Raw genomic sequence first — 130,932 nt, forward strand, 5'->3', positions numbered from 1 at the left:
TGTCCTTTTTTTTTAAATTGTAATATCAATATACAGAATATCGTGATATACTTACTATACAAGAGGAGTCAATCTGGGAAAACTGTGGATTAAAGCAGACATTTTCTAATACCATGGACACTATAGATATCCATTTCACACATGACCTAGTGTAAAAAGATTTCGTCCCATGCCACCTTATATGAAATGTTGTAATGCTACACCTGTGTAGGTCAGGGTGTGAGAAAAATCTGAGGGATTGAGATGATAGATAGGATAGAAAAGTAGCGAAGAATATTAATATTGCACAAACCTGTATTTATTTCTTATGAAGTTCTTCTACATTTTAAAATAGAAGATAGAATCTTTATAATAATTGTAAAGAATACAACACAGTTAAAAGTGCTGCTCTTCATCAGTGCAATGAAGCAGCCTCCATGGACAAACACCCACAGCTGACAACACGGGTTATGATTACTTCAGTAGTATGAATGTGCTTAATTCACTAGGATACTTTTTTCACTACTATGATTGTAATTATTGTGCTAGAATAAATGTAATTATGCACTCAATCCAGAGGGGTGTCTCTAAATAGTCATCATATTTCACTGAGGGGTCATTTCAATGCTTGTTGGAGTTACGTGTGCTTATGCAAGGAAAGAAAGTCTGGTGATCCATGCTTTGATGGCCCTGTAGTGCCCGTTGGAGGGCAACAGGTCAAACAGGTGGTGACAAGGATGATAAAAAATCCCTTTGAATGTTTTTTTAGGCTCAGCAGAAGCAGCAGGAGCTGGAGATATCTTCCAGGGAGGGCAGAGCACAGCCAATGATTTTCTGTGCTGATGACCCTCTGAAGAGCTTTTCCATCTGCCACCATAGCATGCTGAGATACAATGCACCAGTACTCTCTTGATAGAGGAGCTATAGATGGTCACCAGCAGCTTTTCTTCCACCATGGTTTTCCTGCACACTCTCAGGAAGTGCAGTCACTGCTGTGCCTTCTTAACAACCAGTGATGAGCAGACTGATTCTTTTCGGACAACAGATCCTTCAAGTGAACCTTGCAGACCTTTCATGTTTTTATACTTTTTGTAAAATATGGCAACAGTTCACCCCTATGACACTATAGTACATTCACGTTTGACAGCTAGTGGTGCCTGCCCCACAAAACTGCTGCTACATTAGAGAAAAATAAACATTTCATGTTATTGCATATATCTGCTTGCTAGATAGATAGATAGATAGATAGATAGATAGATAGATAGATAGATGCCACAGAGCTGTATCTCTTCTAATGTCTTGGTTAGTTTTAATCATAATTTTTATAGGAGGAAAATATCAAAAAGTAATCATACCATCTTGTTTTTATTTTCCTTTCCTGATCCGTGCAGAGAAAAAAGAATGTGTAAATAGACTACCCTATTAATATGGAACCTGGTCTGTTTCAGCCCTTAGTCCCACTTGGCAGTGAGTTCACGCAGTGCTTTTCCCTGCTCATCATGAGAAGAGGTTCTTGCCTGCCCACAGGAGTTTACTCACAACAGCTTCAGTTACTGACAGATTTCTGTGAACTGCTAAAATATAAACAGAAAAAATGAAATCACAAATGTCCAAAACATTCATCACCATTTATTAAATTAACCATTTCAGGGATCGAGTCACTTCTTTTTCATTATTTGTACAAAGTTGAATATACATTAAATTTTCTGCCAGACAGAAAGTGACAATGAATACTCAGTTTGAAAGGTACAACTGTGAATAGTAGCTATCACAATATCACAAATCAGTGTGTCTCCTCAAAAAACAGTGTAAAACCATAGACAAATAAGTTCAATGCAATTACTGTAACTAACCAAACTAACCAAAACAAGTTAATTACATTGTTGTTGGAGAAAAGTGACTCCCACAGGGTGTTCCACTTCCTTTGTTTGGAGTGATTGCAGCGTGCACTCGATATGCTCAACAGACTGAAACTAAGAAGAGTCATCCAAAAATATGTTTGTTAATTTTTGCTCATCACTATTAACGGCCACAGTGGTGTTTGTAGTCCAGGAGAAGCTCCTGGAGATGGGAAGGTGGGAAACTATTCCACACTGTCCCTGTTAATATAGAGTTGGGCAGGGTACACTATAGGTAAGGTAGGTAGGGTGAGACACGGGGGTATAGAGCATAGAGTACATAGTTTGTTTTTTCGGAGAACCAGTGCTGTGAGTAAGGGTGGAAGAAAGTTTAATGATTTGTGGACAGTCAAGTAAATCGTTTATTCAGGCACAGGTGGCAAGGCAAGATTAAACAGGATGAAAAAAACTCATCAGTTGCCTAATTTAAACGACTCATTTAAAAGATGGCAATGGGCCATAAGTGGACAGTTACTTTGTTTCAGAGCTATAGGGAAAAAATACTGATTAGGCTATTCTGAACAGAGTCCCTGACTTAACCTAACCAACCTTTCTGGTTTTGATGCTTTTGAGTCAAGATGGATGTGGCATGCACTTACTGTCTCGTAAGGACATACAATCCTCTGTCTTCACAGCGTTCAGCACAAAATTCCTTTAGGTGGGTGTTAGATTAGGACAGCCTATTTTCGTGATATTATTGGTATTACTGGCAAATTGTAGCTGACCTTGAGAAATGGATGTTTGTGTGTGACTCATTATATGAAAATTGATGGCTTCTCTTGTGGTAAACAACCTGTGTGGTTATCTACACCATACATAAGTGAATATGATTGCTGTCCCTGTGGGGATGGATTACCAGGCTTTTCATACAGAAACCCAAAGTCTAAAACTATGATGCTGTGAGAGGGGAGCCGGACCTCGGATAAACAATATGATCTTGGTTATAATTTTTGGAGATAATCTTCAGTTTGAGGAATCAATGCTATGTCTGACCTGTTATATGCTTCGAGCAAATTGTGAAAACTCTGACAAAGGCGACAATTCGGCTCTTGCTGGACCAGTTTATATATTCAGGTACACTCTAGTTCAGTTTCAGTGATCTAACTTTATATTTCATATTCCAAAATGTGCCAGTTTCTCCGAGTCATTCAGGCTAGAGGGTGTGAAAGTGTGTTGAAAAGTCAACATGTTACAGGGATTAAAAGATATTTAATCAAACGTGACACATCTCATTAACAGTCAGGTCCTACAGCCGCCGTAGGTAGGAGAATGCCATCTGCTGTTAGCTCTGATTGTCCTTGTGAAACTTTGGTGTTGACTTGGTGTGAGTCATCTGTAATGTTCTTTCTGGGAGGGAACAAATAGGCAGCCATCAGACACGGTGAAAGAAATAAATCAAACAAAATTCAACTGGCATCAGTGACCTACATGTTTACCTACAGGGTGTGTCATTTTTAAAATGTTCTCTCACATATTAAAGAGACACCTTGTCATTTATTTGTTTCTCTCATCACGTATCCTAGAGTCATAACTTCATTAGTTTTGAGCATTATTGTAATGTAATGAATTTCAGTTTGTTCTTTAAGAGCTAATATCTTGAAGAGATTCATTCGTTTTACCTTTAAAACACACACTTTGTTAGTTTCCATGATTAAAAATAAGAAAATCTGTATTACAAATACATGCAGTTAGCTCATGTTTATTAGAAAAATTGATATTATTGAATTAATTTGCAGCCTTAGGTCTCACAGACAGAACAATGAATATTTGACACTGATAAAGGCTAATTAAAGGCTAGTTAAAATTATGTTTACTCCTTAGCAGAGATCTTCTACTTACAGTGTTGGAGTATCGTAATGGATGAGCACTAACACTATCCATATTAAAAGATGGGATTCAAAAAATACAGTCACTCCAGCCTCTTAAATCATATTTTGACAGTGGCCTTATACATGTATCCTAATGATTATGGTTGGAGGTTAGGCAGGTTCAGAAACAATAATACAATGTACATGATTGTGCTTATGTTGTTTGTTCTATGTCAAATGAACAACTTTAAATATTATTATATGAAATAATATCACCAAAAAGTAGCCATTTATAACTGTGGCTGTGTATCTCTTTGTTGTCCTTGTGACTTTGTAGCCATTTTGTGTCTCTTTGTGGATATTATTTACCTCTTAGGGAAGGTCACTCACAGGATTTCTTGTATTATTTGTTGATGGATTGCTGCTGCTTCCCAGAATGCTCATCTTCCGAAAATACGAGTAGCTTGCTGTTAGCCGTATAACAGTTCTGTATGCCGCTGTGTTCTTTCATGGTCAAGTGCTATAGTGGAGCAGCCTGGGTCCCATATGTTTTCGATCTACAAAACTTTGATGCATGTTGCTCCTTTTGCAGAAGAGATGATACATAGAAAGGACTAGTTGCTGCCTAATCTGATGCTTCCTCTGCTAGACCCTTTGTCCTTGTTGTCTTCCCTCCTCTGTGCCATAATATGCGGTTCAAACATTTTCTACCCATAGAAATCTGGTGTCTGCCTGTATTTCTGTCCTCTTGTGTTTATGTGAGAGATTCCTTATTCCCTGAACAAATATACAGTACTTATTCACCTATTGTTGTTTGCTATTGCATTGTCTGGGCTGACTGAATGGGTATAGACGTGGCTGATTTTAGAAAACCTTGAGGGACTGTAGTCCAACAAATGTGTCCCTTTGATAACCATAATGACAAATTTGCGCTCACGTGTCTTTTTGTTAGACCCTCACAAACTTGGAACATCCTTTCATTGCACGGCAACAGTATCTTTTTTCCATCTTACAAATTTGCTCGAATATAGCCAGAGGTCTTATCCTACCCACCTGTCACAACATTTCTCTGACTTCTCTGTTTTATTTTGACCTGATGATTTATGTGTTCCAGTGTTTCATTGCTGTCGTCACTGTTTTGTTAGGTAAGGCTTCTTTTTTGTGTCTGCCTTTTATGTCTTACCATTACCATTACCATTTACTTTCTATGTTATATTTTGTAGATTTTAATGTTCTTTCTGGCTTTTTTTTTAGCTTCAAGGTACAACTGGCTGCTCGGCTAACAGTGAAACAGTGACATAGATTAATGAAATCAAACTAAAAATCCATAACCTCACCATCTATAATGGTGCTAAGAGCCTGTAATACGCCTTTGAGACCAGAAAACTAATTGAATACTGAATAAACGAAAGATAGAAACATACACACAGGACAAATGAAGGATCCAGGGTGTAACATTTAGGAGAATTGTTTGGCAGAAATGGAATACATTTATTCATGTTTTCATTTGTGTATAATTACCTAAAAATAGGAATTTGATGTTTTTCAGTCTGCCATGTTGTACCACTGTGTTTCTACAGTAGCCTAGAACAGACATACCACTGGCTAAACAGGTTAAACAAAATGGTTTGAGTCAGGGTATTCAACTGTTTGTGTTGTGCTGGTGAAAACGACATTAATGCAATGTTATTATTCTTCAGAATATATTCTAAATACTTTTCTCTGCTGGAGTGTGCAGACTACCCCACTGCTGATATAATTTACAGAATTCTGATACTCCTCAAACAATTTAGTGACTTTTCATGTTGTACATGTTTCTCCACTCATTTGTTCAGTTCTGTGTTTGGTCTTCCTAAATCCTTACCACTAGTGGTGCCAAAGGAAATGTTATTACAGACACTAAGAGGTTTTATCCGTTGTACACTGGCCTTTCTCAAACTGTGCTTGTCAGGATCAGATGTAGATTTTTATAATCATCTATTATGACAATGTCAATTTGTTTTCTATTGCTTTAAGATTCTTGAGTTTTATTTCACTAAATTTAAAGTGCCATTGGAAAGAAAATAGGGATTTTATTCAGTGTTGATTTTTTATTTAGGGTGTAAATGTATTGTAGACCATTATGAAATTATGTTATTTAAGAAAAATGTTAATGAGGCAAAGATAAATAACATTCGAGAGTGCTTGTTTAGGTCAGTGTTTGTGTTAGTGGTGTGTCTGAGCTCACGTCTGTCTGGCTTATTTCGTGCGTACAGCTTGAGGCGGTGTGTGTTCCAGCAAATGTGGAAGTGTTGCATTATGAATGGGGAAGCAGATAACCTGCAATGCAGTCACTCAACACTGTGAAAACCTGAGATGTTCTCGCTTATCCATTTGACACAGCACACACACACAGTGTAATCCGATTCCACGAGATGGAAACCAAATACATTCAACATCTCCAACGTGAGGGTTACAGATGCTGTCTTACTGTTTGCTCTGGAACGTCTGAGTCACTTGGTCCTCCAACGCTGCCCGTATGTCAGTTTTCTGTCAGAAGAGGATCATGCTTAGTTAAATTTATCCCTGAAATGTTATATTTTTAAATACATACAACATGATGTACTATCATAACTGTAGTTCTCCTAAAAACTAATGTGAAGATTTACATTCCGAACAAAATGTTAAAAATATAAGATAGACAAAAATCAATAAAACTGGTCCAGATCTGAAATTGCTGTGTGTCTGTTTATCCCAACACTGAAATTCCTGCATATTGCATCACTTGCATCACATTGATTCCTCAAAGTCATGCTCAATACATTTGTGGCACATGATGGAGGATGCTTCTACACACTCATTTGCATAAGCTACAGTTTTTAGCTGTACCTTAATTTGCATATTGCTGCGCAGTGTCCCACTGTTCAACAGCTGGTTATACTGCCAGCCCCAGCCAACCTCCCCCACATGGCTGTGCTTGGGCATCGGAGGGGGGGCGAGCGGCGCAGCTCGGCAAAAGTAACTGAGGTCACCTGTGGCCTCAGGTGATGAGGCACCCACACCGATGTACCTGGGAAAATAATTTGATCTTGGCCTGTAGTCTCCAATTCCATCGGGGCCTTGTTAAAATCAGTGGGCATGTAAGGAAAAGTGAAAAAAGATGAATTCTCTATTCACAACTTAGATTCCACAGATACGACTGTGTGGGGGTGTTAATAAAAAAGAAAGAAAGAAGCATTGTGCAGCATGCGTTAAAGAAAATGTGAACTATTATATATATACAGATACAGATATACAGATATCTCTGTACATTGCCACTGGCGGCTTTTGAGAGAGAGGTTGGAGAAACGAGAAATAGATTGTTTATGTAAAGTTAAAAAAAAGGATAGAAAACTGACTGCATCCATTCAGTGTTTGAATGATTCAATTGTTTGACGATTGTTTGAGTGATTTGCTGCAACTAATTATCTTTCAAGAGGAATCAGAGCAAAGGATCAGTGTTCTTCAGAACATACAATCTCTCTGATACTCATTCATTGTTATTCAGAGTAACAACAAAGCAAACATAAATTATTAATGCTTGGAAAACATGTGATATATTAACATGATACAGACTAGTCAATATTCTTGCAAATCACATTGTAGGTTGTCTAATGCATTCATTATTGCAGTGTAAACACAAACACAAACACTGACATACAAGGCACATACTCTACAATTACCCGAGCGCACACAGGCACACTTACAGTGTGTCAACTTACTTTTTGCACTGGTTACAGTGCCATCATGTGTCCAATTACAGTTATATTTTCTTGGACACGGAACAGCTTATGTAATTGTTAAACAATGCTTTGGGGTCTTTAGTGACCTATTATCACACAGTAAACTGGTTTACAGCAGTCTAACAGTACACACTTTCCCTCCAATTACAATTTTGGCACAGCATATTGTAAATATAAGAATGACTTCAAATTTAAAATATTTTTCAACACATTCTACTTTCTAGAATAAATACATTTTCTCCATGGCTCTCCTACCTGTAAAAATCATCCTTTGTCCATGCTGTGATCCTCTTGGAATTGCTTGGCTTTTTTGCATTACTTTTACCAGCGTTTGGTTTGGGATAGTTGGAGGCTAGATACACCTACAGTATATAATGGATGTCCCTGGGTGATAACTTGAGCCCAGCAGCCGGCTCTGTCCATGGGGTCATGGTTGGTTGTTACGCAACCACTGGTTGTCATGGCATCAGTGGTTGTAACCCAGTTGAATGGTAAGAACACGGCAGGCGTCTTCTATTGAAGCATGTCCAGAACATATTGCTTTTATTCTAAATTCATCTCATTAGCATGTTATAAACTTATAAACATCTGTTTTCCTGCTTCTTAACCTCTATAGGTGCTGCTGTAACATGTGAATATCTGCTTAGGGATCAGTAAAGTTTAGCTTATTATATCTTACATTTTAAAACTCTATGTGGACCCCTGGGTGTATAAGTCAGTCCCATCAGGATCTTGTGAAGCTTATTGCAGATCAAAATAACTAAATTCAGCGTGGCTCTCAGAACGAAGTGCTCATGCAAAACTGCATTAAAAAAGCACATAGCACAGCCCAGTGTGTCTGTCCGCTGCTTATATTGCCACAGGACATTTGTATTTTGTATGTTTATTTTATCCTTTCTGATCAAATGTTCAAGGATAACTTGGAATGTAAGTGTACTTATTTAAGTACTGGATTGGTACAACTTTAAGGTACTTTCCTATTACATTTTATCAACAAAATGCTACTTTACAGTTCTACTCCACATTCAAGTTTTATTTTAGCACTTTTTAATTATTTCTACTTTTTGACTACATTTGTTACTAGTTGTCAATGTTTCCTGGTTCAAACTCTGACTGGGACTTTGGAGTTTGTATGTTCTTCCTGTGTCTGTGTGGGTTGTCTCCAGGTACTTTGGCTTCCAAATACATGAAGGTTAACTGGTGACCCTAAATTGCCCGTAGGTGTGAATGTGAATGTGAACGGCTATTTGTCTATACCGTATGTGTCAGTCCTGTGATGAACTGGTGACTTATCCAGGTTCCAGCCTCCTGCGTCCTGGGGATAAAGATAAGTATTCAAGGAAAATAGATGGATATTTACTAGATACTTTGCAGAGACAAAATATAAATCAAGCAGTGAATCAGCATGCATTAATACTGATTAATATACCCTGATTATTACTGATTATCTAACAAAAGTATGCATGAAAGAAATGTACTACACAAATACATCTGACTGATTGATTTATAATGAGTAGTTTTAGTTTTTGGTACTTTAATTATTTTCTGATGGCTATACCTATGGAGTTTTACTTAAACAACATTAAATGCAGGGATTTTATTAATTTTCTTTTATTTAGTATTAACACTGTTTTTTTTATCACTACTTATTAGTGTTAACACTGGTTCTGATCTGTGTACCACTGAGGATAAGTAGTGTTTATGTTTTTACGACCTCCACCTGAATGTGTATTGATGTTGTATTACCCCTTTCAGTCACTAGGTGGTCCCCAAGCATCATGTTGCCACATTGCACTCCACTCCTCCTTCTTCACGCTCTTTTCTTTTTTTCTTTCTCTCTCTCTCTCTCTCTCTCTCTCTCTCTTTCTTTTTCTTTTTTTTTTGTTAAATGGACTCGCCCATGAGCCGCCCCTTGTGACTAAATCTCCGTCAAGTCAAACACAGATAACGAAAGTTAGACAGGAAATGCAATGATTTCACCTTCAGAATAAGATAGTAACTTTAAGAAGACACATCAAGCACGGCTGTAACATTGAAACATTGCAGTCACTGAATCAAAGACTCAATGTATTTGATATTGAAATAAAAATAAAGACAGATTGAAATGATTACGATATGTATGCTGTCATGCTGCATGAGTACAGTTCATTGAATGCCATGCAGTCTATCGTGTTATTCGCCCTTGGGATATATTATATAAATGTATCTTGCATATCATTTAAAATTAAGCTCATAATGTGACATTTGCGTGTCGGTATTTACAAATATAATGATATTTTGCTGGACAACAACATGCATATTTCATTTAGCGCAGACTCCTCCCTGCACACACAGCTATCTTCATTGTCTCTTTGTGTTAGCGTCAAACACCTCGCTCTCTTCTCTGAGTTTTATTTTGAAAATCTATCAGGGAGGTGCGGCTGCTCACCGCTGCTGACTTTACCCCGCTGTGTCAGTCACCATGGTGGCATACAACAGAGCGCAGCAGCGGCGGACCTATCTTCACTTTTAGACCCAGTAAAAATGTTAATATCGTGAATTCCCCCGGTGAGTGTACTCGGGCCTGGCTCTCATAATGGACGCCGGGTTGTTGCTGAGCGGATAGCAGGACGCCCTGAGCTCACTCTGTGTTTTGTTTTGTTTGCTGGATCCTACATGGAATTTCTTTTCGTCGCTAGCAAAATGCTGAAGAGACCAGGGACGGCTTTGATGAACGTTGGCTTGAATAAAGGGACATTTTTTTTTTTTTACAGTGAGAAAATAACTCAGTGAGACACTTTGAGCCTCCTTTTGTTCAGAAAACAAGTTTCCTCTCGGGCGGGACTGCTTGTTGGCTCCGGCTCCGGGCAACATAAAGACAGACAACCCCACTAAAGGAGACCGCTCGGCTGTCTGGCTCCAGTCGTGGCCTGGCTCCGGGGCACTCCCAGCTTTATCCGCTAGCATCGGAGCACAGGCGACAAGAATAAAGCAAGACAGTAGACTGGGGTGGGCTTGTTTCTGCTTATATCCGTGACGTTGGATATTTCTAAACACTTTTATCAGGATAAGAAATCCAACCTCCTCCAGACGGCGTCTTCCAAAACAATGGCGTCTTATGTGGATAACAGCTTTCGGCAGGCTGTGATGATGAATCCGGCTGAAAGGACGCAACAGGTCAGGAGAAATATTTGATTATGTGGCCTTAAAGCTAATGTCCCGTGTGTGTGTGTATAAGGACTTATCTCCACAGTGTTTAACACTCTGTTTCTACATTATAACATTGCAGCATTCGCTATATTGTAACGTCCTGAACTCAACTGTTGCCAGTCGGCTTGTTGCAGCGGCTACATCCCGCTAAGCCCTGCCTCTATCAGCGCGATAATCAGGGCTACTTAACGTAACAGGCTGTATCCTCGTGGAAATATAACCCACACTAGCCAGGTTATGCTTTTTTCTTCCTTCTTTCTTTCTTTCTTTCTTTCTTTCTTTTATTTATTTATTTATTTATTTATTTATTTATTTATTTATTTATTTAACATTTGCAGACGTCATGTATAGCAAAAGCGACTTATTATACCTCCTAAAAAACATAAAAAATGCTGGCGAGGAGAGGTAAACTGTGGCTAATCCCGACCTAAAGTTAGTAAATAGCATTAAAACAGTCAGCATTTTTTTCTTCTTTACAATGAGACACAATTTAAAAAAAAAAAAAACATGGCTGCATCTGAGTCAGGTTTATTAATTTTTGATTTGTTATAATTCAGAGCTTAATTAAATATTCTAAATTTACGTTGTAATCCAGATTTCTGCACACACTGCACTCACAGAACAGGAGAAACAAGCAAACCATTCTGCTGTGATATTATGTGTTTCAGCTCACTGCTGTCCCTGCACAGTATCACCTCATCTCTACCATCCCATGTGGGTTTCATAGGAAGTTCACGAGTATTATGTAGCTTCAGAACATGCAAATCCTGCACGCTGTGGTTATGATCACACACACACACACACACAGAGCTTGCATGACGTTCAGATATTAGACGTTCTGTTTTGCAGATAAATCCAGCCCGACTGTGAAGATGGTATCGTTTCATTCGAGCTGTGTGCTTTCACTGCAGATAGATGCTGCTTCAGCAAAGCCTTTACACACAAGAGACAATCAATAGGCCACCACTCAAACCAGCGGGGCTACAGTTAGTGGCACAGCTGTCTGCCCGTCTATCTGACTTTGAGGAAACAATTATGGTGTCATTGACGGCTTGTTAGTTGTACTAGGCCCATGGTCTTTAGAGCTTTGTGCAGGCTGTAATTTGGAGGAGTGACAGATGCCTTTGTGGTTATGGAAACAAAGACACAGACAAAATATGGACATCCAAGATGAGGTTTTACAAATGCAGGCTTAACTAATGATGCTTTTAACTGTTGATTCATATGATTATTGTTTCCTGGGTTAATCGTCTCATCATTTGAAATGATCAACACGGCTGTCAGAATGTCAGTGAGCTCACAGTGATGGCTCAATCAACAGTCTAAAACTCAAACATATTCTAATATATGTGATTATATTTTCACATTGAGACATAAGGATTAGATATGTTTAGTATTTTTTTTCTGTTATTACAGCAGTTGCCTTTTGCCTGTTATTCAATCAGCATACATTCAGCTGTAGTTGGATTGAATTGTCAGTCTTAACCTCGGATTATAATTTCATTCAGCTGCGGCGGTCTGTTCTTTGTTTGATTTCCCATGAACCCGGAGATTTTCTCTGCAGGAAATAGTTTCTGATAGTTCTGATGACATGTTCCTTTAAAATAATAACTGGAAACCAATTTTTGCTCGTGTTGCTGTCGTCTGAAACTTTCCAAAACCTGACAAGAATATGTGCAAATTAAGCACTTGGAAAAAGCTACTGAGACTTGGATGAAATATGTCCTACTAGGAGATTCAGTAAAAAAACAAAACAAAAAGAAAACAAACCCTGGTATGTCTGTGGTCCTTCAACACTCTGGAAGCCACGGTATGAACCCATGCTGTGTCAATATGCAAACATTTCATTCAGGAGGTCTGAAAAAAGAAAAATCAAACCAGGACAGCTTGAGCAATGACTAAACGACAATGTATGAAAATGATTTAGTCCGAGGTGAAAGTGTGATGTCCTGACAGGATTCACAAACACTGAATCCATGTCACCGTGCAGTTGTGTCACATGTTTTAAAAAAAGGCCATTTAAGCCTCACGGTGTTGAATACCGTGTGACTTCTCCTCTGTGTTTTTCAATAGCAGCACCTTTTCTTGGCGTTCTTTTCAAGACTGCGGCGGCTGACACAGTTTATCCTAATGCTGCTGGCAGGGTCTCTCTGTCGGGATTAGCTAACGGTCTGAGGGATCTGTCTCTATCGCTCGAGACCGACCACAGTGAGCTTTGACGGTCTGTCCCCTCCCACTGTCACGCCAGCTTTGTCAGTTTCCTTTGCTTGATCTTAAACTGGAACTCAAAGTGCATCACTGTCAAAATTTTAAACATGCAAAGTACAAAGGGGGGAGCCTGTACCTGGGTGGAGAAATGACATTTGAATATAAAACATGCATTTCTTAATCATGCAATAGCACTCAGATGCTTTGCAGGGTCAGAATTGGGACTTTGTTTTATGATGACACAGTCAAACTATTTATACCCAGCCCAGACACACATTTGAGCATTTAAAAAAAATCTAAAATAGGTTGTTGTTAAAATAGCATCCCGTCCACCGCCTCCCCCTTAGGGATGTATTTTTCCTCTGTGTACAGATGTCTGCAGGAGACAATACCGGGACAGGAACACTATCAGATTAGCAAACGACATAATGACAGTGAGCTCGCCTTGACACTGCAATTTAATGAGACCATATTTGAGCACCGTACAGTCATGTTTATCAGACCGGCTAAAATCAAGGGGCACCCTCCTCGCCTGGAAAACGAGGCAGCTGAAGAAGTGCTAAAAACTGTAACATCTCGAGCAGCCACTCGAGGCTGGCTGCAGAACATTTCAACCTCCATAAGCACTAGAGTTGGACTTATTAAGACGTTCAACTCCACAGCAGAAGTAAACGAAGCCTGGTACAGCACCCAGGCGTCGTTTGGTCTTTACTGATTTTTATACTAGCAGGGTAGAAGAGGCAGGACAGCTGACATGTGTGGTACAGCAGTCAGAAATATGGTGGCTGCTTCAACAAGACACCACAGACACTATGAAAATCCATCCACTGTGATTGAATGGTACAGTAGAACGCTTGTTTATGCCTTTATGATCGTTGTTCAGTCCAATAAGCCGTTTTATGGCACCTCATCGGGCTCTGGTAACCTGTGAAGGACCCTGCTCATTACTGTTTGACTTTTTATTCATTTCTAACAATCCGTTTGTAACCAGTAATCATTATATTAATCAGCATACTCATTATCAAACATGAAGCAGGCTTTCTGTGTGTGTTTTGTCGGGTCACTGGGTGGGAGTTGGGCTATCTTTAGCATTGAACTATGATATCTATCTTCTCTCATTGAGTTTTAGTAGATGGAAACTCTACAGCGTTTTATATCTCGACACACACTGAGCTCTTCGTTCTGCAAATGGTTCTGCGTGTGTATTTTTAGAATGACATGTTTATGGTGTGTTTTCTGTATTTTAATCATGGCTGGAAATTAATCTAATTAGGACCATAAAATCGTTCAACTGAACAGATTTGAGCTGCGTATTTCTAATCGCGTCATTCATCCACGTCTCATCAGGCACCAAGAGTATGCAACCCAAGACTGCGCCACACAATCGGGGTATTAATGAGTGAAATCAAATTCTTTAAAAAGACACACACACTCACACTCACACTCACACACACTTGGCTCTGATAATCTACAGCAAGTAGCTGGCCTCAGGATGGACATCTCTCCTCTTGTTTAGCCAGGTGGCAGAGCTAAAGGCCACGAACAAGAGTCCTCCGCTGAGGTGACCCTGCTTCACAGCCACATGGCCGAAAGGGACAAGCTGCCTACTTTACATTGTTTCCACATATCCTGGACCAGAGCAGAGAGATCAGTCCAGGCATGAGATGACTATAGGAGAGACCAAGGTGGAAAAAAAGCATTCTGCACATTCAGATATTCTTGACCGCCGTGACTCGTACTGAGCAAAATAAATCTTAGTTTCTAGGCCATTAGTCAAACTCGGATACAAACAGCGAGGAGTTTAATGGTCCAGCTAAGATAACAAATATCCTTTTGTCTGCAGAACAACCACGGCGTGACATGGAAGGGTCGAGAAAAACAGACGTAGAATGAGAATTTCAAAGTAAAACTCTTCCTTTCAGATGAAGGTGAAACTAGACTATTTATCAGCGGCAAATAAACTGTAGCATACTCTGCTTGATGCCTTCAGCCTTAAGATTTGAAAGAAGTAATGAAATATCTGAAATTCTTTGTAGCCAAACCCTCACACATGAAACTGTGCAGAAACCTGTAGTGGAAGTAGTTGCCACAGGTTGTAAAATGAATGATGATGAGCACAGAGTTGCCTTTCTCTCTCAGCATCCTGCCCGGCGTAAGCAGGAAGAGGAAAAGCGTCAAGGATGCTTTTTGAACTTAAGCCGGAAGAGTGGTTTGACAACAAAAATCCCACCAACCCCCTACCACTGCCGAAAGCTGTTTTTATTTTCTGGAGCTGGGTGTTGTTTTGTGACTGCCTTCCTATTTTTGTCAGGGCGTCAGAAGCATGTGCACATCTATTTAAAAAAAAAAAACCTCCAGATTTGCTGGCTCAAAAACTAGGATGAACTTCTGTCGCAAGTTTTTATTTTTCTTCTTTCCCCTACTTGTAAATTTCCCAGCCGACAACCAATGTTTTCTAATCCTCCAAAAGAACCCCATTCTGTTCTGTTCATTTAGGCACTGCTTGCCCTGTGCAGCGCTAACCCTGTAGAAGTAAAGTGATGTCACATGTTATTCTTGTGTTGAAAGTGCAGGCTGACTGTAGGCAGAAGTGGTTACACACACCGCGGTCACAGTGACGTATTCCTCCCAGTTTAAATACAGAGGGGATGATTTCAGGAAGGGAAGAAAGAAACAAACGCACCGACGTATGATACCCACACACAGAAGAGCAGCACGGCTTCTGATTGGCTCATTTGAATCACTGCTTTTAATTTCACATCATGATATTGTGATGACGAATAAAGCAGCCTGTTGGTCAGCGAGCCCATTAAAGGTATCGATTATTATATTGATTCTTCAGCGTTATGGCTGTACAGGGAACGACTGAAACTTAAACACACATATAAGCTCTTTACTACATAAGATGACATTTATGGCTGTTTTTACAGTGTAATAGTACAGATAAATGTCTATCATTCCTGACTACGAGCCATAAAGTGCACATGCACTCCAGAAACTGTTCCTTACTGGAATACACCAGGATGTTTGTGTAGTTCTGTGTGCCTGACTGTTACTCCCTGAAATCTAATAAGAAGAGACCAATCCAATGTTGTTTCTGTTTCAAACGCGCCACTCAGACCAAAGTAAGTTACACACACAGAGCAGCTTTCACCTTTGTGATGCGTGATTTAACACTAGTGGAGCACAAAACCAAACTGAAGCTGGCGTTTCTTGATTATTTCGACTTGCTGCGCTGATATGTATATTTACAGATGACTAAGGTGGGTGGAAAGTAGCTGACTTCAAGACATGAATTCAACATGTCTTGAAGTCAGTTACTTTTTTGTGTTGTCTTGTATCTTCAAATAAGCAGTCTGTGGTTGCATTGCATGCTGGTCTGTTGAGGCTAGTGATTGATAGGTGCGTCTTCCCTTCTCGCTAATTATTATATTCTTATTGATTCATCTTCCAGGCAGTTTCTCGATTAATCGGTTTGAGCCATTGAAATGTCAGAAAATAGACCCAGTCTTTAAAGTTGCTGCTGATTAGTTTTTTGTTGTTTGACTTAATGGACTTTCTGGAGATCTAATGGACTCGCACTAAACTTGCTTTGCTCAACTGATATTGTTGAGGTGAATATTTCCACCGGAGGCGGCCTCAGAAAAAAGTTTCATTGTGCAAAGTTTGCCTAAGTTCTTTAATATCCTCCAGCAGAATCATATGAGAGTTCATTTTTAGCAAAAACAATAGATGGTGGGAGGAAGTTAAATCAAACATTTCTAAAATGTTTATCGAGAGACCCCATGCTGGCTTCTGAGTTGCTTACTCTGCAGTGTTCTTTCTTTTGCCGCTGCATTCATATTCTGATCTCAGATGCTGCCATATTGAGGCTCACTCCAGGTTATGTCTTTCATACATGCATTGCTTCCATCTGTTGTCTCGAACATTTCTGTTTCCAGAACTTTTGAAACTTATAGAATGTTTCTACAGGTTATATTATTAGTCTAAACCCTAATGCACTTCAACTTTTAATCTTGATTCTGTAGTTGCGTTGCGACCGGCCTTTTCATCCTTCCATTTCAGACGTACCTGGATGTTGCCCTCGGGGTCACACTGTACATTTGTTGCAACTGAATCACACACAAATAATGTCAAAGGCATGTTTCAGTTCCTAATGTTCCCATTCCTTGAGATATTTTTAAAACAAAGAAAAACAGCTCTAGGTTCCAGAAATTCCATTGGCCTTCACAGCAGAAGGCAATAGACCTCATGCCACTGAGCGGCCACAATCTTTACATAACTTAGCCCCAGGACCCACATGGCTGCCTCGAGAGCTTAAAGAATAAACCTCCATGACGCGCAATATTGACATGACTACTATTGAATTACGTGTCTTGCTGTCATTAAGAGCTTAATTCCTAAATGAGATTTTGGGAGCTCGAGTATTTGGAAAAACTGACACCTACATTACTTTTTTTTTTCTTTCAATATAAAGTTTAACATGCAATCACTAAATCTGAATCACGCTCTGTGCTGTAGTGACAGTGGATACTGATACATAAGTTGAAGATAATGTTGCTTATGTAAACAGCGAGTTTGCGCGTTAACCTTGGTTAACCCACACAGAACAGGCTCACTTTAGACTATAATCTGCTGTATAATCCTCCTCCTGGTGAACTGCTCAGACATGCAGTGGATCAGATGGAGAGCTGATTAATGTGTGTGACTAGGGATCTCTGAATCCCGGTATGCCGGTTCACTGTGCAGCTAATACATGTTTACAGTATTTGTAACAATGGCACTTATAGATGGTTTGCTTGTGCATGACCAGGATCAAGATCAGGACAGTGTTTTTCTGTCAGGGCTGCATAGAAACAACAATGCGCTGTCTAAAGGTGTCTTTATTTGGCAGGACACAGGACGGATGTAGTCGGGAAAGCATTTTTTGTTTAATTAGATTTACCGTGTAGACCTATTTATTATCTCTAGTGTTTAATCAGCAGAAAAGTCCTTGGCACCTTCTGTCTCCATCCTAGTCTTCACAGCCAGGTTCATTAGCAGTATTGCTCTATGTATCAGTCCACTTGCAGCAACTAGAGCCAGTTTCATTACCGCTATGCCTCCAGTGGATTACTTAAGAAGTTAAGTTAAAGCTCTCAAATATTCATCAGTGAGGCACTGGTAACCTTCTTCACTCAATCAAACTACTGAAATCTTTTGCTGTGCATGCATCGGTCTATAGCATGTACTATTAATCTCTGTGCTTAGTGTGTTCATATTGACAAATAAGTTGCACCTTATGATGTTGCACTAATACTTAACCCACTGCATGTTTTCCTATCGTGTAGGATTATGGGTCTCGTCCACATAGCCAATCATGTGCACACACCCACAGACACTCTAGTTTAGCGTAGTCCCTTCTCCCAGGCTTATCATATCCAACAGTGCTTCATATTATTGTCTCCATTAAAATAATCAAGCACCTCTTTAATCCTTTTCATTTTTTTCTTTTGTGTTCATACAAACTCTCTCTCCAGCTCCTTATGCATGTATTTTAAGAGTAATTCATTTACCAAAAAAAATAAAACATTAAAGATGACTTTGACGTTTTTTTTTCTCATTTACTGTATTGCAGTAATATCATTATTACAATAATTTGATCGTGGCAGCCTATGTGAAATAAAATTTAATTTATTTTAAAGAAAAATAATATTTTTTCTTTAGATTTATGATGAAATACATCAGTTTAGTTTAATCTCACACAATCATACACAACTATAAATGTCTTTGATGTCAAGATAGCAAATTCACAGGAATCCAAAGAGTAGGTGACATAACGCTACCAAACAAACCTCACAATAAATATCTATATCATTACAAATAAACACATTCTAAATCAACACAGGCAACATTTTCAGCATGAGGTAGGTGCCGCCCTTTTAGGACAATCAGACTGAAGCAATAAAATTAATCTCCTTCCACCAGCCGATTGTGTGTATGTATGCAAGGAAATCCACCCGCTTCCAGTATAAACACACTAAATATTAATACAGAGCAGAGGAGGCCTGGTGTGTGAAGCGAAAGTGTGGGATGATCAGATTAGACGAGCGTAGAGAAAGAAGGTTTTTGGTGAACATCACTCAGCGAAGACCCAACGGCTTATTTGACATTCTTTGCCGAATACCTTGGAGTAAGTCGAAATCTTGAGTCATGGCACTGTTTGCTGGATGTGCCTTTGATCCTAACGTGGTCCGTCATGCCTCGTGCAAACTGTGGTTTTATTAACAGCTGTGCTGGTGGTAGGCAGGTAATTACTTGCCATGTGAGCTAAAAGAGGTGATTCATTACAACGCCAGTATGAGCAAGAACAGCTGTCGTTGCTAATGGATGCTTTTGTCAAAAGTGAAAACTGCTGCAGCAAGCAGCAGGCCCCTCTGCCAAGTGAGAACATGAGGCGCAGTGGACGGCTTAGAAAGGAGGCAAAATAGCCCAACGCGGTCTAAAGAAGGAGGAAGGTAAAACTCCTTCACACAACATTGTTTCCCCCAATTATAAATCAGTGATCAGGAATACAGTTGTTCCACTTCCTGTGTGCAGTGGAGCAGATAGGTGTACAATATCTGTCTCGTTGAAACCTTATCTTTGTAATTGGTCCCCGAGGGTTTGTCTAACTTGTGGCTGGTCACGTTTCCAACTCCTGCAGTCCTATGTCCCTCCATTGCCCATCAAGGAAAAAGTCCGTTCATTACCAAGGCCTTAACGTAATCTGATTCTTACTGGAATGTTTGACAGTTTCTCCCTGCTTCCTGCTTTTGGAAAGAAGGGGATAATTATCTAAGCTTGCTTGTACTGAACCACCGATTACATTCTCGTTCTAACGGAGTACAGATCGTTTTGGTGCCAGTCTGAGATTATCAGAACTCTCTCTCCTACTCTTAAACCACAAAGCTGTGTGCCCAGATTTTTTTTTTTTTTTTAAAGGTTCCTACCTCTGGGACAAGTTTGTGGAAACACATTTTTTGCCGTGATGCAACATTCCCCCGCTTTCAGCACAGTTGACATTGATTTCATTCTGGTGACATTGTGGTACAATAATTAGCAAAAAAATTCACTGAATGCTGTGATGTCAAGCTACGGCCAAGCATTATTTATTAAGCAGCATTAGTGCAATGGCGCCTTGGCCGATGACCGGGCTAATTGACACTTGCCTTGGTTGACCTCAAACTGCCATCTACTGCCAGACGTTTTCCCATATGGTCCTATATTTCCTTCACACTTAAACCATTCCTGCAGTGAGCAAACCCTTTTCATTAATCATTTCTACCATGATTAATATGCACATGTCCTTATGTGTTCTGTTGCCTTGATGGAGAAAAGACCAAGGATCAAAAAGAGGGTTACATAATGCCACATGGGCAGTTGTTAAAAGAGACTAATGCCTGAGCAATCTTCTTATATTTGCTTATTTGTGATTGAGTAATGTGGTTAGGTCCTCTGTTCTGTTTGTAAGCAAACAGTCACAGGAATACACTGCACACTAGACTCTTGAGGAAAAAAGAACCTCCGTCAGAGCTGTATAACTCAACACAATGGGCACGAATCAATCACAGCAACAAGGGCGTCTTGCAACGTCAGTCAAAATCACAGAACACTGATGGTGCAAGCTTATTTACTGTGAAAACCTCAGCCCCCTGAGTGCATTGTCCCAGCTGCGTCATACATTTAGCGAGTAGTTGTACTACGGTGTTGCTCGTCACTGCTGGTCAGTCAGACACTGCTGCAATGTGTGGTGTTCAACGTTATTTGATAAGAAATGATTCAACACAAGGACAAGGAGAGTAATGGATGAAGACGGGTAAATAAAAGATGTAGTGCCAGTGTATTTGAATGCATTGTAACTGACCACAGTTCCTAAATTTACACATTTGTTTGTGTTATTTGACACATAAGTGGTATTTCTTGAGACTAACCCGAATTCTGAAATAGAAGCTGCTGAACTTTAAATGATGAGTAATACGTTTGGCTTTTCTTTACTTTTCTACCTTTAATTAAACAGAGTCTGAATTGGTTATGATGAGTTTTTGAGTGTTTCTCTGTCTTTATCTGTTTGTGAAAGTCACATTTTTGAAGCTACTCCTCCATATCCAGGGCATAAATTCAGTCACGGGTAACAAAGAGTTACAGCATGCTTAAAAAGCATTCATTTGTTTTGTTTTTTGTTCTTTGATTGTGTTTTTTCTCAAAGTTAATAGTTAATTCATGGAAAATTTATGAGTAAACTTGACAGAACTGACAAATGCGACCGATGGCCGTGACTGAACAAAGTTCGACAGATCTTGAGCAAACTAATTGCTATGATAAATACGATTTGAAACGATGACTTTGTGACTACAGTGCGTCCATTGTGCTGTGTTCCAGAGTATATTTAGCTCCTCAACTGTACTCGCTGTTGTGTTGGTTTCTTGGTGTCATGAAAAATGTGACTCAGTTTGGGACGGTGCTCTCATGTGACGGTTTTGTCATCTTGTGTAGGTCTGACTGCCTGCGGCTGTGTTATTATTGGGCTAAATGAAGACTGCGTATGATTATAATTGGAGGGAAAGATGCAGGCCATTCATGCATGCTTCCCTATAGGCTCGGGTGCTTTGAATCCACCATCAAGTGTGGTGCAGTCCCAACACAATGACTCCCTGTTACAACCAGCTTCTGCTTGTCAAAAACAGTTAAAATCACACCAATTATTTTGTCGGCACTGGGCAAAGCTGTTTTAGCTCAATTGTACCAACTACAGTTGTACACATGCCAAATATACTTAAACAAAGACTTGCATTATAGCCCAGTACAGTTACAATTTCACATCTAGCTTCATTTCAGAGTCTGTCAGTTTGTGAAAAAAGTAGATAATTGCAAAAAGAAAAAAAAATATTCACCAAATAAATTGATTTCATACATGGTGACTTAGGACAAAGACTGAGAAAACCATGTTTTACTTGAAAGTAGCCCTCTTTTAAGCTAATAAAACAAAGACAAGATCCGAAATGAAATGGTATCGTGAAATGATCATCGAAAAGACCTGCAGAACTTTTCCCTTTTGCCAAGGAAAGGGAAAACCTGAACTTGTGACTGAAGTCCCTAAAGATCACAATGGTTCGCCATGTTTCTTTTGTAAAACATCCTCAGGATATAGCCTGAAATCCCCGTCCGTCTAGAGCTGAGGCCTATTTTAGTCTGAGTGAAGTGAAAGGCCTTGGGTGGGATCATAAGGCAACTTTGTAAACAGGAAACCTCCATCCTAGACGGTGTGAGCTGGGAGCACCAATGTGGTGCAGATGTAAAACTCAAGAAAACCATGATCAGTTCCTGAGTAATTGAAAAGTAGTAGTCCTTCTCAACAGACATCAATGTCATATACATATACTTAACTGCATTCACACAACAGCATGATAGCATTGATTTTGCACTCGCTGTCAGTTTCTTTGTAGCATGACCAAAGCGTTAAGTGGCTCTCACAGCGCCTTTATCTCATTTGAGCTGTTGTGATCTTAACTGGCTGCTCACAATAGCCAAAGCGTTTTCTTTGACTATCCTTTGAATACAACACTGTCTCATTGGGATGGAAGGTTTACGGCGTAACAGTCATGGCCTTGGAGATAAAAAAAAGGTGGTGAGAAGTCGCACCTAACACAGACGGGCGTTAGACCACACTCCATTGTGATGACAAACTATGAGATAGCATAGATGACAATGTTGTCTAGTTACTAACAAAGGCAACGCTGCTGGCTCTCTCCCAGTTCAGAGGGAACATGCTGTTCATGTGCTGATAGTCCTACAGCTCAGAGACCCTCTGGAAGTACTCCAAACATGAGACCACTGGCACTGCCAAGATTTTATTAGGAACTAATTTAGGAATTATGCATGCCAAATTAAAAACAGTAAGTCGTATTTATTTAAGTAATGTTCAGCATGACGCCTGCACATGTTCACATGGCACGTTATTTCTCTAATAGATTTTGAGCTGCAGCCTCTATTGTTCAGCAATATTTCATTTTTGTACCATGTGGCACTTTTATTCATTGCAGGTACTGATTGCAGATGTAAGGCAAAGTACCCTAAATAACGTGTAATAAATGTTGAGTAATAGTTAAGTAATGTTGAGGTGAAGAACAGAACCACTGTTCCTCCGGTGACCAGGTATTGTTTGTGGCACTGGGGCCCTAACAGAGAAATCTGGCTGGTTTTGAAGCAGTTCTGGTTGTGAAAAGAGTTTCTCTGGCTGTTCCCTAGCAACCAGTAGCCAGAGTAGCACCATAATACTTGAATTACTTCATGCAGAAGGGCAAAAGAGAAAGCAGCAGAGATTTAAAAGATTGATTGTTGAATTTCATAAATATTTCAATGGAATTAATGGCTCCACAGTCTAGAAAATAGACCAAATGGATGCAGTCACAGAAAGGTATTGAACCATGCAGGGGATCCATGTTATTTTTCTCCCATTGTGGAACTCTGGGGGATTTCATTGTCAAGGTAATTGGACAGAAGAAAGTGGGGGATGCTGAAACGAAGCATTTTTGGATCATTCAGGCCACCGAGCAAGCCATTTGCCCCACGAAGATTAAAGTACATCCCCATCACATTTCATCCACTCTACCCTTTTCTCCTTGTTTTCCCTTTGAGCTCTCATGAATTGATCTTTATATGATGTTGCGTAACTTTGTGATGATTGCGCTGCACCTCTTTGAGGCCTTTGTTTGAGCGAGATGGAGCGGGTTTCATTTAGCCAGACAGTTGGCTTTGTTCCCGGGTACGGGCCTGCTCCGATGAGGTTCAGTGACAGAGCTGAGAGCTCTCTTTGTGTCCGGTATTGGTCGCCATTGAATTTACATTGAGCTATTGTTGTGGTTAAGGCCACATGTTTGGGGGTAAAAAAAACAACAAGAAGATATCATGATAATTATTAAACAAAAATATTGAGAGTCATGCACATCCTCATTTAAAAGTCATTTGAATCAGTCAGTTTGTTTTCCAAATGAACGGAATGCAGTATTTGAAACTGCTTTGTCAAAACCTTCCATTAAAACATGAGTATTTTCAAACATGAATGTGAACAATTCTTCACAACTTTCATGAGTCCAAAGTGATCATCAAATTTGAATTAGTTTTGCCTGACTAATAATCTAAGATCCTGAAATATTAAAGGTAATAGTATAGAATAAAACACTCATAAATATATTTTTATTAGCGTGTTATCACATGAAAATAAGAATTGTTATGTTTATTTTATTTTACAATGAGTCTTTTATATCTAAGAGCGGGTCGTCTTCCATGTCCGCCATGTTAAACTACTATGTTGCTACAGGAGCCCAGAAAGGACAAACCAAATACTGGCTCCACATAGGACCTTTCACGTTTTTCACAACTTTCATGGACAGTATAGTTTCTCCTTCATGCTTGAAAGAAGAGAGTGAGGTTAGGGGTATTCAGTCAGTTGCAATCTCAAAACTTTACCACTAGATGCCAATAAAATCTACACATCGGACCTTTATATTTGCTATAATAAGAAAAGCAGCAAATTCTCAATTGAAAGAATCAGGAAACATAGGGCGTTGTTGGAAATCCCTACTATGCTTCTTGGAACTTGGAAACTTCAAATGTTTGGCACTTTTGCTTGATTTAAAAAACCCAGTTAATTAATTGACAGTGAAAGTAGTTACAGATGAAAGCATCAGTCAACACTCTACATATCATAAGAACTACTTTTACAGCCATGTGTTGTCTTTTGAAACGACATCATTCAATCAATTTCTGAACTAAGATTCCAGCACAAGATCTGTTATTAGTTAATCGTGCAGACCTGCCGTAGATGCGGTATGTGAGCTGAGGCTGTGTTTATAGTTGGGTACAGTGCTTGTCTCTGGATGACGCTGTGGCCAGAACATCAGTTGTCAACGCTGTGGTCAAAAACTGTGTGAAGAGACTGCAGACTGGAGGTTGTTTACTTGTATTGAGTCTACATTTAGTGACAAATAGGGCCCCGATTTTGGTGCAAAATCATAACTTGTGTTTAGCCCAGATGGATAACAGATACCACTGTTGTCAAGTCCAAGAACAGAGTGTGCTTAAAGCTGAAGCTTTGGAGGTAATCTCAGTATATTAGCTGGTACACAGCAGCTTGAGAAAACCGGTTCTGCCTTGATGAATTGCTTTTTGGTGATACAGAGAGGGAAATGTCTTTCCTTTACTTTTGATCTCAGGTTTTCCTCAAGATTCATGCATTGTCGCCTCCTTTCATATGTACAGCTGAACTGAGAGCATCTATAATTAATTTTATAATAAATAATAAACTTTGAAACAAGTGTCAGATTATTGCTGAGCTGTCCGGCCGACAACTTCATTCTCAGCAGGCAGCTATTGATAGCAAAGATGCACTACATTTACATTTAGTCATTTAGCTGACGCTTTTATCCGAAGGTTCAGTATCTTGCCCAAGGACACTTCGACATGAAGACAGGAGGAGCCAGGGATCGAACCACCGATTAGTGGACGACCCGCTCCACCTCCTGAGCCACATCCGTTAAAAACCCAGTTTACACCATTTGCTAAGAAGTTGGTAGAGACCAAAAACAGAGGTAAAAGATAGCAATAGCAATATTGGGCTCATATTCATCAGGTGGTTCATCAGGTCTTAGCAGGTGTTTAACTTTACTCATTACACACTCTCAGAGTTTGGCTCTTCAAGTCCAATCTCAGATCTTGACTTTGTTCTTGTGATGCTGTCGACATCTCCACCCTGCGTGACAGTACTCTAGTATTATGGGGCGCAAGTGAGTCAGCAAGTATGAGTCAGTGCTAATAAGATCTCTGTGAGATCCTGTATCAGTGTGGTTTCACTTAATACTATGTGGATAATATTCAAGTGGTGCCAGACTGATGTAGGAAAGTTCATTCTTACTGCTGTAACTCAGCTTGTTTTTCCCTCTGAGCACAGCAGTGCTGCACTAAGTTCCTTACAGTTTACTGCAGATTCTGAATTAGTAATTAGTAAGTACACGTACTCAAAGTTACCATGTCCAGTTAAGTGAATTCATAAAAAGTTCTGTACTTGTACTGTGAACAATGCAGCTCTTCCTAAATGCTGACTACCAGCTCTTTCCTCATCCTCATAAATTATTTCTTAACTTCGCTAAACCTCCCAACTTCTCATGTACAACATTCTACCGGGGAGTCTTTACATGTTTCTTCATGTGTATCAATAATAAGATGATAAGGGAAATAATCTTTATTTGCCACAGTTGATGAGAAGCTTGCTCCATAGGATCACACAGTTATGTCTCTAACTGTATACAAGGTTCCCTTTGTCCTCTGGAAGTTTTGCAAGAGGATAATGAAACGTCCTTTACTGCCTCACCTCAAAAAGTTCTTTCTTCTAGACCTTGTGCTGCTCTGCTTTCACGCAGCCATCCGAGTGAGACGGTGATCCGCAGCATTAAACTATTCTCAATGCATTCTTTGCGCTGTAAGATACATTCTGACATGACACGATGACACTCGAGCCGACTCTTTATATAACACCATCTTTATCTTTAGCAGAGGTTGCAGGAGGATTGGTTGCACAGTTCTATTTTTTGAAGTGCTGGGCTTAAGACAAACACACACACACACACACACACACACACACACACACACACGTCCACATCAACATCTGTGTCAGCTGGCCGCAACACTGATGTAGAGGTCACTTAACCCATAGCATTCGTTTGGATATGCTTTATGCATGCACATCCTCTCGAATTGCTGCACGATTCTTACACAAAACTTGTGATGAAACTCACTATCTGCCGTTACTTGTGCAGTCTGGCCGGTGTCTAATTTGCATGCCTCAAGAGACCCAGTGCTTCTAGGTCTTGAGGGCTTTATACTGGCAGGCAGCTCAAGTAGGTGCTGTTAAGCTCATTCACATGCCTTCCTTGATTCCTGTTCCAGCCAGTCACCATGTCCACCAGCTGCCCTGACCATGGTGGGAAATAAACAGCAGCTCCACAAGTGCTTTTAAATTTAAGTCTGTGACTGCGGAGTTGTTCCGCCCCACCGGCCACTTCAACCACTCACCATCATTCAGAGGTGCAATTCTACTCAATAAATTCTATCGAGCCGGTGTAAAAGTGAACGTGGAGGATGTGTCAGACGTCTTTCTCTTAGACACAGAAAAGTCTATTCTTCTTCTTAAACATGTCAGAACAGGTGGCAGTGGAAGTGTTTTTCCAGCATCCGAGGAGAGAGCGGGGGTCATGTGCTCTGCGGGCTTAACCTGTCGAGTGCTTAATGTTAACAAGACTGCTAATTAGCTTTGTGTAGTATGTGCCAACTTCATTCAGGTGGCACATGGTTTTATTGCAGTCCTTGTGCCAGAACATGAAGGAAATTAGATTTTTCATCAACCATTTGTGTTTTTCTCCTCATCCCTGGGTTTAAAATCCAAAGAAATAGATGTTACATTTTAGTAAGGAGCATTTAAATTCTCTCTGTGTCTCTTTAGTTTATGTTTTTTTCTCCCAAAGAATAAATGCAGTGTTTTGGGAATGAGCTCCTCCATTCTGCCAACAAAGCCCTTCGCTATCATGGCATGCTGTGTCTTTGTGAAACGAAGGCGCTCAGACCTCGACGTTTAGCCAGAACAGCCACAGATAGCGGTGTAGCGGTGCGCTTGTGTCACCGTGTGACCTTGCTGTAGCCCACAAAGCCTCCACCTGCTCTCTCACACAGGCTAATGGATAAAAATACCCAGCAGATCCCACACTCTCTGTCAATAGAGATTCAAGGACAGCTGCCGGCCACCCTGTTAACACAGAGAATGTACAAACAAAGGCAAAGGGAATACACAGATGCACACACACACACACACTTTAACACAAACAGAGACAGACATGCACACAGTGGCACCCGGTGGAACATCATACTGCGCCCCCGAGGGTTACGATGAACGCTGTGCACATTTGGAATAAAGTGCCGTCTCTGCTGTTTCGTCTGCTTGAGTGGGGGGCGGCGGCTGTCTTCCTCAGTCCCACTTGGCACACTGACACAGACACGCTGCGGCAATTGTGCTGAGAAGACAATCTAATGCAATATATTGCCATTAGCAGATACTGCACCGTAGGCAACACGACCTTCCAACCTTCAACACTGGCTGTCTGACTCCCAGAGGTCTGTTTACCTTTTTACACAGCTACAGGCTGTTTAAGTCCTAACACAGCAGCTCTGTCCACTTGATTATGCTCCGACACTCACTTTTAAATTGTCTCTGATGCAGCCGTAAGCTCTTTATTAGACAGCCAGACGTCAGTGAGACTGGCATTTAACTTTATGCAAGGCTGCATTAAAGTCCAGTGTGGAAAAATGGAGAATCTTTGCTGCCTTGGGTTGTGTTTTTAATGAAAGTGACGTTTAGCAGTTTAACTGATGAACCCTGGTAAGACCTGAGGGGCCAGTGTGCTTTAATGTACTGTCAGGTAATGTATGGCGGCAACTAAAAATTCTATTCCTTGTCATCTTTTGATTAATCTTTCGATCTATTCATTGTCAGAAAAGAGATTTTGTTTTGTCTAACGAGAAGATTTAGCAGATGAATCGGTGAAGAAAATAGACCTAGTATCTCTTTAAGACGATGAGTGCAGGTCCCGCACAGATGCACCGTCTTAATAGTTGACCCAGATGGCTCCTCCACTTGGTATGCCATATAGTGCCGTCCATAGGTTAGTGAGCAGCAGGGGGTGGGGAGGCATGCCTCGGATGGCCTCTGAAGGCCTTGTGTATGTGTGTGTGTGTCTGTTATTGTGGACACTGAGACATTATCTAGCCAGTGTCATCTGAGGAATGCAAGCCTCACCCCGGCCTGACACACAAGACGGCCCCTGCGCTGTCACGGTAACAGGATCCAGGAATACCGATGCATCGCTGAATAAGGTGGGGGGGCACTGGTATAGAGCGGTAAACCTGGAAAAGGCCAAAACTCCCAGAATGGGATGGAGTGGTGTGGAGCTGCACAGAAATGACCCAATGACTGGATTTATTAATAAATACACGTCACATAACAGGAGGTGACAGAAATATGTTTGGAAGATTCCACTCCACATGTCAACAGGTTTTCCAAACATGAACTATCATTTGATTTCTGATGTGGCACTAACGAGCTGTTTTCACACACTGCATCGTTATTGTTTTGAGTCCAACCTTGATGGGACCACAGTGGCGTTCAGAGGATGAAGGCATGGAGTTAAAAGCTCACCCCGCAGTGACAATTGAGCAATTGTTATAAAACTAGGTCGTCCTAGCTCCCGAGTCGCGGCAGATTAATTTGTGTTTTTCACAGCTATTTTCTGAAACAGAACGACAACAAATCCTCCCAACGCAAAGTGCCATGATTAGAACGACCATTCCTTCTTTGACTGCCGGGGATCAAGGTCATAAGCATCTTAGACAGGCATGGTGTAATGAGCTGCTATGAAGATACAGCTCGTCTCTTGCAAAGTGGAACATGCAGTACGTCAATACTGCAGACTTAACACCATGTTTAATCATCATGAATGACTTTTCATCAGTGATTTCAAGTTTTGCGCCCTTAGCTCAGCTTTTCAATGTTCCACTGCCCTGTTCTCATTTCGAAACCGACCATGGAAAGTTTTTAAGCACCAAGATGTAGCCGACGATGATGGAAAGTGTGTCACGCTCCACAGTTTGTCATATTTGACCCAACAAATGTCAGGGCCTCTGACCACCACCGTGGACAGAAGGAATGATCAAAATTCTCCCAAATTTGCCAGTGAAATGTTACTCAGTGTGAAAACTCTGCTCAGACAACTTCTTTACAAGTTGCCTGGCAGTGCTGACAGAAGTACATATGCCTCACAGTAGGCAGCCACCCTGCTTTCTCACTCACCCTCTCTGCCTTTCTGTTCCTCCCTCTGTTGGCTTGATAAGAATAGCAGTAGAGTTGGCAGACACACTCTCTGGTCTTAAGTGTCTAGGAAGAAAACGATGGGCATTTTTTTTTACTTCTTCTGGGCATTTTGAAGACATTAATAGATAACTAGAAAACTGCATTTCCTGCGGAAAATGTGGTGCGGGTGCCTTCTGCTAAAATGACTGATGCAAAAATGTGAAATGAGCTGAAAAACAGTAGACTAGTATAATAAAGTGTGAAATGCTGGAAAAAAAGTAAAATTTTGTATTAAAGTGTTATAGTCTGTAGCTGAAAGTGTGTAGAAGCAGTGGAAGTTGAAAGTGCTGAAGGTTTGTAGAAAGATTTGAAGGTTGTGCCATTAATTTTTTAACGTAAATTTGAACCTGGAAAAAGTTCAATATTTTAAAAAGTATGAAAGGTATGAATTAGTAAACCACAATGTGCTGAATGAGCTGCACGTAGTGCTATTTGAATGGTTTCTGTAGCACAAAGTATGAAGGAGTAGTTAGGTTAAAAAAAAACTAGGTGCAAGAAGAATAATAAAGATTTGAAGAACAATGGTGCTGATTTGGCATCCACACTAATAATAGTAGTTTTCTCGTTATAGCAGTAGATAAATTGTATTAATACTGTGATTTTTGATTTATAGTTTCACAAAACATGAGCTCTCAGAACCTGTAGTGGATATTTTCTCGTTATTTGACATTTCATAGGCGTGTGTGTGTGTCTGAGTGAGTGTGTGAGTTACATGGTGAATGGAAAAAGCTTTGCAGGAACAACAAAATAAACAGTCTGAAGTTAGCATCACAGTGTCAGTGACTTTTTATATATATATGTTTGTTTTCAAAATTTAAGAAACACAGGACGCCCAGGGAAAACAAAATAAAACAAGCAAATATAAATAAAACGCACAAATAGAACATGAACAGAATCAGCTCATTTAGTATGTACATAATAAAAGGTCACAGGTATTCCACATTGACACACTAGTCTTTTCTTTGGAGCATTTGCAGAACAGGGTCCCACATTTTTTTTTTTAACATTTCTTCTCTGTCTTCATTACAAATCTCAATCTCAATCTCTCCAGGTGAAGCATGTTCCACAATTCTCTTAGCCACATATCGTATGTGGGTGCAATGTCCGCCTTCCAGGTCCGGAGGATTAACTTCTTCGCAATCACTGTTCCAAACAGAATAGCCTTTTTTTGATATTTATCAGCAACAGTTGGCAGAATGACAGAAGCACATACTTGGCAAGAAATGTTTTGCGACACAGGAAAACGCCACAAGTATACTCTATCACCTGAAACATGACCACAAAATGTAATGTGAAGCTATCACAGCCACAAAAAGCAGCAGAAGATTCTTTCTTTCCGGTCACAACAACACCTTACTTACAGAGCTCTCACAAGATGGTGGGGTAAAATTGATGTTGAGAAAATTGTCTTTTGTGCATTAAAGAAACCGTCATCTGCAACTCTGCTTCAAACATGTAACCTGGTCACATGACAGAAGGAATTCCTCTATAGTAGTTAGACAAGCATGAGGCTTCAATGCACACATGCAGATGGCTGGAGATGCTAATGTTGACAACAAAGGAGACAGGATCATTGATTTACTCTGCTGGCTGACTCGGCGAGGTCAGCGCATTGCTGAAACAGCCACCATGCTTCTGCTTTTATTGGATTATAACACTTAATCGGCCATTCCTAGATGACATAAAAGCATAACCTCATCGCCTGCAGTGTGGTTTTTAATCCCTTGACACACATTATCAGATGAGTACTGCATGACTCACTGCTCTGAAGATGCTGCTGATGCTCATTTCGCAGTAGTTTGAGACAGCAGATTCATTTTCATACCAAAAAGATGATTGTTGGTTCAAACTAGACTCGTGGAGGCATCGAGCTATCGGTGTCTGATCATTCATCAGTTACCGAGGCTGCTTAAATCACCATAAATGTCCTTCATCACCCTACCTGAGACTCTTTTGTTAGCTCTCCCACAGTGTCCCATTGTATTTGAAAGCTCCCCTTTCTTTGATGTTTGTCTACAGTGGGTGATAGATGCATGCGGTGGTCTGCTATCTGCACTCAGCCAGAGCCAAATGAATAAATGGATTGACCATTTGTGCCACGGCGACTAGAAGAAAGCGTCCTATCTGGCAAACAGACACTGTGGTGTTAAGAGATAAGGAAACAGACCTTTTCTAACTGAAGTGTAGGTCGACTGTTGAATTTATTGAAAGAAATTCTGAAATTACAGTATTGGCAGTACAATAATCGATGAATTTATCAAGAACATGTGCTTATTGGATCTAATATATTTGATTATAAACTGAAGATCTCTGGGGTTGTGTTACGTGCCGGGGTGGGTGTGCCTTGTTGTCTTGTGCTCCTTTTGATTTCAGGTACCGCCCTTTCCCTCTCCTCCTCAATCAGCTGATTAGCTGATCAACACCGGTAGGCTATAACTGGCTACCGGGTGTTTCAGTGGTGGTGTGATCCCACAGCGAGTGGTTCGTGGTTTGTGGCGTGTTCTTGCAGCGAGTGGTTCATTGCGTGTGGCGTGTGATCGTTCCTGGCAGTCATTGTGTTGTTTGAAGAAGACTTCACTTTACGTTGTTCAAATTGTGTTATTGAATAAATCCCTGCGCTTGCAGTCGGTCCTTGGTTAATGCCTTGGTTAATGCCTTGGTTAATGCCAACCTGTTACGACCCTGTCGGGTCGTAACAGGTTGTGACTGTTGGTTGGACAAAACAAGTTTTTTTTGACGGGCTACTGGAAACCGACGAGCATTTTTCACTACTCGACAAACCAATCAAAAAATCCAGAAAATATCCAGCCCTATTCATTCATGGCATTCATGTCACAGATCTCACTTTCTACACCGATATCTCTTCAAGTGAAACTATTTGGTTTCACCGCAACCTCAGGCACTTCTGTTTTCTCGTAAAGTCTCAATGTAAACAGTGCAGAGAAAACATCACTTCCTTGACCCCCCCCTTTTTTGCCCACTGAATGCTACAATGCTGCAACAGGCTGGCACCGGGCCCTTTTCTTGGTCAGTGTGTGTGTGTGTGGAAGACAAGCCCTGCTATTGTTTAATTTGTATCGAGGAGAGGAAATGCCTCCACTCGTTTGGCTGCATTGCACTGCTACCATCTGTCTTACAAATGAAGGTGTAAAGCGATGAAACGACGTGTTGCATCAAGGAAGTTTACAGAGTTCAATTGACGGGATGTCGAGCGGTATGCGAGGAATGCCACGGGCAGTAATGCACGAAAAACTTTTAAATGTCTACGGGATTTTATCAAGAGCAGCATCTCGGTATGTTTTCCCTTCAGTGGGTGCCACCTGTGTTCCTGGAAGGAGGCTTGGAGAGGAAGGATTAGGCGGTGTTAATGGTTTAGTCTGGGAGTTCCAGAAAGCCCAAAAGCCAGCAAGTTAAAAATAAAAAAATAAAAAATGAACAAGCTTTGTCTTTATTCAGTGCACACACAATGAGCAGAATTCTGGCTGGATGCATCCTTCATCAGCATGTCCTAGATTCAGCTACCCACCACCACTCATGGTCTGATCTCCTTCCTGTTTCTGTTTGTCCTGCTTTTTTCAGCCAAAGATGTGAATGATGGTGAAGCACCTTATTGATGCTGAAAGCGTAGATCAAACGCCCTCTTCCTTTGTTCTCCCTACAAAGAGGCACAAGCATAAAAACCATGTTCAATTAATTAAAGTCAATGCGCAAGGTCTTTTCTTTAGTGAAGGTGAAATTGTTTGAACCAAAGCAAACTAATCACAGAGAGAAAAGCACTAAATTAAAACTAACTGATGGTTCGGTTGTGATTTGATGATTCTGTTCATGTCCTAAAACTGTCCTGCATCGTCTGCCTGTGCTCTTAGTGGTAATTGTGTTTGGCTCCGTCTAAAAAGAGACAGAGAAAAAGAAAAAGAAAGTCAGACCGGAAAATGTAGGGCCCAGGGAGTGGAAAAGATGGGGTCCTTTACATTCTTTCCATACAGTCAATCTGAAATATTTGAGACTGAAGCCACAATTGATGGTTTTGCATATTTCTCCCTGTGAGGCTTGCTGTTTGAGTGGCGCTGTTTCATTCACTGTGATGTCACTGAGGAAGAGGGGGGGAAGAAGCTTGCAACACTGCCACCTAGTGGTGACCTTCTGCTGGATTAGTGCATACTTGGTGCTCCTATCACAGTCGACATGTCAGAACTGATCTGTGTGCCACTAGAATGTGTTTTTAAAAACACTCTTTGTCCTGTTTGGCTGCACTTTATGTTTATATTCACATCCATATGTAAAGATTTTATGTCAGAGGGAGTTTTACTAAAGCCATGAGTGAGTTCAACATACTTGTACTGTGTTCAAAGTTTGCACTGAAACTGTAATAGTTGAACACTCCTAGCATAGTTTTTTTTCAGACAGGAGGGCAGAGATATGTGGAGTGAAACTGAACTCAAGTTGATTAATGACCACGAGTTTGCTGATATCCTGCTGACCTTTGTTTCTCCTACATTGAACTTTCCCCTTCTTTATTAGTTTCTTGCACTGTCATTGTTAATGATTCATAAAAATTGTGGCGCGTGGGAGAGATGAACCTTTCCAGCTTCTGGAGGGAGGTATGTCAACGTAAAAGTTCTGATGTCAGAGAATAATTCAAAAATTGATTTCATAAATGAATTGATCAAAATAGTTGCCAGTTAATTTTATGTCTGTACCTGATCAATTGACAAATGAACAATGAACAAAACATACAGTATACTACACATGCATAACTTCATGTTCTGGTAAGTGCTTGCTGACCTATAGTTTCCATACATTTCTTAACCTTTTCTACATTAATCTGACATTTTAAATTGTTTGCAATTTAGTTGAAAAGTGTCTCCGTAGCTGCCGTTGTGTTGTGGCACTTACTCCACATCAATACACAAAATGTACCCAGTTCATTGAGGCGGTAGTTCCCAGATGGCCCAGTAGGTGGCAGTATGTGTCTGAGCTCCTGTGCGTGCAGTTTCACTGACCACAGACACTTTGAACATAAGGATCTGGTTAGTAAGGATATCACTGTGTGATGTAACCAGCCAGCCCTGAGGACAATACGACTTTCTCTCTGTTTCCACTTCATAAAGGCCGAACCCACATTCATAAAGAAAAAAGACTAACACCCAGCCGTGCGGCTTTAGAGTACAGTTTGGATATGAATTCATAGTTTGCAGTGATGTGTCGCACATTTGTTGACTATTAGATTTGCATGCTTATTTGAGACAGGCGGTGTGAACAGACTGTAGTTTTTGCACTTTTTATGATTATTATGTTGGTTCGTTCAACTTCTCAAGAAAGCTTTTGAATTCAACTTCGGCTTATTTTCCAGACGGTTGTTAGAATGTTGTTTTATTTTGTCGATCCGAGGTCACGTGCAGCTCATGCATCTGTTATAGTTATATAGTTATAGGTTTGATTTGTATAAAAGAATCATGCTGAAGTTATATCAGCCTTTGACTCACCTTTAAACATGCAGTGCATATGATTTATGCGGCTCTGTTTAGAAAATATGACAACAAAACTATGTTTTCTTTAGTGTTTAATCACCACAATCATTGAGTTTTTGTTACCTTAGTAGTCCACCATATTCAGCCACCATGTTTCTACAGTAGCCCAGAATGGACAAACTAAATGCTGACTCCAGATAGGGCCTTTAGTGTTTTTTGTACGTTTGGGGGACCCTGAAGTTTCCCCTTCACATTAGGAAGGAGAGTGATGTGATTATAGGTTGCAGTCAGCAACTGCACCGCTAGATGTTACTAAATCCTACACACTGGTCCTTTCAGTCAAACACTCCCGTTTGTAAATCATGTTTGATGTCTTATTTTGAATATTGCATCAGAAACAAGTTTAATATTTTGTAGTGTTACAGACTTTCATAATTTTTATTTATTGTCTTCTGTTTTTTTTTTTTATTACCTTTAATGAACCATCGACATGGTCAACATTTCATCATCATTTCAATAAGCTTATGATTGCTGCCCTCCAAAACATAACGTAGAAACAGGGTGGCATTGTGTGTGTTTTTGTGTGTGTTTGTGTGTGTCTGCCGGGGTCCTAACACAGACTCTCTGTTGTCCCTCCGCTCTGCCATCGCCACATCTACTTCCATTTGCCGCCGACAAAGGCATCCCAGTAGCTGCAACCAGCACAGCAACTCACACCAACACACACACACGCAGAGTCAGTGCCCCAGTGTGCACCAGTAGACAGTGGAGTAGCTGTGCTGGCTGCCAGCTCGCAGAGAGGGCCACTTTGTTTCACCTCTGGCTTGGATTCACGCCAAACAATCTGAGAGTCGCTCACTGGGTCACTTGATGAAGTAATAGAATGGAGAGCTTATAGTTGTGCAGTGTACTTCCTTTATTTTTTCTCTGCGGGAGTGCTTTATTGCTTTTTATCGCAGTGTTCCAGTCACACAAATCTAAGTCACTGTCTCAAAAAGATTTTCTGTTGTATGAGAAGCCGGTTTGTCCAGTGCAGAATGAACCATCAGTATTTTGAGCCTCAGTGCAATGACATAGTGCTTACTCAGCTATGGGTGAGTGTGTTTTTGTTGGCACGTTTGGCCCAAAGCAGCAGATTTTCTTATGAATGAAAATGAATCAACAATTCTGAAAATTACTTACGGAGAAAATAAAGTAAATGTTGATCACTTTTAGCATCATAAAAAAAAATCTATAATGAAAGTAATAATTATTGGCAAACCCGTCATGGATCACTGACAGTCATGTGGCTGCACATTAAAACTGTAGCCTTTTCATTTTGATGTTACATTTCAACACACATTAAACCATTCTCCTGTCCATCTGCTGGCATTGCAACTATGAGCACAGCGATTAATCGTGTTTTAAAACGTTGCGGTTCAGCTTTGCAGAGCGTTTCTGTCCCGCACAGTCAACGAAGCTGTGGTGAGTTAAGAGCTGGCTTTCAGTTAAACGTACAGCAACAAAGCTGGAAATGGAGTATGAAGCCATTTAAGATGCATGCAGTCTCCTCAAAGAGCACCTGCTTCTTTCATTTTTACTACAACTACAAAAATAAAACCATAAAAAAAAAATATTTTTATACATCCGTGTTGTAAATGATAATAAATGAATCATTCTAATCGTGAAACAGGAAACTGGTATTATCCCACAGACTATAATCATGTCATTAAAATCTATAAATGTTGCATCCATGACTGCAAGATGCATTATATGACAAATGAGCATGTTATGAAGTTAATACGGTGTTGGCAAACAGTTGTCTCAGAGACATATCTGTCTCTTAAGGTACAAAATGCTTCCTTTGTTCACCAGCTAATTGCCTGCCAGCTTTGTCTGTCTACCTTAGCTTCACTGAAAACAGCTGCCTGCTGCAGCTGGAAAGAGGTTGATGGTGAGCGGTTAGAGTGAATCAGAACAATTACAGTGAGAGAGAGTTGCTGGAAAGAATCGAGGAAAAACTCTGTACGTGATTATTTCACATCGTTAAAAGTATGGATTGTGACGTCTTTAACTCGAGGCTCCTTGTGTCTAACATCACTTTCCCCCTCTGTTCCTCAGGACCTGGAGATCGTCTACTCCTATCTCCACGGGATGGAGGCCTTGTCCAACCTGCGAGAGCACCAGCTGAGGTCAGTGTCTGCACACATTTCCGGTGCTTAATTAACATAACTAACAGCTTGATATTCCAATCACACAAATTTCAAATGCTAATTAAATCACAGTGACAACTCCTCAGTGTCTGCTCCACAACGGTTTTTAGCTAGGGGTGGAAAATGAATGCCGAGCCGCCAGCCAAATGCTGGTGAAAATGGTCTGACCCTGCAGCCGCTCATTGGCTCGATTTGTTATCTGCTACAAAGTGACTGACACATCTTAAAAAGATATTTTCCTGATTGGTCTCAAACACAATATTTTAAGCAGTGATTCATGTCTCTTGATAAAGTGTAACATCTGCTGGTTCTTGTCAGTGTGTGGACATGAACACGATATGAAACAGCCTCCCACTTTCCCAAGAATTTCATTTGAGTTGAAACCAAAAATTAAGTCAGGTTAAAACTATTGAACACTATTTGACCCTGAAATCTGAATCACAGCAGTAAGCTCATGTTTTTTAGATGTCCTACGTCTGATGTCGAGGTGTTGAAATGTCTGAACTCAGGGCTTGTCTTCTAGTCGGGTTGGCATTAACAGAGGTTTTAATTCCATCAGTTCTTCAAAGGGCTCTGTTGGTAAATCAGGGAACTTGACATGCGAAGAAATTGACACGAGCCTTCAGACTAATATGCAAAGAAAGTTGTATAAAGGCTCCAGAGGGAGCCACATGAAATCTAATAAACCGCCTCACATGATGTCACTTAGCTCGAGGCTATTAGCCGCTGCTAGCACAACACACCAAACATTTCTGACCAAACTGTCAGCGGTTGAGCTACATTGTGGGTAATGTAGGCGCCAGGTTTTGACGGCGAATGCATGGAAGCAAAACGAGGACGTCTCCTGGTCTGCTGGAACAGTTTTTAAGCTGTCCATCAAAGGTCTGATTGGGTTATAGGAGGTAAATATCTTGAGGTCCTCTTTTGAGGCTGAAGTTTTTGTCTTTCCAAACAAACCAGATGTGAACACGCTGTTCTTGTTCACCATACATGATTTTGTGTTTTGCCCCCCCCCATCACCATTTCCAGTCTTTCTGTCTGGCAGAGACTTTCCAAACACTGTATGTCAGAAGTCTGTTCCCAGCATGCCTTGTGTGCATACATGTGGATTACACTGGCGGCGGAACAATGTAGCAGTACATGACCCGTGAGCTGGAACATTCCACTGTGTGACTCCTCGGAGGCCTCCCACCCCACAGTAACCCCTCTCACTCCTCCCTGTTTGGATCGTGAGGAATGTCCCCGTGGTCCCACAGACCAAACCACCACTCCTGCCAGCATCGGTTTTCCCAACTTAAAAAACTCCCAGCCAGCCAGACATCCCACTAACTATGGGATTATGTTATAGTTCTTTTCATTTCATCTGGGAGGAATGTGTTGTTTTTCTTCTACTTTTTCACAGCGACTTTGTTTTTTACAGCCGGGATTGTTTTTTGTTTTTTTTCACTCGTGCAACAGGGGCTGCAATATGACGGCCGCCCCCAGCTATTTTTGAAGCCTTTTGTGTTTTGATCAGCTACTGTTTACTACAGCTGCCTGTCTGTAATGTTGACACGCGCTTGTCTTCTCTGGAGAACGCCTGACGATGATGCTACTTTTTCGCACTTAATGTTTGATTCCAAAAATCAGAGATCTGTGATTAAAGCCTTTATAAAAGATCCCAGTGTGGGGAAAACACTTGTATGTGGAGTTGAATTAAAACTCATTTTTATTATTTTAAAAACAGTTCATGTTCAACACTATTAAACTCAGGAAGTAGGAGCACAAAATGAGCCTGTGCCTAATTTAGAAAAATAAACTAGGTCATTTAATTTTCTGGATACTGTAAATGTGCATCTGACCTGGTTAAATGACACTTGTTGTGGGAGCAGAGGCATAAACATCTCGTGACACAGAGGTTAATTCTTCAAATCCGACCTTTGAAAAACTCTCATAATGCAGTTAATGGGTGTCTGCCATGCTTTTGTCAGTACTGTCATCAACAACAAACAATGAAAGTGACAATGAATAAAAAAATGAAATGTTTGGCAACAGCGCCACAAAAGACTACAAGCAAACACAAGAAAACAAACAGAAAAAATGATTTGTGGTGGAAAACATGTATGTAACGTTAGCCCAAATAAAAGCTAGGTTACGAATATAAGTCCTTTTTTTAAATTCAAAATGATAAAATGGTATTCTACAGTGTCACGAGATTTTAGGAACATTTAAAAGAGAGGCGCTGGAAGATCTGAGAATGAAAGATTTTAATATTTTTGCCACGTCTTCCATGTCATATCAGGATATTGGCAGCAAAATGAACAGCACAAATACAGTACACGTCAGATTTTGTTGTTCAAAGTTGAAAGGCTTCTTTGTACCAAACTCAAATAATCACCTGGAGAAATCGGTTGGAGAAGAGGCAGAACAACTGTTTACTGTGTCACTGAGGATGGCTCAAAGTCATTCCGGGAAAACGTAGGAAATCGAGAATAAGTGATAACATTTGATCTTAAAATGACTCCCAAATCACAGCTAGATTATATCTAATAATGTTGTCATGTCAAGTGCTGAGATGTTGTCAAGGCTAACCTTTTTTTTTTTTGCTCTATTCCTATATTTGAACACATCAAAGTTGATATTTCCTGCTGTTATTTTCTGACCGCTGCTCTCTTCTCTGTGTCTGCAGGATAATGTGTGAGACGGTGCGTTACGAGAGACACGAGGCCAATGAAGTGCTCTACTAGTAAGTACCTGCATTGGCACGGACGCTGATGATATTGGTGAAATACTTCCATCTCCAGCAGTGGATGAACACAAACTACAGGCAGCCGATGATACAGTATTTCAATTCTGTGTGATCAAAGCGCACTCTGGCCCTGGCGCGTTACTCAGAGTTATTGATGAGCTGAGGCATGCTGGGTCTACACACAACAGAGCTTACCCGGGCGACTTAAATGGAAACAAATGTCCATAGAGCACAGAAGCAGTCAGACGAAGCATTTTATGAAGGTGTGCGTGTTTCAGTGTCGCACCAAGCCACTCTACAGCACCGCTGTAGTGGGATTTCCAGTCTAATTTCAGCCTGATTCAATAAGTCAGTGTGCACTGAATCGACTAAATGAAATACTAGTTATAAGAGCTCCTAAAAGCAGGCGGAGAAAGCGAAGCTAGTCACTAGTGCTAATGCTTATGTGCTTCCTCTCTTTAGCTGCGTACTGTGCAGGGTTAATCTGATTGTTAAGATGTATTGACAGCTTCCTGACAGCTTCTGAGTGTGTTTGGATCCTTTCTGCCACAACTGTAGTGAGCAGAGAGCGGAGAGTGTTTGACTGCTGTCACATGTTGACGTCTTCCGAACACCCATGGTGAGAATTAAGTCCGTTAATTAACTCTATCAGCTTCTCAAGGGGCCTGAGAGGACGCATTGTCCCTTCTTTGCCTCCTGATCCCCTCAGTATGTTTGTGTGTGTGTGTGTGTGTGCGCCTGTGTGGGTCTATGTGTGTGTTGGGGGATGATGGGGAAGAGTCAACACCTCATTAGAAGCCCACTCGGCGGCGTGGGAGCTGATTAAACAATAGGAATGCAGATTGAGCATTGGTCGCATAATAGACTCCAGTTTCAGCAAGATTCCCTCAGGCCCCCTCACCACTACACACACACACACACACACACACACACACACACACACACACACACACACACACACACACACACACACACACACACACACACACACAGCCCATAGCTGAGAAGCTCACTTTGCATTTTTAGTAGTTTTGTTAATAAAGAGCACTCTTTTGGAAAACTATGACATAAGCCTACTGAGGCACAGTCATAAGTGGGTGTAAAGCTGCATTCACACCAAATCAGGCCTATTTATTTGAATGTGGGTAGTACATTCAGGCCTGCAGTGATGGGCGGGGGGCAGCAGGAAACAGACTCTTCTTTTGGAGAAACGCAGCCGGACATCAAGCTGTGGTGACTGATCCTGTAAGGCGGCGAACAGACTGGAAGTTGCCCGCGGGAAGAAGAACCTTGTTTACCACGTAGCATTGTAATAGAGAGTGTAGAGAGACTGATCGCCGCCGCGATGACCTTTCCAGAGCTGTACAACCCTGCCACGAGGGAGTACAAAGACACTAACCGCTGTGCAGTCACTTGGTGTTATATTGCTCTTCAGGTTGGGTTAGTATTTCTACCTGTGCTAGAAGCAGCCATGTAGTGACACCCACACAACCCTACACTAGATGCCACAATTCCAACTCTAACCCTTCTTAAAATCACTAATTTTAATGTCAATATATCCAGATGTAGACAACTTAGTCTGGACTCTTAATACCCTATTTAGACCGACATGGACATGTATGAAGCTCCTGCACAATCGTCCTCTGTTGATGGACTTTGGCTTGAATGTGTTCCTCGACATTAGTTTCCACAGAGAAACCTGATTAGTATGGAAATTAATTTAATGATATTGACTTATGAACATTGCTTTGTTTACTCCTAGAATGAGAGAGAGAGCAAGAGAGATTAAAAAAAAGCATGTAAACGAGAGAGAGGGAGTGTGTGTGTTAATGAAGAGAAGGATAAACTAAAACATTCATTTTTTTTGATTGGTGATTGGTAATGATGTGACTATGTGCAATTCTCTGCTCTGTGCTGCAGACTGGAGTGTCTGCTAACAGTGATCAACCTGTGACAACAGTCTCACATGACGAATGGGTCCATTGCAGGTTGAAGATGTGCTCAGTTGACCTGCATCATATGTGTCCTTCTTATATCAAAGAGGTGTAAGAGTATAACTGCCTTTATTTTTCTAAATCTACCTCCAGGCTAAAGTATGAAAACCCAGCAGGTTATTGTGTTTTTGATTCAATGAAGTCTAGGCATATTTTATAATTGTGTCCTAATACAATTGTTTGCGTGCATGTGTGAACCTATAAATGTGTGTCAGGGCTTTCCCTGATAAGAGCTGGGTGTTAAACAGCAGCAGATCAGATTGACTTTCCTTCTGTGCAAGATCTTAATCAACCTTCTTGTGTGAAAACACAAGCTTTTAACAGCCTGTCTTCATTTCCTGCTCTGTTTATAACAGCGGCAATAATCTGCCGGGGAACGATGCCTCTAAAAGTCAATGGGGGAATTTAATTGTGATAGCATCTCTATTAAGTTGTAAAAATTGTATGGCCTATGCACTGAAACATATCTCAGACGACTGTAAAGATTCAATGAGGCTTCAAATGAAAGATGCTTTTAATAAAGCTACATATACTTTTGTTAGAATTTATAAAGATAAAAAACCAAAGGTTTGAGGGATGATATTTTCAGAGGTAGAAGAATGAATTTAGTAGGCCAAACAAATTCATAAAGTATTATTCCCCTGATCAATTAATCTGCAGAGGCTGCAAATCTTTTGGTCTAAAAAAAACAAAACAAAACTGTCTCCAAATCTCTTTTTGGACCAGCTGTCCAAAACCTCACAATATGTAGTTTGCTGTCACAAAGTGCACCAAATACTTACAACTGAGAAAATGGAAACACAAACACTTTGTGAATTGACTAATTGTTTTAGTTGTCAATTTTATTTTCACAATAAGCTCATGAGATTCTGTCTCTCAACTGACGTGGAAACAAGAAACCTCTCCATCTTCCTTCTGGACATTCCTCCTTTGATTTAAGATGACATCCAGAAAAACATTTTACACACAGCCAATTCCTGTCTACATATTTGTTATTTTCTTTTTCTAAAAACACCCGTGATGTTGGATAAAATCACTCGGTCACACAAACGACCTAGTTAATGACCCAACCCACACACTTACAATCTCACTCCGACTATCCCTAACAGTTGGCAGGCCTGGAGTAATGACAGAAGGATAAGGGTAATAGTTTTAAAAGTACTCATTTTTTCTGCCCGGGGCTTTATATTGCTCGAGTGCTAACACTGCATGCAAGCACACACCCACGGTCACACTCAATATCTCATGAAAACATCCCATACTGTGAGAGCCTTTAGAGAGGATTTACCATCCACAGATTATCGCGCTAAAGCTCCCACCCCCCCCTGAGATGGAGGCTGACGTGGCACATTTTACAGTGGCTAGTGAAAAGCTCTGGTAGCTTCTGGTCAGCCTTCAACCTCTTCCATGTCAGCTCTTTCAATGCAACCCTTGACCCTTGACTCTCACTGGTCTGTGTGGTCCAACTGACAACTCAATACTGATCATTTGACTGCAATGCAATAGTGTGGAGGAGCGAGATTAGCTTGAATTTATAAACTTATGGCCATTGGAAAAAATACTGTGAATATTCTAGTTAATTAGTGGTGAAATGATTCAGTTAAAAAAAAAAGAAGATTGATCTTTGTAGGATTTAGCTGTTGGTCAGATAAAACTTGACATTTGAGGACGTTACCATGGGGATTTTCCCTTTTTTTTTTTTGGGACTGAAAATGTGACTGAAGTCTAGTTAGTCTGTTTTTTTTTCTTCTATTTTTCTGAATTTAAAAGTCAAGGCTGCCTGTTTAAAAGCTGTTATGTCAGTGTTTGCTGAACTGGAAGGGCTGTGAAAACTACCTGCAGTTTATTTCCAGTTAAAGTAGGCAGCATGATGAACAGATTGCATAATGAATCATTTTCTACTATTACTGAAACAACTAAAGGTTAATGCTCACTTCCTTTGTTTGTTTATTTGTAAGGCATAGTGTTGTTATCATAATTGAAATTTACCTTCGACACACGTCTCATTTTCCCACCGTGTGTGACCTTTGTGCTGAAATTATTATTATATATCTTTTGAAATTATAAAACGCAGGAAAAAGACGAAGACGAACAAGAGACCGTCTCTTGACATGTCAGCAGAAAAAGGAACAGCTGATTGCTTGGCAACAGAGGCAACTTAAGCCACCCATCTAACAACCATCACTACAACAATTAAGTGTAGCAACTCCTCTTGTTGTTGTTCTTTGAGTTTTGTACATTTGACATTGTATTTTTTGAGCCATACCATTGGCATTGTATGATGACAGCACTAAAGAAGAAGAGTTTGCAGATGACGTGATGTTTTAACCTTCTGGCTAAAGTTCAGAGTGAGTGATGCTCCTGTGCAGCTGTTGGAAAGCTGTCCCCCTCGTGCAGCTCCTGTGACAATGTGAAGCCGCACGACTTCAAAAACAATGTTAGATGACGGTAGGTGAGGAAACTAAGAGGAACAGGGAACTGAAAAACTCATCACATCCCAACGACCAGTTGGCTTATATAATTATACATTCCAGTACATGCAGTATGGACTGTTCTGATATGGGACATTAGTCATTTGACAAGTATCTGGAATGGTGGCATATTAAATTTGGTAAAAAATGGCAGAGAGCAGAGAGAACTAACTATGACCATGTGCTCAAAATCACGTCACCCTGGATCCTTTCCTTATTGTCTGGTCTGTTAGAGCAGTGGTTTCCAAAAAGGGATACATGTAGCCTGGAGGTACTCCTTTGTAGGTAGTCCAAATGTAAATGTGACCAAACCAACTGAGAAAAGACAAAAAGAGACAAAATGGAACATTGTAGGACAACTGACTGATAACATGTCCCATGGTGGGTTAATGTTCACGAAGGGGTACAACAGACAGTTTAAGACCACTTCCATTTCATTCCAACACAATATGTTGGTGTTGTGCACACTCTTCATTGTATTCAAACATGAACCGGTAAACCCTCAGTCCTATCCCACCCACCCTCTTGAGCTTTTTTTAGCTTCTAATGTTGCTTTTCGAACAATTGGACGATTGCAAAAGTGTTATGAATGCTTTATTTCATAATGTCTCCACACCATTGTGGCATCGAGTGTCTCTCGAGAGTATCATGGTGAAAACATCAGAACAATAACTACTTAAAATGGTCATATTTTTAGCTGCTTGTTTAAATTTGGTTCGCTGAATGTCACACACCTCTTTTGTGTTGAAACAGTTATCCAACCTAAACCTGTCCAAACCCTGAGGCAAGTAATTACTGTATACCCTGTTGGAATTAGACAATTTTAAACGTCTGAGCACACCTCACCGTTTTCTGAAAATCAAGTGTGACCCACTTCAAAAGGGGTATTTAATTCTTAAATAAAATTCTTAATTTTATTAAAGTAGATTCTCATTTCACGCAAGTCTTGACCATCCTATGACATTGTGCCCCCATCTTGCGCCTCTATGGCACTCATATATCTCAGTTCCCTTGCTGTTAAAGGCTTCTTGGGTGGTTTTGTTGGATGATGTTTAGCGTTTAACGATTGCTTCCTGTACGCATGACCCAGTTCAGTCAAGCTGTCATGGCACATAAGAGTCTCCGATCTTCTACTTTTTCGGCGTTGTATCTCCTTTTCCACAGCTGCGTGAGGTTCTCCGTGCAACTGCGTCCCACCAATCAATAATTGAGCATCTTATTCGTGTCATCTCTGAACGCAGGGAGGAATCATGAAAGGATGGAACGAGTCTGGAGGGAGGCGAGAGGAGATCAGTAGGGGGAGAAGGAGAAGGGGATTGGATGCTATTGGGGGGAACGAGGGAGATTTTGCACTGTGTTAGGGTGTGCTGTCTGCAGCCTCATTAGCTCTGCGAGGAAAGTGTGGAGAAGTGGAGGAGGAGGTGGAAGGAGGGGTGAGACTTTGTTCTCACTGATTAGAAAAAAAAAAAAAACTTGGTCAGCACAGTGACGCCGGGTGTGAATATGTGTGTCTGTGTGGGAGTGGGTGTGTTGTAAGTGCACCCATCCTTTCTGTAAGCAAAAACTAGTCCCACCTTGCTGATGTCTGACTTGTCATTGATTTTTGTTTGTTTTTCTTTTGCGTCTGGTTTCAATTTAAAAAGTCTCGCTTAGACCAGGTGACAGTGTTCAGCAATAATCACACAAGCCGCTGCCTTATTAACACCAAAGCACCTTCAAGTACAAAGTCTGATTTCAGCCCGATGAGAAAACGTTCTATCTGTGCGACGAGGCAACGCTTCAAAGCGCCAACTGGCAAACAGACAAACGGAGGCTTCACATAGAGAAACATCCATTTGATGCGGTGCATCCATAGCAAAGATAATTACGGGTTTTCACACACTTGGCTGAAGCTTAACAGTAATACGTGAACCTATGCAGGTTTCAAAATAGTGCTTTAAAAATAGTTCAACATTCTGTAAAATGTGCTTTCTTGCCTCAAGTTAGATGAGAAGATTGATACCGTTCATGTCTGTACAGTAAATATTAAGCTAGCCAGCAGCTCGTTAGCTTAGCTTAGCAGCTTGTTTGTTTAATCCATACAGAAACAGTACTGTAAAAATTCCACATCGGGACATTGTTTTTACACCTTTCTTTGTGCAGATGAAACACAAGATGTAAGCTAACATGTAAGCTAGGGGGCTTTAGAGGTGCTGGTTTTGCTAGCTTTGGACCAAGTCAGGCTTAACCCCATGTTTCTAGTCTTTGCGGCAAGCCAAACGAATAAGTCTAACCGTAAGGAATAGTGGGAGTACTACTTCTCTGTAGATTGCATAAGACACGAGAGCCGCAAAGCCTCCTTGATTAGTCAGGCATAGCTCTTTCATAATTGTTGGTAAAACGCGTAGATAAGTCAAACATTAAAACAGCACAGATATCTGTTGTGTAAGCAGTAAAGGCACCAAATTGAGACAGCCAGTCATAAAATGGAGTTATTTGCCCTCATAATGCAGTTCTAGTTGTTAAGAATCATCAGAGCAACATGAGAGATGTTTTTTTTTTGTTCACTGACGTCCCTATTTTTGGCCACCAGTGCTGAAACTCCAGTGTTGATGTCCAGTTCCCAGCACTGGAGGATGATGGTATCAGCATTACGTGTCATGAAAATATTTCCTTCTGTAGATTTCTACTTCCTCTTTCCTGTCAGAGAGCTGTAAGGTGGTATGTTTGATGTAGAGATTGTCAAACAACAAATCAAAGCATACGTGTTTTTAACTCCGGCAACATCCAGGTAAAATGGATGTGTTTTTTTTAACTGACCTGCACAAAGATTACATGCAATGTTTCTCCTGTGAGTCCTCTGTCTATTTCCATATATATGAAAGCAAGCATTAACTTTCTTATCGGTTCTTCTTATGTTCTCAGTAGGTTAGCATACCCTGTGTCTTTGATAATCCTGCATGTACTGAGTGTAGAAGATTCAGTGAATATCAGCCTTGTGAGATTATCTCTTTGCAATCCCTCTGGTACCAATGAAAAGTCCTGAGCATGGAAACAAATGCTTTATTAACATTGGTGGTCTGAATTTATTTGAGAATTTTAACATTCAGTGACTTATTCATCTGAGTGTGAACTTTACTCGATAGAATCTTTGAGCTTCCTTTGTAAAGCTTTTGGTTCTCTAGTATTTTCGTCATCCGTAACTTAAATGAAATGGCAAAACTGCTGCCTAAGCATTGTAGAAGTGTGTGACTGTGTGTTTGTTTGCAAGTCTTGTAAGAACATGATAGCCAGCCGCATCATCAGGGGGTCAATCTGAGTTTATTTTGTCTGCAACACCAGTTCTCTGTCTCCAACCTCTCTTTCTTCTGTTTTATCATTTTTATTGCCATTTTTAAGTCACTGATCTGTATTTGGGTCAGCGCTGATGTATTAGCATCATGTAGATCAAGCAAATGACAAAGCAAACATCGATTTTGTTTAAAAAATGGGGGAAGTTGAACATCTGATATAGGCCTGTATCTCGCCAACTGTAAATAGTTCCTCATTCTATGCACACTTCTGGGTGCTTATATTTTGGCCGTTTCTTTTGCTTTTTGTGATAATTTGTGCTAACTGTCTCTCTCCTTCTGCCTTTCAGTCCTGATGATGTCGGAAGCTGCTGGTACATCCTGTTGTCTGGCTCTGTCTTCATCAAAGAGTCCATGTTCCTTCCCAGAAGCAGGTAGGATCATCAGCCATTTCAAGACTTGATCTTGGCACATACAGACACAGCTTCCTTCCTAAGCCTATTTGGAACAGTCACAAAGGGAGGTAGAAAGCAAATCCTTGATTGACAGGAGGCAATTTCAATCTATACAGTCTCAAAAATTTTTTTTACCCTCTTATCAACTCACTCTTATCCAGAGAAGTAAACAGGAATTGATTCCTTTTTACCAAAATTGCCTTTTTATACATTGTTTGCAGAGTCTGTCTTGTCTGCTTAAGGTTACAAAATACACATCTCCTTGTTGAAATCTTCAAAAGGAAAGGTTTAAACCAGATAATTACTTTCTCTATCAGAAAACACAGATTTTAGTCCTGAATAAAAAGAGATGAAAGAAGAAAATCACTCAGGAGAAACTGGCTAATGTTGTTGCTAATGTATTGACATGTAAATTATTTGGCAGCAAACTAGTACATAGTACAACTTCAGTTTGCACTACTTGCTGGTATGATCCAAATAAATATGACAATCACAGTGTAGTTGGGCAGTGTGCTGCTTGGATTTAATTTCAAGACACCAGAGATGGCATCAGCACAACTTTCCTGCACTTCTGTACCCTTTTGAAGGAAAAAGAGGAAGGAAGGAAGGAAGAAGGATACCATACATTTCACACTAATACTACAAAATGATACATAAAAGATTTTCAGAAAATAAAAATACGCAGTTAACTAACCTAAAAACCTAAAATAACCTAAACACCTCTACCCTTCAAAATAAAAGTCTCCGCTATACACTTCAGATCCTCCTATATAGCGTTTCTGAACATTAAATAAGTGCTACACTATACTGTAGATATACGAGTCTAGTTGTGGGCATCCATTAGTGGAGGCTGGTGTATAAATAGATGATAAAAGACAATGTAATTAAGTTGAACAGTTGTAATAATATGAAATCATAAAATCTTTAGGAAAAGTTGCATTACTGACAAATACTGGACATAATTAAAGACTTGAAATGCCCTTTTAGCTGCATACAACCACATTATAGTGTGTTATAAACCATTTATTGAACATGGGTGCTTATGTGCTTAATAGAGGGAGTTAAAGCAAAGTTCCTGTCCTGTTCATAATTTATACACCACTCTGTTTAAACGTCAACATAAGTCATGTCTTCCAGAAACTTTTTGAGCAGCTGCCAGCTGCTTTGATTATAGTGTCAGCAACACTGAAGGAGAAATATAACACTGAAGGATACTATAACATTGTACTCCAGCATGTTTAAAAAGGTTTGGAGTCACTCCAAACATGATCATGATTTATATATAAATCCATCTATTTTTTCTAATAAGGTAGGTTGTACCGAGAAAGACGAGTGGTAGAAAGCAGGTTCATCACTAGAGCCCACCCCCCACCATGGACGATCATTATCTACAGCACCTTTTAGAGGACTTAAGATTCATGTTCGCCTCTCCAGCTTTCAGCCATCAGCGATCACAGCAGTGATCACCACCTCTGAAGCCAAGACCCAAATGTTAAAAAGCTGTGATTTCACAAGTGGATCTGTTACATGAACCATTCTATGTGGGCATCTTGAAAACAATGATCTTTTCATCCATTAGGCTTGCATAACACACACCTACGACCACTCAGAGCTCCGGGGCCGTCACTTTAGCCTGTGGAGCAGAGCTGTCCCAGCAGTATTGCGGGGGTCGTCAGCGGCCATTCTCTGGATTCACATGAACGTGGGAGGCATTTAAAATGGACGACTCGATCGGAAATGTGCCAAAAAGCCCCCCCCCCTCTTAAATTTAACCTTTTCAGTTTTGACAAGGTGAAAGTATGCGTATGGGGGGGATTTACAGGTATTGGCAGATTAACATTAATGCCCGACTGCGGTCACTGGGGAAGAAAGGGCCCTGAAAATGTTTACTAAGCATGTGTTGCAAGGAAGCCTGTGGGGGGGTCCACTCTGCTGTGTGAGACTGTATGAGGTTAGCTCAATTTGTTTTAGAGTGACGCCAACTGCATTGCACAAGACTGCCCTATTTTTCTCAACTGCACCAAATTATACACAAGATGTACAGTAAGCACTTTTAGTCCGGACCACTTAAATCACAATATAACGGAAACTAATTTGTTTGGGAACAGTTTTAAAGTGCTCAGCACACCGAAGAACAAAGTGCAAAATGACATTATGACACAGAAACAGCAAGACCTCTGCATGTATTAGTCAGTACTATTAACCCTCCATTTGTATTAATTCACTGGAACCTTGGTAAGTCTGAAGAGTGTTAAAATATCAACCCTTCTCGAGGAAAAACGACCGGAGAACCTCAACAGAAATCAATGCTCTTGTTTTTCTAGTGAAGACTTTTTCAATGTTGTCTTTTTTTTATCAGATACTTGCACTTTTACAGTTCAAGTCCTGAGCAAAAAGGAAGTCTGCAAGAGCAAAAGCTACGTCCAGCTGGTAGAAATGATTGGTGGTGCGATTGGCAAGCGCTGATCCATCCCCAATTGGGGAAATCAATGGACAGTCTCGTATAAGGTGTAGAAAAGTGCCCATAGAACTCTTAGATTTCCAGCAGCATGAATTATTTCACTATGTATTATTTCCTTTCTATCCATTACTTTCCATACTCCAAGGACAGTTTCTTGGCAAGCGACCACTTGTGATCATGTCGATTTCTTCTGTCCTTTTGTCAGAAGAAACGATGGAAGTAACATGATGTTATAGCACCACAAAACTTCTATAGAAGATGTGGATGGGTGGGCATACAGAGTATCCCACCAGCTTTCCATTACATTAACCATGTGCTTGTAGAGGCCTAAACTTAACTTAAACTCAAGTGTAGAGCGTCTCACACACACAGCACATAACATAGCATGCAAATATAAAGCCTTGTTAAATTGCAGAGATTATGGAGTACTATCAGCAGAAACAATAAACTAGGGATTGATGATACGACCTGATAACTCCATGTGATAACTGAATACATTTACCAGTGTGAAGATGTCAATAACTACCACTAAAACCACCAGTACATGTTCTAATGTGACAGCAGTGTGTCACAAAATGTAATGTGTTATCAGTTTGTTCCGATTAAGTATGACCGGTCACAGATTCTGTACTGTGTGCTGATTGGTTGGTTGAGTATCTGGCATGTTGTTGTTATTATTGTTGTAGACAAAATGTGTTTGAATATATGACATTCACACCTTTATTTAATTAAAAGCTAAGCATGTGTCAGGACTTCTTATAGTCCGGGCTCTACCGCGGCCCTTCTTATATAACGGCTGTCTTAAAAACATAATTTTTGGGGTTGAAATGACACAAAGACCCAGTGACAAGAAAATGGTTTGCAAATGATACAATTTGATTAAAGTTTTCAAGGACCTTTGGTTCATGAAACTGACCCAGCACTTGAATAAACAGTTCAAGAAGGATTGAAGATTGCTAAACCATTTTTTCATGACCACAGTTTAATGAGAAATCCTTTTTAGTCAGATAAAGCAGCATAGTACAATACAGTCTAACTGGAAGCTACAGGAGGATACACACTCACATACAAACCTCAACAGGTGTGTCACAGAAGTGACATGGTTGATACTGAATAGTTGTTTATGCATTGAGGCATTTCCCCATTAAAGCTATTGTGTGCTGTTGTGTCTCATCCAAGGCAGATATCACTTTCAGTTTACAGTAACTTTCAGAATGTTCTCCCTTCATATCCGTATTTTTTTCCTGTCATTAAAATTTTTAAATGGCCGTAGTGACAAAGGCGAAAAAAGGAGGAGGACAAATGGGGAGGACAAAATGGCTCAAAGGGGAAATTGGTTGTGACATGAGGAACTGAATAAAGTCCAGCGGGACTTCCTGAAGCTTTTAAAGATGTGGTGGAATTGGGTTTCAGACAAGTCCTGCCCAGAAACGGCTGCTCATATCTACACTGGCAGCAAGGTTGAAAACCCGATATGCCTCCATCATTCTCTCTCTGCTCCCCTCCCCTCGCCTGCTCACTGTAGTGAGATGTGATCCAGGCGAAGAGGAATGACTCAGTCATTAAGCGAAAGAAGCTGGAGCCCTGTGCCTTATTTAACCCAGAGGTCGGCGTGAAATCAAATACAACCCAAATAAATAAATCTTAATAAACGGGTGACACAGATTTAAAACATGTAGAAACATGCGCTTTATGAACCATGTAATTAAAGGAAATCTGTAAATTGGGCCTTCTTGTGCCGGGGTCAGGCTAGATGATAATGACTTTTGTCAGATTTAGCTGAGAAGCAAGCTAGATGTTGGACTCAATTATATCCTGTCAGGGACCAACTTGTTCTACCTTACAGCACCAGCAGCAAATGTTTATGTATGGAAATAACAGTTTTATGGAATCATTTATCATCACCTATCGGTGAAGATATGCTCCGTCTTTTGCCTTCTCATTTGATAGAAACAGGGTGAGTGTGTACTATATGTGTGTGTAGAGGGTGACATCACAACCTCAAGTATAATTCATTTGGTTTGTTTATGACCTTATGAAATGTTTTCAGGTTCACTGAAATGAAATAAAACACCATTGTTCTTTTGCTTCTCCATGTTCACAGTTGAAATGGCACGCTGTGCTTCTATTGGTCTACACCATGGAACAATTTGTAAAGGTTGTCCAACTGGCTGAGACAAGACAAACAAATCAGACATTGTTGCATCGGTTGCCTCACCACATGGGATAAAAAAGAAAACAATTGTTGTGCCTGACAAGCACGATAATGTGTCTTCTGATCTTGGAATTTATGTGAAAGAAGTTTGATTTTCTGGATTTAAAATCCACTGACATTGGGCGCAGAGCTCTTGTTGATAATGGAGGCTGAATTTACCTTAATAGAATTTGCAAATGTAGTGTCAGTTATATATAGACAAGTGGATATGTTGATGTTGACAGCAGTTTCCTGCAACTCTGCAACTTATTTTGAGGAATGGACACTTAAAATTATACAAACTACACTTAAAATTTGGCAAGGCATGAAAATAATAACTGTCTTAATAACTTCCTCTTAAAAGCATCTTGAAATATTTTTAGTTGAGTTTACTTTAAATATCTTGCTAGCATGGAACTTTTAAGTTCCACCATTGCATGCACTTTATTAACCCTGTGCTGGTTTTGCTTCCCCTTTCCTTGCTGCTGACTGCTTTTGTTATCACTGTCCGTTGACTGCTGTCAGGACATTACCTCTAGTCATTCACTAGACAGTTTGAACTGAATTAGATCATATCAGCCAGTTAGCGGAGGAATGTCATCATTTACGCTTGTGTGACCTGCTGGGGGAAAAAAAAGGTCAGTAGCACTCATTTTCATGACAGTCAGCAGCCTCTCAGGCAGACTCATCTGTGACTGTAAATGACAAACTCATCAACTTTAATATTTTTTTTAAAAATACAGCCCTTGCTCATCTTTCAGTTCTGCTGATATACCATGTGTTCTGTGGAAAAAAGGGGGATTTTTACATCTCAAACAATTTTGCAAACAATGGGAATTATTTTCCTCTTTTTAGAGGGGAAAAACATTTTCAAAATAACTTTCCCAGTGAAGCTTCCGTACCAGAGAAATAAGTCCAGCCACAGGCCGCTGACTTCAGTGTAAAAAAACGTTCATCATAACAGACAGACTTGTAGATTGACGTAAAATTGTGTGTATAGGCTCCATGAAATTTGGAATTGAACTGAACTAGTACTGAGTAGTTTGTTTATCAGCTGTTTTAATGTAAAACATGCTTTAAATTTAATGGAACACTCCACCAATGTTTATATTGATTTATCAGACATGGAAGTTCTACTTAGCATTATACTTATATAGTGTGTTCTGTAGCTCTGAGGCCGATTTGTCTGAGTAAATAACCTAGATAAAGTCATCGGGGTTATCTTGGCTTTGCTTTAGATACTATAAATATTAATAGAACGCCTGTGATACAAATTGGGCCCATGGGGTTTGAAAAATGTAGGTATTCACAGTACCTGGCAGGGAAGTTTTAATGAAGAAACACTGCTAATTTGCATTATGGGAATTGTAGGATCCAGCATTTTTGGAGCTTGACCTGTATTAGAGAGTAAAGTCAGAATATCTGTCCCCCCAACCTATTTGGGAAAAAAAAGTTAAATCTGTTGATTCCTGCAAGTCTCTCAGCCTCAGAGAAAGTTAAACCAACATATATTTATTTATTTATTGTTTTTAATTGAATTATTAAGAGGAGTTGCTAGTTGCCAGTTATGTTTATTTTTTCACAGAGAAAGCTGTCTTAAATTTAATCTGTCATCCGGCATGGTGCCTGCTCATTAGCGTTTACATTCAAACAAGGATCAATGCTGATCCATAAGTGTGAAAAGTAGTATGTGTAAGTGGCTGAAGTAGATATTTGTATTTTATTCTACATTAATTCATTTGGAACACTGACAATAAGTACATTTGAACTCTGATTTTTAGGATGTCTTCCTCTCTTTGGCTACAAGAAATATTAAAAGCTGTAGATGTGACAGCTGTAAATTTATACAAGGTGATAAAAAATCTATCACATTTTACATATTTTGATGCATTAAATGTATTGTAGTGATTAAGAAAGTTCATGAGTAACTTTTACCAAAAGAGGAGGACAAAAAAAGTCCTACACCTACCCACTCCTCTCCATTACACTCATGGACACACACCCCACCCTCTCACTTGTAACTCTGTAGCAGGAAGTGAGTCGTACGGCGGAATGCTGGTTACGCACCACATTACAGAAAGAGAGAGAGAGCTGGAGAGAGAGAGGGGGCAGAACCATTGGGCAGAGGCTGATCCACACACACTTTCCAAGCTACACACTCCCATTCTCACACAGAAGCACCGAAGTGTACTCAGGACGATATGCCACAGTCACACCAAAGTGTCGGGACCTGGAACATGCTTGTTGGACTTACTGTGGACTAGTAACAGGAGAATATTTTAGAAAGAGGGACCCTCTTATCTTATCAGGTGGCGGTGTCACTCTGGGAGCAGTTTGGAGTGTTGGCGGTGAGTGTCCAGACTACAGCAGCACTTAACTCCTGTATATGACTCACCAACAGTCTGCCTAGAAACTCCGGTGTTTGGTTGTAATTTAAAAGTCTGACTCGTCTGCGAGTCGGGTGCTGGTTGCAGTAAATCCTTCAAGTTTGGAATGTGAAACCCGACTTTGATGTTATTTTGGATTTGTCAGTGTGCAGTGTGTGCTGCCAGCAAAAGGGGTGTGCACTCTTCATGTATTGAGGGTTAGATAAGACCTTTGGCAACTTTGAAACCAAAACAAAGTCGGAGCTCCTGCTGGTGGGGGAAAAAAAGGATGATAGCCGTGATTGATTATTGTCTTCCGAAAGTTTTGATAGGCCGTCATCGTCATTTTCTCCTAAATTTTCTATTTCAGTGCCCTTTTCTCTTTGCCATCACGATGTCAGTGAAGTTGTATTTTGGGAAGCAAAAGTCACGAGTCAATTGCACATTCTTGGCATCAATGTCAGCTTCTATTTCAGTGGTGGCGTGGCAAAGGTCTGGGGTATGTGTGTGGTGCGACCGTACTGTTACTCCAAGGAATTCAGTTTATGTTTGCAAGGTGAGAGGTTGCTAGATGGTCAGCTGCAGCTGTGAGGGGATGTTGGTAAACCCTTCGAGCCCGGATGTTGTTTTCATACGTCCTCTCCTTCCTCTGACCTCCCCTTACCTTCTCCTGTGCTGGGTTTTGCATAACTAGGGAGTTTAATCTTTGTCCTTCTTAAGGGTCTGGTAGGTTAAAAGAGCTGGTGTGCCCTCTCACCACTTACTCAGTTAAACAGCTTAACCAAGCAAGGACCTCCTCCTCCAGCTCAGACCAGGCGTGCAGATTAGGGATTGTACTGGTTCAGTCAGACAACAGACTGGATCTGAGGCTTTGGCGGTGGGCTCGCAGAGTGAAAGGCTGGTGATGCATGTGGAATGACATTCCAGACACCCAGGCTTGTTGTATAACAGAGGGGAATGTGAGGCCACCGAGGCAGGGGATGTGTCAGTCTGTCAAGCGAGGGAGAATTTGAGTTTAATTTGAAAAGGAGATACCGTGTCTGGTGGCAGCGTATTTGATTATAGTAAAGGATTTTTAATGTTTCATGTGTGTAACAAACTAAATATGAATTACAACACCAAGTTGAGCTCTAAAAAGAGATTTTCCTGCCAGAAATACAACGTCTAATAACCATAATGACCATATTTTCTAATCGTTTTATTATATCTGCGCCCATTTCTCTCAGTAAGGCAAAACTTGTAAAATGTTCCAGGCAGGTAGGTTACCCAACAACGTCATCTGCTTGTTATCTTTAAACGACAAGTGATATAGCCTACCTGTGCATTGTGGTCAAAAATGACCTAGCTTTTACATTTTCCAGATGAAGACTTACAGCATGTCTTTTGATTTATGGGACGAAAGTTAAGAGATGGAAAATATTTTTTGCAAGTTTTCACCTGCAAGTGTTCATACTCTCAACTCGAGGCAGTTTGATGATTACAGAGTCGGCCATATCAGGATTACACACATCATTACATGCAGGTTTTTATTACCTTGAACAAAAGTCTTTGGCATCCATGTGTGTTTTGATTTCAGGAACTTCCATATTTTAGAGTGCCATTTGAGTATATTATATTATTAAGTTTTCAGTTCTGCAGTCATCATTGCAATTTGGTTTATGTGAAGTGCAAGTCCAAAACTACTAGAAAGATTATGACTAGGTGGTTTATGAGGGTTTTTGGGGATTATGTCTGTCTGTATATGTGCAGTATATATGCTCTGGTGATGTCTTCATCTGTTTATGTAACTGCATGTTGTTTGTTGTATTTTAAACGGCTTCTGCAGGGTGAATTCTCATGCGGTCGGGGGACAATAAACATTCTACATTACATTTCAAATTGTGCAGTTGAACGCAGCACATAAAGCAGCATTTTGGTGTGGAAAGTATAATCTTTGCTCAGCGCTGCGCTCTGTTATAAATGAGTTACGTACCTGTTCAAGCATCTGGCACCTTTTCTATCTTATCTGGTTTTGTGCGTCAGCCAGCACACACTGAAGTTCTCAGAAAGAAAGCACGGACCTTACGTCAACCTCTCGACCCGAGTTCTTTAGTGCAGGATTATTCCTCACAAGTAGATTGTGCACATGCATTCAGCATCATTAGTAGAGCTAATACAAATTAAATATTTGCATACTCGCACTCAACAGTGTGTCGGTGCTGATAACTGCAGAGATGCCCACACCAACAAGCATTTACCATGAGAATCAAATACAATATCTGTTGTCTAATATACATTCGCTCACACAAGATGTTATACTTTATGTTTGCTCAGGACAAGTCGTACAGCGAATGCTTTAATCTCAAAACAAGTCACTTTTGTGTTCCCTGCCACCCCCTCACTCTCCACTTTCATAATCCCTTCTGTAATATCTCACGTTGCCAGTGGCATTCGCCTCCTGCAAAATGGTGGATTGGATTACTAACGTTAGGAATGTAATGGAGGAACATGATTGAACATGTCACTTCAGTGTTTGCATTTGGTGGCCTAGAATGTTTGGTGATGCGTAACGGGGTGGAATCACTACTCCCTTTTCCACAGTGGAGCCAGCCAAGGGAGGCCCAACAGGATCAGAGCTAGTACTGACTCCAAACACCTGTAAAACCAGATCAAAAGCACTCATACAAGCTGCTGTCCAACTGACAAATCATCCTTGCTGGGAATAAGTTGCAAAAAGAAAATTACAACATTTGTCGTCTTATGAGACTGCGAGTGAAAATACTGAGTAAGCTCTCCATACTGTCACTCTGTTTGGCCTTGTGGTGGAGCTCAATGGCTTGTGTATGTCGGGGACACAAGCAGAGTTAAAACGCATTAAAGTGAAGCCCAGGCAAAGCAAACGGCAACCATCAGCATTAACCCACTGACTGCCTCGTTTCGCTCAGCTTGTTGCGGTCCAGCCCGTCACTTATAATGTCTTTTTATTTGGGTTTTTGCTTCTCAGCAGTAGTTAACCGTGCATCATGTGGACCTATTTGACACACTGTTGTTTGAGAGGCATCATAAGTTGACAAATTAGTCAAGTAAAACTGCAGCACTGGCAGAGAAACAACAGAACGGCTGACAAAAGAGGAAAAAGCACAAAACCCAACAAAGGCTTGTCTCTGAAAGGCTGTAGAAAGAGAAAAGCAAAGCAAGCTAAAACCACTTTCAGAAAAGAAAAGGCACCACAGAAATCATCATTTGCTCTTTGCCAAAGTGGCAAGGTAGAGTATCACCAGCTCTTTGCAACTGGCTGGTATTTATTTTCATTTTCCAGCCTGACCAACTCAACATGTAACCACAAGCCCAGGGCTCTAAAGCATTTAGGCCATGCTGTGCCTGACGTCTGCACCTGTCAGCGTGATTGATGAAAGTTGCCACCGTGCAGGTAGCTACACACCACTACTCACTGCTCCCTTTACTATGAACACTGAGGAGAACTTTCTACACCCGGAGTTACTCACTGTGCAACAGCCACACAGTAAAGTTTCAAGAGGAATTATTAGTTTAATGCTTCAACAGGCCCAGTTTATGAAAGTAGAAAGAACAGCAGCATATGACAAAGACAGGACCAGCAAATATTTAACATTTATGCTTGAAAATTGATAAAGAAATTGTACATTTTTCTTACAATCAGTGATTATTTGTTTCACAAATAGTTCTAGCTCTAAAAATATTTTAATTATTTTAATATTTTCCAAAAGATATATTAAATTTTTTTTTTTTTTATAAAACTAGAAAATAAAAATAGGAAAATGTTACCATCATAGAATCAAATATAAAAACAAAATAAAGGAATGAAACTATTACCAACCAGCGATTTTTTTTTTCTTTTTTACTGTTAATCAACATTTTATAAATCACTGATTTATAAAATGTTGTGTAAACTTCCAGAACAAGTTTCCAGAGTCGATGATAACATTGTTTTGTACAACCAACAGTCCAAAACTCAAAGCTATTCAGTTCACAGCCACAAGAGACCAAAATATTCACTTTAGAGAAGAAATATGAAAAAAAAGTCAACTCCAGATACACCAAACATTGTTAACCATCCAAATCAGCTCTTACCCAGATGTGCTGAATTATGAATTCAACAGGCTCATAAATTGGAGGCATGCGGTTATTATTAACATGGGTAACACCACCTATAAATTATATAAGGGTGTTGTGCCATATGCAAATAGTCTGCTGAAAGCAGTGCTCTTGGTATTGTGAAACGGCTCCGCAGTGATTCATCAGACGCATTCACTGTGTGAGGCCAAACCATCTAAGAGAAGAATGTAAGCCATTGTTAAAGTCTTAATTGGGATCAGTGGGCTAATATTATTACTTTACCCCCACCCATTTAATATTCCAATCATTATAATTATCTAAAACATACAAACCTACATTTGATTATCAAATATTCATATTTACAAACTCAAACTTTAAAATTATGTTTGCAAAAGTTTTTTTCTTGCTTAAGAGATGAGCAAAAATCATCACAGAAATGAATAGGTGCTAACCAGATAAAAACAAGAACAAATTCTGTTGTGTTTGTGTCATTTCAGCTTCCAGGCAAACTTTTCTCATTTTAAACGTAATGGTAAATGTCCCACATGCTGGTGTAAAATCCCAGCTACAGAACAGAAATAATGCAGAACAACACGAGCAGCCACACAAACCCTGGCAGCATTCTGCTCTTTCAGAGTTTATCTTACAAAACAGTCAGCAAACCAACAAGATATGGGTCACATTCTGAATCAAAAGATGTTAAAAATAACAAACAAGGAAGTCCTTGTGTCTCTGCATTGAGGTCGTGTGCTGGACAAAGGCTGCATTCTTCATTAAAACCCACACATTGGATCTCTTCATGCTCAGAATTTCCATGGCTGCTGCCCTTCTTTGAGACATTTTGGTCTCTGCTGCTTTTAATATTCCCCGGTTCCCCCCTAATTAGGAGTGTGAGGCATACTGTACAAATTGTGACGTCATGAAAGTGGACTTTTCCAGAGGCGGGTGTTTCCCTTCAGGTGGGAGGGGTCACAGCTGAAAGGAGGAACTGTCCATTCAATGCTGCTCTGTTCAACATTTTATACAGAAATTCCATACTGCATATTTACAATGTTTGGCGGAGAGTTACCTATAGACATTCTGTACTTCTTGGCTGCCAGTGAGAGTCAAAACTCAAAAGAAATACACCTTTCACAGATTGTACGAGCTCTAATTAGTTGCATTTCTTGTTTTCTGTCCAGTTTTGGGAAGCGATCAGCAGGCAGCCTGCGACGTGGATGTGAGTGCATTGTCCTGGAACCCTCAGAGATGATCGTGGTGAGTCTCATTTTACATACATTTAAGTATCAAAGGCATTCCGTCACACACCACTTCAAACACACCACGTAACATACACACAACAGAACGGTAATATTTATTTTGACAAAGCTTTTCCTGTTACACAACCACAGGATGCAGCATGGGAATTTCTAATAATTATTGATTATGTAGATCCTTCTACGAGTGAGCTGTACTCATGTGTATCACCAAACCTACATTAACTACAGGAGATTAAACGTCCTTAAAAACTGGTCTCTGTGATGTTCTGTACTAATCTGTGTCTTTGCTGGAATCCAGCATGTGTGGGGTTTCTCCAGGCCCATAGAAACTCAAACCCAGTTTTATGGCAACTCAAATGTTGGCTCACAGATGAAGTTGCTGGGAACAAATCAGTCCTGTCTCTGTGGGGCACAGAAGCAGGAGGTAGCGGCACAATGCAATCATCTGTTGAGCGGAAGCCCTCAGCAGATCAGAACAGATGCAGTTTTGCTGATGATTTTTCACTAAAATGGAGGCAGTATAGTGGAGACGAAATCTGAGAACAGCTGTCGTTCAGCGATCTTGAAAATTCCGAAGGACTTTCTATGAAGAAGGAATTAAGTAGGGAACACAGAGATCACAGGAAAAAACATAATTAGCATAATGAATATTTAGCTGACCGGTTTCAGGAAACAGTGTGTTGAGGAGCAGTGAACAAAGCTGTGCAAATATTTTGACCGCTTTGGCACACGCTGTGGACAACGGGAGCCAATACGTCGCACCATTTTGATCGCAGACTGACCGTTTGTTCACTGATAAGATGGTCTCTTGCGTGCTGTACGATACTGCCACCTTTAAATCACACGCATGCATGCCCCTGCACCCTCACCAGGCATCATTTCTATCCTTTTTTTTTTTTTTAAAGGAAGACTTCAAACATAACCCACGTCTTGTCAGTATATAATAACAGCCGGTTGTCGCTGCTGCAGTCACAGCACATCCTTTTACATGCTGTAATTGCCATGTCTCCATGAATGTGCATCGTAGATGGGGTGGCTCCCTGTTAACTGAGCCCATATCAGCTGCACACAAACCCCTTGGTAATAACACCCTCTGCTCTGCTCGCTGCAGACACTTACTGGCCTTACCCCCTTTTTTTTTTTGCCATAATGGGTGCCAACCTGCCCTATAATTACCGAAGAGGGTTTTTTTTGTGCTGCTGGAATATAGATACACATAGCTAAACCCCTGCTGCTACAAGTTTGAAGAACACACTGAAAGATGCACACATGTGGACCTGCAGGTACAAACACGAGCCGAGAGACTTAACACGTCAAAAGCAAGAAAAATAAGCCGCTCACGTGTCCGTACTGTACACGCACATGCACACGTTGCTTCGAGATTTTGCAATTAGACACACAATCACACTTATGCTCTCGCTCGCTCACACACACACACACACACACACACACACAGACACAGCTCCCCTGCCGTTGTCATGGCAGCAGTTGGTACGGCAGAGAGAGATTTTAGTGGTGTAATCCCAAAGGCTGAGCGCTGTGAAATGTGAAGCCGCAGTGAAAGTAGCAAGCCAGAGGGAAAGAGGAATGCCCGCCCCCCACCACCCCCCTCAGAAAAAGAAACTTAAGTATGCCATTCCATCATGACCCAAAGCCGCCCGGCAACAGAGAGGTCTCATTTAAATAGCATTTATCCAAAAATACTTCATAAAAGTGTAGAGTATGACTTCACTGCGATGTTCGAGTGGCCCGTGCCAGTTTCCACTTGGAAAATGTTTTTTCTTTCCTCCTTTCAGTTCATTAAAAATGGAAACATGGATTTTATCTTGTTTTAACATGTAATTTCATTGTGGTTAATACGTTTTAACAGAGGCCGAGCGTCTGTTTTATCCGCTTGTCTTTCACTCCATCAGACTCCATCTCTGTTTATCACTGTCTGTAAATCAATCCACTCTGCGCCGCTCTCTGCCCCCCCTCCCTCCCTCACTCATCCCTTCCCTCACTCATCCCTGTGTTTCTTTCTCTCTCCGTCTCTCTTTATGTTTTGTGAGAACCCTTTGACGTAGGTGTGCATCGCGCGGCCCACACACACTTCTATTTTTACGCAATGAGAGGAGGTGGAGAAATGGGGAGATGGAGTAAAGGAGGGTGGGGTTTTTCGGATGAGCGCGTGTGCGTGTTTTTTTTTTTTTTTGTTGGGGGGGGGGGGGGGTTGGCAAAGGGCGTGAATGAAGATGAAGAGAGTCACTCCCCCCTCTCTCTGTCTCCCTCCCTCCCTCTCATCTCCAGGTGGACTATATGGATGAAAATGAGGAGTACTTTCAGCGACAAGCCTCGCACAGACAGTCCCGTCGGCGCTTTCGGAAGATCAACCAGAAAGGGGAGAGGCAGACAATCATCGACACAGTGGATCCGTACCCGACCGGAAAGCCGCCCATAGCTCGGGGATACCACACGGTGAGTTCTGCGCCCTCTGTGCTACGGTTTTGTGTTTACCCTTGCTGCAGTGGATTGCTGTGTGCTACAGAGGCGGCTCAGTGTTGCTCTGTTGCCGTGTTGTGCTCTGTTTGTGTGTCGTGCTTCTTCTTCTTCTACTTCTTCTTCAGAACCTGTTGTGCGGGCTCGCTTCAGATCACAGCTGAAAATGTGTATTTTCCAGTTTAACCAACTTTGTGTTCGGTGGCCTCAGCTGACCCTTGTTTTGTTGGTGGTTGTGTTTTGATGTCTTGTTTCCTGGAGAAGGGCATCCTTGTCCCCACAGGGTGTGCTTGGAGTGTGTTTTCCTAATCTTTGCACTGAGCTTTCCTCCCTGTAGTGTGTGTTTGTTGTTTCACCCTTCCTCGCTGGTTTAAAGCACACTTGATTGTCATGTTTGTAGCTTCTGCTGGCTTTTCTGTCAATCTACCCTCTGTTTCATAAATGTTTGGTCATTTGTTGAGCATTCATACTACCCAAATTTCTGTCTGCCGTACTTGTTTGTCTATGCTCAGAATATTCCATATGTGAACACTTTTTGTATCCAGCATTTACTTTTCAGCACCAATGGATCAATTTAGCACTTTGCTTCAGTTGTCTGCACATATGCACATGATTAAAACGCACATCCAAGTTCAGGCCAAGTGTGGCCTGGAGAGTGAAACATGTTTGATGCTGTTTGATGATGGTTGAACCAAGGAAGTTATTTAGATAAGAGTCTCACTTCTAAAGCGGTGGTTCCCAGGGGTCTAAGATGAATGTAAGGGTTCACACGATTATTTCTGTGGTGTAAAACAAGAAAAATAAAACTCTAACTCTATTTGCCTCTCTCTTTTGGTGTAATGTCCAGCTTTACAACCCCAGGCCTCTTAAATTATTTATTATGTAATGGCCTGTGAAAGGAAAATCACTTCAGCTGGACGGCCACTCCTACACATTGAGCTATGACAAGGGGACACAGGCAGGCACAAGCAAAACAGATCGGGAACCACTGTTTTAAAGAAGAACTGCCACGTCTGCTGGTGCATCTCACTGGATGGTTTTAATGCAGAGCACCCAATCAACAAAACATAAAGAAGTGTTAGTAGTGTCATTTTTGGAGTGCATGAGATGAAGTAGAGAACAATGGTTGATGATGAGAAGACGGTATATTGTGATTTCATTGTTTTTTTGGAACTGAACTGTGTTTGTTGAGGAGGGATTTTCAAAAGGAGCGTTAAGGGTTAAGGTTCTAAACAATATTTCTAATTAAATACTGCAAGCTAGAAGCTGGATTAATTATCAAACTTGCATTTTGTATAGAGTTTAGATGAAGTCAGCAATGGAAAATGAAAGCAGGACTTGTTTTGGTGACTCTGACGGTGTAAAGACTTGTATCCTGTCACAAGAGGAAGAGTATCATGCGAAGGGATTCGACCCCAACAGAGGAAGACTTTCCCCCCTATCTGTGTTTTCTTTCCCTGGGAATGGGAAGCAAAGCGTTTTCACACTAATGATACAAATAACCCAGCAGTTGCATGTAGTTTTTTCCTGTTCTGCACAATTTCACTGCATTCCCTTCATTCCTGACGCTCCCATGGGGGTTCTGTTAGTGTACCCAGTTCTTCTTGGAACGCTCTGAAACAATCACGCTTTAAATGGAAAAATGCGACATCGTCATCTTCCTGCTGCCTCCCTCCAGCCCCACCCTGAATCCTAAATTTAGACTCGCTGTGTTTTAGTTTCAAAAGACTGCACTGAACTTTCTCATGGCCCGATGTCTCCCGTCACACACTCGAGTCGCCTCGCTCTAGTAGCGTTCCTGTGGGAAGGATGAAGCAGGTACCATGGCAACCAGCAGTCCCGAATGGGCTCTGCTCAAGTGCACTTAGAAGTACAGTAGGGAAGGGAGCTAACTTAGCAAGAGCTCAGTATGCCATTTCCACCGCAGCCGCCGCTGCTGCTGCTGCTGCTGCTGACAGAGGGGTGGAGGGGAGCAGAGCGACAGAGTTGAATCTGGGCGGATGCTAAGCTGACATAGCAAGCTAATCGCTATCATTTAGAACGCCAGGCAGCGCTCAAATTTTCTTCCCTCTTACCCCAAGGCATACTTAGGAGGTGAGAAATGCACCGAGGAGAAACTTGGTGTTGAAGAAAGAAAATCTCTCCGTCAGGCAAGATTTTTATTCAGCTTAGTCACTCTAACGTTAACATGAGGCTAAAGAATCAGAGGAGACACTGATCTGAAGCTTGCAAAACTCTGCCGATATGAGAAACTCTGTAGACCGATCTATTTTATTGAGGGCTGAGATGATTATTTCCATTGCTGATTGTTTCGTCTATATGTTCATGAAGGAATGGCTGTCCATCACAAGTTTGCAGTGCAGAGGTGATGTTTCGGTTTTCTTGTTCCGTCCAACCAACCGTCCAAAACTTGAAGAAAATATATAAAAGTGACACATCCTGCTTTGATCTCTGTTGATTAATCAACGAGCTGTTTTAGCTCTTGTTCCGTTAAAGGCATATCTGGAACATCAGATTTTACGTTAGTGTGTGTTACAACCAGGACTGCGCTGTAAGGTCACAATACCTTTCCTAGTCTAAAGAATAAGCTGTGAGGGAAGATCTTTTGTTTTAGTAAAACTATTAATAGCACAATCTGAAAAATACTCTAATACAAGTAAAAGTCTTAATAAAGTATTATCAGTGATATGTGCTTAAAAATCTGAACGTAAACATAATGGCTTTTCTTTTTTGAGCATGACGAGATGTGATGTACCAATGCCAGCCGCCGTGCTCAGTATTGCATTAAGTCCTGAAATAGCTAAGTAGCAGAGTGGCCTTCATTGTCAGACAGGTACAGTGTGCCTATGGATTGTTCTGTAACACCAAGGTCACAGGTTCAATACAGGCAGTGGGCAGTCTGTCTGAAAACAGCTGTTACATGCTCAGTCATTGTATCTTAATATCTAAAAGATAAATGTAATGCTAACCCAGTAGTGGAACTCCCACTGGGAGTGCTGACACACACACTCACACACACAAACACACTTATACAGCTACCCCACGCTCACCACCATGATCTGAAGCAAAGCTATTATCTGTATAATGTGAGGATTATTTGGCTCTCAGGGTTCAAACATAATGCGAGTTATTTCTTGAACATGTAAATATAGAAGTCGGCTTAAACGACCGTCTACAGCAGTATTGATCTCATCCATAGTTGTTGCTGCTTTTGTGGCCATTTTTCTTTTGCTATTTTTCTCACTCGCTCTTAGTTCCCCCTGAAAAACCCAACCTATGTGACGCACTGAAAAAAAAAGCAAGGATGGCAGTGATTAAAGATGATTTTATCCATATTGATCTCTGAACAAGTTGTACCTGATCTCCGCGCTTGTTAGCCTGCTAAGCTTGTGGCTCTGATTCTCGTTCATTACGATAATGCATTGGTGTTTCACAGGAGTGACCTTTGCAATATTTCTGAGGTGAAAGATGGCAGTTTTGGCTTGGCTTCTAATGTGTTGGTCAGATTTATTGTCCACACATCTACTACTAAACATTAAAAGCTTTAAGATTTAAGGTATGCTGAAAGACTGTCCTCTTTTTATTTTTTCACCGTCGTTATCACATTTCCACAAACCATCTTTCATCCCATGTATCTGAAGGACATTTTGCTCCTTGGCTTGTCATGTAAAATATAATTATCACACTTCACTTAAGGAATGTAGTTGACATGCTCATTTAAAGTGCGTGAAAAGAAACACAGCTGTGGTTTGAGCTTATATTTGTGGTTCGTCATCATCAGAGGCGAAGATCCAGGAATTTCTACGTCAAAAAAAAGATGAAGATAGACGCATAAAAATAAATTTCTGTTTATAGATGTGTCCTGAATAAATCAGGGCAGTGAAAGAGGACAGTGTTTGAGATTCAACACGTCTCCTGTGTGCTCAGAGCAGTGGGATAAGACTTGGGTGCCTTGTCGAGAATGGACACTGGTTATTTCGAGCGTCACACTCTCTCTCTCTCTCTCTGTTGCACTTTCTATATCCTCCCTCACGAATGCTCATAATCTCCATTTCTCAGTCGCTCGCCATTTTGCACTTTATCTCACACACTCTATCTCTTCCTCTAATATAAACAGCCATTTGTGCCTTCGACCTGTCGTGCACACGCACACACACACACCATGCACACGCTGATTTTCTCCCTGATCTCTCACTCAGCCACTTACTTAATGTCTTTGTGCAGATTCTGCCTGTCAATCACTTTAAAATGAAACGTTGATGTGGCCGCCATCAACTGATTTTTATCTCGTTCTGATCATTTCCATTATCTCCTCTACCCTTTGTCCTCTTTTTTTTTTTTTTTTTTTTTTGTCCCCCCTCCTCGCCTCAGCTCTTTTCCAAACTCTCCTCAGACACCCCACACTCTCTGAGCAGATGAGTAATATTCCTCCTCTGGGTTTACTCAGTGGCTAGTAGGGCATCCAAGGCCCCAAACAGCTGTTCTATAATTATACAAGCAGCAGGAGGCAGACAATCAATACTCCTTTTACTCTTTTCCTCCACCCGGGTGGCCTGGTGGTTAGCGAGGCCGTCCTGTAATCAGAAGGTCACAGGTTTAATCCCTGCAACTGCCATAGTGTCCATCAGCAATCACACTCTGTCGGAGTGTCCTTGACAGTGACATTGCTCGCTCATCTACCGACTGCTTTTTAATTGCTTTAAGATAAACCGTACAATGTGTGGAGTTATTGCAGACAAGAGTGAGTTTCTCTGACAAGTATTTACCTTTGAGAGCTCTTAAATATTAATTGCTCAGTGCCTACATATGTATGAGATGACTTTGGCCCAATATATTAACAGTATAAGTGAATGATGAATGTGAGGATTGGGCTGTGAAGATCATTTTACACCATGTGTCACAGGGTAGCACAGTTTCACTCCATGTGAACTTCAAACCCAACACAGCTGCACCCAAAATGACAAATAAGAATCAGTATCTTTACAGGACGAGACTAGATCTGTTTCCAGTCTGTGTGCTACAGTGAGCTAACCAGCTGCTGCCCCCAGCTTAATACCTACCATCCACGAGACACGTATTGATCTTCTCACCTAACTTCCAGCAAGACTTTGAGCCTGTGTTTCCCAAAATACAGAGCCATTCCTTCAATAATGTTTTATTGAGGTAGCCGCCTGTGAAGCTAGCGTCAGTAGCTAAAGTGCAGAATACTCTGTGAGCTTTAGTTCACGAGTTCTCTTTACTTTACTTGTCTTTTCTCTAGTACGTAGAAATCCAATAAGAGCTTACATTGGAGAAGCTTGAACTAGGTTATTATTGTAAATTAAATCATCATCTCAGGCCTGCTTAAACTTTAAAGTGTGATCTTAAATCTGAGAGCAGTGGGTGCTATAACTGCTGAACTGAGACTGGGCACTAAGAGCTCGCTCCACCGTGGTCTCATGTGTTTGAGGTAATTGTACCGAAGGTTCCAAAGTTAATTTGCAAAAGATAAAGTGACTTTTGAAATGACTACATATATAGTGTCTTATAATTGGAGTCTTATTGTGTGTTTGGAGGTGGGAAAAAATGTCCCTCGGTGGTAATGAGGAGGTTAAGAAGTTAAAGTTATCTCTTCAGTAATCTGCAGGCATGCTAAATGGAAAGGTGTGTGTGTGTGTGTGTGTGTGTGTGTGTGTGTGTGTGTGTGTGTGTGTGTGTGTGTGTGTGTGTGTGTGTGTGCGTGTGCGTGCCCAAGCCAGAATAATAATAATGCGTGTCTGTGTGTTCCCTACCTGTCCTTGGCTTAGAGCACAGAGAAAGTCGAGTTTTCACCTTGTAAATTATTTAGAGTCCCAGAACAATAAAATAAATCTGCCCGAAGGTTGATATAATCTTTTTTTTTTTTTTTTAATTCAAATATACATTTTTCTTGCATATTTAAAAAAGTGGCTTTGTTTTTAGAAAAATCTAAATGAGAGAAACTAATTAAAGTTTTTGAGTTTTAGGACTTACACAAAGATCTCTCTGAAGATTTCCCGATACAGTCACGTGCAGACGCATTCAGTCTCAGGGTAACATGGAAATTCTTCCTCAGTTTGGTGCAGAGCGCTGCATTTTAACATGCCTGTGCAGCTTTCACCCACTTTTCTTCTCCCGTCCTCAACTGGCAAGTGGCATGTTTGATAACTTTCATCTCTTCTGCTTCTTTTCATGGCTCTCTCCTTTAACCTGGCTGCCAGGAATGCAATAAACCTCAGGTACCGTACCTATTAACAATGTTGTCTGTTGTGCCTACTGTGTGTGTGTGTGTGTACTGCTTTCTCTAGCTGTCTGTGTCTGTGTTTCTGCTGGAGGTTTTATCTCCGTCTGTTCCCCATTTGTCGTATCTGCAGCTTCTGGTAGACTTCCTTAATGAATACCTTCCATTTGCTGACATTGACACTGATGGAGACGAACAGGGACGCCTGCACCACACATTGTATTACCACAACATCTACAGCAACATGAATCCACTCATGTTTTCTGCTTCGACGCATAAAATCAGCATCGGTTGAGAATGGACTTCATCACGTTGTTGATTGATAATCATCAGTCCGCTGGAGCTTATGGGCTTGTAAACTGAGATAATGGCAACAATTTAGTGGATTGAAGAACTGTGCTGATGTGCTTGATAATGATATTGACTGTCTTTAGGCTCTATGGATTATTATTATCCCTGCTGTGTAGGTGTGGTTCTGTTGGGTCTCGCCTCTGGCTCTGGCTCTGAAAGACATTTCTAGCTATATAGAGCCATAAATGCGGCGTGGGCTTTATTTATAAAGCGTATGAAAGTGGCATCGCCACGCATTGGTCTGTGCGTCTCAGCGTCTCATTGCAGTGTCCAGCAGTGTCCGAGCAGAGATGAATACACAAGGAAAAGGTTGAAGAGATCAGAACTCAAAGGTGTTGAGGAGTCGGGGGCCTGCTGAGAAATGCGAGAGCAGGGAGAACAAACCTGCCACTCTCGGCCGCAGAAAAAGCCAAGCTCCTATTTTTAGAGCTGTCCTTTGTGACAAGCGGCTCTGCTTCAGCTGTGCACAGATACAAAAGCCTCAGTTTTGAATAGACCTTGTTGTAGGAACTGCGGCGATGAAAGAAGAAACGCTTCATCGTACACTTTCTTGCTTTCTTGCCTCCCTCATTCCTTCATTTTTTGGGGGCGTTTGTTTAAAATCATTCAGATAACTTATGATTATTTTATTATCCATTAAATAAATCAGTGATTTGGTCCACAAAATAGCAAGGCCCATCACGATTTCACTTATTTTAATAGCTTGTTTTACCTGACAAAGCCAAAGACGTTCACTTAAACAGTCAATCAATCATTAAAATACTTGCCTATGTAATTTTCTGTCCATCGACTAATTGATTAATTGACTAAGTGTTTCAGCTCCAGAACTGTTACTTTATCAATAAATCTGTAATCTGTCATTGCGTTTGATGAAAAGAGCATGTAAGTGAACGTGCCTTTTTATTTGAAGTTGTAGAGCGTCTTTCTTTGTTTCTCCATCTGTTTCCCAGCACAGAAACCAAAGCAAAATTGGTGTTTTGTTGTTATTAATAGCCAAATATCATCAGACATTATGCTTTGATGAAAGCAGAACGGATATTTTGCCCATACTCCACAATGCAGCTGAAATTGCGCTTGTCTGCGGTTCATTTCTCAACCAGTGTTCTAGGACACGCTTACTGACATTTGATGTGCTTTTCATGTCAGTTTTGACATTCAAAGACCTTTTTGAAAGTTGAGTGTTTTCACAAAGGTTTGACACATTGACATTTATTTTGGATAGTAATGAGGCCGCACTGCAAGGATAACAAAGTGTGCTGTTTTTGTTGTCCGTGTCACTTGATCAAAATCCCTCTGAACTATTGATGGCAGAACTGTTTGATCTGTTCAATGTTAGACCATGCTGCATGCTGCAGGAGATACTTGAGATATTAATAACAAGGCGCATTCTGCTTGTCTGGTTGAATAAGGGTTAAAATCTGTTTTGCATGAGTCTAAAAATAAAATTAGTTAAACTGTCTTGCTTCATGTTGAGTGTACAGTCCTCTGAATACATGTTATCATTGAGAAAGACAGCTGATAAAGATAAGAGCATGATAAAGGAAAAGGATCATCGAAGTTTGGTGCTTTTCGAGACAGATGTCTGGCATACATACATTAAACCATCACATAATCATGTTGTATGTAACTGCGTCTGTAACACTGCTATTAGCCGTGAGTACATTGGGCAGTAAAACGGAGAATAAAACCAGCTGATGGAATATCCTCTTACATTAAGTTGCACATTGTGAATGTGAACTATTAAGCTGTAAAGGATGATATCAATTAACGCACCAGATTCCACAAGAGCAATTATCACTCGCCCCGAGATCCATGTGCTGTAAAAGCAGTTTAAAATCCTGTAATAACTTCTTCTTCTCTGCTGTCGTCGTAGAGAGTTTCTTGTTTTGCAAGGAAGAATTTCACTTTTTGGTGTGGCCTCTTCCCCCATGATAAATTTTTATCTCGTATGGCTGTTGAGAGGAATTACAAATCATACAGTAACACCACATTGACTCCATTTGACCAGTTATCCTCAGAAATATGAGCATGGTTCTCTGCTGTAGTGCCTTTAGAAGGTTTATAGCCAGGCACTCAAATAAAAGTGAAAAAGTACAGGCTCTGAAATGTACGATAAAAGTATAAAGTGCTCTCTTTGTTCGTCTGCCGGCTGTTTCTGTGCAAAGGTAACTCAAACCTCAAACGGGGTCGCATCTCCCGCTCTTGTCTTGTGACATCTGTTACGCTGTTGCATACGCACCTGCCTTGACGTAGAAAGGAGTAGAAAGTACACATATTTGTGTAAAAATGTAGGTGGTAAAAGTAAAAGGTTGTAAATAAGTACATATTCCACAGGATGAATCCTAATAACTTTGGTGATCTCGTAACATCATCAGCATGCTGATGTTAACATTTAGCTCAAAGCACAGCCCCTCTTCATGTCTTTGGACTTTTGACTGAACACATGCATTTGACCCTTTACGGTTAAAGATTGCTACTGCCTTCTCTTTCTGACATGGAGTACAGTGGAACATGCTCCCTGCAGCTGACTGACTCACCGAGACCACTTCAGTCCACTCCACTTCAGACTTCCAGGTCATAACCTTCCACAGTTAGTCTATAACCTGATCCGGAAACCTTTAGTTACTAATCAATGTTTCACTCACTTCACGACAATCTTACTTTGCCACTTATTCTCCCAGTGCTCCTCTTTTCATTCACTTTTCTAGATTTATGAACCTTGTAGCGGATACAAGGGCACGACAGATGTTGCTCCTGTGAACCTACAAGTGTAATCTTTTAAACGTGCCTTGCGTATCGAATTATTTCCAGAGCAGCGTGCAGGTGACAACAGTTTGATATATGAAATAATCCCCTGGGCTGCAGTTATGAAAATGTAGTCTCTTTATTAGATCATCTTTCTCGTTCTAACAATACTATTTAGAGCCGTCGTAATGGGACTGACGTCGAGGATTAATGCGCTGGCAGTCAAGAGGGCTGCGTTCTCTCTGCATGAGGCTTCTGTTGGCTTGCAAACAAATTCAGTGAACGAGAACAGACACAGATCAATAAATCAGAGTACGTTGAGTTTATTTCTATAAAAACCAATGTATGTTCCCATGAGAAGTCTTCTTAAGCAAGGGCTGCATAATATGGTTTTTAAAAAAAATCATATTGCAATTATGTTGACAGATTGCAATATGATTCATGCTTAGTGGGCATAATCACAGTTTTCATTTAATTGTTGGGGTCTGTATGATCTGTAGAACAGGATTTGCAGGCAAGGGCATCACCGCAGCATGGCAGTACTTCATTATAATGCTGTTTGTCACACGTTTTACCTTTATCCAAAAATTGCAGCTTCTGAAATTTGCATCTTTCACTGGGCCATATTGCAATTCTCAATAATTGCGCATGTCTAAATAAGATTTTTTTTTAAAGTAAGATAAAAGCAACTGAAGCTTCATTTTCTGGTGATGATTTTGTTTTGTTTTTGCTTTTTTGATATCCTGATTGTCTTGGCTAGAATTACCCGTTATTCTACAAGTGTAAAAATCACAACAATGCCATTAGAGTTAAATTTAACATTTGATTATTTCACACGTTCACAAGTCTCCCGTCAAAGCGGTGTGTGAAAACAATCGCTTCATTATGAAAATGTTATGTTTCACTTTAAGAAGCGTTTCTGCAGCATTTATTCTCCCCGCTTCTAGTCTCTGCTCTTGAGCTGGTTTATGAGAGCCACATTAAAGTCTCAAAATATCAATTTTGGTTGAGGAACTAAGCCTCAGACATGCAGTCCAGATGTGACTAAATTTGTTTGTGTGTTGTTATTTTTTTCTTTGGATGGTATGCATCTTGGGATATGATCACTGTCATGCTTTACCATGCTGAAGGACTGGTTTCATGTCAGCTGTGTGTTATGTCTTTAATGCAGAAATATACTGCTGTGCTGGGTGTGTGCTCTGTAAGAGGTTTGACTAAAATCATGCAAGCTGGTGCCTTACACTGTGTGTATTCTGCTGTGTGTGTGAACAGAAATCAGGTTGAATTGAAGTTGGAGATGTTGCTGTTTTTTTTCTATTATCACCCTTGAAATACTCTCCCCATGTTAGCACGTGTGTGTGTGTGTGTGTGTGTCATGTGTTTGTGCACTGGTGTGTCATCCAGCAGTGTAATAAGGTTTTTATGGCTCTAATGCTACGCATCAGCAAGCAAAACACCATCACATGGCCGACCCTATAAATGCATGGAACAGTAGCAGCCACGCGGGGTTCACAGACTGTTTACAAATGGCAGATGAGACACTCCCCCCACTCCAACCTCTCACCCCCCCTCCCTCCCACCTCATGCATTTAGCACACACTGCAATTGAGCACGAGTGCATTAATGTTATTCTCAAGTGGGGTTTTTCACGTCACTGTCACAATCCTCTAAGATCAATGCTCTCCTGTCTCTCCCTCTTTACATTTAGCTTGTGATTAGTCAGTAAAAAAAAAGATTAATTGGCTTGTTTGTTCCTAGAAAGCTTTAAACGAAGGGGGTTGGGCAGGAAGGTCTGATATTCCCCAGACGCGACCCCGTTGCTGCGGTGATGTAATGATGCCCCGGTCCTCTTCCCCCACGGCGATTGTTGAAGACGTTAATGATCGGGCTGTACAGCAAAGCACCTGAGCTTTTTTTGTTGTTGTGATACATTACATCATGGCTCGGGGCAGGGAGAGGTGATGTCATACCGGGTCTCCAGCTTCCCTCCCCGCCCCCGTCACCTCCTCCCACACACCTCCCCATCACTTTGACTGGGAGCAGCTCCAAAACCAGCTAGTAGTACGCTGCTTTCCAGGCATTGTCTGAGGCACAGCACCCAGGCTCTTTATACAGAATAACAAAAAGCTCCAGCCTCCACTGGCTGCATAATTTAGACCTGATCATCAGGTATGATTTAGCATCATAATTCTGTGAAAGATTGCGACCAATATTTTGATTTTTTTTAAGCCATAGTTGAATCCCAGAAGCATCATCACATATCTTATTTTATACAACCAACAATCCAAAATCTGAAAAATATATAATAAATTAAAATACAGAAAAACAGCAGCTCAGACCATTTCTGCTCGATATATCACCTAATTAATCATCAGACTAGTTGTTTAATTTCCTCAATATTCTAACTGATAAACTGAGCAGTAGTTGCAGTGCTCAAATGATAATTTAGCTGTAATACTGTCAGAGTATTACAGTTGTAGATTACACTACAAGGAACTGACTTATTTTTCAAAACATCAAAACGACAAGAAAATAAAAAGAATGGCAGATTATGATTGACACCCTCAAATTTCATAAAAACAGTGTGACACTTGGTGGTGTGCTGCTTCTTCGGCTGTAATGACAACAGCTCTGGTTGGTGATATTCAGTCCTTTGTGTCTCTGAAATTCAGATTATTTTGCGATATGAACCGGAGAAGGTCTGTTTTTTTTTTCTAATTTTAAATTTTTATTTGTCTTGGCTGGCCTTTAAACTCTCATTGTTCCCTGTGATGTGTTTTCTTTTCTTTTCTTTTTATTTGTCATTTAGAATGCCATCTTCACATCTCTGTCTCTCAGGAGACCCTCCATATATTGGACCTTTTTATGTATCCAATATCCAGAGTCTCTAGAGGCATGGCCTACCACCTGAACACACACACACACACACATGCATAATACAAACATATTTCCCCTCTTGTTCTCACAAAGCAGAGTGGTGTTTGCGTGTTGTTTGTTTGTTGGTGACGCTGCTGCTCATTGTACTACAGCTGAGTGAAGGTGAAGTGGCAGTCTATTGCCACTTTTTTGGTCTTGTACACACACACGCACACACACACTCACACACACTTGTCTCCCCTCCCTCCTCCATTTCGCCATGTCTCGCTGCTTCGGTCGCCACAGCAACTGAAAGCCCTGGAGGGTGTGTAGGGGGCTGGTGGTAGGCTGAGGGTGAGGGGGGGTGGCAGCGGCTCGTGCTCACCCAGTTGCCATGGCTATTCCAGTTGAGTGACAGTGACAGAGTGACATCTCTGATGCCAGTGTGTGTTTCACTGCCGTCTGCCCATTTTGAATTTCTTTCCTCCCTCCTCTCCTCTCCTCTCCTCCACTTTTCTCTGCCCTCCTCCTTGAGAAAAACGATTCCTCCTCTTTCTCTTCTTCTGTGGTTCTACCTCTTTTACTCACTCTCTCTAGAGGAAGTGCTGCTGTCTCCATTTCTGTCTCCCCGCCCAGGAAATCGCTTTCCTTCATTCCGTTACTATGCCAACCGGCTCCAGCCATGGTCTTGTGCTGAAGTGAGCGTGATAATGGCATTACTCCCACTGTGCTCCTCTCCCCCTCCAACCCTTTCTATCATCCATCCATCTATCCATCCACCTTTTTGATTTTTTTTTTTTGTGTCTTTCTTCCTCCCACCACTCCACCGTGTATCAGCTCCATCCTGACGTTTCATCTCTGCTCTCTCATCCCTCCCCCCCTCCCACTTTTCATTTTTCTCATCCGCCTTTCTCCTCTTTCCATCTCTCTATCTGTGCTGGGGGTGTTTGTAAGCCCAGCCATCGTGGCTGCTCTTACAGCATCACTGTCTGGCAGGGAGGAGGTCCTTGCACCCCCTCCCCTCCTTCATCTCCCCCTCCTCCACCCCTGACACACATACACACATCTCCCCCCTCCTCCTCCTCCTCCTCCTCCTCTGCCCCCCCGATCCAAACAAACCTCTGGGTTTAACGTACAGTAGCTCGGTGGCTGAGGAGGCTGCAGGCGTCTTCAGATAATGTAATGGTGCATAAAGGCGTTTGCGTGCGTTTGTGTGTGTGAGAGCTTTGCTTTCGGTAGAGGGAGGGAGGGAGAAAGGGAGACAGAGAGGAGAGGCGGAGGGAGCAAACGTGAGTGAAAGTGTTGTCAGCCATTTTTTCTCATCTTTTTTTTTTTTCTTCTTCTTTCCTGTTTTCTGCTGTATTGTCGGCGCGCCGCTCTTCTCTCCGGCTGGAGATGTGAATGTCAAGTGCGCGGACAGTAAGGAGCCGGCTCGTCTTTTGCTTTGGATAAGAAAATAAAAAAGGATATCTGCCACCTCCTCTGTGGTTTTAAGATATTTCTGTGGGAAGCAGCGGGGAGGCTGGAATAAACGCACAAGCTGCTGCTGCTGCTGGGTTTTTTTTTTCTTTTTTGGAGAGTGTAATCAGGCCAAGGAACAGCGGATACTCCCAAAACTGACAAGCCGCCGCCTCCTTCCAGAGAGACGGCGCAGAGCCGAGGGAGGGGAGAGGGCAGGCAGGCAGGCTCGGCGGCTCGGATGAAGATGGGGGTCTGTGCTGTAGCATAGAGCAGCTCCGGGATGTTAGATTTTAGCCCGGCAAACATTTTTTCATTATGAAACCATTAGCAGCATCAGACAGCAATGGAGTCCCGAGCCAGCAAGATAAAACCCCGGTAAGTAGCCTATCGACGTGCAACGTTTTCTCTCCATCTTTTTTTCCTCCCTCTCTCTCTCTCTTTCTCCTCTCCTTCATTTATGACCCACTAGATATGATTACCGTCCCTATAATTGATGTGCATCGGATTTCTATCGAGCCTCGACAAGATGAATGAACGCAGGGCAGGCCAAGGACGCGACAGAAACCTGAACGGGGGTCTGACCGGGACCAAACCGGAGGGCTCGTTTGCAGCCCCGCGTCGAGCCCTCCGATGTGTGTCAGTGTGTTGTACTAGAAACGGCCGCCATGTGCTCGCTGTCACTCACGCGCGCAGACACACGCACACACACACAATGACTCTATTGATCTTACAGGCCTCGTGCGCTCACGCCAAACTAACGTCTATAACAAATCCAGCGCTTTATCTTATTAGGAGTGAGAACACACAGCTGTGAGTGTGTGGCCTGTAATGATTCATTATGGATAAAAGGCGCGCACACACACACACACACACACACATATCATCCAGCGGTGCGGATGTGTGTGTGTGTTTAACGACAGACGTCTGTGCCCTCGTTATGTTTTACGACGCCTTGAGGTGACAACACTTTGATTGTAGGTACATAAGACGTGTGCATAAAAAAATGAACAGCGCCAGGTGGAGAGGGGAAATCAGTCAAGCAGTAGATGTGGAGGTGATGTCATGCGTGCGCAGATGGAGCTGTCTCCACCTTTTAACCTCCAGGAGCTGTCGGTAGCTTTTTGCAGTGCTGCTTTAAAACAGAAAATGACTCCCTACGTGGATGCAGTGGATATTTTTGGGGAGCTTTAAAGCCTGTCTGTGGTGTGACCCTCCGGTTTATTTCGTGCTGCTGCTGCTGCTGCTCCTGGTGCTGGCGGTGGTGGTGGTGGCGGCGCTGTCCGTGGTGCTGGAAGCAGCAGCCGGCAGCTCCTCCAAAAGCCAGACAACACGGAGGCCTGAGCTGATCTGCACTTGAACGGTAAACGGATTGATCGGCTGTCGGCGCCGCTGGCATCACTCACACACCGGGACCACACACACAAACACGCGGAGGCGAGGCTGTAAATCACACTGATGGACGGTTCCCCGATCGCAGAGCACAGATGCCAGACGAAAAAAATCACCGTAATATTCCTATAATAGTCATAGATGTGCCATTGTTGATGACATATCTCATGCGCCATGCTCACAGCCTCCCTCAGGGAGGCCTTACAGGATACAGAGAGCCTCAACAATCCTTTAGAACTACATTATTTCCTATAGAAATATCTTTTGATTATATTTGTTTTTTAAAAGTCCATTCCTTAAAATACAGCATGTTTTGTACCATTTTAACCTTTTTACAACTATTTTCTGTAACAACTCTGATTTTTAGAGATTATAATGTGCTGCTCAACTCTATGTTGATGCTGAATATACCTTGATATCAGCCCTATCAGTATCGCTTCCTAGTATGGCATGACTGTAATAATCTATAGTATTCAAGATGCCCTGTGTCACTTGAGTAATGCCCTCAGTGAAATAGATCTTTCAACATTGATTTGACCGGTTTTCCAGGAATCTAGCAAACGCACTCTGCCAAGCGAGCAGCGGCCTCTCTACACACTTCAAACGCCCCTAAATTATTTACTAGTTACCTTTTTGACAAAGGTAAAACAGCACATGTGCTATTTAAGTAGCACAACATTCCAATTCAAGATTTCTTATTGGCAGGATAGGATGGTTTCCGCAGCCAAAACATGATGGAAGCCCAACACACACATGAACGTCAAGGCAGACAAACGGGCAGATAATCTAGTGCATTAACACAAACGGCAATTATGTAAAACACGAGTGCATAAAATGAGAGTTTGGCTCGTTTTAGAGTTGGCTGTCTTTCATCAAGTTAGATGCATCTGCATCTTTTCCATTTTTCTTCACTGATTTTCGAATCTGGATGTGTTTGTTTAACCTCTTCTCTCTCTATCTTCTCTTTGTCTGATTTAGCATACAGATAGAGGCTTGTGTAAATATTCATTTAGCCCAGCTGGAAACCCACCAAGGGTAGGGTCAATAACAACCCCCGAGATTATATTACAGTAATGACATCACCATAGTGGGTTCGTGACCATTGGCTGTTATATGCGTAACTCCCTAATTGTTTATCTTTCCTCCGGGGACCTGTAATTTCCATTCTTACACTTACATTTTATCTTTACTGCAACCGGGCACATGTTGCTACACCATCACAGTGCAATTTAAGCTGATTTATTAGTTATGATGGACTTTTATGGCTTCATCTTTTGGCGATAGCTTGGCCATCAATATTGTCTTCTTATCTCTGAGCATTTTATGGAATCAGTGTCTGTGTACTTAAGACCTGTGCCCAACTGTTTTAGCATTGCTAGACTTGGATAATAAATAACATTGAAAGCGTGGGCGAGACATTGATACTCTTTTCTATGTTTTTGATGTAACATGTTTTTCTTTATTTTATATATTTATACACTGGCACAGCTGTGTAAACATACTTTTTGGAGATTTATTTATATGTTGCACATCCATCAACATTTTCAATGAAGCAGGAGAAAGGCTTACTTTTTGCAGTAATTGGCACCTGGAGAACAATGATTGCAGTAGCAGTAATAGTGGACTGTATACCTCATTGTAGGTAATCATCCCCCCCTTTTCTAACTGCTTGCTTGTGCGGTACTGACTGGTGCAGCTGTAACTAGGGAGGGGAATGCCCAGAGAGCATATCAGGCCCATTTAATCGGAGACCCTGCCGAAAGGGTTTTAATCTCTTGATCCGCACAGCTCAGGAAAGTGAGAAACTGCAACTGTGGTCAGGGGGGAAACTCTGGGATGTGCCTGCTGTCTCACAGCATTCTAACATCGTCAGTTCTATTTTTTAACAAGCAGACAAAGTAAAAACCACATGTGAGACGTTTAAAGGAGAAGTGGCTGCAGCTTCAGACGCCTTTAGCTGCTTGAATCCAGAAAGGCGTATCATTTTGTTTTTGTGCTTTATTCCATACTTTAAACCCATAAAACCAACAATTCAAATTTGACGTCTTACAGCGTAAGTATGAGATTGTTTTTGAGGCGCCGTAATGTTCTGCACACTAGGAAATCTTGCTTTTTTTTTTTTAGCCTGGCCACCCACAATATTGGCCATCTATCTAGTGTAGTAACACAGATTCACCCCCAGCATATAAAGCTGGTAAAAAGATTGAGAGCCAGCCAGCGCTTCCACCCTGGGCTTCCACCCAGCAAACTAGGTCATTAGGTCTACAGTGTAATTTAAGGAGTGCCACATCTGCTCACATGTAGGCAGAACTGGGTGTTGTGGCTCGGGTATTAGAGCGATGCTTAATCCTCCTGTGACAGCTGATTGTACGTATTTTCGGCTCGTGGTTCTGCATAGTCCACTTCATTTGTTTGTGAGAGAGCATTGAGTTCGGCAGCAGAGGATACAGAGTTCCATGTAAGGTAGGAGCAAAATCGCAATTTTGTGTTATGGATGACGATAAGTTACCTCTAACAGATTTAACTTATCGTGTGCTGGAACGTACTCTGCGGATCGATTTAGGTTAATGATGCACTGTACATGCTTTGCCATGTTGTGCTGCCACTGATTGGAAAAAGCTTAATGCTTGCATATCATTATTGTTGTGCTGGCATCCATCTTGGCCCCATCTCTTGCATGCCATTTTGCACAAGAGGTCAATGAACCACATGCTTATAGACAGAATGGACCCTGGCTTATTGACCAACAGACGGATGACCCAAATGAGTGGAGAGCAGAGATTAAGTGTTTATTATCCTCTCCCTTTATCTCCCTTTCCTGTCCTCCCTTTATCTCTCCCCCTTTCCTGGGGGCAGGGACTCTTAGTTTATGGGGGGTTTGTTGGGAGGAGGGGGATCCTTCCTAGCTGGTTGTGAAAACCAGTGGGGATATTATTATTGACATGTAGACCAGTCCAGTTCCTGGCTAGGCATTATCGACAAACTCCACATGACCAGCCTTGTCTGATTCAATTCATTTACCTTTGGTGCACTTCCATTCACTGTGTGCAACCAGAATGAATTTAGTTTAGTTGAGCATTTACTTTATTTTTGTTAATGTCAACAAACCCACAGAAAGACTTCAAGCAAGGATGTTAGTCCCTCTTTTGAATGTTTTTGAATAATTGTGGCTCTCAACCTTGAGGGAGCTCTCAAACAAATCTCAGAAATATACACTTACAATTCAAAAAAGGGCACCGTAGTTTTCCCTTTTAACTGCAGATTAATGCACTTTTGGTGCTTTGAGTAATTTTATTAACGCTGCAGGATGTGTATTTGTATAAAATACAGTTCTATGTTCATCATATCAGAGGAACAATCTGCGTAGCTCATTCGGGTTATATCTGACTTTGGTTATAAAGACAATACTTGTTTGTAGGATTGATTGTTGGTTTTGGTCTTAAAACATAGAATATCACCATATATTTTTAATATTACACTTATGTTGTTGACTATGGCTTGTTGTTCGATGCCATTGATACATTAGTGATCTGTGTGCTTAGTTTCTGACCCGAAATGTTCACTATAAAATAGAGTTGAAGTAGGATTAAAGCCTCAAAGCTACAACACTCTTGTGACAGATGTGCAGCAATAAATATAAATGGCCATAGTCATGGCTCCAACATAACTTCACTGCTGAGGTTTGTGTTACGTGGGAGTGATATACAGGACCATAATCTCTTCTGGTCCCAGAAGTCATCAAAAGGAAATGTGATGTGGCTTTATCACTGCAGTTATGAACAGACAAAGAGATTTGTCACACTAACAAAATAATGTCTGGCCTGTAATAACGTGAAAATCAGCTGGAGGCATTCACAGTGAAGTCGACCAGATGAGGGGATGGGAAATAGCAGCCCGAGGGGGGTTAGTGACTGACTGGGCCCTCCGGTCGACCATTTTAGTTAGTGCAGCCAGCCAGATAATTAAACGTGATGGCAATCTTTGACACAATATAGTCACATCCCACCTCTGTGCCACAGGAGCAGTGCTCTCAGTCTCCTGTCACTAACACATAAAGGCTGTCTATGACTGTAGATACGTCTTGTTTTCTCATTTTCCCACCACAAACAGCTCAGAAAGGTCTCCAAATATCATGCCACACCTTCTGCCAAATCAATTCAGTGCCACAGCACCTTCAAGCTCTTCAGTTTTATTGCGTCTCCGTCTCAAAGGGCAGACCATGAATATTGAGAAGCATTGTAGTCGAAACTAGTTTCTTATATTCCACAGTGATAATTCTGGCAGCAACACTTTTCATCCCATTTCCAAAACTCTTTAATTAAGCCGTAATGCAGATGAGTGCTTCAGAGGCTGTGACGACTGGCATTTTCTTAGAGTACGTTCAAGAGCAGATGACGGCTCAAACTCATTTATTTGCAAATGAACCTCCCAAGATGTATTTCTATCCAATCTACTCCATTTGTCATCCAAGTGCGACTTCATAGTGTTGCCGCTGTCTAGGCCGATTTCCAAAACGTATTTGAGACGGTGGCACTTTTTTCACAGCACACTGACGAAGCCAGACTACTGTACTTCAGAGACTGTTTAACCTTTAATAGCTCACGTGAGAAGAGCTGAAAGCCTGGCTGCACAATCTGTCCAATGTCACACCTACATCAGGCTTTATCAGCGCAAAGTTGTTGTTTTTTCTATGGAAGTCGCAGTCTGGCCTTTATTTACAGGAACATATCAAAGCTGGGTTGAAAGATTCCATCTGCAGAATAAATATTTAAAATCAAATTTGTTTACTATCCACATCTGAAATCACGCAGCATATTTAAAAAAGTGTAAACTGACCCTCTTGATGTTCAGATTTAGCTCTGAAATTATACGACGAATGACGAAAGAAAGCAACCCAGTTAAATTAGCAACATTTGACTTTTTGGTGTAAAAAATTGAATATTGATGAACTGCCACAGCCAGAAGTGGAGCTGGAATCAGCTCAGAGTGGTCCCCCTGCTGAGTATCAAATATACAGTGTATTGGTAAATAAAACATTTGGCCATAAAATATTCAGGCCTATAAGACCCCGTGAACCAGTTTATGCAGTCTGATTAAATTCATAATCCAGCCCTCTGGCGTTCTAGTCAGATATGATGGCTTTCATTTGAGATATATTGTGCAACATTTAAAACAATATATACAAATGTAAAGAGGAATATTTGCTTGACATTTACAGATGGTAACCACGTGTTGGCATGTTTGAGGTTTAAGGGTTTAAGATGGCCACATTTTTCTCAGTTTGAAACCGAAGTGTTGCTGCACCAAACAGGTTTTTTAATTCTCTGCTAACGTGGCGATTATTTTTCTCAATTAAAGTATAATCATTCTGTCTATAAAATGTCAGAAAATAGTGAAAAATGCCCAGTATCAATTCTCAGAGCTCAAGTTGCTGTTGCTGGCACCAGCTAATATTGCATTTTTGCTTGAGTGATTCAAAACCATGAATTTATTATCAAGTGTCATAGCCATGCATCCATCAACTAATCCTTTCAGCTCTAACACTATATAGATTCAGAACAAGCATGCTGCTCTTGTTTTTATTTTATTCATCTGCCCCCTCAAACATCAGCCGGGGGTTTCTGATGTATTTTACATTTCAGGGTCGTCTCCATAGAGATATGGGTTGGCTTGTTTACAGTGTAGCTAATTATAACAGGACTTTCTGGTGCTTTATACAGTAAGAATTACTAAGAGGGGTCCCCCCCACCCATTACTGCCTGGTGTTTATTCAGGTTTTGTGAGTTGCATGCTTTAATTAGGGTGTTTCCTTGATGTATGCAGTCCTTCTTGTTAGTTTGCTCAGAAAGTCCAACTAGCTAACGGCTGATAACAAGAGCTGTAAAAGATCTTCTCCGGTTCATGAGACCTGTTAGACTTTCTGTTAAACAGACAGCAGGTTTGCTGAGCTCTTTAACTAAGAGCTAAAGAGACTTAGTCAGTCCTACGTCGTATTAAACTTGATAAATGTATTTGACTGACTCTGTGTAAGTCGGATGATTTAATTAACATCTACTTTTGCCGTTTACTTCTGCCTTCCTCTTGCTTTGATAAGAAATGATGTGTAAAGTTGAGCTCTTGCAGGGGAACTAATTAATTTTTTTTTGTTCTGTCAACATTGTGTTATCACAGCTGTGGAATATAGATAATCCCTAGTAATCATGAATAGAATTGAAATAGAAATGAGTGTTTTTTTAAGCTACTTGCCAATTAAAATTGATGGGGCAACAGTTTTTGTAGTTCATGTACAAGTCACATGCAAAAATCACATGTGGACCATACAATAGAAAGAAATCCAAAGTAGAGAAGACGCTACGCTTTATTTTTAGACAAACTGAAGGACAACATGCCGCTAAATGTTCCCACTTGGCTGGCAGTCCGCATGAGTGTAAGTGTGAGTGACCGGTGGTGGCGGCTGAGCCGGCTGATACTGACCATCTGTGTGTATGTTGTGTGTGTGTATGTGCAGCTCCCCGCAGACTTCAGCAGACTTCACCTGGCCGACGGCTTGCACCCACAGGTGACCCACGTCTCCTCCAGCCACTCAGGATGTAGTATCACCAGCGACTCTGGAAGCAGCAGCCTGTCAGACATTTACCAGGTAAGGACTCCCAGTGTTGACTCCCCTAGCAGGTGTCATAGTTTAACTAGATTAGCACGGATAGTTGGTTGTGTGTTATTAAACATCCCCCCCGCTGTAGCTCGGGTCGTCGTTATTCACTAATTTTATTTGTTTTCACGTTTAAATGTTCAGTGTGTAACATTTAGGAGGATTTATTGGGTAAAAACAGATATAATATGCAAGAATCATGTTTTTGGTACCTTCGGATGAGCCTTCTGTATCTCCAGACACGGGTCCTCTCTCTCACAGAGTCCTCCGTGGTGGTTTTTACAGTAGCCCAGAGGAGAAACTAAACACTGGCTTTATGCCACAGAATCCTACACACTGGCTCAACATTTTGGGACATACACTTCTTGCTGAAGCTTAGCTGAGAAGACGATACCATTCTCATGTCTGTATGGTATAAATGATCAACTGCTAACGTTTCAATCTGAGGATCATTTTGTGTGAATATATTTTGAGGCTTGAACTGACAGCCCAGCTCACATTATTCCAAATTGGTAAACCTCCTTGGTGAAATGACAGCTATACCTCTGGGACGGCAGGTTAGTCTCATTAAGTAGGACAAGGGAATTTGGGGAAGGATATGAAGCTTGGCAGACAAATAGGCTTTAAGACACTAATAGGACACTGTCACTGCTCAGCGGGAGATGAGCAGACAGCCTGGTGGCTGCGAGCAGGTGGTCCAGCCTACATCCTGACTCCAGCTCTGCCTTTCATCACCTCAAAGCAGAAGTACAAGAACTCCTGGAGAGCTGTGACGTCCAAACTCATGTGAAGCGCAACTTTTACACTCAAATATTACTATGTATTTTGCAGAATGTCTATTATGGTTTCAGTATAAAAAAGAAATACGTAAGTGAGAATAAAGGGACAAATGAATTCAAAGTTGAGCTGAAAAGAACACGCACAGTAAATCTCGTGACTGTGGACGTGCCCCAAACCCTGCAACTAATCCTCTTAACACAGAGCACCCACCCTATTGGCTCCTGATACTGGTACCTGCTGTGTGTCTATTTGTGTTTGTGTGTGTGTGTGTGTGTTTGTTTGTGTAAGTGTGCTTGTGATTGACAGGATCACACTATGTTGTACAGACCTCTTCTTGGCTTGTGTGTGCCGGGGCGTTCGACTTGTTTGAATACAGCTTTATAATAGCGTGTTAGGCCTGTATAAGCGTGTGTTATCGTAGCGATGTGTGTTTGTGTTTCTATGTTTGGCTGGGCTGTGGCTGGCTGGGGCAGGTTGAACAGGCTCTACTGTCCCCAGTCTGTGATCCCGGTCTTAGAGCCATCTGTGTCTCCCTCTCTTGATTTTCACTCTTTCTCCAGTCCTGCTTTCTCTTTTCTCCTTTGTTGGATCTCTAACAGCTTCCAGTCTACATATGCTGTCTCTGAGTGCTGTGTCTGCTCTTTCTTAATGTCACATGTGATCAAATTCATGGCTCACTGTTGATCTACTTCCATGTATTCTTGTGCCACGTTTGTTTTACAGATTGGTGCCTTTGTCAATCAGCTGGGATTTTTCTTCTGTGCCTTTTTCTTTACACTGGTGTGAATGCTGAAAAATAATCTGCAACTGTTCTGATAACCGTCTGAGACCTTTTCGAGGCATAGTAGCCACACATTTGCTGGTTGAATGCCTCAAATCTGAGGATTTGCTGCTTTTCTTTGTCTTGAATGATAACAAACTGAATAATTTGGGGTTTTGACTGTGTGTTGGATGAAACAAACAAAATGTTAAGATGTCATTTTCATATTTGGGAGATTGTCATGACGTTTTTAAATAGCTTTTTCATAGAAAAACAGATGAATCAGTTAATTGAGAAAATAATCATCTGGGTATTCAACAATGAAAATAATCCTTATGTGCAGCCCTGTTTCAATTCAGCCACAGTTATCCAGTAATTCGCAGAAATGTCTGAAAAATACATTTTTATTATATTTATTTCCCTCTCCTGTTAATCATGCGCTGATCCCTCAGGTTTATCTAAAGAGAGTGACTCCTGCATCACCCCCATAATAAGAATGAAGTGTTGGCTGTTAAATAAACAAGATAAATTTAGTTTTACTTTTATCAGCCGGTCTGCAGGGTTGCCTCTTGCTTAATGTTTAGACAAGGATAACAGTTCATCTCTTACTATCCCAGCATATCCGACATGACTCTCCAAACTGTTTGTTTTCTGCAACATTGCTTTTTTATCGTTAGCTGAACTGCGCCCTGCAGATTTCAGAATTAATAACATGATGTGGCTGATCACTAGCAATGTTTGCGCTTCTCACTCGGGGGTTCTTTTTAAATAAACGAATCGGGGGAGACCTGTTTTTTTTTTTTTCTTTTTCTTTACACTTGAGACTACAGGAAGCTGAGAGAGAGGTGCATGGAGAGTCACTGAGCAGATTGGGGTTCAGATTTTTGATGTGAACTGTTAAATAGTTCAACCAGTGTTCCACCCTCCCCCCCCCCCCCCCCCCCCGCTGCTCTGATCTCCACAGCCTCCTTTGGCCTCTACAACTGGAGCACCATGTGAACAGCCCCACATCGGCCTCACGTCACCTGCAACATGCTACACTGTTTTGTGTCTGAATAAATCATGAAATTGGTCCTTCAGCAGGACTTTGAAAGCATTGATCCAAGAATAGCAGTGATGAAATATTAACAACACCTGACTCGCCCACGGACTCTTAATGCTTACTGCACATTTATAGATTTTTGATGCACAGATGACATGAAAACGAGCGTGCGAATACAAAGGCACACAGGCAACCTGTATTTAGATGCAGCGAGACAAGATGGCTGAGCACGTTATCTCCATGTGGCGTGTTAAGTGTTTTTGCACCTTGTTAGAAGCTAATTAATTCAGTGTGGCGTCCATGAAGGAATATGCATCCTCACTTCTGCTTCACTGAGTTTTCTGTTTGTTCCTCGATCTATTCACTGCTGATAACAAGTGCGGTGATCCTTTTCTAGTGTGTCCTCTGTCCATCTGTAGAAAATGAGCAATGAATATGCAGCTGTCTGTGGTTTTAGGACAAAGGGTGCCTAGGGAATGCTATTCAAATTTATGGGAGAAGTCCTTCCATTTTGATTCTAGATTTTCTTTTCTGCTCCTGTTCATGATTTGATATACTCAAGTATTGTATTGTGCGCCGCTCCTAATCTGTGACTTCTCACACCCTTTGCACCCGGATCATCTGCCTCGCCCACCAGGGTGTGTGCACCGGTGACGCCCAAATGGCTCTCAGACACTGACCTGAATCATTAATGAGCCTTTTGCACATGGCGTTTGAGGAGAAATGACACAGGGTTTCTGTGAGAGACGGGTACAGGGACTCCAAGCCTTGAAAAATTCAAAAGCAGACCGACAGTCTGGGAGGTTAAGATGCGTCTGGCTCTGGGATTTTGTGGACAATTTGCAAAGGCAACCTTTTCTTCGCTTTCTATTAAGAAGCTTGAGGTCGGGCAACATTTTGAGGTAAGGAGGTTCGTTTTCACTCCATGCTTGTGGCCCCTTTCCCTCAACCACTTTGGTTTGTTCCGTGAGAAGGTTTCACGTTGTGTGAGCAGGCAGTATGACCCCTCTGTCATTTATAGAAATATTTTCTTTGATGATAGCAACTCCATTAGTATCACTCCTGCACATGTAATTGCATTACTTTCGCTCCTCATCTCAGTTCATTTTCCCACCTCCTCACATATTTCATCTTGCGAGGCAGGCGGTGTGAGTCTGCCGAGTCGGGTGGGTGGCTGGGAGAGGAGTGGAAAGTTGGAGTTAATTAGCTTGTTACTATGCGTAGCAGACTGTTTGGTATGTAGTGTTGACGGCTGTCTTTCTCATACTGTACTGAATACGGCTAATCTGTTTCATGAAATGGGTCAAATCTACAGTTTTTGCTTTTGGTTGGCACCTGTGCACCGTGTCGCAGCTGATGTTTGCACTGTACAATGATTTCAGCAGTGTGTATGTGCTCTGCAGCCTCCACCTCTGCATCCTTATTATGCTGAATTCATACACTGGCTGGTTACAAATGAGTTTGCTCTGTCTGAGTTTTGACAGGTGAACACGAGTTTGGTTTTCTTTTTATTCATTTTTCAGGCATATAGCCGACGCTATAACATGTTGTTTGTAATGAGCATGCAGGTAGGTGGTTCAGTGTCGAGCTCAAAGACACACTGCTCCAACTGAACTTTGACTTTTGGAGCCAACTGCTAATATTGAATGGAGACACTAAAATCCCTTTCCGTTGTTTAGCAGATAACCGACTCATCTCTCTTCCGTTTTCTCTTTGTAGGCCACAGAAAACGAACCAGGCGACATGGACCTGAGTGGCTTGCCAGAGACCGCCGTCGATTCGGAAGAGGACGACGATGAGGAGGACATCGAGCGAGCGTCGGACCCCCTCATGAGCCGGGACATCGTGCGGGACTGTCTGGAGAAGGACCCCATGGACAGAACCGACGATGACATAGGTGAGCCAGCAGTTCGGTGCTGGTGTTTGTGTTGCATTGCAGCGTATGAGTTGCACTAGTTTAAATAAATATACATTTGCCATGCAGTGTTCGCTTTTAAAAATATCCTCCCTAGTTCTGTAAGATTTCTTAAGAGAAGTGTATTTTCAAAGATATCTGTGAAAAACATGAGCAGTGTTGTTCTCAGCTTCCAATTTTAGAATAACTATATAAAAGCCACACCCTGCTTCTCTTATTTAAATGTGCCACAACACATTTCCATTTGTCTGAAACCTCTTTTTCCTCCTTGCTCTCATTTACAATGTCAGCTTTCGAGTAATTCTCGAAGCCCCATCAGGCGTGCGGTATCATATCCCTTAAAGCTATGACTCAATTCCAATGCTAATGATAGGCATGTTTTAAAAAAACAGTACACACACACTCTGAGCTTAGCTACAGATGTGGACTGGAGGAGGAGGAGGAGGATGCACTGCATGCAGAGAGTGACTTGCCAACCATTCTCCCCCTCCCCCCGTTCGTTTATCTCCCCACGGCACGACCCCTCCCTCTGCCGGCAGGCTTTTCTAGGTCACTCCGGCACATCCTCTCGCCTCACCTCTCCCAGCACATTAAACTTTCAGTGCTTCCGCAGCTTCACACACGACGCTGTTGCCATGCCAAGCACAGGTCAGCCGGTACGCCAGACTGCTGCTAGCCAGCCAGCCAGCCAGCCAGCCAGCCTGGGGGGTGGGTGGGGGTTGGTAGATGAGGAGAGAGGATTTCAGTGTGGGATTCTGCAGAATGTGTTGGATTAAACGTGGCATTTCCCTTGGCGACACACCCAATAATAAATCCCATTTTTACAGAACAACATATTTAGTGAAATCCATGCATGAAAGTCAGAAAATGTGTTTTTATTTTGGCGACCAGAGCTCTAAATATGATTTCAGTTTGAAAGTCTGCAATGACTTCGTTTAACTCACACTGAGGTCACTGAGTGAAGTGTCAGCAATTATTCTTGGCTCGCCTTGAAAGTTTCTGTCAATGGAATTGATATTTGGCTTTCTGTTCTCCAGATAATGATTCCTCTGTTGGCTTATTCACTGTGGTGATGATCTATTTTGATGCTCAGCCTCCAGCCCCGCTCCTTCTTGGCTGGAAAGCGAGGGCGATGCACGCTTGCCAAGAGCAGCGCTGCCTGTCCTCTTTCTCTCCTCTGGGTGTCAAGACTCTGTTTGCTCTTTTTCACAACCACCTCCACTTCCTCCGCTGTCTCTCCTCTGTCCCTCTCAGAGCAATTACTGGAGTTCATGCACCAACTGCCAGCGTTCGCCAACATGACCATGTCAGTGAGGAGGGAACTCTGCGCCGTCATGGTTTTCGCTGTGGTCGAGCGTGCCGGCACCATCGTTCTCAATGATGGAGAGGAGGTGTGTGTGTGTGTGTGTGTGTGTTGCCTTTTTTAATGCTATCTCTATATGTGTGTCTCTCGGGGACCGTTTCACCCCTTCACACCAATGAATCTTTCTTCTTCCATTTGATGTTTTTTTCTGCTCTATTAAATCTGAATGGCGAGCAACCCTCATCACCAGGCCTTTCCACGATCCCTCAGGCAATTCAACCAGGCAGCACTTATTCTTCTGTGAAGGCACAACACAAGTTTCAATAGGGACGGTTTACTTGTTTTTTTCCTATGATGCACCCAGACAATAAAAGCGCTGACCTTACCTCGAAGGCTGGATCACTTCAGTAAATGTCCGGTCATAGAGAATTCATGGTCCATTGAGCATATCGGTGCTTTCGGAGGGAAAAATATGTGAAGTAATAAATGTTCCTGAAAGCTTTTCAAGAATTTTTAAAAACATCCTTATTCTTACTTAACCCTTCAAAAGGATTAAGAGTCTTCATTTCCATCAAGCATGCAATACTTCTAAAAATACTTCATATCCTAGTTGGCTGTGATAATTTACTGTTGTATCTAGTGCTGTACCTCTCTGAGGAAAGTATAAAACATCTGTTAGTGGAGCAGTCTTGTTGTAGTTTATGCAAATGGTTCTTTTTGGTCAACTATGACTCATTAAGCGACACCAGCTGTTGGGAATGTAACTTGACTTGATCTTGAGCGTGATCAACAGAGTTACTATTGTAGTATTTTTCCTCTCTTTTCTTCCTCCAACATCTAACACTAACACGACCATGTGTTTGGACTCCAGCTGGACTCGTGGTCAGTGATCCTGAACGGTTCAGTGGAGGTGACGTACCCCGACAGCCGGACGGAGATCCTGTGCATGGGGAACAGTTTTGGGGTGTCACCAACCATGGAGAAGGAATACATGAAGGGCGTCATGAAGACCAAGGTGGACGACTGCCAGGTAGGAACATGGTTGTAAATAATTGAGCATGTTATGTCCGTTTGTGGTTAACCAGTGTGATGAGCAGAGCGCAGATCTTGATATTGATCTCAAGATATTAAACCCTGCTCTAACCCATACCATCCAGACAGTGTTTGCTTTCACTCCATTATGAAAATGGCTTCCATTTAGATGTGAGACACAACATGAAGGCCAGCTCATGCCAAAAACAAGATTACTATTTGTAGTGTAGTGGCTGGGATGAGGAAATCTTCACTCCTAATTAGTAACAGCCCTTTTTTCATCATTTATCAGTGGGAATAGTAGTTTGGTTGCTATGCAGAATTTATTCATAATCAGCTCTTATCAGTTGTATTCATTTAATCTGTGGTGTGACGACACTAACAGACCAAGAATTAAGAAGATATTAATAAATAAATTTTTTATCATACAAGTTTGAGTCAAAATGTCTAAAATCTGTTTCTCTTGTTTTTCCTCGTCTTGTCCAGTTTGTGTGTATAGCCCAGCAGGACTACTGCTGCATCCTCAACCAGGTAGAGAAGAACATGCAGAAGGTTGAGGAGGAAGGGGAGATAGTTATGGTGAAGGAGCACCGTGAACTGGACCGGACTGGCACCAGGAAAGGACACATCGTTATCAAGGTGATGAATCACAATTCAATCGGTTCACATTTCCCTTTAATCCAAAAATAAAAACGAAGAGTGTCTGAACAGTCTTCCAAATAACTACCTGTAAGCCAGTCGCATTGAATGAACGGTTATTTTAAACCAATATCATCAGGGCACACCGGAGCGTCTCACCATGCACCTGGTGGAGGAGCACTCAGTGGTGGACCCCACCTACATCGAGGACTTCCTGTTGACCTACAGGACCTTCCTCTCCAGCCCCATGGTCGTGGGCAAGAAGCTCCTGGAGTGGTTTCACGACCCCAGTCTCAGGGACAAGGTACGGAAGCAGGACCACCATATGCCTACATGAAGTGACGAAATACAGTATGCTGCTACAAATGACACACTTCAGCAGTTTTTCCATGAACCCATAGACATTTTTAGGTCAGGATGTAAACTACGTAACACACACACACACACACACACTTGTAGTCATCCAGTAAACTGTACGTTGACCTGTGCTGATCATGTGATTGCTCCAGGTTACACGGGTAGTCTTGCTGTGGGTAAACAATCACTTCAATGACTTTGAGGGTGATCCTGCTATGACACACTTTCTGGAAGAGTTTGAGAACAATCTGGAGAAAGAAGTAAGTGCAAAACTATACAGCAATTATCTATTTTGTGTTTATAGCACTTTACTCACATCATCAATTTCTTTTTCAGAAAATGTGTGGGCACCTCAGACTGTTAAATATAGCATGCGCTGCTAAAGCCAAGCCGCGGCTGGTGACACTGACCAAGCCGTCCAGGGACTCTCCTCTGGCCTTTAGCCTTCTCGGAGGTCAGGAGAAAGGGTTCCGCATCTTTATAGATGCTGTGGAGCCGGGGAGCAAAGCAGCAGAAGTCGGCCTTAAGCGTGGAGATCAGGTGAGGTTACTCACTCAAAGACATTTCTTTGTTGCCATGTTATTGTACGCATAGAGCCATTTTAGACAGCACACATTGCTCTTCTTGAGCTGTCAGGGTAGCAGGTAAAAGCTCTAGAGTTGCACACGGCTTTCAAGTTCCATATATTTTGACTGTAGGCTACAACTGTAAGCAGGAATCACGCCTGTCAGACAGACTAGCTCTTGCTTTTTTTTTTCTCATCTTGAAATGCTTTTTTTTTGTCGTGAAATTGGTTTTACTGCTGCCCTAACTGCTCTAACTAGCATTAAAAGTTGCCAGTAGCCGTGGGTAGCCTGTGCTGGCTTTCTGCAACTTGACTTCTCAACCGTTTTCACACTTGGCAGTCTTCAGGGCTTTAAGCAAAAGTCCCTTAATCCATGAAACCATCTTGAGAGTGTCTGGATGTGAGTTAAGCCCTCTTGACTCCAAACATCCCTTGCAGCTGTTTCCCCAAAAGGAAGCGGAGAAGCTGACATGCTTGGATGCATTCACTCTCATGCCCGCTCACACCTTCCCCTTTTTTTTTTTAAACAGCTTTAGTTGCCATCACCGCTCGCTCGTCGTTTTTGTATTCGTGCACAGCGTTTCACTAAACGCTGCTGATTCCTCAACACGCGGTTGGTCTTGTAAGTCCATCTTTTCCAGCCTCGCAGCAGCACAGGATGGCCTGTCCTTGTGTTACTGTCAAAGGTGACTTCCTCTTCCACTAAAGAGGAAGCGGCAAAGGCTGGTTAGCAAATTGCGTTGAAATGCAAATATCCGGCACATATACAGAGGTCAAGCTGTTAAGACAAAGACAAGACAATTTGAAGGTGACACGGCCCTCATTAATGCCAAAACCATGTGTTGGGCTAAATGCCATGATGCCAGAGGATTGGAGTTCACTGCCTCTTTGTTCACTGGATGAAATATAGTTCAGAGATAATTACCTGGAACATTTTCTTGTTCAACACTTCATGCGCAGATCCAATACGGCATTTATTTTGACATGACACAATGACAAGTGAGGCAGAAAACGCATCGAGTAGTTTACTGGCAGGTTTCTCTTGCCCACCAGTGCAGCAAATTGCCTCTTAATCCACATGCATTCCTTTGGATCAAGTTGCCGTAGCTTTATATTTGCTTCATTTTTCTTAGAGAGTACCCACTCATCTTACTCACTCACCTCCTTTACAGAGATACAGGGGCTGAGTGCACAAAAGACAAAATCCTGCTGCGATTCTCCCACTGAACTCCTCAAACGCATTGTTTCATTCTGCTGGTGGTTTATGTATCGGACAGTTTGGTAAAATGCTCTACCTTCTCCTGTCTGCAGATCATGGAGGTCAACGGGCAGAACTTTGAGAATGTCCAGCTCAGCAAAGCCAACGAGATTCTGAAGAACAATACCCACTTGTCCATAACTGTGAAAACAAACCTTTTAGGTAAAGTCCTTTGTTATCAAACCTTCTTAGCATCTTGTGAGATATGGTGCTTTTCATGTTTTATGTGTGCGTTTACCCATTGCAATCAGGGGTTCCCTGTGGAAGGTCACGAGATGATTAACAGGAAAGCAAAGATTTATGAATTACTAAAAGAATGGATGATTTAACTTCTTAAATACAGCAAAATCAGTCTGCGATGAGATGCTGCAAGTAGACTTTGCTTAGTTTTAAGAGATCAGGAAGCAAAAGGTTTGGAACTGGTGTTTTAAATCAATTATACCCCAAATTAATAATTCAAAGCGAGAGGCCCAGAGTCCTATTATTTAATAAAAGAGACAGGAGTACTTAAAACCTAAAAGAAAAAAGGTGGAGAGGGGAAATCCTTATGGTAGCAGTCACTTCAATACAAAGTATATGTACTAAATGTTTGTCACCCTCCTCCTGTCCAGTGTTTAAAGAGCTGCTAACGAGGCCAGAACACGACCATGATTTGGATGTTGAGGAGGAACATGACAGAAAGAATGGCGCGCCTCACCTTCCAAAAATCGGAGACATCAAGAAGGCTAGCCGCTACTCCATCCCTGACCTGGCAGTGGACGTGGAGCAGGTGATGGGCCTGGAGAAGGTCAGCAAGAAAGCAAAGACCAACACAGTGGGAGGACGCAACAAGCTGAAGAAGATCTTCGACAAGACACTCACCAGCATCCTGCCTCCTAAACCATACAAGTAATTCACATAATAACATGTTAACACTAACTTTTATTCTTAAGAAAATAAAAGCGGAACAACATAACATTCCATGTTTACAGTTGTAGATGTATGAATTTATTTTAATACCGTATAATCACACTAGCAGTTCTGTGATTTTATATCAAAATGACGCTAAAGGAATGTGAGAGAGATGCAGTGAGTTTTGTTTCTGATCATGATTGGGCTGTTTGTCAGTTTTTCCCTTCACATTGCGACACTGCTCTGATTGATGCGGCGCGAACGCGCGCCGAGATTGATCAATCAGTGACTTGCTGAGCTGAATCAGACAGATCGTACTGATGCTATTGCTGCCCATAGCTGACAATGAGTCAGGAAAAAAAGAAATATTAACTGTGATCATACTGAGTAAGCAGAGATAAATTCTGAACTGAAAGATAGCTTGGAAAAATAAGTTTTCAGTTGTGCCAGGTTTCCCTGAGAACAGAGAGATTCCCATTGAGTTATTCTAATAATAATAATCTCAAATTAGACATTTCTGCTCACTGACCTAAATGTGTACCTGTCATGGCAACAATCACCCAATACTAGGTGTAAATAAAATGTGGCTATATTTCTCTGCACAGCTTCCAGCTCCTGCCAGCACTAATATCGCCATCTGCCTTTTGTTGACAGAACTGCTCTCTCACCCCTCCCCATGCTCTCCCTCTTGTTTCCATAGTGACATTTGCGTGGGCCAATCGCAGGACGACAGCATTGTGGGGATGAAGCAGTCCAAACAGATCCCACCACCTCTGCCCGTCAGTGGAAACCTGTCGTCATCAAACCCGGACCTTCTGCAGTCTCACCACCGCATCCTCGACTTCAACAACCAGCCTGGTGTGTATTCACGTGTTACTTTAAGCAGTCATTGGCAAATAAGATGGAAAAAATTGGATTATGACTTTTTATTATTAAAATATTTGAATGGTTCATTTGTTAGATTCTTAAACCATCAATAGGCTCCTTAATCGGGTGTTTGAAGATAAAATAACCAGGTATTAATGCCTGTATTTGGGGTTTAATCAAACACTGATAAACAACAATTCTTATTAAAATATTAAAGTCTTACTCATTGGCTGAAATGAGAAATGAAATGAAATAGTATATATAGTCTATGAATTTACATGAAGTTACTCTCCCGACTGTATCGAGCCAGTTATGGAAATATGGTCTCTATATTTCTGTCTTCATTAACTCCTGTCCATCACGTTGTTTATGCTCTTCCAGCCCCTGTCATACTGAGTGAGTGTCTTCTCCCCTCATGATCCCGCTTCTCCGAGCACAGTCGCGTCTTTGTCAATGCTGTCAGCTTCTATTTCATACGTAACCGACGTTTATCGGCTGCTTTATCACAGTTGGTACATGTAACATAAACTCAGTTAATCTGCATTCGTGACTGTAAATGCTAATTGAGTAAAGCTAACAGCATTGCACTGGCCGCTGACCTTTAGGTTTTCTGAGGGCACATGGGTGTTGATTTTGTAACAGAGATTTTGGGTCATATGATCTGCAGGGTTGTGCTTATCAGACTAATAAATGATTACAGCTCAAAGCTGCTGGTGAGGGGAATGCTGGGAAGATGGGTTTAATAACTCTGGGAAAACCAAAAAAATCATTGGTGTTAGTTCTATAATGAGATTGGTACCTCACAGTAAAAACAATGCTAAGGGGTAAGCATCTCTCCTCATGTTGTGTTTTGCATCTCCAGATATGTCGGACCAGGTATTACGAGTCTTCAAGGCAGACCAGCAGTCTCGGTACATCATGATTGGGAAGGACACAACAGCTAAGGAGGTGGTGGCCCAGGCTATCAGGGAGTTTGCTCTGACTGCTGCAGCAGAGGCTTATTCGCTGTGTGAAGTATCCGTCACACCAGAAGGCGTCATCAAACAGAGGCGGCTACCGGACCAGCTGTCGAAACTAGCCGACAGGATTCAACTGAGTGGCAGGTAACGACATCTGCAGCTCGTTGTGCCACCTTTCTTTCTGACCTGATTCATCTTTCAACACTAAACCCACACGTTCTCGTCTCTCCTCAGATACTACCTAAAGAGTAACATGGAGACAGAGACATTATGTTCAGACGAGGACGCTCAGGACCTCCTGCGAGAAGGCCAGATCTCTTTGTTGCAGCTCAGTACAGTGGAGGTTGCCACTCAGCTCTCCATGCGAGCTTTTGAACTTTTCTGTGCCATCGAGCCAACCGAATACATCGACGACCTGTTCAAGCTGCGCTCCAAGACGGGCTCGGCCAGCCTGAAGCGCTTCGAGGAGGCCATCAACCACGAGACCTTCTGGGTGGCCACGGAGGTGACGCGGGAGCCCAACCAACTCAAACGTATGAAAACCGTCAAGCACTTCATCAAGATCGCCCTGCACTGCCGCGAGTGCAAGAACTTCAACTCCATGTTCGCCATCATCAGGTAAACTGTGTCGTCGTGTGATCTTACACATTCAGTTTTAAGATCAAGCATAAATAAGGACTATTTTCCCATGCTCATGTTTAATATGTTTCCCCCCACACACAGTGGTCTGAACCTGGCTCCAGTCTCCAGACTGAGGGGAACATGGGAGAAGCTACCTAGCAAGTATGAGAAGCTGTTTGGGGACCTGCAGGACCTTTTTGACCCTTCAAGAAATATGGCCAAGTACAGGAATGTCCTCAACAATCAAAACCTCCAGCCACCAATCATCCCCCTGTTCCCCGTCATCAAGAAGGACCTCACCTTCCTACATGAAGGTAGATGACATGAAATTGATGTGTCTAAATAAAAAAACATATAAAGCTGATCCCACCTCTAAGATTGCAGCATTTGGTAGAGCTTGTATAGCCAAATGATCAGTAGAATGATGGAATGTAAATGTCACTTTTTAGATGATTCAAATTGTCTCGTTGCTCCTTTAACTGTGTAAAATGTTCAGGTATAGCTATACTTCCTTGACATTTCGAGGCTGGCTAGCCGAACCATTTAACACAAAGATGAGTTGTAATACTGTCATACATTTTTGTCCATATGTCAGATTGTTTTAATCAAAATGTAATGGCTACAAAATAATGTACTGCACTCTTTTGATTCTGGACTTGGCATGTGCTAGGAAAAAGCTCTCACAGCTTTCATGCCCATTTCAACTAATAAACTAGAGCCATACATCTATAATTTAATGAGTCATTTAAATATAGCCATCAAATTATGTGAACACCGCCGTTTAGTAGCTGTAATGGCAGTTACTGCAAACTTTGGTTTATTCACACATTTCTGTGCCATATTCATTTATATATCACAATGTCAGATTATGGTTCCTCCTTTAAATTCAACCAGATTTGTATGTGTGGACTTAAGGTGTGTATCGCTGTAGTCCTCCTGATCGGTATTAGTTTTGTCAGCTGTGTAACGTGTGAGCAGCTGGTATTCACTTTCTTTCTTTCCCTGTTTCTCAGGCAATGACTCTAAAGTGGACGGCCTGGTGAACTTTGAGAAGCTGAGGATGATTGCCAAAGAAATTCGCCATGTCGGTCGCATGGCCTCTGTCAACATGGACCCGGCCCTCATGTTCCGTACCAGGTAAGAAATCTTAAAAAAAAAAAAAAAAAAAGATTTTAGATGAATAATGAACCTTCACCATCTCTATAGGAGCAGTCAGCACTCCACTGACTAACCATGCTCTGTGGGGTTAGCAGGTTCACGTAGAGTCAGTAAAGATTTCTGCATCACGCTTTTCTGTCAAGCAGCTGTTCCCTCTGGCAACTGTTTCCTCTGGCAACTGTTTCCCTATACACATTGTTGGCATAAAATGTGCACAGTGCTCCTGTGAAAGTGTGTCTTTGTCTTAATGATGTCACTTCCTAGCGGTGTTGCCATTTGATTTCCTCTCCTCTGACTTCCGAGTGGGTCTCTAGTGAAATTGCTCCTCTTTGGTGATCTTGGTGGTCTTTCCTGTCCTAAGCTTTGTCCCCTTCTCTTTTTCTCTACTCGTCCACCCTTTTTTCCTCCATGCTTCTCTGTTCATGGCACCCACCCTCTAGGAAGAAGAAATGGAGAAGTTTAGGGTAAGTTTGGTGACCCTACAACCTTTTGCTGTCCCTGCACCGCTGCCCCCTTTTTTTTCTGCCAATGTTTTGCGTGCTTCTTTTCTGAAACTTTGTTTAACCAGTTTAAGTTGAATCCTTCCACTAACACTGCCCCACCCTGACTGAAGGGCATTCAGTGAAACAAAGCTCACCTATGCTAACGTGACTATTTTACAGTCTGTAAACTCGGCAAGAAAACATAGCTGTTGTGCTTTTAACATAAATGAGACACGAGTGATTGGAAAAGCTTAAAAACGTGCAACAAATTCACATTGTGACGTTAGCAAAGGTGACCTTTTCTGACACGTTGTTCTATCTAATGACACGCATGCAGCTTCAGTTTCAGAATTTGACTTGTCTTTGAGGGTTTTTTTCTGCACATCAAACCTCCCAATATGGATATAAAGTCTTTTTTATCATGCTTTACATTCTTGTGGTCAAATGGGACATCACTGAATGCAGCATTGACTGGGACATTTAATAGGAAACACATGGAAGCACATAGCGTTCACTAAAGAAATGAAGAAAGTTTTCTGGTAATTATGACTTCTGTATCTCATAATTATGACTAAGCGCCTTGTAATTATGAGAAAACCAGCCGCGAATTGTGAGATCTTGTATCTTAATCTTGGGAGTTTTCTTGTAATTATGAGAACTTCATCTCGGAAATGTGAGGTGCTAAGATCTAATTACAAGATACTGAAGCAGGAACTATGAGAAAAAGATTTTTCCTTGGGATGAAATGTGCATCAGTATACACCTAGCACATTTTAGATTTTGATGGGGATGGGTTGATTATTATTATTTTTTTTTTTTAGAAACACCTTGTGAAAACAAATGTTTTCTCAATGAGTAACACTTAAGCTCTTTGTTTTGTGTACTATTTGACTGAGACCATGTGCAACTTAAGCTTTTACTACGATGACTACCAGCTCTGACTCAAGCCACAGAAATGTAAACTATGACCGTGCTACACTTGTAGAGTTCCCCCCTTTCTACTCCCCTGTTGTTTGACAACAGCCATCATCCCTCACCCCCCTCTCTGCTGCCTGGAATGTCTGGAATGTTTTGGACTTAAGAGAAATGCCTAAAGCTGCTCTCTGCATGCCTAAGTTTACATATCATGCTCCCTGAGTAGCCCCGTAGTATTACCTGTACACTTCTATTTAAATATTGTCTCATTTCCACTAAAGCAATATGTTAATAAGTCTCTCTCTCTCTCTATTCTTTCCATATGTTTTTGTGCGTCTTTGTCTGACTTTTGTGTCTTCACCCGTGCGTTCCTCTCCGTGTTCATGTTCTGTGTGGGTGCCTACGATCAGGTCCTTAAGCCAGGGTAGTGCCAATGCGGCAGTGCTCGACGTCACCCAGACGGGCGGCCACAAGAAGCGGGTGCGACGCAGCTCCTTCCTGAACGCCAAAAAGCTTTACGAGGATGCCCAGATGGCCAGGAAAGTCAAACAGTACCTGTCCAACCTCAGCCTGGAAACCAACGAGGAGAGTCTGCAGACGCTCTCGCTGCAGTGTGAACCCTCCATCAGCACATGTGAGTTTGTAATACGTAAGAACACATAAAGGATTAAGATGTACAGATGAGCCCCTAGTGTCTTACTGTCCGTAGTGTTCTTTATTTTTTATGTGCATATTTCTCCTGAGACACACACATGTTCCCAGGATTTATAGCCGAGACAAACAGGGTGGGACCACTGGAGTAACAAGACACTCAGTCTTGCTTAAGGACTCGTTGGCAGTGAATAAAAATGACTGATTCACAGGGCCAGTTTCCCATTGTTAATGCCAACACCACTCGCTGCTAATGCACTGACAGACAGGAGGGGAGGGTACAAGTGGTCTCTCAGGCCAGTAAACTCACAGTTTTGTTTCCGGTTTTCTTTTCTTAAACTAGACAGCAGAATTCCCACCTTTTCACGAGTCCTTTTAACGTACGTATTTTATTTTAAAGCCCTAAAATCTAAACCTCCCTCTTTCTCACCGTTCTCAGTGCCTAAAAATACTGGGAAACGACCAGACACCTCCCCAGTAGTGTCCAGAGCTGCCAGCCAACAGAGGGGCCAGTTGGCCAAAGGAAACCAGGCCCTCCAGGTCCCCGCCGTGGCCCTCTACCCATCCAGAAAGAAAGTGCCAGTCAAGGATCTGCCGCCTTTTGGTAAGATAGAGATGAAGATAGTTGTGTTTCTGAAAGAGATTTTAAGGTGTTTGTGTTGAGAACTGTGCATGGATGTATTCAGTAAATCACAATGAATGTGGAAATGTTGTGTAGAAGGTGATTGATGAAAATGAGTGGATCTTGTAGTGGAATAAATCCAACAATCCTCATTATGTCACGTCATATTTAGGCTAAAACCTCAGAGTCAAACTCACTGGCACCTTATTAATACTAGTAGGTGTGCAATGCTTGTGTTGATAATGTTGTGTGACAGTGTTGTTATGGATTGAATGGACTGTTAACTTGTCCTTCTACATACAACCACAGCTTTGTTTTCTCTTCTTCATCCTGTTCTTTGCAGACAATAGCAAAGCCGGCAGTTCCCAGCAGCTTATGACAGTGCTGCCACCTAGAGGCTGTCTGACAACAATAGCAAATAAATAAATAAATAAATAAAATCCTAGATAATGCAGTTTAGCATCCGAGCTCCCTCGGGGGAATGGCAGTGTTCCTCATGCTAGTTTTGCTCGTCTTCTCGCAAATGTCCACAGGCACCAGTTCCCCTCAGTCTCTGAAGAAGATCCTGTCTCTGTCAGAGGAGGGGACCGAAAGGCACCGGAGGCAGCCAGAGGACACTGTGTCCAACGCCTCCTCCCAGCTCTCCTCCCCTCCCACCTCCCCCCAGAGCTCACCCAAAAAGAGTAAGCCAATAATCCTCCCCTCCCCTCCCCTCTCACACTGTTTCTCCAGGCTCCTTTTCTCTGTCATGATGGGTCGCAAGTGCCACCTGGTGGCTTCCAGCATGCATTGCACCATGCATTGTGTTTTTTTTTTCCCTCCAAAATAAGAGTCCCCTCATTTTAAACCTAGATTCTAGTTATCGGATTCCTGTCCCGTGGTCCTCAGCACAGGAAAGTCAATAATTAACCAGAACTTGAAGTCACAGCAAGGCCACCAAATTCCCACCCAGCTTCAGTCGGTCAGGTGTTGTTATTCATCCTGTGACGTGTTTGCCTTGATCACAGAAATGTGTGTTCCCCTTTTAAACCACTGCAGCCACAGGTAAACTGCTGCTAGTCTGGTGGTGAGTACTACTCTGGACTCAGCTGCATTAAATGTAGTTTAAGACGAAGCTGTGAGACTTGTGCTGTAATTCTTGGTTTTAGGATTTTGTCAACAATGGTTGTTGCTGAGTCATTGTTGTAATGCCTTTACCCCGCATTTCCCAGAAACCACTGGTGTTTTCATGTAAATATTTTTCATAGAAATTTTTGGTCAATGCAGTGATCAATTTGTTCAGACACGATGGCCGTCAGTGGTTAAAGTGAAAAAAGCTCTTCCTCTGTGTGTTTCCAACACACTGAGGCAATGCTGAATACAAAACAACAATAAAAGTGTCTAAATACGAATAAGAAAATGCAGAAAAAAACATAAATATAAAAGCTAAAATCGATATATTTTAGGCCTGCAGTTCAGAAGTAACATAAATAATTATGACTCATCATTTTATTGGTTTGGACCGGCTTCACTTGATAGAAGAAGGTTAGTGTGGCGAGTATGACAAAAGGTTGTTTTCATGTTTTTCTTCATGCAGCTGGATGTTTTAACTGTAGATCTCAGGACTCTGAGGACCGTCTGCCTACTTTTTACGGCATTACAGAGACACCTCTGTTGTCCTTGCAGCTCTCAGAGATGTTGCTTAAATTAACTTTGAGTTTTTGTCATTGCCGGAACCTTAAGGGTCCCGCGAGTCCACGCGTCTCCCCTTGAGCTCAATTATCACCTAGTTGAGACAAAACTTTGTCTGACTCATGTTCGCTCCACATCTTTTCTAGCTTCCTAAAATTTGACATTTAAACATCCTTTCTTCAGACTCAAAGGTGGTTACCGAGGTTATGCTGATAGTGGCTGGGAAATATGACCACCAGGCTTTTCAGCTCTACAGCCGAGCAGCAGCAAATGCCACAGTGACAGTCGCCTATAACTTGAAAATATGGACTTACATGTGTCAGCAGTCAGCACCAGTGATTTCTCTATACTCCTCCAGACTTTGTTGTGTAATTCTCAGTCCCCCGATGGTTATTATCTAAACTTTTCCACACTCTTCAGCATTGTGTTAAAACCCCGAATCTCGTAGTAAACTGCTGTTTCAGTAAGAATATGATGCACTCGTCCCCAAAGAGCTGGTCGGCTTACTTGGAAATCGCACTCCGCAATTATCCCTGCAGTCTGTGTGTGATGCCTCGTTTCATAAACACTGTCCGAGATAAGATGACTGGATTTATTTATGATGAGGATTAAAGCAAGGTTGACCGACAATTTGTTATTTTTATGTTTGAAGCTTTTGAAGTTTTGTTGGAACGTGGCAGAGAGCCGCTCAGCACACAGGGGGCCATGTCAGGGCTTTATGCTCCTTCACAAGACTTGAAGGATTCAAACTCAATCTTTTTCTCCTCCTCTCTCCTCCAGGTTACAACAGGATGGGAGACGCTTACTCAGACTCCGGTCACAGTGAGATCTCCTCTCGCTCCAGCCTCGTCAGTAACTCCTCTTTCGACATGGCCCATGACGAGAGGAGACTGCGGCACTCTGGAGGAGTCGGGGATTCACACCTCGGGGGACCGCGGCTAGAACGAAGAGCCACCACCGACCCCGACCAGTACAGCCTCGGGTAAGAACACTCAGACCTTTTTTTTGTTTTGGTTGGTTGTTTTTTTTTATGCTGCGTTTTATTTCTCTGACCTTCAAACTTTATTTTTATGGGATGGCAGGTCGTATTCATCGATGCAGGACTGTCGGGGCATCTACACTGGCTGCCCTACAGTTCTCTCCTCACCCAGTTCAGAGGAGCTGACTCAGGATCAGGGTGACCGCGTTTCCCTCGATGCTGCAGACAGCGGCCGCGGCTCCTGGACTTCCTGCTCCTCCGGTTCCCACGACAACATTCAGACCATGCAGCAGGGGCGTAGCTGGGAGACTCTGGCCTTCGGTGGAGGCGGCGGTGGCATAGGAGGGCTCCCTCCTGGCGGACCAGAGGCCTTATTAGGGGGGCCTGCTGCGCTGTGGGCAGCTCAGGCCAGGGGGAGCTGGGCATCTGCCAGCTCCTCCTCATCCTCCGCTGCTTACTGGGGAGAGGACTCTGAGGGAGATACTGGCACCATTAAGAGGCGAGGAGGAAAGGACGTCAATGCCGACCCAGAAACAAGTAGCATCACATCCACTGGGTCAGAGGAGGCCAAGCAGCTCAGCCGGCCCTCCCCATCACCCATCACCGCCGGGGGTAAAGGCCTACTCTGTGAGTGGCTGCACTTCACAGTCCTGTTGTTTTAATTGCTGATTGGTCCAGCTTTTATAGGAAACTTATTTACTTACGCTTGTGTAGGCTGAACATTTTATCACAGACCGGCAGTAAAAACTGCACTGGTTGGTGGATTTTGACCCAGGCTAGATGGTTCCCCGTTTTCAGTCTTCATGGCTCCAGCTTCATGTTAAGCGTACAGAGATGAGAGTGGTGTCAATCTTCTCATCTAATTCTGGCAAACTCCAAAAAAAGTCCTTTATTTTCTGCTACAGGGTGGTAAAAATGGTGTGTCAGCATGGAGACCTTTTGTTGTGTTTAATCTCTCCTGTCTTACAGCCATCTCACAAAATTCACCATCAAATAGACGTTCTATACATTTTGTGCCTTCCTCGACTTCATCTTCATTTAATTTCTGTCCTTCCAGCACGGAAAGAAAGCCGTTACCGCGAGCCTCCCCCGACTCCCCCCGGCTACACCGCCCTGACCATCTCCGACCTCGCTGAAGGGCAGCACCCGGCCCCGTCTGTTCCCACGTCCACGGCGACCCACACAGGCCGCCGGCCGCCAGACTACACCACGGCCCTGCAGCGCTCGCGCATGGTCACCCAGTCACCTGACTCCCACCAGGCCCACCAGGGGGCCAAACAGCGGTCGGGCGGCCTCCATCGCACACGCTCACCGGCCGAGGAGCCAGAGGCTGAGGAGGAAGAGGAGGGTGAGTCCTTGTCTTCCAAACTAATCGCTCTGAGGAAGCCAAAGCCAGTGGCACAGCATACACCTGAGACTCCCAGACCATGAGAGTGTGTGTACGGGGGTTAACAGGCAGGGCCCCTCTCCCCAAGGCAGGTAAAAACTAATTTATCAGGTTGCCCCCACCCCCTCCACTTCAATGAACCTGCATGTGAACAGGAACACACACTTGGACTGAGACCATTTCTTCACACAACCTCCCACAGCACCAGTAGGACCGGTCCCACTCCAAATTACAATTCTCTTACCAGGGCTCTGAAATTCAAGTCATTTATTATTTATGATCCAGGAATTGTTCATTTGGAGCGGGACACCGTCACCTTTAACTCACAAAGATGTCATCATGCATGAGTCATACTGGTCGGACCAGAAAAAAGTCACCACTTCTCTGCCACCACACATTCTGCTCTTCTCTCGCTCTCTCACCGTCTCACACACTGTGCCGAACAGCATCCATCAGCAGGCGCAGTGTCCTCTCCACCCATGCAATCAAACTCAATGCCTGCAAACATGCACCTCCATCCTCCTGCACCAGCACGCACCTGACTCTCACCTACAGTGACTCTGGATGAATTCTGTATTATTGTAGCAGCACTTTTTTACACACACATGAAGAAACACACACAATTTTCATAAGTTTTCAAATATTTTCAGTCTACCAGGCAGCCATTGTGTTCTGTTAATTTCAGTATCACAGTTAACATCGTGCACGCCAAATGCCAAGGGAAAAAAACTGCACTTTATGTTAGCCCGTGGCTACTATACAAGAATGACATGTACAGGACAACACAGGGTTGTAGAGTAAAGAAACAGAGTGAAGTACAGCTACAGAACATCTGTCATGCAGTGTACATCAGCTGCAAACGTTTAGAAAACTATATTTTAAATTTGGAACACTGGAACTGCGTTGGAGCAGTCGTGCACCTGGAAAATCCAGTGAACATCTGGGAGAAAATATTAGATGATGGGGGCGTCTTTGTATGAAACATGTCCTGCTCACGACTGTTACCATGTTTCAGTACACAATGAAATGGACAACATGTCACTATCATGTTTCAAGTCGCTGCAGTTGATTCTCATATACTGACAGGAATATATATACATATATATATATGTTGTTCTCCATCAGAACAACGATGACATGCTCTGTGAACATGATTTATGGTATAAGAAGACAGAATTTCACTTCAGCTGCTCTTTAGTTTTTATACACACATCATGTCCACGTTCTTTGTAACCTTTAATGTCTTTTCTGTTTCCACAGAGGATGAACAGGTGTCAGCGGTCTGAGGGACAACAGTGGACGTCCTTTTTGCAGTAACTTGAAGTCCCCCTGGTTTGGGGTGGGCAGGATTAAAGAGACTGACAGATAGACAGACCAATGGGACTCGTACGTGCCTGCCTCCTCCACTTGGCTCTCCCTCCTCAATCGGCGGATTCCTCTGCTCCTCTCCCTCCCCTGCCTTAAAGCATCATAAGGGGTTTGAATGACCCTGCATGCAAAAAAAAAGAAAAAAAAAAGAATAAAAAATACTGTGAAGAAGTGATGGAGAGAAGGTCAAAGACGATGACAAAATGCCTGGCACTTTGGAAAAAAAGACTTCAGAAACCTAACTGGTGCCGGGAGGGGTCGACAAAAAAACCACATAGATGTTGCTGTTAGAAACGGGAGCGGTTCCTAAAGGCCGGCCCAAACCCACAAACTCGCCTGTTGACACAACAGCATCATGGCGTGTTGAGCTTCATCTGCACTTTCTCATTTTCTACTTTCTGAAAAAAAGAAAACTGAACACAAAAAAACAAGACTGTGGTTTGAAGACGGAGAGAAACAACGGTTGACTTGACTCTTAATTTTCACCTTCCCACTAGATTTTTTTGAATTTCTTTTCTTTTTTTTTTTTTTTTTTTTTTTTAATTTTTTTTTTTTTTTTTTTTTTTTTGTTATTTTCCTTGACTGATTGCACTCTGGGGACCGAAAAAAAAAAACGAGAGATACCAAGTCAGCCCATTTCTCTGTCTGGACTGAAACAACCCATCTGTTGTTGTTTGAGTGTTTGAACTCTAAATCCAGTATTATCTCATGTTTCACATGTGAAAGCTTATCAAGTGTTGGTTCAAATCAAAGCTAGGAGGAGAGCCCAGTAAGGAGAACCGACATGCACAGTGTACTGACATACCTACACTCACACAACACACACACAACACACACACAACACACACTGAGTACTTTTTATGTGCCAGTGCAAACACAAAAACTCATTTCTAAAAATAGCACTTTCAGCACAAATCCTAAATGTTACCAGACATTTGGCCTGGATACCAGGGTATGAGTGAACCATATCTTACTGTCATCCCACCTCGGAGCTCGTCTGGTTATATCGAAGTCTTTTCATCATCCCGTAGCTTGTTGTTACATAAAGAGTATAGTGTTTTGTAACTGGCCTGTAGGTGATATCAAAAAGCACAGAGCTGATTGGGCGCCCACTGAAAAACTGAGCGAACATGTCGGACTCCATCATGTTGGTCTCTACAGCGCGTCCGAGGTACACAAGGTAACTAAAAATCACAAAGTGCAGCTGCAGTAGAGAAGACTCAATCCTGGAAGTTTTTTTCTTTTTTTTTTTGGCCCAAATTAAAAAGAAAAACGCTGACGTCAGCTGATGGACGCTGGCAGGAAGTGTTAGAATCAGACGGGAGTTTATGAATCAAAGTGCAAACTGTGAGCCAGCACTCACTGACCAGGGTGGTAAACATCAGCATATTTCAAGAATCTGCCAACGTGTAATTTGTGAGTGTACCCTTAAACTGTCTACCTTTATAGATGATCTTGTACAGAGTCTTATAAACAATCCATATCTCCCTTCAAAATAAAAGTATCCACAAATTTAAATTTGGCTTTTTTCCAACCTAAACACATGCCACATTTTGTGAATGTCCAAAGCGCCTTACGATGCCATGATTGCATACATTTTCTTCGCATGGTTGTTCTCATCACCAATCACCTTGTTTCAAGCGCAGTCTTGAATCAAGCAATAGTGGAGTGAAATGCCTTATTCAAGATACTTCCCCTGACTTTTTTTTTAATATAAATATATATGTATTAAGACTCAGTACAAGACGAAGCCGAGCGTTTTCTTTCAGTTTTGTTCTCACGCGGCTTGGGACCCTATCATCAGACCTGCTGTGGTCATCACATGTTACCGCAGTAGATGATGGAGCGACCCTGCACCTCTCCCTCTGCTGTTGTGCTAAGTCATCCTCAGAAACTCTTCACCTGTTACAGACGTCAGATCAGTGGATGCTGTATGTATATCGCTAACGCCTGCATCCAGTTTTCTACCATATCGTACCAACAATGGAAGTGACTGAAGATGTCTTTTCTTTCTTTCTTTCTTTGACTCCGGTGGGGAAGTTGACATATGAAGAAACATTTTTCAAGGCTGCCAATCAGAACGATTAGAAATCCAATTGTGAAAAGTAACTCTTTGTTTTCTCCTATCACTGAGTCGCACTGATCACATTGATCAGTCTTGGAAACTACGGACTGAGAACAAGATGAATGAGTGCAGTGTTTCCCACTGTGTTCTGTGACTACACACTAATGATCTCCTGGGTTTCTTTTGTTATTGTACTTTTTTTGTAATGGCTGCAGATAGATTGTTAATAATTTGTTTGTAATACAGTGGTGACATGCATCATTCACTTTCATTCAACTCTGAAGATAATGTGCATATTAGCGGCCGAGTCCTATTTCGAAAAACAAAAAGTTGCACAAAAATGTACAAGCGTAAAGATAAGTGTAGTAGGTAGAACTGCTACTCCGTTTGATGTGTGATGTCAGTGAGAAATGTACATTTAGCTGGTGATGACCTTCTTTTCTTCATTTTTTCTTGTACTACTTTGACCTGTATGTCTTTTAAAAAGACAATGGTGGAGTATGTATCAGTTGTTTTTGTATTTTTAATACAATAATTGTAAATATTGGTTATATTTTTGTTCAAATGTACTATGTTTATGCCTCAACATCCAGTTTATATGAAGCTGGGAATCAATAAATACTGCATAAAGAATCAACACCTAGGTTTAAATGCACTTCTTCATCTCTTCTGCATTTTGATGTTTCTTCTTTTCCAGTTTGTTTCTTTTTTTGTTTCTTTCAGAGGATTTCCCCCCCCTCCCCAGATACCGTCTAGTGTTTGCACAAGTCATGGAAGCAACTTGAAAAGTGTAACTCTCATACTTTTCTATCTGACCGCAGTGTGTCAGAATTAATAAAAAAGAGATATTAAAGTCTCTCCTTGGCTTTTATTTACTTGTTTTTGTATCGTGTTGTTCTCCAGAGCTGTGAGAATAGTAGCACGTCCCAACTCTCATTCCTTTTTGTATTCTTTGAACTATTCTTATTCATTTCATTTCTCATTTGTTTCATTTTATAATCAAATTCTATATCTCCAGCTCATAATAGGAAAAATAAATACCTTGGGCTAGTGTTTTGGGGATACGTGCTGTTATAGTTATGTCTCCTGCAAGTAAAAGATTTCATTTGTGCCTCGCTTTTCACGCTAATTGTTGGGATTGACTCATATTAATAACTTAAAGGAAGATTAATATACTATAGACGAAGTAGTCACTCCTGGCAACAGAATGTGTAAACTAAAATAAAATAATGAATTAGGTTTAAGTGTTAAAATGGTTGTACTTTTAGATCTTCAGTCTCCATGCTACAAGGACAATGGGTCGTTTTTTCAAAAGGGAACTGCAGTATGACACTTAGAAGAACGACTCTGCCACAAGAGTGCGCTGTTTTTCTGCAAATAACATTTAAACTACTGCAGTGATGAACACATTCACACATTAATGTGAACTAATGTTTAATGGGTTGAGACATCCTCAAAAATAATGACTACTTGTGTTCTTTTCATTCAAAAAAATGATTGAGAAAAATGATTAAGCTCATCAAATCTCTTTATCCAAAGTGGTAACATTCTCATTAGTTGGTGCCATAATGCCACAGTTTCCTGTTTACCAGAACATGGATTCACATGGAGATAATGTGTAAGCTCATACAGTTTGACGTTTTGACATTCTGTAGCCATGTTGTGGTAGTAGACACCATATCACATCTCGACATTTCCACTCCTCATAAATAATGCAAGCTGGATGGTCCTGGTTCCCCTCTATCAGAGAGCCGAGGGCCCCAATTTGTCACACTCGCCAAAAAAAAATGATACACCCTCCTACTATGAGATATGAGGAGCTGCCCATACAAACACACACACACACACACACACTTTCAGTCTTGTAAATAACAGGTAAAAATATGTTTGACTGTCTCTTATTCCATTTCTCTTTCTATCTTCAGTCTGTCACACACACACACACACACACACACACACTGGAGGATTTGAGAGTATTTGGAATGAAAATAAAGAAACATTTGTGCCAAAATTCTCCTATTTTTGCGAATTTGCCAAAACAGCTCTGAGGATGTTGATGTTGCCCCTAGCGTTTTGTTTGTTTCATTAGTTTGTGCATCTTAAAAGCCCCTGAAGCAATTAGCTCATTGAGTGAAAAAGTTTGGTTTGTAAAAATGGTTTGGTGTTTTTTTTAGCGGATATGTGTGTTGTTGTCAGATGTTGACATGTGTGTCTCTTCCTAAAGACATAAAGGGGACTTAATGTTCCAAACTTTGACTTTAACAGTTATTAACTCTGGACAGTTCTAAGACCAGGTTAAAGGTCCAGTGTGTAAGATTTAGGGGGCAGAGTTGCAATCCACAACTACACTGCTAGATGCCACTAAATCCTACACAGTGGTATTTTAAAGGGTTAGAATACAAAATTCAGTGTGACTGCAGGTTTTGTCTCACCATGGATCCACTCAACACTTTGAACTTCTTCCATTAAATCAGAAGCTTATTATAATGAGCGGCATAGCATTGATTTTTCATTATTCACACGGTGTGGCATCACAGAAAAAAAGTGTTGATAAAATAAATCTGTCTGTATATATATATATATATATTCTATTCCCCACAGCCATTACGTTGACAAATCATGTTTTTATTACGATAATGATATCTGAAGAAAAAAAAAACCCTTCTCCCAGCGGTCGCCTGCATTAGAAAGATAACTGTGACTGACATGAGGATGGATGTGGAACCAAAACAACAAAAAAATTACCCCAAGCACCACCGCTGCGTAAAATTAGAGAGGAAACACTGCTGTAATCTGTGTCCGACAGTGAAACCACCCCCTGACTATAGTTAGAGGCAATGTGTTTACCACACACTTGGCGCTGTAACTGTGCAGCGCCCTCAGAGGCACCAGGGGGCACTCTTGACTATGAAATGCCGCCAGATGGACCTGTCCAGTTTTTCCCTGGGCAATGGGCCTTATCAAGGGGTAGCAGGCAGCCAATGGTCCTCTGTAGATAGCTGGCTGGTTATGTGTGTGAAGCCCAGGCCCAGAGTTGTCGACCGTGCTCAATCGAGGCAGCCGTGGGTCATATTATGGGACTGTCTGGATTCCTTTCATGGTAAATTGGATGAAGGCAGCAGCACTAGAGCTGAGGGGGAGTGGAGATGTCACAGCGCTCACCGGCCTGTGTCTGGACTCCAAGGGGCTACACGGGCCTGAGCAGACAATTCAGTTAAAAGCTGTCAGAGTCAAAGAATTGAGAAAAAAACGAAAGATTAATAAAAGCTGTACTCTCCTCCGCTCAGGTGCTTTCCTGCGCAATTCGCTGTGGTAAAATCCAGCGACGGTTGGAGAGGCTGAGAGGGAGGTGGAGAGCAGTTTAGAGCAGATTTCACTGCTTTTTGTTTTGATTGTGGAAAATGTTCCACATTCAGCACGCTTCATGAAGGCATTGATGTTGTTTCACACCCAAACAATATGCTTTTACAGAGCCCGTAATGAAGCTCTTTTATTACTGTATTTTGCCTCTAATTGGAAACAAACTGTATTACATGTGAAAATATGTCTGATTTCAATGCGGCGTACACTCTCATATATTATTTGGTTGAAGTCCATTTCTTCCATTACATTCATTCCTCCACCTTTACAGCTTTTCAAACTAGACTCCCAACCTCCAGCGGTAATTTTTCAAGAGGCTGTCGCCACATTTTGAGCTACATCAATACATTTTTATATCTTATGACACTTTAAAAAAATATATATATATATATAATTAAATAAATCAATACCACAAATCAGCACAACAGTATTTTTAGATAAGCGGCTCTAAAGTATTCGGATCTGTTATTATCTCACATCGATCGTTTGGTTATTTTCTGAGAGAGGGACTATTTTCTTCTGTTCTGCTCTCGGGTTCCCTCGACTCTGCCGCTCTGGCTCTTGGGTCCCCACTGTGGTAGATTTGCAGATAGTGAGGTCTGTCTCTGGCAGAGTTCCTGCAAATGTGCAGAGATAAGAAGAGGAAGCCACCTTATAAACAGGGAACAAAACCAGCCGTGAACACTGTAGCAGAAACATCACTCTTAGGACTCTTTCAGGATGTTCTGTCTCTCTATTTTTGCCTCTTTAATATGAATATCTATCTATCTATCTATCTATCTATCTATCTATCTATCTATCTATCTATCTATCTATCTATCTATCTATCTGTCTGTCTGTCTGTCTGTCTGTCTGTCTGTCTGTCTGTCTGTCTGTCTGTCTGTCTGTCTGTCAACCAGCAGAAGCCCTCCCACTGCTCCCAGTGTCTCACACATGCTCGTCCCATAAATAAATCTGTGCCTTCTTGCTCCCTGTTGCCTCTGAGAAGTGACTTGCTTCACCCCGTGCAGTAATGACTCTCTTGTTATTCATGGTGCCTGCAGAAGAATCACAGAGCAGGAAAACATCCTCTCAGCATCTGCTGTGAAGTGTTGATTTATAAATGTTACTGTATGGTGAAATTATATAATATTATGAGACATAAATGTTCACATATATGCCACACTTTTGGTCCGAGAAGTTAAGAGCACAATTAAAAATGAATTTTAAAGTAATAGCTCCACACTTATTAATGTTATGTCCAACTTCACAGCAGAAATAAACATGTTTACAGCCTGGTACAAAAAAACTGTTTTGGTCTCTGTAGCTAATTTCCCTGTTCATGACAACTGTACAGGGGGTGATTTATTTTGACAGTTGTGCCATTACAGATGGCTTATTGGAGCACCCAGGCGCCATTTGGTCCACCTTAGGTCCGCCAATGATCCACATCTTTGCTGATATTTAGATTAGCCGGGAAGCGGAAGAAGCAGTACATCCAACATGGCAGCGGCCAGCGTAGCATATTTTCAGCTTCAAAACAGTGCATCAAAAACCTACGGGTCACTCAGGCTCTGTGCATTCTTTACACTGTCATTAGTTGCAACCTAATCCTGATAAAAAACGAGACTGGCCTTTACTAGCCGGTTTAAAAATGGTAATCAGAACACCTCTTGTGCTAAATTCTGGGTTTCTCACCTACACATTCTGCATTCAAATGCAATCATCTGTTTATGGAGATTAGCTCAAAGGTAAAAATTCCTACTCACACCACTATCACAGTATTTCTTGGCTGGGCCAGGATAGCTGTTTCCATCTCCAGTCTTTGTGCTAAGCTAAGGTAGCCATCTGCTGATATTTGTATTGATCATAGGCATGAGAGTGGTATCAACGTAAGTTCTCTTCTAACTTTCAGCAAAAAGCAAATAAGGCTCTAATGGCTGTATTATTAGATTTTAAAAGTCCTGGAGTCCCTGTGGTAGCTTTCAATGGTCTTGACAAATTGAGGTCAAGATTTGTATGCCAAGAGTTTGACTCAGGACTTACTACCAAAGCAAAAGTGACCTTGACTTGCCCAACATTAAATACTACTATTAGGCATGAAAGCAAGGTTGGATGAGTATAGAGCAAAATTTATGCCCTAGTATCTCTGGAAGAGATAAGCCAGGCAAACTGGAAATGAATCTGCAGTTAATGGATAACTTTGGCGGATCAGCTCTTTTGTGTGGAAACGTTGAAATCACATTAACATCTTCAGACAGAGTTTGGTTTGTCAGGGATGGATTTTCTTTAGATTTCTTCAAGTACGACCCTACTTACACGCAGATTGGGAACAGATATGTCAACTGCCATCTGATTTAAAATATTTTCATGCGGACTATGCTGAGGGAATTATAGATGACTTAACAGGAAACAAAATAGGAAGGAAACAGAAGTGGGAATTTGACATGCATATTAGTATCAGAGATGAAATGTGGGAAAAGACAGCCCTTGATCTTCACAAGCTAACAGGCACTCCTGCAGGGACTTTGAATGGAGTATTTAAGACTCCTCTTGTGTGTGTGAAATACTGCATCACCTCAGAATTATGCTGGAGAGAATGTGGGAAGATTGGTGACCCACATTTTTTGGGAACATCCCAAACTGTATCAATACTGAAGAGACATTCAGGCGGAGATCAAGCAAATCATGCAGATAGACTGAGCTCTGGAGCCAGCATTCTTTATATTTGGGAGGATATAGATACCAAAAAAATCAGACATATATAACTGGGGTGTTGTCGCCGATGCAAAGAACTTGATAACAGTGTTATGGAGAAATGTAAAGTCACCGACTGTCCAACAGTAACAGCTTAACTCCCAACTCCCTCCACAACTTGGCATAAATGAAGAACTGAATTTGTCATATCTCTTCTAAATTATTGATGGATGTTTGTATCTGTACTCTTTGTGCCTTTATTTTCTTGTAACTTTAAGAGGGGTTTGTGTTCTTTTGTTATTTTACTTCTTACATGGTGTTGGAGGTGTGGCAACTGGACACTGATGGCAACTCTCTTGGATTCATGCAACCAATTATCCTGTGACAGTTGCACATCTGGTCTGGGTTGACTTTAACTATTGTTTACCTCATGTCTTTGTTCACTCAGACTCTGATGAAGACACAGTAGTGATGAAATGTCTGTTTGCACAATTATAGACTGAATTTATCATTGTGACTGATCCTTTTTTTCCCCCTCTCTAAGGACACAACTTCTTTGTAATCTCAGTATATGGGATGAAATGGACTGGTGCACTCTACATGTAACTGGAGCCATGTATACAAATGTGACTGTGTTTGTGTATAAGTGAATGTGTCATGATGGTTAACTGACAAACAAGTTGAAATTTACCTTGATCCTCTCTTCGTTAATCTTCAAAGGGTATGATTAATAGGTGATTGCACATCGGTTAAAATGTGTGAAATATGTGATTGTTGCTGAAATTTCTGGAAAGCAATTCACTGACACAAAATAAGGATCTTGAGTCAATCAATTGGTCCTTAAAGGTTTTTTCATTTTATTCTTGCAAGAGGAACAGTTCTACAAATACACAAGACAGTCTGCAGAAAATGTTTAGGGTGGGGCAGTCCCACACTGATTCAAACCTCACTAACAAGCTCTGCTGGACCGTGTGAACCAAGGTCAAGTTTATACATCAAAAAACTACTTCTACAAACAACTTGCATAAATGAGAGAAAGATTTGCAAGGTACTGAGTAATACCAAACAAGACTATAAGGCACACAGTGTTATACTTAAAAAAACTTTTTGAATATTACTGAGATCAAACATGGCTATATATGGTTATAAAAGAACACACAATCATGTAATATAAATTTTCCATTACATGATGCCTTGATGAACACACCCTGAATGTATGTATGTAGTTCTAAACAATGTTCAGTCATGTCTTTATGTGCTGTGCAGTCACTAACATATTCCATATCAACACAAAAGCCAAAAAATAAAAATAAAAAAAGAAATGCTGGAAACACATTTTCCATGTAAGAAGCATGGAACTCAATAAGTGACTCATTCCCTTGTGTGTTTTCACATACTGTGTTCTGCTCCTTTTCGATGACCCTGAAGGATCCCATTTGATCGCTATCCAAGCTGTAAATATATCTGAGAGCCGTGCTTTGAGATGCTTTGAATTCAAATGGTTCTTTTAAGGGAACCACCACCCATGGATTCACTTACAAGCCTGACTCACAATAAGCTAGTTGGCATGCAGAGGGAAGGGCTTGCCCTCCATTTCAACACACTCGCCTGCACTGGCTGAGTGTGTTAGCATGTGATTAAAAGGTCTCAACCTGCTGAAGGGTGATATTTTAAAATGCAACAAAAAATGGTTTAAGGAGTCTATTATAAAGTAATAAGGCTTGATTTACCACTGGGCACAGACCGACAGTGAGAATGTAAATTTTCTGTACACTTTAGCACTCTTTAAAATATATGAATATTACAATGGTACCAAGGGATCATTGTTGAAAATGTCACAAGTAAAACTGTTAATGTCATAATATCCTATTTTTCCATGGGGATCATTAAAGCTCCATTAATCTTCTCCTAGAATCAGAATCCTAGTTACTGCAACGCAAGCAGAGACGTTTCATTTATTAATAATTTCCTCAATAATCCATAGTGACCTTTACATCAGCCACCTATTTCAAAGGAGGGATACTGAAAGCAACATTCTGCCAAGCTTTGTGTTGGGTTTACTGAAGTTTTGTGAATGCATAACTAGTGTTTCCCCTCGGTGTGGTGTCAGTCTGGGAACAAATAATGGTATTCACAGTCTTTTCGATTTGTTGTGAATCAGATTCATTTGGCTAAATATGGTCCTGTTGTTGGCTGAGCAGCAATAATCGAGGGAGGCGGTGAAACTAGCAATACTGTCAATCAATCCGAGCTGAGGGTCATGCATAACGGTGTCATTATTAAGTTAATGACCCTTGAGCAGCCTTGATTCAGTGCGAGTGGATGTGGAGCGCTAGAAACTCAATTACTTGGTGGAAATCAAAGAGTCTGATTAAAAAAACAACAAAGTGAAATTGAGTCGGCCAATCCAGTATCAATCAATGTTTGGTTCCTGTTCAACATTTGCACAAACATCTCTCATGTTAGGACTTTCCAATTTGGGCTTAGAAGTCCAAAATATTAATATTCCTCTACGCTGCTACTTAGTTGAAGTAGTTCTTCTGCCCTCACTACAGGTATGGGTGCACAGCTACACATTAAAATAGGTTAAACACTGCTCCAATAAAAGTTCAACAATGGCTTCTTTGTAGTTTTTACTAATTAGCGAACAAATTCCAGCTCATACCCTTTCATAAAAACCACCATGTTCTTTTTACACTTCTTGTACCATTTAAATTAGACTTGTGAGCTTTTTTAGAGATGCTGGTAGGTGGATTTTGTTACACTTGGACAAGTCAGACTAGCTGTACCTCCTTATTTCCAGCATATAGACTGGAAATAGGGCGAAACATATCAGTCAGTTTTCTCCCTGTTCCTCACTGATGGCAGCTTCCATGTCATAACATAAGAAATCCAGTATTCAGTGTTCCTCCCACAGGCTACATACTGTATTATCCAGCTGCTGTGACAGTCATCAAAACAATGAGCTGACATTCACCTCGCTTCTGAACCACTAATTGGCTATTAGGCCTAACTGGGTTTGAAGGGCTGCAGACACTTCCCTCTCACATCACGTCCGACCTCTGATAGGTCGGCTCACCTCCACACGGTCTTGCTGCTCTGGCAAGTGGCCCACATCAGGCGGGGTCACTCATGCTGGTCATTATTTGAAGCACAAGTCACATGAGAATAAGCCTGACAAAACGTGTTTGTTTTCTCTGTTGATATGAACGATAATCAATGAATCATTGAAGCTGTGCTGATTGGCTGCTTTTCTCTCAGTTATATTGTAAGTAGAAAATCTTTTGGACAATCGGTTCGACAAAACGAGCTGTTTGAAGCTTTGGGCATGTTCTGAATTCTTAAAGACTAAATGAATAATCAATTAAAGGTCCAGTGTGTAAGATTTGTGGTGTTCTATTTTTAAAATATGGCAGACATATATATTATATCATTCACAACTATGATTTTATCAGGATATAATCAGCTTGAAAAGTCTAAAATGAGCTTTTCATACTGTATCTACACTGGGAGCAGTAGCACGGTGAGGGTGAGGTGAGGAGATTGCAATGCAACAATTAAACCATGAGATGAAACAAAATCTTACATACTGGACCTTTAATCTGATAAATAACAGAACAATCAGTAATAAAACATCATCTTTAGTTGCAGTTCTTTCCTAATTATAATTATTGCATTAACATTTTCAGGTGATATAATAATCATTTTGAAGATAAGCTTGATGAATCATAAGAAAAACAACACCAATTAATGAACTGAATTATTACATTAGACTTTTAGGTTGTCACAGTGTTGTTGGATTTTTTATCATCATACTGTAAGTCTACTGTTTCACTATGGTTTAAGACAATATTATATATGGTGTGTGGTTGCTGTCAAGTCGCATTTATTTCTAAAGCACTTTAAACAAACACTCAGTGCTTCGTAGAAAGCAAAGGTTACAAATATAGATCAAAACAAGAGAAAATCAAACACAGGATAGATGATGATGGAGGTACAGCGCAGTCATTTTCATGGTCTGATTCACTAAAAGCCCAGATCTAAAATGTTGGACCCGCTGCACACAAAGGCAGAGTTCAGGATGAAAAAAACATAAACTCACAGGTCAGAACTTGAGGAGACTCTTTCATGTCTGTCAGCGCTTAGAGAGAGAGAGAGTTTGGTCCACATGGAGGGACATTACTCAGGCCTGGCCGTCACTGCATCTTAGTAGAGCAGCCCATATTAATCTGGAGCTCTTTCTGCACAATATAACGGCAGCATTAGTTCTGCTACTATTTTTGTTTCTCTCCGTGGACACCAAAAACCACTGCAGCCAGGTCTAATTACAGGCTTATTATCTGAGTGGTCCTTTGAGGTGGAAAGTAGTGAGCTGGGGACAAATAGACGTAGCGGCTAATAAGTAGAATTATGAATCCTTTCACATAAAATACATTAAACCCATAGCTGGTGTACTGAAGCACGTATGACCCACTTTTAAAGATATCTTTGCTTAATACTTTTGGATTGCTGCTGTAATAACCTTTTTTTCTAGAAAATTACCTAAAGGAGCAATAAATTAACAAGGAAAAGTGGTGTAATAACTCTATTTCACAAAAACACACACACACTCACACTGCAGAGTAAATACAACTAATCAACTTTGTGTCAATTACCGGAACAGTGCAAGTCTGGGTTAAGCTTGATTTCTGCAAAGCTGATTTAATCTCTAATGTCATTTAAAAGGCTTTGCATAATCAATATTCAGCGTGTAATCATGCAGAGGTTACACAGAGCTGAAAACTGCCTCCGAACCAAATTCTCATTATGCACCAATTTTATACTTCAAAAGCTTCTCATACAGATGGTCAATAATTCATCATTAACAGTGAACAGTGACAGAGCACATCTGAATTTCATACACTTATCAAATTTATATAATGCACATACATTTTTTTAAAAAGTGCCCAGTAGTGCTCAGAAGACAGAGTAAAAGTTTGCTTGAAAGGTCAGAGGGCTGCAGCTGGTCGAGTATACACAATGAGGTGAATGTTCAAAGACCAACATGTATAGTCTGTGTCTACAAGTATCTCACACTACCTCTTAGCCATTCGAGCTGTCAGTATAACCTGCACATCAGTATGTGCACACTGTATTTTCTTTTATGGTAATTAGATGTTTTCTACATTCCAACTGAGACAAATTTCTTCCAAATAAATAGACTTGGCTGCCTGTGGATGTGGACTGATAATTAGGTTAAGAGCACCACTTTGCATCTTTTTTGACTGACAATCCCAATCCTCTCTTTGCAGTATGTTCCAGCCACTGCTGTGTACGGTGGTGTGCAAGGGAGGCATCAGCACAGTGGGGGAGGCAGGCAGGATAAACAAACTGGTGTAAAAAAGCTCTGGACAGCCTGGAGGCAGTAGCAGAGGGGAGGATGAGGACTAAACTGAACTCCATCTCAAGCAACATCTCCCACCTCCTCTGTGGTGGGCTGAGAGCTACAGACCATCTCCAGCCTCTGCTTCAGCATCACAATATGTAAGACAGCCTGCTGTAAACTGCTGTTTTCTTATGTGTGAACAGCAGACTCTTACTTTATACAGAAGTAAACCAACTGATCAATCAATTAGTCAATTAACAACAATTCTAGAAACTGATTAATTGGTTCAACATTCAGGGAAATATGCTACTAATTTCTTTCTGCAGACTAGACAGTTAGATGAGAAGATCGGAACAACTCATAACAACGTTTGTATGATAATATGAACCTACAGCCAGCAGCTGCTTAGCTTAACTCAAAGACTGCAAATGGGGGAAATGGTACTAACCAGGCTGAGCCAGGTTTGTTTGAACTTGTGAGTTTAGCTGCTTCACAAGTTTACGATGCATGAAGGTAACAAAACATGTACAGACATTTAAGTGTAGGTTTCTGTTTTACCATAGACTGTATAAAACATGGACATGGACGGCTTTGGCCGTCACCATCTTGGCAGACCTGCCTCCGCTGGCTCCCAGTTTATCCACAAATGGGCAAAGATGTGGATCATGGGTGAACCCGAGGCAGGGTGAATGAAGCCTGGGTGTTCAAATAAGCCCCATCTGTCAATCAAAGTGACCACATGGTTAATTATGCACACCTTTAAGTTGTAATATAAATTTAACCAGGAGAGTTCTATAGAAATTCAGACTGAGTACGGTTGTCATGAAAAAGGAAATTAGCTATAGAGACCAAAACTGGTTTTTGCACCAGGCTGTAAACATGTTTATTCAAGTTGGGCATTTTAATATGGGAACTTAAGGAGTTTTACTTTTTCTGGAGCCAGCCTTACATGGCCGTTTGAGGAACTGCAGTTTTTGGCACTTCTGCATTGGTTGCTTCTTGGATTTTACAGGGTGGTACTATTTACTAGCTGTGTGCAGTGGCTCTGTTCCTGACCTTGCAACTAGTGGTAATACTTACATTTGAAATATATTTGAAATTTGAACTGTTGGATTTGTTTTTTTTTGTTGTTGTTTTTTTCTGGACTATAAAAACTTTAACAGATATGATACATGCATGACTTTTGCAAAACACATGACATGACAGACATATAGATAGACAATAGGCATTTGTGCATTTGTGTGCTTTGGATTAAATGCCAAAACTGGTACAATTCTTTTAAAAAACCTTAGAAAAGTTTGAAATCCAGACTGTGGTCCCATTACAAAGCGATTACATAGCGTTAAATAGCGATTGCAAATCATTGGAGAAAGCTTTAAACATTGCTTTGGCCTGTTATCCACCTGCAGGTGCAATCCTAAAATGTATTTTCATTGTTCTACATTTGTCTAAAGCAGGCGCCTCCAACCTTTTTTTTCCTCTGAGAGCTACTTCTACAAAATAAAAATGGCCGAGAGCTACTCATGATTTATTCTCATCGTTCATTTTGAACAAACAAACTCAATAAGCTTTTTTTTCCTGAACATTTACAATATGTTACTGTCCACATCTCACATTCTGTATTAAAACATCACAAAAGTATTCATATTATTATCATTGTTATTATTACTACAAATACAGATATTGCTACTTATTCACTTAACATGTCCATGTAACTGTATCACACTTCACAAAACTATTTACATACACAAAGGCATCTAAAAATAAAATGTTATTATGAATCACTTGCAATTTCTACAAAGCAAGAATCAAAAACTTTACCCAACATGACATTTTAAATCATCAACATATCAGTGTATTCTAAATGGCGAAATCCACATAATGAACAAAAATTGCATTCACAATAAAAGTCATTCAGTTCAGTTCAGTTAAATATTAAGCAGACAAGGTGTGTGTGTCTGTGTGTATGTGTTCAGAAGTTCAGTCTTTGTTAGCTAGTGAGATGACTGTCAACAAGACAGGTGTAAGTTCACTCTTATGGAGTTATTTAAATGTTCATCTGTCAGTCTTGTTCTGAGCTTTGATTTCAGGACATTCATGTCAGAAAAAGCTGACTCACAGAGTATGTAGACCCAAACAAAGCAGAAATTTTCAGAGCTGCTTGGTGAAAATTTTCATAGTTATCCGGCTCTACCAAGCTCCAGAAATGCTGTGAATGCTGCTGAGACTACAACTGCCCATTATTTTGAAGGTTTATAACCTCCATTTCCATTTCCAAACGTTCAGCCATCTGTCCTGAAATCTCACTTATGTCCACATCCATGAAATGGTTGGCCATAGTCACACAGGGCTCAAGTTTCCCTAAGTCACTGAATCTGTCAGCAAACTCCTGTCCATGCCTTGATAAGAGGTCACAATCAGTAGCGGTTTTAGGTACGGGCGGACAGGGCAGCCGCCCGGGGCGCCATTTCGTGAGGGGCGCCACGAGCGCTTGGGGAAAAAAAAAAACCAAAAAAAAAAAAAACAACTTTTGTATCATATCGCTGCAATCGGCACATTGGCGCCCCCTAACTGCAGGCGCCCTGCCTTGCTTGCTGAGAAGGTGCCTGGTCACAATACATTTAAAACGCTGACTGCACCTGTGTGACTGTCCAGCATCTTTGAGACAGAGGGGAAGTGCTGAAATCTTTTGTTTTTCACTTACTGAATGTACAATGACCAGTTTTGCACTGAATGCCTTGACAGCACTGATTATGTCACATATTTTTCCCTTTGCCTTGTAACTGTAGGTTCAGGTGGTTCATTTTCTCAGTTACATTGGTCAGGAAAGCAAGATCAAGTAGCCACTCTGCATCAGATAATAATGTGGTGTCCTACTCCCTTGTTTCCATGAATGCCTTGATTTCACCCAGCAAGGAAAGAAAGCGCTGTAGTATCTTCCCCCGACTTAGCCATCTGACCTCGGTGTGGAGGAGGAGATCCCCCATACTCCACAGAGCATTCCTCCAGGAACAGCTTGAAGCTCCGGTGTTGCTTTGTCTTTTCTCAAATGGAAGTGATGATCCTGATAACAGGTGTCATGACATGGTCAAATCTCATGACTTTTGCACATATAGCCTGTTGGTGAATGATGCAATGTTAGTTCAAAAACTTTGGAAAGTAAATCTAAAATAAATCTAGAGTGATGACCTGTCCTTTTCCTGACCTTTTCAATAGGGATCTTTTTCCCCCACAATGTAATCCATTACTGCATTATAAACATCAACTTCCCCTGGTTGTAGCTTTCAATAGGAGTAAGGTCAAAAACTCCTTTTTGGTGGAAAAGTCATCAAACACCATCCTAATGAAAACAGCCAGCTAGGCTGCAGTCCACAGACTCATCACACTGAATAGAGAACCATTTGCACCTGTTCATGTCCGATTCCAGCTGTTTTACCACATCCACAGACAGCGCAGACACTCTCCTTGCTATGGTATTGGCCAAGTTCTACATCAGCAATAGCAGACAACATTTCCGTTTTATTTTTATGGTCCCTGAATAACGTTTTAGCCACCGTGGTCACGGCCTCCTTTATGATCCTGCCATCGGTGAACAGCTTTTTGCGCTTTGTTAAAATGTGCGCCACTTTTAAACGAAGCCTCTGTAGCTGAATTGGCCTTCTTGGCTGGTTTGGTGAACAGAGACTGTTGCAGTTGAAGCGTTGTCTACGGCTCTGTTATCTTGTCTCTCCGAAAAAGTTGCTGTGGACTTTGGTGAAACCGCGCTCCACATTACACCTTTTACCAACCGACACGCTGGCTCCACAGAACAGGCACACACACACTTGTCGTTTTTTGTTTTGTTTTTTTAAACAATATTTTTATTAATTTTTCACTTTTCCAAGTACACAATATGATTCACAGAAATAAGAAGCAAAACAGACAAGTTAACAAAACCAGACAAACATATCGAAAAGAAAAACAAAACAAAAGACAAAAGCAGAACACCAGCTCAGATCCATATAAACAATACTCGGGGTTACAGTAATAATGTGCAGTATGAGCAGTCAAGAAAATCCCTGCAGCATGATATTAGAAACACTCGGCTCTACATAGTTCAAATAGGGATCCCACTTATAGAATTGGTCTGTTTTTAAATGTAATATACATGTAAGATACTCTAATGGCACTAGATCAAACACCATGCCAGCCTCTAACAGTTGGTACTTTTTTATTAATCCACTGCAATAAAATATTCTTCTTTGCTGCATTAGTAAGAATAGAATACAACTTTTTATTATGTTTGGATGTTAAGTGTCGGCTTGGGAGGCCCAGTATGAGAGACACAGGGTCCATCTCCACTTCTAAGCCGAATATCTTTTCTATTTCAGATAACCACACACTTGTCGTTTGTGAAACAAAATTCAGTCTCCCACTCTTGGTGAAGATGGTATGTTTTAAATCGAGTTTGACAGCAGCACAGCTTTTTGATTGACAGCTAATTGGCTAATAATCGTTTTGTGTTGGAAGGGGGCGGGACAACTGTGAATTTTGATTGGACATAAATTTTAAGTAGATTTGCCAATTGGACCAATTAAGTTTTCAGATTTAAGTATGATTGACTGGCCCTTTAGCAAGCTACGTGGAAAGGGGCGGGTAGCTCTCAACCCAGATAGCAAAAATCTTTTGGCTTCGCTTTGGCCCAAATCTGGCTTGTCATTTTGGCAAGGTTATGGGTGGATGGAATTGTGGACTTCCAAAATATAACAATAAATGTCCCAGAAGAGCCCCAAATCAGCTGTTCCCGCTCGCGCCCAGTCTTCTGGCATGCCATAAACATGCCTTAACCCAACCATACATTGCTGGCGCCTCTTTATCTATTATGGATAACCCTAATCATACCACAGTTAAGCCAAAAGGCTTTCTTAATGCTAAAAGAAAGCCAAAAATGCTAAATGTATGCCATAATACAGCCAAAATATTTGCTATCTGGGGAGTGACGTGTTGGTGTGACCTGGGGCCTCATGTACGAATACTTGCGTGGATTTCCTACTGAAACTTGGCGTACGCCAAAACACGGAAACTGTCGTACACACACAAAAATTCAGATGTATCAAAGTGTGCGTACGCATGGATCCAAGCATGTTTCTTTTGTACATCCCAATCAACGTGGAATTGAGCGCACATGCAACTCCTCCCTGTCCACGCCCACATTTACATATGCAAATCTATTTAAATAGGCACTGGACCTGAGATTCACCTCTTCTCCGATCAGATAACGTGATAAACAAAGGAAAGAAAATAAATTTCACAGAGTCTAAGCTAAATATTCTAGTAAATGAAGTGGAGATTTGGCAGCGTGTGTGTGAGGCTGTAAATGCCGTGGGATCCGAGCAGCGCACACAGGTGTGGACAGGTGTGGCGCTGCGGCTGACATTTTACGCCCGCTTTTACTGACAAGAATACTGAACACAGGGAGACAATCAGGGCTTGTTAGAAAGCTCTGCAGCTCTAGTTTCACCAGCAGAAAATAAAGAAAACCAAAAACATGATCTATGAATGCGCACATGCCCAAATGTGTATTGGCACACTGGCACGGTGCGTGATGGGTGGCTTCTGGGTGAGTAAAGAGTTTATTCATTTAATTGTCCCGTATGTACATAAGGGACAATTAAACGAATAGAAGCCACCCATCGCGCACCGTGCCAGTGTGCCAATGCATATTTGGGCATGTGCGCATTCAAATATCATGTTTTTGGTTTTCTTTAGCCTCCAGCCTGTTCCCAACCATGCTGTTAGTCATAATGAATGAGTCCTGTGTTGAACCAGGCCACCTTGCCGCGATGTTAGTTTGCTGCATTCGCGCATCACATATGATTTGAACATTGATGGAATTAAAATGTTTCCTACATAAACAGCTCCCGCTGGAATGCCCCTGTTGCTGTCAGGCCCAGAAGAAAGCGACAGACTCAGACGCGGAATTGGCAGGTTTGGAAGAAACTTTATTTGTTCCTGTGCTGCTGTACACAGTCTACAAAAATTACAACAAAAATGGCTACTCTGACCAGCACTCTAACTATAACTAAAAACTCTGCTACACTCACTGAAAAAGACAAACTAAACTAGAAAGAAAAACGCTTCACCAAAATGGGAAGGAAAAAACTAAGCAGATTATCAAACAAAAACACTCACTCAAAATGAGGAGGAAACAGAACTATCTATGGCTATGACCTAATCTCCTAAACTGGCTAACAAACAAAAACGATCCCGGAGGAAAGGAATGTTTAATTTATATCTTAAAAAAAAAAAGAGAAGTGTGTAGTTAAAAGCCTGTCAAATTTCATGAAAAAAAGGAAAAGATTATTTGTGGTGATTATGGGTGGAAAAAAACTAGGGAATATTATTTAAAGGGATGAGTTGTTGGTCCCGTCTGTTCATACAGTCCGGAGGAGCAGACGCCGTCTTGTCAATCCCACCTGACACAGTGTTCACTTTTCGCTACAAAGCCTCTAGAGGAGCAGAGTAGGGACAGCATGTTCTGGACCAGGTCTTAATGTCAGACGAAGAAGCCGAAGAGCAAACAGAAAAAAGTGATAATATAACCTGGAAAAAAAAGTTTGATTTTTTTTAAAAACTCGGAAAAAAACCAACGGAGAACTCCCCCGGACGACCACGACCTGCCAGGAGTGGCAGTTGGGAGAATCGCTGGGTGAAGAATCAGCAGCGGTGTGAGAGATCGTCCTGCTGTTAATGCTAGAAATGCCTAAACGCTCAATGCTACAAGCTAACGGCTACTCCGTTGAGCTAAACCACTAGCCCTCAATGGCTAATATCGGAGCGCTGATCGGGGCTAATCAGCCTGCTAGTCACACCAAGTTATTGATAGATAAGCTCTGATGTAACAATTTGTCTAAGCTTTTTACTTGAGTTATGGTGTGCTATGTGTGTGACTGTCAACATATTTGTTTATTTTAAGCACATTAATTTAATTGGTGTGTCTACTGTGAAACATGTACAAGAGTTACCATTTTGGTTATTGTGATAATTAATATGTTAATTGCTATGTAAATAGCATATATCATATGTGATGGTACTGTTAGAAAATATACATTATTTGGTATCCATAATATACTTTCAATTATTTACCTTTTGCGTCGAGAAATTGTGATTCTTATTTTGCATAACAGTTTAGTTAAAGCACTTATTCTCTACAGAAATATAGAGACAATTTAAAGTGATTCATAGTTTAAGATCTGAGAAATTTGAAGAATATGTTCTGTCCTACTTGATGTAGGTCATGGTTTTTGAGGAACCCTTGGGATTTCGATAGAGCCTGTCTGGAGGACGGAGCTAGAGAGGAGACGCTGATGGCGAGCGGACCCTGGAGATCCCGTAGACTCCACCGCGAATTGAATCTTTTGCTCACTGTACACATACACACAACACCCACACACAATCGTGGTGGGCTGGGACTGACACCTAAAGGGTGCAGATATTGTGAAATGAAACGAACAATAAAAAAAAAACACGCGCAGCTGCGAAAACTTTTTATTTTGTTTATTATTTTCTATACCTACCGGTAAGCTGTTGTATTGTATTTTTCAATGTGGTTTTATTGTCCCCAGCTTCATATTAAAATATAGGGAGCATTGTTCTCATAACAAAGAGCCACAGTGTCGTGTCTTCGTTATGTGCATCGGTTGGTTCACCTGGGCTCGAATTTAAATCTTCTGTTGTCTTATTCTGGCCATTCGTTCAGTTATTATTATCATTTACTAATACTTTTCTGCTCAGCAGGCGTGACACTTAATATTAAACTTGAGCCATCAGCGCTAACATGCCGAATGCTAACAGCTAATGTTAACATGCTAACCATGGTAATGCTAATGCTTAGCCATCAGCGGTAACATGCTATGTTAACATGTTGATTGTAACATGTTAATGTTAACATGTTGATGTTAACATGCTTAACTTTTTAAACATGTTTGATGATTAACATGGGCTAATGTTAACTGCAGCCCGTCACCCGCTAACATGCTAATGTTAACATCTAATGGTTAACTGCCTAATGCTACTGCTGTCCACAATCGTTACGATGCTCATGTTAAAATGCTAAGCGAAATGTTAAACTGCTAGCTAAAAATGCTAATGGTAATTGCTAGATGTAAGCGCTTAGTGCTCCCTTGTCTAAATAAACATGTTAACAAATACTGTGTTGAGGTGTGGTTTTTGAATACAGACCCCCAGCACAGCCACTCGTACACTCTCCAAAATTTCTTTTTCTAGTCTGAATTTGATGCGCAGTTGTCATAATATCATGGTGGAGACGGGGCCAGAGTCAGAGGCACCCTAAAATTTCTCTTAGAAATTTTTTGTATGTTGTCCATAGTGTTACCAGTTTACTTAAGGTTTATGACAATCATGATGGTGTCATAGCAGGTACGAACACATTCATGTTTGTGTTGTAAAGGATCCTATGGGTAGTAGTAACAACTTCATGACATCCCCCCCCTTATTAAGAGAGTCCAAAGTGGAACACTTTACTTGAGCTCAAAGAAAATGCTTATGCACATTCATAATTGATGTCCATGACGGGCAACAGTCACATTGTCATGATGGTGGTAATGACAAGTAGTAACATTCTGTTGTTGGGGATCATTTGGTAGGCGTCAACTTAATTGGCATATTAATTGAATAGTCCAAGTGTACCACTTTACTTGAGCTCACAAGAAATGCTTATGACACATTCATAAGAGTGTCATGACGGGCAAAGTCACATTCATATGTGTAAATGAACAGTAGTAACTTCATGTTGTTGGGGATCTTACTGGTAGCGTCACTTTACTTTGACATTTTAATGAATAGTCCAAAGTGTACCACGTTTACTTGAGCTCAAAGAAAGAAACTGTTATGACAACATATGATGGTGTTTATGTTGTAATGACAGGCAGTAGTAGCATTCTGATGGTGTGTAATATTGTACTACGGCAAGTCCGATCATGATGGTCTAAAGATAGGCAATGACATGAGCGTGAAGTTCAATGTTGATACAAGCCAGAAATGAATAAACCGTTTTTAAAACTGTCTGGTTCCTGCCACGGAAGGAGATGGCTTGAACAGTAAGATTGTCTTGTGGTAACGATAGCCAGTGTAAGCTGTGCTGTAAGTAGGTTAGTAAGCTTCCTCCCCACAGGCCCAAGGAGAGAGCCCCCTGGTTTTTAACCCCTAGTGTGTCCTCCACCCCAGTCCTAGGCGCTCACAGGTCCAAGCTAGTGAGTGGGCTGGTGCAGGCTGAGGGAAAGTCACCTGCAGGTCATGCTGGTTAATGTCAAGTTGTCCATGACAAAGACACTTCTCAGCTATGTGGTTTTGCTAATGTCAGTTGTCATGACAAAGATATTTATGACTAAGTGCTCTTGGTTAATGTCAAGTTGTCCATGACAAAGACATGGTCAGCCTATGTCATCTTGGTAAATGTCAAGTTGTCATAACAAAGACACCCCAAACCAATGTCAAGTTGACAGTAAAAGATGACATAAGAAACCGCATGACACTTAATGGACAGCAGTCATTGACATTCATTAATGTTCATGATGAAAGTGCATGTCTAGTTTGACATGTGCTTGTCGTCTATGACACCCCTTCAAATAAAGTGTTACCGAATATATTGAGTCTCCCTAAAAGACGGGATTGATTAACCCTCATCATCCGCGGCGGGGAGCGGGCTTCTTTTTCAGGTTGGGAAAAAGGATGGTCCTACGACCTTGATATGATATAGCCCCTTAACGAAATCACGGTCAAGAACGATACCCTTGCCCGTTATTTGGAACTCAGTGTTTGATCATTTGCAACCAGGCCAAAAATTTCACCAAACTCGATCTCAGAAACGCCATACCATTTAATCAGGATAGGACCGGGGCATTGAGTGGAAAACCGGGTTCAAACCACCATACAGTGCCATTCAGTATTTAGTCATGCCTTTCGGACAACTAACGCACCCGCTGTTTTCCAAATATGATTAATGAGGTCCTCGAGATTTCTGATACTTTTTTGTTTTTGATACTTGGACGAACATACTAATTATTCCTCTGACCGAGACCCACAAACGCCAGTTAACCGGTACTCCGCCGTTTTTATGGACAACCAGCGTATAGTTAAAGCTGAAAAAGAGTGATTTTCTGCCACCACCATTCCTTCCTGGGCTTCATTGTAGCCCCGGAGAAGAGTTCAGATGGACCGCGGCTAGATTAAAGCGTAAGCCGATTGCCCACCCCTGATAATCGCAAAAAGGTGCCGCAATCCTAGGATTGCCAACTTTTACAGGCGATTTTATCACGAGGCTTCAGTCC

At 41.4% G+C, this 130,932-nt stretch overlaps 2 protein-coding genes across 13 annotated transcripts; one reads left to right on the forward strand and one right to left on the reverse strand.

The window, feature by feature from the left end:
* Positions 1-1,743: 1,743 nt before the first annotated feature.
* spmip2 (sperm microtubule inner protein 2) lies at positions 1,744-7,863 on the reverse strand. The gene is made up of 4 exons (XM_010747849.3): positions 7,702-7,863; positions 6,554-6,783; positions 6,156-6,214; positions 1,744-3,224 (listed from the first exon to the last, which is right to left on the reverse strand). Exons 1-4 carry the CDS (start codon positions 7,760-7,762, stop codon positions 3,110-3,112), a joined length of 465 nt encoding a protein of 154 aa, XP_010746151.2. The 5' UTR covers positions 7,763-7,863; the 3' UTR covers positions 1,744-3,109.
* A 2,018-nt stretch (positions 7,864-9,881) lies between these two features.
* rapgef2b (Rap guanine nucleotide exchange factor 2b) lies at positions 9,882-110,056 on the forward strand. 12 transcript variants are annotated; one of them, XM_027280749.1, is made up of 31 exons: positions 9,882-10,602; positions 37,387-37,457; positions 40,147-40,203; positions 48,291-48,374; positions 60,672-60,747; positions 63,039-63,206; positions 69,446-69,463; positions 84,776-84,907; positions 89,218-89,395; positions 90,668-90,804; positions 91,588-91,746; positions 92,235-92,387; positions 92,527-92,691; positions 92,897-93,004; positions 93,081-93,284; positions 94,621-94,729; positions 95,179-95,455; positions 96,159-96,316; positions 96,707-96,721; positions 97,188-97,428; positions 97,519-97,902; positions 98,008-98,219; positions 98,919-99,042; positions 99,504-99,527; positions 100,871-101,094; positions 101,551-101,715; positions 102,267-102,416; positions 104,185-104,386; positions 104,487-104,995; positions 105,441-105,862; positions 107,031-110,056. In XM_027280749.1, the coding sequence occupies exons 1-30, from the start codon at positions 10,534-10,536 to the stop codon at positions 105,812-105,814; spliced, it is 4,947 nt and encodes a 1,648-aa protein (XP_027136550.1). In that variant the 5' UTR covers positions 9,882-10,533; the 3' UTR covers positions 105,815-105,862; positions 107,031-110,056. The 12 variants fall into 12 exon arrangements, with proteins under 12 accessions (XP_027136550.1, XP_027136548.1, XP_027136549.1 ...); XM_027280747.1 differs by having other exon boundaries at positions 9,883-10,602; positions 104,487-105,010; XM_027280748.1 differs by having other exon boundaries at positions 9,883-10,602; positions 104,487-105,010; positions 105,441-105,858.
* The last annotated feature ends 20,876 nt before the right edge of the window (positions 110,057-130,932 follow it).

The sequence above is a fragment of the Larimichthys crocea genome, chromosome VII (genome assembly GCF_000972845.2).
Source record: "Larimichthys crocea isolate SSNF chromosome VII, L_crocea_2.0, whole genome shotgun sequence".
Taxonomy (NCBI): domain Eukaryota; kingdom Metazoa; phylum Chordata; class Actinopteri; family Sciaenidae; genus Larimichthys; species Larimichthys crocea.

Coding starts and splice junctions, on each gene's coding strand:
- spmip2 (XM_010747849.3), bottom strand. CDS start 7,762: ATGCAAAAAAGCCAAGCAATTCCAAGAGGATCACAGCATGGACAAAGG. Junction 6,784..7,701: donor ACAAAGGATGATTTTTACAG/GTAGGAGAGCCA, acceptor GATTTTAACAAG/GCCCCGATGGAATTGGAGAC. Junction 6,215..6,553: donor GCAGCAATATGCAAATTAAG/GTACAGCTAAAA, acceptor CTCTTCTGACAG/AAAACTGACATACGGGCAGC.
- rapgef2b (XM_027280747.1), top strand. CDS start 10,534: ATGGCGTCTTATGTGGATAACAGCTTTCGGCAGGCTGTGATGATGAAT. Junction 40,204..48,290: donor GCCAATGAAGTGCTCTACTA/GTAAGTACCTGC, acceptor TCTGCCTTTCAG/TCCTGATGATGTCGGAAGCT. Junction 99,043..99,503: donor GCCCTCATGTTCCGTACCAG/GTAAGAAATCTT, acceptor CCCACCCTCTAG/GAAGAAGAAATGGAGAAGTT.